This window comes from Mobula hypostoma, chromosome 2 (assembly GCF_963921235.1).
Source record: "Mobula hypostoma chromosome 2, sMobHyp1.1, whole genome shotgun sequence".
In the NCBI taxonomy this organism is placed as follows: Eukaryota; Metazoa; Chordata; class Chondrichthyes; order Myliobatiformes; family Myliobatidae; genus Mobula; species Mobula hypostoma.
Window position 1 is genome coordinate 178,859,214 of NC_086098.1, and position 144,179 is coordinate 179,003,392.

Genomic DNA, 144,179 nt, shown 5'->3' on the forward strand with positions numbered 1-144,179 from the left:
AAGTGTGTATATGTCACCACATACTACCCTGAGATTCATTTTCTTGTGAGCATTCACATCAGATACAAAGAAATACAATAGAGTCAATGAGAACTATACACAATTCGGACAAACAACCAATGTGTAAAGGATCTCAGAGATATATGTGAGTGTATAAGCAAGTTTACCTCACAACGATGTTTATTTTCACTGCAAACTGAAGTGTTTGAATACATATCTGTATTAAGCAACCACAGGTTTATGAATAACACATGTAGATACAATAGAAGCTCAATCAGTCTGTCATAGTTATGTTTGCTCTTTGATCAAGCAAGCCATTATTTCAACTGCCCTGCTCTTGCCAAAACCTTCATATGTTTCTTTGAGATACAAAGTAATTTTTGCATCATAGAAGCAATACAAAAATGAGTCTCTTGTGCATCACAGTGAACATTCCCATCTATCTCCAGGCTTCTAATACCCAGTTGTGGCATCATCTACCAGTGGTATTGATGTTCTGTCATTTCAGCCTTTCACCAAGGATTCAATAACGTATAAAATCACTCACACATGGAGCAGGGTCAAACTATGAGGAAAAATCAAAGTTGCTGATGGAGGTAGCAAAGTGAGTGTGTAAGATAATGGTTGCATGGAGTCCAAGATTGTGATTCTGGAGAGTATAAGGAAACATCGTGGTTACTTCACCATTTATTATCCGGGAACAGACTAATTAAACATAAATTCCTACTCCCTTAAAATTGTTGCCAAAGGTTCTTCTTGCTCCTGAAAAAACATGTGACACATTAATACCATTCACATTGAATGACAGAGTTTTATATTACCTCTTGCCCTGTTTCATTCCCATATTCTTGTGTCATTTTAAACTCTTAAATTTTCTCTCCTTCCCTTATTAAAGCATTGAAGGTTTAGCTTCAGCCAAAATTTCTGCAAGGGTATTCTGTGCTTCAACAATGATTTTATTAGAAAATATCTTCTAACCTTTCCCTTTATTCTTTTGGTGATCTTAAACGTTTGCCCTCTTATTGACCAGACCTTAATAAATTTGAACACATTAACAGATCTCCAATTAACCTTTGCTATCAAGGGCCTCTCTTTATTTAATTTCTCCTTACAACTAAATCCTCTCATTTCACATTCCTGTTTGGAAAAAAAAACTGACCCCTAACATTTTAGAGACATAGCTTTGATTAAAACAAAGCTTGGTATTTCTGCTCTGTTTTTCTCCTCAAGCAATCATTTATTTTACATTATTTGTAGAACATATCAATGATATCCAATGTCTTAAAAAACTTACTTCAATCAATTAATCAGTTCTTCCATAAACAACAAACTGTGAGTAATCAAACAGCATTCATTCATTGGAATTTCAAAGTTCCAAATTCAAAGTAAATTTATTATCAAAGACAGATATGTCACCATACACAACTCTGAGATTCATATTTTGTGGGCACACTCAATAAACCCAGAATCAAATAATAGCATAATGGAATCAATGAGAGACCATACCAGCTTGGACATTCAACTAGTGTGTAGAGGTCAACAGACTGTGCAAATACAAAAAGAAAGAAATAATAAGATGTATCAAGAATATGAGATGAAGAGTCCTTGAAAGTGAATTCATGGGGTGTGGGAATATCTCAACTATGGGGTACGTGAAGTCGAGTGAAGTTATCCCTTTTGGTTCAAGAGGCTGATGGTTGACGGATAATAGCTCTTCCTAAAACTGTTGGTGTGAGTCCTGAGACACCTGTACCTTCTTCCTGATAGCAGCGGCGAGAAGAGAACATACAATGTAAAGAAAGGTTCTTTAGTCCAACTGATCGGTCTGGTGTCTGAACTTCTCTTATCTCATTTCACATAACTCAATCTGCTAACTGATGTAAAATTACGAAATGCTAGAGACACTCTACAGATCAGGCAACATATGCGGACAGAAAAAGAACCAACATTTCAGCAAAGACCCAAAGTGAGCTTCTTCCAATGGGACCTCAACCTGAAATAGTTAACTCTATTTCTCTTTCTGCAGCTGCTGCCTAATCTGCTTAATGCTTCAAACATTTTCTCTTGATATTTCACATTTTTAGCATCTGCATTTTTTTTGTTCTTTTGTATGTCATATTAAGTGACTTAGTGATCAAATCTAGCAATTTAGGAGCATTGGAGAATTGGTCCTTGGTCAAAAAGTATTGTTCTTGTGGAGAATGTGGAGAACTTGTATTGTTTTTGTAATGTATGCCTTTTTATTCTACTCAACGTGGTGTACTTTGGCAGCAGAGTACTTAAGTTACAGGACCAGTGTTCAGAGCCAATGGATTATTGATCTGGTTACATGACTTTGAATCACATTACAACGTTTGGAAACTGCTATTCAAGAAACTAATTAAATCTAGAATTAAAAAAGCTACCATAGTGAAACTGTTGAATTGTTGCAAAAAAAAAGGCCATTAGTGTTTTTTTAATGTTGTTCAGGGAATAAAATTTACTACTGTATTATGATCTGGATTACATGATTCCAGACCCTCAACAATGTGGCTCAATTTTAACCGTCCTCAATAAGCCACTCTAATTGGTAATTAGGGCCAGTTAATAAATAATGGCAGAACATGCATTGAATAAATTAAGAAAATAATGGTGTCAAATTTGTTAAATTTGGTCCAGTTACACTTTCTGAAACATGACACCTATATAATTCTATTTTCTTCATTTTGCCCATCATTATATTTTTCATTTCTCTCATTTTCTTACCAAGGATTTCAGGAAATATACTGTATGGACTTTTGTACGAAAAATAAGACAAGCAACTATGGTAGTATATCCTACTTTCTAGATTACATCTGGTCAATAGTTCAATTAGCATAAATTAAGCAAAAGTAAAAATGATTGAACATTGGAGAATTTGTGTTTATTTTTTTTTTTATTTAGAGATACAGTGCTCAACGGGCCCTTCTGACCCAAGGAGCGCACCACACAGCAACCCACCTACTTAACCCAAGCCTAGTACCTGGACAAATTTTTACAATGACCAATTAGCCTATTAGTCTTTGGACTGTGGGAGGAAACCAAAGCAATCAAAGGAAATCCATGCATTCATGGTGAGGACATAAAAACTCCTTAGAGAGGATTTTGGAATTGAACACCTTGCTGTAAAAGCATTGTCAATAAGGTACTATGTTTGGTGGCAGTCAATGAAGAATGATATTTCATTGATAGTTTAGTACCTTAAGCAAGACTGACTGAAAGAGTGTAGTAATAAAACAGTTTGCTATGTCACTGTTCCCTCCTTTTCCGGCCTCTTTATGATCTGAACATCGATGTAGACATGTGAACAACAAATATCCCTGTGGCAATTTCCATTAACCTAGAGTTAGTGTTATTACTTTCTAACTATTGGATTTAGAAACTTTAATAAGCAAGCTAGACAGGAGTCATTGACTTGATTCCTCCTCATCCATGTGTGGGAGTTGGATTGTAAACTGGGCCTTTTGCTCGCATGTGGGCATAATGATAGCAACCAACAAGGGTTTATTCCGTATCAATGATGCTTGAATTGAAGAAGAAATACTTGTGGCAATCAATAATGTATGATTATATACTTTTCATTCCACTTTTATGCTCAGCACAAGAGGGTGGCTCGGTAGTTTAATGGTGAGCACAACCGCTTTGCAGCGGTAGTGATCACTGATTGGGGTTCGATTCCTGCTGCTGTCTGTAAAGCATTTATACATTCTCCATGTGACCCTGATATTTTCTTACAGGTGCCCTGCTTTCATCCCACCTTTCAAAGATGTACGGTTATAGTTACTGAGTATGGGAGCTAGCAACACTTGCCCCCAACACAATGCAAAAAAATACGTGCTGACACAAATGATGCATTTCACTGTATGTATCAAAGTTTCAATGTGTATGTGACAAATAAAGCTGAGCTTTATCTTTATCAGCAAACTATCTTCAAATCATTAAAAACAATTATTATTCTATCACACAGGGCATTTAACTTAAGCCTCTTCTATTTAAATAGGATAAATTTAATATATGCTAATAATTACTATGAATTTATTATTATAAGCTAATAAATAAGGATAAGACAAAGTATAAAAATACTTCCAGTAATATAACAACCATTAGGACCATTGATGTTCTTTGACAAGTTACCCCTGCCAGAACCCAAAAGCAGATAATGTCATGTACACAGACAGCAACTTTCTGGAAGTTGTTTCAAAATAGAATAACTAAGGCATACATTGTATCTAACTGAGCATCTTCAAAGTTCAAAGTAAATGTTATTATCAAAGTACATATATGTAACTATATACAACCCTGAGATTCATTTTCTCATGGGCATACTCAATAAATCTATTGAATAATAACCATAACAGAATTAATGAAAGACCACCCAACTAGGGCATTCAGCCAGAGTGCAGAAGACTACAAACTGTGTAAATACAAAAAAAGAAACAATTATAATTAATAAATAAGCAATAAATATTGAGAACATTAGATGAAGAGACCTTGAAACTGAGATCATTGGTTGTGGGAACATTTCAACGATGGGGCAAGTGAAATTGAGAGAAGTTATCCCCTTTGGTTCAAGAGCCTGATGGATGAGAGGTAGTAACTGTTCCTGAACCTGGTAGTGTGAGTCCTGAGGCTCTTGTACTTTCTACCTGATGGCAGAAGTGAGAACAGAGTATGGACTGGATGGTGGTTTCATGTACACTAACTGATTTTTTCCACTCCAGATTCCCACCAATTTTCACTAGGATCAATTTACAGTGGACAAATAACCTACTGGCTCTATACCTGAAAAATTCCACAGTATGAATTTGCAAACTCCACACAGACAGCACCCAGGGAAGGGAATGAGGCTCTCCTACACCATAGAGAATGTGGTTACATTGACTGAAAGCAGCAAACTCAATAGAAACTTCCAAAGTAGAATAAATTATTGAAAAGGAAATATTTGCAGAGCTATAGGGGAAGTCCAAAAGAATGGGTCAAATTGGATAGTTCTTCTGCCCTAACACTGATGGGCCAAATGGCTTCCTTCAGTACTACACCACTCTATCAATAATATTAAAGCTAACACCCAGAAACATTTGCTTCCACTGGAGACAGTTCCCACATGGAACAACTGGGCAAAATATTATCACTACAATGTGACTTTCAGTCACTTAACTAAAATTAGTATTGATTGCCCAAGAAAAATATTTGTTCAGGACTGAAAGCTATGAATTAGAGTCACATTAACATAATATTATCACTGTTACCTGTGGCTGCAATCAGTGTTTAATATGAAAGTTGCTTATAGATTAAGATTAATGTTTATTTTTGCAGGAGTATTGACCCTCTACTTTAATGCATTAATACAGAGCAAAGTGTAACAGTTCTTCCCAGTAGGAATTAATGTTTTCTTATTCAAATCTATAATAATCACATTACACTGCATCACAAAGCTAGCTTGTAACAGCTTCTTTGCACTGGTAAGCAAAACATAACGACTGTACAGGAACCTATTGTAAGTGGCCCTCCCTGTAAGTTTTGTCTGTAATTATGGCGCCTATTTTACCTATTGTCTACTACATTTGTCTTTCTAATCGTAACTACTTAGCTAACCCATTCAACACTTTAGAGCGCTATCTCGAAATTGCATTCCTCCCTATAACATTGTAATATAATATGGTATTCCCTGCTGATGGCTCCCTCTCTAATGGAGATACACTATACAATTTATTTTCTATTAATATGAGATGTGGAGAGGACCCACTCAGAATTATTGTCAATGTGTATTACAAAATTACTGATACATTTATTGCAATAGACTGCAATTCAAACTTAACAACAATCTACTTGATGTAGCTTTTAAATATTTAAGATTGTTTTGCAGCCTAATGCTGTCATTTTAATTCCAATAGAGAAAGATAGATAAACAGAGATAACTGTGTTTGCATTGTAACAGCTCCCGAAGATGATAATATTACTTTGTAGGCAGAGAAGGTGAACATTGTGTCTTCACCTGACAGTCTACAATCACTTAGACATCAGTGATGGTCATAAAAGTTAAATCTACTCTTGCAAGGATAAATGTTATTTAATTTGTAAAGTATTTATCAGAGCCAAACTGATCTTGTTTTCTCTCAGTCCTGTCAGTAACAAGCCAAAATTACTCCTGTGACATCTTTACATTAAAATTTGTCATCATTGTACCCTAAGTGTCAGTTGTTAATAATAAACAAGTATTGTGACCCCTTTGATAATATATCACCTCCACAACTAGGGTCTCTATATGAGTTTTGTTGCGGGAAGAAATTATCAAAAGTTGAAGTGGATGCTTACAACATTTGTGGTCTTCCTTCAGACTATAAGACTTTACAGTCTCAAAGATGTTTTTCCACTGAGGTTGGGTGGGCCTATAACCAGAGGTCATGGGTTAAGGATGAAAGGTGAGAGGTTTAAGGGAAACATGAAGGGAAACTTCTTCACTCAGAGGGTTGTGAGAGCGTGGAGAGTTGCCAATGCAAGTGGTGCATGTGAGCTCGAGTTAAATGTTTAAGAGAAGTTTGGATAGGTACATGGATTGTAGAGGTATGGAGGGCTATGAGGGCTATGATCCTGGTGCAGGTCAATGAGAGTAGGCGGTTTAAATGGTTTTGGCATGGACTATATGAGCCAAAGGGCCTCTTATCTGTGCTGTACTTCTCTATGACTCTAGGATGTTCTCAAAGCTTCCCTGAAAAATAATGTAACATTTTTAATAACATCTGAGAATCTCTCGCCCACAATAGCAGGAAGTGGAGAATGAGCACTTGGCACTGAGAATCCCAGTCCATGTACGGGGAGATCACAAAAGTAAATGACAGAATCACGCTCAATCCGCCTGTCTGACCCATCAAACACCTCCTGCCCATCTACACTTCCCAGCTTGGCCTCATCAGTTCAGCTCAGAACCCAGAGAACTGGGGTGAAAACAAATTATCCTCGATCCTGAGTTATTAAAGTACCTTCACTGAGAAAGATTAATTTCAAGTCCTTGGTTTATAGACATCTTGGTTTGGATGAACCATTTCTTTTATTATTTGACCAACAATAGTCCTTAACCCAAATCACAAAAGTATTTCCTTATTTCCCCTTACAATCTCCTCAATGTATAAATGGAAGTTCAAAGATTCTGACTATCCAAACATATTACAGCTGGCAGAGTGAGTCTTTCAAATCATCAATTTGAGCTTATTTTAAGTCCAATTGCCAGATGTGAAAAATAAATTGCTGACTGAACATGCTATCAATTGAATAAGTACTTCTCAGAGGATCAGCATATCGATGCAGTTACAAAGAAGGCACGACAGCGGCTATAATTCATTAGGAGTTAGAGGAGATTTGGTATGTCACCAAAAACACACTTAAATTTCTACAATTGCACCACAGAGAGCATTCTAACTGGCTGCATCCCCGTCTGGTATAGCGGGGTGGTGGGGGGGGGGGTGTGGTTGGGTGCCCCTGCACAGGATTAAAATAAACTGCAGAGAGTTGTAAACTTAGTCAGCTCCATCATGGGCACTAGTATCCGTAGTATCCAGGACATCTTCAAGGAGCGATGCCTCAGAAAGGCAAAATCCTTCATTAAGGGCCCCCATTACTCATGCCTTATTCTCATTGCTACCATCAGGAAGGAGGTACAGAAGCCTGAAGACACACTTAACGATTCAGGAACAGCTTCTTCTCCTTGCCATCCAATTTCTGAATGGACACTGAACCCATGACACTTAACTCACTACTTTTTATATTTCGTCTGGGTAACAACACCTTATATTCCGTCTGGGTAGCCTCCAACCTGCTGGCATGAATATCGACTTCTCAAACTTCTGCTAATGCCCCACCTCCCCCTCGCACCCCATCTGTTATTTATTTATATACACAGTTTCTTTTTCTCTCTCTCCTTTTTCTCCCTCTGTCCCTCTCACTATACCCCTTGCCCATCCTCTGGGCTTTTTCCCCCCTTCCCCTTTTCTTTCTCCCTAGGCCTCCCATCCCATGATCCTCTCATATCCCTTTTGCCAATCACCTGTTCAGCTCTTGGCTCCATCCCTCCCCCCCCCCCATCTTCTCCTATCATTTTTGATATCCCCCTCCCCCTCCCACTTTCAAATCTCTTACTAGCTCTTCTTTCAGTTAGTCCTGACGAAGGGTCTCGGCCTGAAACGTCGACTGTACCTCTTCCTAGAGATGCTGCCTGACCTGCTGTGTTCACCAGTAACTTTTATGTGTGTCACTACTTTTTATTTCCATTTTGCACTACTTATTTAATTAGTTAATATACATACTTAATGTAATTTATAGTACTTTTCGTATTATTCTGTATTGCATTGTACTGCTGCCACAAATTCAACAAATTTCACGACATATGCCATTGATAGTAAACCTCATTCTGATCTTCCAGCCCTCTTTGACATCTTCATACTTAACAAAAAAATGTTGCACAAATGGTTTATAAGCCTGGCTAAACTACAGGTAGTTGCTTATACATTAGAACTGGTTGGGCTGGAAAGGAATTAGCTTGAGCAATATTGTTTCTTGGACACTTAAATCAATCACAGCTGTGAGTGTAGTTTCATGCATGATCCTCAGTAATTCTGCCATTCAGTCAAATTGATATTATCTTAATGTTGCTCCTTAATGGTAGTTCCTGTTCAGAAACTCAATACCTTCAGTGCACCTTGCAGGTGTGATTGAATTATTAGAGTTGCAAACATGGTGTATACGTGTGGATGCATTAGTCAGACCGCTTACAGTCCTTCTGAAGGTCATACACTCAGTGCCCACTTTATTAGGTACAAAAATCCAATCAGCCAATCACGTGGCAGCAACTCAATCCATAAAAGCATGCAGACATGGCCAAGAGGTTCAGCTGTTGTTCAGACCAAAGATCATAATGGGGAATAAATGTGATCTAAGTGACCCTAACGATGGAATGATTGTTGGTGCCAGAAGGGGTGGTTTGTGTATCTCAGAAACTGCCGATCTCCTGGGATTTTCAAGAGTTTACAGAGAATGGTGTGAGAAACAATAAAAGACATCCAGTGAGTGACAATTCTGTGGGCCAGAATGCCTTATTAATAAGAGCACTCAGAGGAGAATGTCTATATTGGTTCAAGCTGACGGGAAGGTGACAGTAACTCAAATAAGCATGCATTACAATAGTGGTGTGCAGAAGACTACCTCCAAATGCACAAGACGTTGAAAGTTGAAGTGGATGAGCTACAACATTTGTGGTCTTCCTTTAGACTATAAGACCATAGGAGCAGAATTAGGCTATTCAGCCCGTCGATTCTGCTCCACCATTCCATCATGGCTGATCCTAGATCCACTCAACCCCATACACCTGCCTTCTCGCTATATTCTTTAATGCTCTGACAGATCAGGAAACTATCAACTTCTGCCTTAAATATACCCACGGACGTGACCTCCATTACACTCTGCGGCACAGCATTCCACAGATTCACTACTCAATGGCTGAAAAAAAAATCCTTCATACCTCTGTTCTAAAAGGTTGTCCCTCTGTACTAAAAGGTAATTCGTGGGATTAAAAATTCACTTGTTGGAATTAATTATTACAAAGTCATGTAACACTGAAGGAAGCCACCATGTTCATGTTAGCTCTTTGAACAAACCATTCAATCCCTCCCTCTTCCCTTAATTTTCCACAAACCCTACAAAGTGTGAGTTTTCAAGTGTATATATGATTCATTTTCAAACCAGACTATTAAAATTTTCCTATCGTTCTCTCAAGCAACAGAATTTGATCAGAACAATTTGCCATGTTAAAAACAAAGTGGTCATTAATTCTTGACAATGAATGTTTTTATATTAGAATGTTCCTTCTCGTAGCATCAAATTGTATAATCGGAGACAGGGCATATTTCTTGGTGCTGAAAAGAGTGCGGAAATCTGCAAACAAGGGTGTGCATATGATTTTTTAACATGCTGGCTTTTACATAATCTCACACACCACTTATTGAATGATTCTATGTGAATGTTATGGACACAGATCACAGAATATTACAGCGCAGTACAGACCCTTTGTCCAATGATGTTGTGCTGACCTTTAACCTACTCTAAAATCAATCAAATTGTATAATACTCTAACACTTCCCCCTCACACAGCCCTCCATTTTTCTATCACCCACGTATCTGTCTTACAGTTTCTTAAATATCCCTAATGTATCCGCCTTTCGGAGATATCACACCCATAATGTGCACATAAAATCATTCAATAATCCCCCACCAGGTTATTGAGGGATTTCCCTGCCTCCGAAAACACAACAGATGCTGGAAATCCAGAGTAACAGATGCAAAATGCTGGAGGAATTCAGCAGGACAGGCAGCATCCATTGAAAGGAATAAACAGTCAACATTTTGGGTCAAGACCCTTCATCAGGACTCCAGCATTTTGTATGTGTTTCCCTGCCTCTGCCCCCTTCTATTGTAAATGCGATTTACTTGTTTACACCCAAAGGCTGCTTTGAGTCATAGGTAAGTTCAGCTCAGAAAGAGGTCATTCAGCCCATCTAGTCCGTGTCGAACCATTTAAGATGACTTATTCCATTGACCTGCAAATGGACCATAACCCTCCATGTACCTATCCAAACTTCTCTTAAACATTGAAATCGAGCTTGCATGCACCACCTGCTCTGGAAGCTTATACTACACTCTGAAGACCCTCTGAGTAAAGAACTTTTTCCTCATGTTCCCCTTAAGCTTTTCACCTTTCACCCTTAACCCATGACCTCTAGTTGTAATCCCATCCAACCTCAATGGGAAAAATCTGCTTGCATTTACTTTGTCTATACCCCTCATAATTTTGCATACCTCTATCAAATCTCCCCTCAGTCTTCTAAGTTCCAAGGAATACAGTCCTAACCTATTCAGTCTTACCTTATAACTCAGGGCCTCCAGGCCCGGCAACATCTTTGTAAATTTTCTCTGTACTCTTTCAACCTTATTTACATCTCCTCTGTAGGTAGGTGGCCAAAACTGCACACAATACTCCAAATTAGGCCTCACCAACATCTTATCTATCTTCAACATAAGTTAGTTTTGAAACAGATTAAAAGTACCCTCCTCTTCTCCTGCTGGTAAGAACTGCTTCCATGGAATTTTTAGCCAATTCACTAGAAACAATTGCTGCTTATGGGATCTCTCTATATACAAAGTGGCAGATGTGTTCCTCATGTTATAATAGGAGCTACATTTTTTAAAGTATTTAGAAGACTATCAAAGCCATTGGGACATTCCAGTTCAACACTGGAAACTATAATCTGCATCATCAGAACAAATCCATGGAACATAGAACAGGAACAGGCCCTTCGGCCTACAATGTTGTGCCGAACCAAATAAATTAAAAAAGAAGTGGCCAACTAATCCCTTATGCCTAAACAACGTCCATTTCATTCTATTTTCCTCACATTCATTCAAAGATTCAAAGATTCTAGGTACACTTATTATCAAAGAATGTATAAATTATACAACCTTGAGGTTTATTTGCTCACAGGTAGCCACGAAGCAAGAAGCCCAAAAGAACACAATTAAAAAAATATTAAGTTAAAGACCAACACCCGAAGTGCAAGAGTAAGGAAATAAAACACAAATCATGCGAACAACATTCCAAACCAAATTGAGTCCTCAGATCCGAACCCCAGAACAGCCTGGATTAGGCCCAAAGCCTTGCTTGTCAGATTATTCATGCACCTGTTGAAACACCCCTTAAATGTCCCTAGTGTCTCTGTCTTCATCTGCTTCAGCCCAGGCAGTGCATTCCAGGGCACACACCACTCTGTGTAAAAAACTCGCCCCTCACATCTCCTTTGACATTACCTGCTCTCACCTTAAATGTACGCCCTCTGGTTTTCGACATTTCAACCCTGAGAGCATGCTCTCTATCTTTGCCTCTCTTAACTTTATAAGCTATGATCAAGTCTGTTCCATCTCTACCAATCCAGAGAAAACAACAAACAACCCTAGTTAGTCCAATCTTTCCTTATAGCATGTGTCCTCTAATCCAGGCAGCATCGCATCCTGGTAAACCTCTTCAATATCCTCTCCAAAGTCTTGATATCCTTTCTATAATGGGATGACCAGAACAGTATGCAATACCTCAGATGTAGCCTAACTAGAGTGTTATAAAGCAGCAACATATCTTCCTGACTTTTGAACTCAGTGCATCAATGAATAAAAGCAACCATGCCATTTGCCTTCTAAATCACTCCATCAACCTGAGAAGCCACTTTCAGCAAGCTATGAACTTGTTCCTCCAGATCCCTCTGCTCATCAACATTGTTCAGTGCCTTGCCCCTACCAGTGTACTGTCTCTTTACATTTGATCTACCAAGGTGCAACACTTCACACTTGGCCAAGTTAACTCCATTTGCCATTTGTCCACCCATAACTGTGACTGATATATTCTTAGCCAGTCTTCTATGCTATCCTCAAAGCCACCAATCTTCATATCATCTGCAAATTTACTATCCAACACATCTACATTTTTGTCCAGGGTATTTACATGCATCACAAACAGCAGAGGTCCCAGCACAGATCCCTGTGGAACACCACTAATCACAGAACTCCAGCTAGAATAAGTCCTTTCGACCACTGTCCTCTGCCTTCTATAGACGAGCAAGTTGTGAATCCAAACAGCCAATTCACCATTGAAAGCATTTTAAACTTCTGGATGAGCCTCAAGAGGAACTCTGTCAAATGCCTTACTAAAATCCAACAATGAAACTTCACCAAATAGGCCTGAATGCTATTACCTCCTCTGCCCCCTGCTTGCTTGCCCTTCCAAGTCAGATCGTGCAAGAGCTGCAATCAATAATAAATTGTTTAAAATGTAAAATTAACATTGTGTATACAGCATGGTGGTGGATGAAGAGAGTATGTAGGGACTTCCCACACCCATAATCATCAAATGCAATGTGGTTAGAGTCACAAGCACAAAGCTTCCACCTGCATAAAGTGAGGGATGTATGTGTGCTCTTTCTTCTCACTGCTGGCATTGGGAAGGAAGTACAGGAGCCTCAGGTTCCACACCTCCAGGTTCAGGAATACATACTTATTACCCTACAACCATTAGACTCCCTGAACCAGCATGGGCAACTTCACTCACCATAACACTGAACTGATCACTGAACACAACCTATGGACTCATTTTCAAGGATTCTACAACTTACCTTCTCAGTATTATTTGTTTATTTAATTATAGATTTTTTTTAATATTTGCCTTTGTGTGCAGTTTTTCATTGATTCTATTGTATTTCTTTATTCTATTGTGAATGTCTGCAAGAAAATGAATCTCAGGGTAGCATTTGGTGACATATATGTAGTTTGATAATAAATTTACCTTCAACTTTGAAAAGTGGTCAAACTTGAATTTGTGTGCAGGTCCCTGTTTTTTGGAAGATGGAGGGGCATTTTCCCTTTTGCAAAAATGTTTCTAGAGTAAATGTGCATCCAAAATTATTTATATTTTTGTTTAATTTATGTATTTGAGTGAGGACCAATGGTTTCAAATTCAAATCAGTGTTGAAAACTGAATTATGTTCTCTTCATTCTATTAAATGAGTCACAGTTTGGACAGATCTGGCTTTGAAACAACAGCAGATTGAAATGCATTTCAATAGGAATTTGTCTTGAGCAATCAAAGCTTATAAAGTGTGTATGGGCCATTAATCAAGAGTGATTATCAAGGTATTAGAGAAATAGAGAGTGGGTGAGGATCAGTTGGAAAATGACATAGACTGATTGCATTATTAGGATGGGGGCACAAACTACTCTCACGCGTTGGATACATGTCTATTTGAGATACACTGAAGGCATGTGAATGATGGAGGGCTGGCTTATGAACACACCATGAAGTTGGTGCCTGGCTTCGAGAGGTTTATCCCTGTCAATTAACCTTTTGTGACACTGAGTTAGGTTGTAGCATTGCTGCTGTTAACTCGTGTGTTTTCAATCATGTCATTAACTGTGACAACTTTCAGCAGCCTGACATTATCAGAAAATAGCATTTAGGGGCAATTACATCAAGTATCCATCTGCATCTGACTTCTCAAATTCTACTTTATCTCAACGGAGTGATAATGCAGACTGGATTCTGTTAAAGTATTTCAAATGCCCGCTCTATCTTTATTTGACAGTTAGATTGTAACTAATGTCCCAGCAATTTTTGCCTTCTGTTGATTAAATAATACATAACAATTTTACTTTCAAGTATTCCAATCCCATGAACAAAACAGTTATAAATATTCAGCGATTCGCCTGGGAGTTCTCATCAAATTCTGGCCAGCAGCTCTGTCATATACAATCCTCAGGTTATAATTTATGTCCATTTATTTTCCATGCATGATTCAGCTGGTAGTATTTTTAATGTTTGGGGAATGGAAAATAATCCCCATATTCTTTACAATATTTTAATTTAGTGTTTCCTAGTCAGTCTGAATAACATTTAGCTCAAAGGAAGTAAATTGGAAAATTGGTAAATTATGTGCTCTGATGTACAACGAAAAACTTGTCTTGCATACTGTTTATACAGATCAACTCATTACAACGGTGCAGAGGTAGTACAGGCCAGAACAATGACAGAATGCAGAATAATGTGTTAGTTACAGAGGAAATGCAGTGCAGGTAGAGCTTAAGGTGCAAGGTCATAAACTAGGTAGAGAGTGAAGTCAAAAGTCCATCTTTTCGTACTAGGGAAGTGTTCAATAGTCTTATAACAATGCAATTGAAGCTGGTGGTATGTGCTTTCATGCTTGTTAGGGCATATTCTGGAGTGAGGACATATAGCAAATATTAAGTTCAACAACAGCCATACCTCAGTTGTGAATGTGGTTTGCAGACTGAATTTAAGACGCAGCTCAGAACAATGGGTTTCCTGAATCTGCAGGCTGGGGTCAATTGCAAACAAAGAAACACTCCACTTAGACCTCAGAAGCCTGCATATGCAGAAATTCAGCCTAGAGACAGTGGGGATTACCATTCATTTTGGGTGTCTGGAGTGTGAGTGTGAAGCAGGATGTGTGATAGTTATATGTAATTCAAAGGAAGCATTGTAAATGCATTGTAAATACATTGTAACTATAGAATTGTCCTGCTATTACCTTTGATCTTTATAAAAATATCATGTGATATTGGATCGAGCAGGTCTCCTCTTCTAATAGTGTCTCCAATGCTGAATGATGCCTGTTGCTCATTTTTGCTGTATAAAACACTTCTATCTCTACTTGCTTCAGTGTCTCGCCGGTGACTTTGTTCACAGTTACAACAATGCTTTAGTGCCTTCGCCTCATGGGAGGGGGAGAAGAACGAAGGCCTGTGATCGGTGGGTCTTTGATTATGCTGGCTGCTTCACTGGAGGGGATGCTGGTTTCTGTAATATGTTGAGCAGAGCTGTGTCCACAACTTTCTACATTTTCTTGTAGTCACAGGCTGAGCAGTTACCACATCAAGCTGTGATGCTTCTTGACAGGAGGCTTTCTATGGGGCATCAAAAAAAAAAGTGAAGGTCAAAGGGGCCACCCAAATTTCTTTAGCCTCCTGATTTCTTTAGCCTCCAGATGTGCCAGTGAGATTTCTTGGCCATGGCGTTACCATGGTCGGACCAGGACAGGCGATTGGTGATATTCACTCCCAGAAACTTGAAGCTCTCAATCCTCTCAACCTCTGCACATTTTAGTCACTTATACTAAAGTAATCATCAAGTATCAACTGATACTGTGTTACTCACCTCCCCATTGTTCAACGTCAGTCTGTGGAACCAGTAATCAGTCTTCCAGTTTCTGGCCCAGTTCCCAGGCTTGCAGACAAAAGGCCACCAACCTCCAGCCCTTTACCTTCCGACTTCAACTATTTGGGCCATAAGTAGTTGGTGTGCCTCTTAAAGTCTGCTTCTATTCTCAGCGACTCGTGATTATGACTCTACGACAAGTGGCTACATCAGACATGACACTGCTGTTTCTTAGCCCACCTTCTTGCTATCCTCTTACTAATTCCCTCCTTCTGGAATAATATGTGCCTTCACACTATCTGGTAGGAGGGTGCAGCTGTACCTTACTTTACAACAACCAAAAAGCATCTTCTGACCAATGGGTTCATAGTCAGTGCCCTGCAGAAGATTACTCGCCTCTGCGCGCTGCGTAATGGAGCTCGAAGATGGCTTGAATGAAGGGACTGTGTGAAAATTACACACGCACTGTTCAACTCAAGACAGCCAGTGACAGAAGACATTGTGAAAGAAACTTGCAGAAGCAAGCACATTGTAAATATGGACCATTGTGTATGGGATTATTAGTATGTACATTCAAGACTTTAAAGATCAGTTTTGGCAATCTGCAAATATTATATTTGTGCGGAATGCTTTTTCCACTACTTTCAATACACTGCAAAACTGAATGAAAGAAGAGGCTGTAATATAAACCTACCAGACACCTGGGAATCTACGGTAGACGTTTTGACTCCAGGCACAGACTGGGAGATTTTAATCTATTCCTCAGGCCAAGTTATACTTTCCTTCAGTCGAACAACATCACAACAATCTCCGTCAGCTGCTGGAATAACACGTAATTTTTAGTGATTCAGAATTGTTTCTCACCTGTGCACTTTGAACAGCTTGAAGTTGTTTAACTCTTTATGGTTTCTCCTTTGTCTGCAAAGGTTGGAGATGTGACTCTTCCTTGGAAAGAATCCCAATGTTGCAAAAATTAAAAAAAAACAGGGAGAAATGTAATCATTCCTGATTTTTTTTGGTTCCCCTTTCACACTTAATTCAACATTAGCTAATATTCCAAATTATGGAAGTTCTTCATTAGAATCAAGTTAGTAGTGAATACCGTGCTGTTCAAAAGTCTTTGGCACATATATGTATACATCTAGGGAGCCTAAGACTTTTGCACGGTACTGTAGTAATTTGATATATTGCTTTGCACGGCTGCCTCAAAAAAAATCATAACGTATGTGACTGGTTCTGATAAGGGTCTCTCTTGAGAACTGAGAGTGCGTATGGGCAGGGAGAGGGGAATCATGGTTGGGAAAAGGTGAAGAGGGAGGGAAGGGATTGGGAAGCACCAGTGAGACATTCTGTCATGATCAATAACCCAAGTGACCCTGGCTGGTGTGTCAGGGCTGGGTGTGTCTGCACCCGCACCACTACCCTCCCCCCACTGCCCCGGCACTCCCACACCCATCCCACACCCTCTCCACAGTGTTCCACCCTCACCACTCCCAACAGTTTTGCTCCTACCAGATTTACAAACTTGCTCTCTGCTCCACATTGACAAATGCAGGACTGTGTAAAAATCTCAGGCATCCTTGCTATATATATGTGCCTAAGACTTTTACACAGTATTGTACCTTGTTTACTGGTGGTGTTTCATCATAAAGTATGTTTACACTAATCCTTCATCACACTCAATAAATCCTTCTATTATGATGATAATTTCATAGATAATATCTGGACAACAATACAGCCCATTCCTAGGTTAAGAATGCCTAGCTTATGGACATTCCTATGAGCCCCCATAATATTGCTGAGTTCAAAAGTTTGAAGTGTGTACAGTATATGCTTATTCCTCTGGTGGCAGAACTGGTTTCCTCTCTTTCTCCACTTTTGGTAATAGTTTTTAATCAGCCTTATCAGTGCTTCTGAAGCCATTCATTACCATTCTGTGAAGGTATGGTAACCATATGGTGCAAAACACGAAGAGGCACTTAGTTTAACATCTTATCAGCTCCCCATGTGTGAAGTGCTGCTTCAGTTCACAGACTAATATTAATGGTAAAATCACTTGAATGGACTCCAAATTCACATTGTGTTTCTGGCTAAAAAGTAACAATACTAACCACTGGGACATTGCTGGGACACCAACATGGAAAAATTGGCAAATTGGTCCAGTAACCAGTCGTGAACCTTCTATCGGTTTATACTCAAATTATAGGAAGATGGTAAAAGTTACCAATTTTCTGATCTTTTTGAGTTAATGATAAAAAAAAAGTGATTGGGGCTAAGATTGTGTGCTGTATGGTTGATTGATGTTAATTTGCACTGGTTACCATGAACTCGTCTATATTTTTGAAATCACAGCATTTTGCTAAACCAATATAAGCTTGCAGGTGGAAAAGATTTATTGTATGCTATTCATTCACTTCTTAACCTGGATTTCATGCTTCAGAAACGTGCATTTGCGTTCTTTAGACCCCATGCAGCCAGGTTTGGCACCAAGTCTGGTAAAACATTGCTTTAATTACAGAGATCTCATGTCACGAATCTGCAAAGCTACTAATGGCTGGGATAAGAGCATAGGAAAAGAGATGTGTGCCTGACATGAAAACTGGAGGCTGAATCACGCAGCTTTGCGTGTGTTGGAAGCCTTAAAGTGGATCGCCTTGTTGGTTGGTGTTGTTCCAAGGATCTCTGCCACTAAAACAGAAACACTGGGGATATCAAGTTGCCTTCAGGCACGCTTTGGCAATGAAAGGGTTGATAACTTGCTCCAAAATATACCTTTAGCACTGATACTGAGGCAGGCAGCTTGCAGTTTACACAGATGGAATAACTCACTTGAGAAAGAGAGAGGCTGAACCACAAAAATTCTGTCTGCTATCCAACTTAGCACTTCTGAGACAAGAAAGAAAAGCAACACAGATAGAAATAAGATATGGTAGACTAAAGCAATCAACTCAGGCTGACAAGATAAAGAAATTTTCTGCACCTAAAACTCTCAAACTCAACTTCCTGTCACTTCTCTTGTATGGAAATTTTAGGACAAGCATTCCAGACTGGATAAAGCGTCTTACAGAAATTTGGTTCCAGTCTGTGACACAAGCTAGGGGAATAGGCCATCAGCTATTCTTGTCTAAAGAAAGTTTGTTCGGCACAGCTGCGAAAGAGCCATTTCAAAGGAAGAGCCCAGTTAACCTCTGAACACCATTTCAATTATACTTCACTGAACGGCTTTGTTAAGATGGGTATTGCCAGCAAGTGGCTTTGGACTTAAAGAGTGGTTAAAAAAAAGCCTTTGTGGTCTACGTGGACCGACGAGAGGAGACTTTTAACGTGGAATTTGTACTCATGTCGCCTTGGGTATAAATGTGAGATTCTAGGTCAAAGAGCAAAAAGCCCCGTTATGTAAGCAGTTTGAAGGATTGAATGTTTTGGTGATTATAGTCAGACCCTGATCTATCTGTGCTGTGAATCCAAACTGATACACCTCTGAGACACATGGCATCACAATGATAAGATCAGTCTTAAACTCACAGCAAGAAGTATCTTCTGTTGTGTGAATTCCCTTACAAATTATCTGTTAGTGTGGAAGTGACACAAAACTCTGTAAGCCCCATGAGTTTTCATATCGCGTTAATACCACCAGTTTACATCAGCATGAGCAAAATAGATAAGTTCATACTACTGTTAGAGATAGGAGTGAAGGATTGGCAGCTTCTACAGTACCACACCACCAGTTCAGAAACAGTTATTACCCTTCAGTCATCAGACTCCAGAACCAGTGTGGATAATTCAAACACCTCAACTCTGACCTGATTCCACAACCTATGGACTTCCTTTCAAGCACTGTACAGCTTCTGCTGTCAGTATTATTTATTTACTTATTTAGACCATAAAGTCATAGGATACCAGAGCAGAATGAGGCAATTTGATCATGGTTGATCCATTTCCCTCTCCGCTCCAGTCTCCTACCTTCACCCCGTATCCCTACATGCCCTGACCAATCAAGAATCTATCAACCTCTGCCTTAACTATACCTAAAGACTTGGCCTTCACAGCCGCCTGTGGCAATGAATTCCACAGATTCAACACCGTCTAGCTAAAGAAATTACTTCTCATCTCCATTATAAATAGACATCCCTCTATTCTGAGGCTGTGTCCTCAGGTCTTAGACTCTCCCACCATAGGAAACATCTTCTCCACATTCACTCAATCTTACAACATTCCACAGGTTTCAATGAGATCCGCTTGCCCCAATTCTTGTGAATTTCAGTGGGTACAGGCCCAGAGCCATCAAAGCCTTTCAATCTTGGAATAATTTTTGTGAACCTCCTTTGAACCCTCTCCAATATCAGCATATCCTTTCTTAGATAAGGGGCCCAAAACTGCTCACAATAGTCCTAGTGAGACCTCACCAATACCTTATGAAGCATCAACATTACGTCTTTGCTTTTATATTTATACATATTAACTTTTTTATTTGCTGAGTGACTTCTATTGTGCATTGATTGTTTGTCAGTCTTTGTAGTTTTTCATTTGACTCCATTGTATTTCATTGTCTTACTGTGAATGCCTGCAAGAAAATGAATCTCAGGGTAGTATATGGTGACATTATGCTAACTTTGACAATAAATTTACTTTGAACCTGTACTTTAATACTAGCAGACAAGGCAAAAGGGTTGCCAGTAAATAAAGTATTTTGGAAGCTCATTCAGAGGTGCAATAAACAGTTGAAATATCAGAGCTGCAGTGAAATCTCTAACACCAAGTTCTGATTGCAGCAGTGTACTTAGGGCAGTGTTGTGATGTATTTAAAATAGCTGCAGCCTCACGGTGCCAGGGAGCCAGATTTGCTCATGAGCTCGGGTCCTCTCCATGTAGAATATACACATTCTCTCTGTGACGGCGTGCGTTTCCTCCAGGTGCTCTGGTTTCATTCCAGTGGACTGAAAAGCTTGAGCACGTGGACATTAAGAAAGAGGTTGTGCTGGAGCTTTTGGAAAGCATCAAGTTGGATGGGTCACCAGGACCGGACAGGATATACCCCAGGCTACTGTGGGAAGCGAGAGAGCAGATTGCTGATCCTCTGGCAATGATTTTGCATCATCAGTGAGGACGGGAGAGATTCCGAAGAACTGAAAGGTTGCAGATGTTGTTCCTTTATTCAATAAAGGAAGTAGAATTAGCCCAGGTAATTATAGACCAGTGAGTCTTACTTCAGTTGATGGAAAAGATCCTGAGAGGCAGGATTTATGAACATTTGGAGAGGCATAATATGATTAGGAATAGTCAACCTGACTTTGTGAAAGGCAGGTCATGCTGCACGAGCCTGATTGAAATTTTTGAGGATGTGACTAAACACATTGATGAAGGTAGAGCAGTGGATGTAGTGTATATGGATTTCAGCAAGGCATTTGATAAGGTACCACATGCAAGGCTTATTGAGAAAGTAAGGAGGCATGGGATCCAAGAGGACCTTGCTTTGTGGATCCAGAATTGGCTTGCCCATGGAAGGCAAAGAGTGGTTGTAGATGGGTCATACTCTGCATGGAGGTTGATGACTAGTGGTGTGCTTCAGGGACTTGTTCTGTGACCCCTTCTCTTTGTGATTTTTATAAATGACATGGATGAGGAAGTGGAAGGATGGGTTAGTAAATTTACTGATGACACAAAGGTTGGGGGTGTTGTAGATAGTGTGGAGGGCTGTCAAAGTTTACAGCGGGGCATTGGTAGGATACAAAACTAGGCTGAGAAGTGGCAGGTGGAGTTCAACCCAGGTAAGTGTGAGGTGGTTCATTTTGGTAGGTCAAATGTGATGGCAGAATACAGTATTAACGGTAAGACTCTCGGCAGTGTGGCGGATCAGAGGGATCTTGGGGTCCGAGTCCATAGGACACTCAAAGCTGCTGCGCAGGTTGCCTCTGTGGTTAAGAAGGCATGCGGTTCATTGGCCTTCATTAACTGTGGGATTGAGTCTAAGAGCCAAGAGGTAATGTTGCAGCTATATAGGGCCCTGGTCATACCCCACTTGGAGCATTGCGCTCAATTTTGGTCACCTCACTACAGGAAACATGTGGAAACTATAGAAAGGGTGCAGAGGAGATTAACAAGGATGTTGCCTGGATTGGAGAGCATGTCCTATGAGAATAGGTTGAGTGTATTTGGCCTTTTCTCCTTGGAGTGACGGAGGATGAGAGGTGACCTGATAGAGGTGTATAAGGTGATAAGAGGCATTGATTGTGTGGATAGTCAGAGTAGTCAGAGGCTTTTTCCCAGGGCTGAAATGGTTGCCACAAGAGGGCACAGTTTTAAGGTGCTTGGAAGTAGGTACAGAGGAGATGTCAGGGGTAAGTTTTTCTGCAGAGGGTGGTGAGTGCGTGGAATGGGCTGCTGGCGACGGTGGTGGAGGCGGATACAATAGGGTTTTTTAATAGACTCATGGATAGGTACATGGAGCTTAGAAAAATAGAGGGCAATGGGTAACCCTAGGTAATTTCTAAAGTAAGTACATGTCTGGCACTGCTTTGTGAGCCGAAGGGCCTGTATTGTGCTGTAGGTTTTCTATGTTTCTAGTTCCCATCCCAGGGATATGCAGGTTGGTAGGTTTATAGGCTACTGTAAATTGCCACTTCTGTGTGGGTGAAATAGAGAAGCTGGTGGTTTAATATCATCTAAAAGGCAGCAGGGCTGCCCATCCATGCTTGCCTGCACCTAAAGCACACACACATCTATGGTACTCCATTTCAAAACTTGGTTCTCTTGAGCTCAATGGACCTAAATTTCTGTCCATTAGCACTTGCCTGCACTTAAAGTTGTGGGCTCTATCAAAAGTGGTGATTTAAGGAGGGTGATTGAAAATCTGGCTGAGTGGTGTAATAATACTAACCTCTCACGCAATGCCCTATAGCAAAGATTAAAGGCCTAGATAGAGTGGATGTAGAGAGGATGTTTTCAATAGAGGGGGAGTCTTGGACCCTCAAGAAAATTCCATTAGAACAGAGATGAGGAGAAATTTCTTTTGTGGCAGAGCGGTGAATCTGTGGTATTCATTGCCATAGGCAGGTGTGGAGGCCAAGTCATTGGGTATATTTAGAGAAGAGGTTGATAGGTTCTTGATTAGTAAGGGCATCAAAGTTTACAGGGAGAAGGCAAGAGAATGGGGTTGAGAGAGAAAATAAATCACCCATAATGGAATAGTGCAGCAGACGTCATGGCCCAAGTGATCTATAGGAAAGATCCTCTCCATGTCCACTCTATCTAGGCCTTTCGATATTTGATTGGGTTCATTGGTATACCCCACACCCACCCTTATTCTTCTAAACTCCAGCGAGTACAGGCCCAGAGCTATCAAGCGCTCCTCATACTCACTTCAGATAGAATAGTGGCCCTCTGTAGCACAGTTGAGAGGTAGATTTCTTCAGGTAATTTCAGCAGTGCAAGTTAAATGTAAATGAGAAGAATGCATTAGTAAAAGCTAATTTGGCATTTCTTGCTACACAAATTTATCACCAATCAGCAAACTTGATGAATATGGTGTTGGACCCAGGTGCACTCTTGTTCAAACCAGGGGAAATTTTAGTTCAGATTTGCCTCTTTTCAGCTGATGACCAGACAAATATGAGGTGGATTGCATATACACTGTAAGACTTGTGCAAACTTGTATGAGACTGATGTAAGGTTAGAGGGTGCAAGGGTGAAGTACTGAAGGATGACTCGTACATGCTGAGCTGCCGACCATGCTGGCCTGCTGAGCTCCTCCAGCATTTTGTGTGTGTTTGCTTGGATTTCCAGCATCTGCGGATTCTCTCATGTTTCCACAAGTATTTAGCTCTTATAGTAGGTGTGGAACTACTCAAGTGACACATTTATCAGAGTGTCAATCTCAACCACTACAACTGGTGATGAAAACTGTTATTGGAACCACAACAGAGTATTGCCAATACATCTCTGTAGACAAGGTTACACTGAGACCCTTTGCCCCATGGTTCTTGCTTGCCGTGAGCAGCTGTTGGGATTACATTAGGGTTCTTTACATGCAATACAGACCTTCCTGAACAGTTGGCATCACGTCTCAAGTTAATTTTAGCCTGAGGTTTTCCTCGTTTAATAACCATGCCCCTGATAGTACACAAGGAGCTTCTCAGATTTCACCTTATTTATGCCCCTCATAACTTCAAGCACTCCAGTCATTTCTTGTGACGTTATGAATAAAGTCGGGAGCTTATCGTTCTTTATTTGCTACGGTCATCCATCTTAAAGTAAATTTTATTAAAAATTGATGAAGAGGGACCTTGTAAGAACATTCTTTTTCTTCTTATAAATGGTTGGTCAGGAAAAGGCACTTAGAGTGCCCATACACTACACATGTTAATTCAAACAAGGTTTTCGCATGGAATTAATCCAACTTAAATCATTCTATCTAAAGTGAGCCTTCTGGACTATTCATCAGGCCCCAGAAATACTGTAATATTGGATCACTCCCAGCAAGTTCATGATACAACTGACACACACTCGTTTCTAATCAGGAACTTTCTCAATCAATCCCTTTGTTATCTCTATCAGAGAAAAAAGAACTAAACAGTATTTTATCACTCGGGTCAAATGTAATATTAACAGCTGAGGAAAGCTTTTACATTTAGGGCTTAATGACTCTCCATTGCTCTCCACTTGAGTCATTTGATATGGATATGATTTTAGTGCTTAGTAATTTAGACCCTGGAGACACCAGAGCAATTTTCTTTTGCTTCTCATTTCAAACAACTATAACAATGTTAGATATACACACTAAATTTAATGTACTCCAATATTTTAATCTAATATTGCTAGATAAATAAACAGAATGGATTAACAATCACTCTACTTCAGAACTAACTTTGCATTAAGAGCTTTGAGAAGATAAGTTTAAGGTGTTTTACAGACAGCAACTGTAGTAATAGTGGTGTGATCACATGAGTCGAGTATGATGTTCTACCAAAGGATTGTCTATTCGTGAGTCCTCAGGAGGCTGTAGAGGCCAATCTAGGATCCATATATTTTGCTGCAGTGTGGGCTTCCAGACCTCACAAGCCTGCCCCCATCGCCACTTGTTGATTGCCAAGAGATTTAATCTGGGATGTTAGGCTGGATTCCCTTAATGGAGAACGCCTGTGCGTGACTTTCCTTAACCTGGAAAGGCTGATGCAAGGGCAGCCACCACCTGCTTCTTCACAGATCAGGATCAGGGTCCAGGGGCATGGAGTGCAAGACAACTGGGGGACCCCTCATTGCTGCAGCCTTCCTCCGCTTTCACTGCCGTAGTGATGTGTCACCATCTTCCACCAGCTCCACCACTGAGATCTTGGTTGGATCTCTCTTTGTCTGGAACCTCCCCCTTGACCTTATTGCCATGGGTCATCCTACCAGGAGCTAAGGGTCAGTAGGCTAATATCCAGACGGCATTGCTCTTGGGATCTTGGGAACTCACAAACCTTTCCACCAAGACAAGGTGATGATCCTCAGGGAAGTTAATGTAATTGTACTCATACTAGACAACATCTTGCCAGTGGGTCTTGATCTTATATGCAAGACATCTGTGACAGGTTCTCTGACTATTGACTTGTACCATCAGGAGTGGCTTATCTTACCAGCCAAGCATTGTACAAATGTTACTAGTTACAGGAAACATATTCAGTATTTCTCTTCCACTCAGCAATGGAAGTAAAATTCATCAATAATTTCCATTTATATAACAACTTAACAAATAATCTGATTTCTGAATGACAATGAACCCATAAACACTACCTCACTACTTTTTTATTTCCTATTTTTGGACTACTTATTTAACTATTAAATATGCCATAGTTTTTTTTTCTCTCTCTATTGTCATGTTTTGCATTGTACTGCTGCTGCAAAGTTAACAAATTTCACCATATATGCCAGTGATATTAAACCTGATTCTAATTCTGATTCTGAAATAAGGCACTTCACAAGAGCAGTATGAACCAACGTAGTTTAGAGCAAGAATCAGAATCAAAATCAGTTTTCATATCACTGGCATATGACATACGTTGTCTTTGCAGCAGCAGTATATTGTAATACATCATAATAAAAAACTATAAAGTACAGTAAGTTATATATGGTTTTTAAGTTAAGTTATATAGTGTTTGATTGTGTAGCCAAGTTTCCATCAAACTCAATATATAAGCTTGTTGATGACACAACTGTAGGCCATATCTCAGGTAATGATGAGTTTGGGTACAGAGAAGAAATTAAGAACCTGGTGGCATGGTTTGTTACCGTGCCCATGGTTTGTTCTTCATCAAATTATGGTATTGCTTTGCACTGCTGTAACTATATGTTATAATTATGTGGTTCTGTCAGTGTTAGTCTTTGGTTCGTCCTGTTTTCTGTGACATCACTCCGGAGAAACATTATATCATTTCTTAATGCACGTACGCATTTCTAAATGACAATAAAAGAGGACTGAGTGTTCTCATAATATAAAAAGGTGGAAAAAAGTAGTGAAGTATTGTTCATGGGTTTAACGTCCAATCAGAAATTGGATGGCAGAGGGGAAGAAGCTGTTCCTGACTTGTTGAGCAGGTCCTTTCAGGCTCAGGTACCTCCTCATTGGTGATAGCAATGAGAAGAGAGCATGTCCTGAGTGATAGGGGGTCCTTAATGATGGGTGCTGCCTTTTTGAGGCATCACTCCTTGAAGAGGTCCTGGGGAGGCTAGTGCCCATGATGGAACTGATTAAATTCACAGCTTTCTCCAGTTTATTTCAATCCAGTGCAGTGCCCCTATTATCAGACAGTGATGCAGCCAATTAGAATGCTCCGTCAAAGGTTGAAAGCTGCCAGCTTATTCAATGACTTCAAGACTCAGGACCTTACATGTTTCAATAAGATCACCTCTTGTTGTCTCAACTCCTACCAAACAGAGACCAAGCAACCCGAAGGCAGAGCTGAAAGAGAAGCTGCCAGCAGTAGATCAATTAAATTAAGTGAATGAACATGAAGCCAGAATAAGAGGACGCAGTTAAGGAACTGCAAAATCAGAAACTTACTGCTTGCATTGTGTTTGCCTGGTGAGAGAGTACTGGGGATATTTCACTAACACAATTTTGGCCTGTTTTTGATGATTATGGGGCAGGAATGTTATATTTTGTCAATGCAATACTATGGCATCATAATGCAATCTGAACCTGGCATGTGACAATTTTGTATTTTACCACATAGCTTAAAGAAACTAAAGATTACAGTTTATATACCTGATTATTCTAGTTTCCTCCATTCTGTGATTTATCATTTTTCTCTCTGTCTGCAAAAGACATCCTGAAATATTTAACTCTTCTTTGACGCCCAGTCATTTGCCAAAATTCCGGCCAGTTTCCTTCCTAATCCTATCAGACATGGCTCAGCCCATCACGGAAATCAGCCTCCCCTCTAGGGACCCTGTCTATACTTCTCACTGCCTCAGTAAATCAGCCAGCATAATCAAAGATCCTACCCACACTTGCTATTCTCTCTTCTCCCCTCTCGCCATTGGGCAGAGGATACAAAAGCCTGAAAGCAGCATAAGGATATCATCTACCATATGGGTGGCGGGGTGGAGATAGGTCTCTACCAAAGGAGGTGTAAGATGCTCCTTCCTTCTGCTAGACTGCAAGTCATCCTTGGGCAAGGTACAGCACCTGCTTAGTGCCCCCCACCCCAGATCAGGGTCACGTGAAGCCATGGGACCAGGTGGTGGATGGTCGTATGAGCAGCTGGTGCATATCACAAGTCCTGGTTAGGCGACCACTGATGCCAGACAGACAAGCTCTGAAGAGTATTGGTAACGGCTGGAGTCACCCATCTTGTGAAAACAGTGCCCAGAACAAGCCACTTTTGTAGAAAAATTCGCCAAGACCAATCATGGTCTAAGACAATGATTGTCTACGTTATATGACATGGCACATAACAAACAAAGTATGATAAGGTGAACTCTTGACCTCACAATCTACCTCGTTATGGTCTTGCATCTTATTGTTTATCTGCATTCCATTTTCTTTGTAGCTCTGCATTCTGTTATTCTTTTGCCTTGTACTACCTCAATGGCCTATATAATGGTTTGACTTGTATGAGTAATGAAAGGCAAGCATCCCACTGTATTTCCATATATGTGACAATAATAAACCATCTCCAGTTCCAATTCCAATTCCAGATATTTGCCCTGAAAAGGAAGCATGTCTCCTCCCTCCACAGATACCGCCTGACCCACAACACATTTCCAACATTCTCTGTTTTATTTCAGATTTCCAACTTCTTCAATGTGTTGCGTTTCAGAATCAGAATCAGAATTACTTTATTGCCATTATGTGAAACATATGAGAATTGATTGTGGTTTGTTGCCAAGCATAAAACCCAGGACAATACCATAACCGATGTCACAATAACCACCAACAATTTGCAAGACAATAGTGCAAACAGCCATGAGAAATCAACAATTTGCAGACAATTAGTCCCAGTGTTGATGAACTTGTAACATCTCCCCAATGGCAGTTTGGTGAATGGGTGACTGTTAGGATGGGTAGAGATATCAGTAATTTTTTTTTCAGCTCTTTTCTTCGCTTAATAATTTGAAACAAGTTTAATGTCTTATTAGTGTCTTAATTTGTAAGAACATTACACAGGACTTCCATTGTGTGAATGGGAAAGGAATCCATATCTCTATAAGGACATACCGGCTAAAACTGAATAAATAAATCAGTATGTAATCAGAGTATCATGTTTCCAGGTAGACAGCCAAACTATTACCCACACTGCGCCTACAAAGCAACATACTGACTTCAGACAATGTGGAAAACAGTGACTCCCATTAAGAGGGGATAAACTGTGAATTTCCTTACCACATTAGAAAATATATTCAAGAAGTCAGATATGATGGTTGGAGAGATGAAGGGATGTGGAGAGTCGGCTGGATCAAGGTATTGAATGTGAATGGTCAGCTATGATCATATCACACGGGAAGGCAGACTTGAGGGGCTGAATGGCCTAAACCTGCTTCTGTTTTAGGGCAGCACAGTAGTGTAACGGTTAGTGAAACACTGATGCAGTGCCAACAACCCAGGCTTAATTCCCACTGTTGTTTGTAAGGAGCTTATACATTCTCCCCATTTAATGTGCGAGTTTCCTCCAGGTGCTCCAGTTTCTACCCGCATTCCAAAAGATGTATAGGTTAGTAGGTTAAACAATCGTGCGGGTGTAATTGGGCAGTGTTGGTCATTGGTCCAGAAAGGCCCGTTACTCTAAAAATAATAAGAAAAGAATGTTTTCTATGTCTCTATTAAGCACGGTTTTTGGCTGGTTTTCCATCTGGTGATGTCCAACTCTCTTGAAATGGACATTCTGAGTAATACTTGACAAGTGCAGAGGTACTACAGCTATCCTGCTGCAGTGTCTTCAGGCTGCAGCTTGAACCTTACACCTCAAACATTAACCTGAAACCTTAAGGGTTAGGCTTCCTTAGGGAATTGATTGAAGCAGATACAACAATGGCATTCAAGAGACTTTCAGACAGGCAGCACACATATGCAGGGATCGGAAAGGTATGGATCATGTGCAAGATTCAAAGTTGAAAGTAAATTTATTTTCAAAATACCTACATGTTACCATTCTCTAGGCTCATAAATTGAAAGACAAAATGACTCATCTGATGCAATACACACAATGTGCTGGAAGAGCTCAGTAGGTCAGTGGTGCTACCTGACCTGCTGAGCTCCTCCAGCACATTGTGTACATTGCTCAAGATTTCAAGTATCTGCAATACCTCATGTCTATGACTCATCTGATTGTGGGTTCCACAGATTCCCTGTCTAGAGCCTTCAGCATCTTCTTCCCTGGGAGACATGTTCATTGTAACCACTTCCTTACTCAGACTTCCGTGCACTGAAAAAAAAACACCTTTTAATTATCTTTAAGTTCGAATTATATATAGATACCCATTAACATCATTTCTTCTGTCTGAGCTTTTGTGTGACCCTTGCCTCTGTGGTTTAAAGATCCACTCTTGATATTGATTGATCCTTCTTTCTTTTCTTCCTGTCTTCCATTCACATTGAGTTAAAACATCGTAGAGAGATACAGCACAGAAAGAGGCCCTTCAGCCCATTAGATCTAGGCTGACCATCAACCATCCATTCACACTAATTACATTTTATTTTCTTTTCACATTCATATTAAATCCCCAAGATTTTACTATTCACCTACGTGCCAGAGGCTAATTTACAATGGCCAATTAATACACTAAACAGCATATCTTTGGGAAGTGGGAGGAAACCAAAGTACCCAGAGTGCAAATCTGAATCAGAATCAGGTTTAATATCACCAGTGTATGTCGTGAAATTTGTTGTTTTGCGGCAGTGGTACTTTGCAATACATAATAATGAAAACTATAAATTACAATAAGAAGTATATACACTAAAAAAAGAAAATTACATTAGAAATAGTACAAACAGAAAGGAAAGATACTAAGATACTGAGGTAATGTTTATGGGTCCATTGTCCATTCACAAGTCAGATGGCAGAGAAGAAGAAGCTGTTCTTGAAATGTTGAGTGTATGTCTTTGGACTCCTGTACCTTCTTCTTCATGGTAGCAATGAGAAGAGGACATATCCCGGGCGGTGGGGGTCCTTAATGATGGATGCCACCTTTTTGAGGCATAGCCTTTTGAAGCTGCCCTCAACGGTGGGGAGGCTAGTGCTGATGAAGCTGGCTAAGTTTACAATTTTCTGCAGCTTTTTCCAATCCTGTGCAGTGGTCCCTCCGTACTAGATTGTGATGCAACCAGTTAAATTGAGCTCCACAGTACATCTGTAGAAATTTGAGAGTGTCTTTGGTGACATCCCAATTCTTCTCAAGCTCCTAATGAAATGTAGCTGCTGTCATGCCTTTTCTGTAATTGCATCAATATGTTAGGCCCAGGAGAAATCTTTAGAGATGTTGACACCCAGCAACTTGATACTGGTCACACTTTCCACTACTAATCCTTGATGAGGATTGGTGTGTATTCCCTCAACTTTCCCTTCCTGAAGTCCACAATCAATTCCTTGGTCAAGGTTGTTGCTGTGATACCACTCAACCGGCTGATCTACTTTGCGCTGTACACCTTCTCATCACCATCTGAAATTCTGCCAACTGTAATCATGTCATCAGCAAATTTTAGAATGGCGTTTCAGCCGTGCCTAGCCACATGATCTTGGGTGCAGAGAAAGCAGAGCAGGAGGCTAAGCATACATACTTGAGGTGAACCTGTGTTGATTGTCAGCAAGAAGGAAATGTTATTTCTGATCTGCACTGACTGTGGTCTCCCGTAAACTCCACAAAAACAGCACTTGAGATCAGGAGTGAACCAGACTCTGTGATGCTGTGAGGCAGAGTTCTGCTATCTGTGCTACTTATCATTCTTACATTTGGTTTTCCATCTTTCTTGTGATTTACAGTAACCAACAATCTGCAAGAGCAGCTTCTGTAGCAGGGAGATGATTCAAGTTCAATTTTATTGACCATACACATGTATACAACTAAATGAAACAAAGTTCCCTTGAGGCCAAGGTGCAAAACACTGTATATATAGTCACACACAGCACATATAGTTACAATCCAGCACATAAGGTTACAGAAATTAGTTTCTGGTCACTCCTTTTTTTTTGCTATTTTGGGTGATTTTGAAATGATGTGGCCTGCTGATAATGAATACAGCTGAACTGACTATGCCTGCACTCTTTCATTTTCATGTTTTATATTCTGTGTTTTCCACTCATTCTTTTTGTTTGTTGTTTGCCCAATTTTCTTTGTGGTTGGGGGTGGGGGTTAATATTTTTCTTTGAACGGTTCCATATTTTTCTTTGTTTTGTGGCTGTCTGTGGGGAAGACAAATCTCAGGGTTGAATACTGCATACATACTAGAATAATAAATGTACTTGAACCTTTAAATCTTTAAGTCCCTGATTGGCATGGCCTGAAGATTGACTGGTTGACATAAAGTGCGAGGTGTCAACGCTTTTGGTCGAAACCCTGCATCAGATGATTATGCTGAAACATTCCTCCCAGATGCTGCTCATCTCATTGAGTTCCTCCTTCAGAATTTTTTGCTGTTCAGATTCCAGCATTTGCAGTCTCTTGCATCTCCTTTGTCTCTATATTGATGATAGGATGTTCGTATAAAAGGAACCAGTTTCAGACATATGGAGTGGCAGCGGGATGTGCACAGGTTAATTCCTACAGCCCCTGACCCTCAACTCAATTTCGCTGCTGAAGCCAGATATTTCCATCAATGTAAGAGAGAGCAAAAAAAATGCAAGGCAAAACAAAAAAATCTTGGATCATTAAGTTGGTTCTTTCTGAAGAGCTAAGCATTTAAAGACTTAGGTGCAAAATATGTCCGCTTGGCTCACTGTGAAGGCTGGAGTGATCCAAGTTCATGTCCAACTGGCCTGCTACCTTCATTTAGTACTGATAGACAAAGAATCTTGCATTTGGTCGCTAATAGTAAACAGATGAGAGAGTATCCGCTTTCAACTCCATTAACTGGTTAAGTCAGTGTCAGGGGGTGAGCACTCTCAGTGGCTAATAATCTCGCACTTGTTTAGCATTAGTGATTAACACCAGATTTATCCTTTGATAGTTTCCTCTTTTGTAAATATTTACCCTATTTCTGAGGGAAAATGATGTAAAATTGACTGCCTCCACGAGTCTTTCTACTCCAGAACCTCACTGCATAATAGAAAAAAATACTTTCTCTTTCTCGTGAACTTTTTAAATTGACTATCTGTTGTTAAACATCAAAGATACTACCTATTATTTTATTCGTATTTAAAGATACTGCATGGTAATAACCCTTTCAGTCCTCAATGTCTAATTGCACCCGTGTCACCAACTAACCTACTAAACTCTACGTCTTTAGAATGAGGGAGGAGACCACTGGAGGAAACCCATGTGATTACAAGGCGAGTATACAATCTCCTTACGGGCAGCAATGGCAATTGAACCTGGGTTGCCAATTTGGTATTGTGCTAACTGCTACACTACCATGCCACCTAATACTCATAGAGCTATTGTTAAATTTGAACTTTTCAAAACAGTTTCCAGGTCAGTGCACTTCAAATATTTAATTACAAAAGAATAATTTACCATACTACAATAGGATTGTCAAATGCAACGCTGAATAACTCTATATTTTCCTGACACATGGGATTAATATAGTTGTGTGTTTCTTCGAAAGAGAAACCACTAATGAATGCCTTAATTATCTCCACATAATAAAATAGGAGGTAGGTTTTGGTTTGTGATGGAGAATATTGGGAACAACCAAAGTTTGTTTGGCACCTTTTCTCATGGTGCAATGTTGCACTTCAAGTTTATTGAGTCTGTGCCCCTCCAAGGGAACCTCAAGCTTGTTGTGCTTTGGAGGCTTGTTTGCCTCAGTGACCTGAAGGGCTATGTTGGCTGGAGTTAGGGCTTTATGTTTTGGCTATTGGTAGGGTCACCCGTGTCATACAGGTCAAAGGGTAGAAGCCAGACTAAGAGTAGTCCATTGGTCCTCCAGATCAGGTGGTCAGCTCAGGACTAACAACCCTGAATGGTAAATTAAAATTGTCATGGAAACAGCAAGGAAGAGTCTTTCTACAGCTGAGTGTGATGGTATTCCTGAGACTCCACCCGGTCCTTGCCTGACCTACAGTAGTGAAAACTGAGATGATGTAGCTGACACGATGAACACTGCCAGAGATGGAGGACCTTCATTGCTGCCCTAAACCCTAGCGGCAGTAAGTAAGTAAGGAGGTCAGTGCCAGCTTATGCTTCCTAAGATGTCCAAAACAAAAGGGTGTGGTTGTAATTACATAAGTATTCCATCTATCAGGCCAACAATTCTGTGACCAGAGAAGCCAGTTCAGGTTTGGGATACACTCAGAGCAGAGAATGTATGATATGAATAGCATAATTAAACTCAGAAGTAGAGCAAGACATTATGTAGGTGTGCAAGTGTGCTTGCATGTACGTGCTTTGAGAGATCGAGGATCTGCACAAAATGTTTGTTTCAGATGTTGTAACATGAACAAAGTCACCAGAGAGACACAGAAGCTAATGGTAACAGAAGTGATTAATTCAACCAAATGAGACACTAGGAGAAAGAGGAGTTTTTGACCCAATGTTACATGACATTTTCGGATCAAAGGTAACAGCAGGACAGTTCTATAGCTACAGTGTATCTACAATTCCTTTGAATTACATATCATTTCCACACCTCCTTGCACCCATACTTCAGACACCCAAAATGAATGTTAATCAGCATTGTTTGGTTTTCAATCAACATGTGTCCACTGCTACAGGAGATTATGGTTCAGGGCTGCATTTTAAATTTAATCTACAAATCTGAAGATGGGTTGCTGAAGTTAATATTTACTATATACCCTAATTCCAGAATATGTCCTAACTCAGAGATTATGTTAATGGCCACTTGACAACTTTATCCTAATTGCATTTCTTTTATCCGAGTCTTTTATCCGGCACAGTCTGTCCATTTTGAAATGATTTCAAATTCAGCAATGTGAATGAGCTAGCTCTATTCAGTTCTGCACAGGAGGCAGCCAGGAATTCTTTCCTGCCACTGGTTTGCCATTGCAAGTATACACGCAGGCTTTTCAAACAAACATAATATCATAATTGCTTTTATTCAGCTGACAGCTCTTCCCAAATGAGTTCCACTGAGAAGGCATTTAGTCATCTGTCAGATCTCATAATGTGCAGTATAGATAGCTGTTTAAATGTCTGTGTTGTTCATTTACCCATACTGTTGTTTGAGTCATGTTTTACTTGTACAAGAACTAAAAGCTATCAGATTTAACCCAAGGGAGATGCCACAATGAAAACACATCAGCGATTCAAGAAAACTAAAAGCAGGCAGGACAAAAGGAAATTACTTTTTATTGGTTTGGGTTTGAATTTGGGAGGGGGGAGCGAGATGGTATGGTGTTTGGTGGTTGGGGAACGGTAAAGTGGAATGAGTGGGAGTGAATGATATTCATGTGTGTTTGTAAGAAAATACTTTCCTCATCTAATTTGTGCTTAACACTATCGACAGTGCTGCATTGCATACCTGGAGGGAGTTACTCTCAAAAGGCTTTTAAACTTTACAGGTTTTCGCAAGGTTTTCCGTTTTTAGCTCTTCCATCATGCAAAATGCAGATTCCCAAAGTATGAGGGTTTTGCAGATCAGACCACATTATTGTGAGCCATTTGAGTCATGTACATGTGGAATCTGACTCACTTATACCATTGAAAGACGCTATTTAATCAGCTGACCTCTCATGCTGGATAATGCACCTGCCTAGTCTGAGTTTCATCAGGGTTGTATTGCACAAGTGTGAAATGTTGAAGAAACTTCTCTGAAAATATAAGAATGAGGATCAGGAGGAGGGTATTGGACCTCTACCATCCAATGAGAGCATTTTTATTTTTTCCCACTAGTTTCCTAAACTAGCCACAGCCTTGTTCACATAATTCTGAGAAGATATTATAAGTGAATATTCATCTACCAAAATCTTTCCAACTCTCTTGCTTGGATTCCCAAGAGACCACAAATGCTGGAATATGGAGTAACAAACAAACTCAGTGGGTCAAAATTCAATTTCTGATTCTGATTTGTTTATCACTTGTACATCAAAACATATAATGAAATGTGTCATTTGCATTAACAACCAACGCAACTTAAGGATGTGCTGTGGGCAGCCTGCTAGTGCCTCTCCACAACTTCAGTGCCAACATATAGCATGCCCACACTGCTCAGCGGAATGACACAGAGCCATAACAAAACAGAACACAACAAACAACCAAAGCACAAACAGCAAAGCAAGCCCCTTTCCTCCCTCCCACACACACAGACAGACAGTCCCTATATTACACATAAATAAATCCTAATAGTCAATGCAATGGCACAGGAGCCATGTTATCTAAACTAGAGACCCACAAGGTATGCCAGTCTGTAGAGCTGTTCATTAGATGATTGAGGGGAAGATACTGCTGAAGCTCTTTCACATTGATGGTATTAGTTGAGATGGGACATGAACCCAGGCCACTGATACTGTTACTACGTTATGCTAACTGCATAAGTTCGGGAAAGTGAACCAAACATTAGAGGGCATGAGTTTATGGTGAGAGAGGGAAAATTTAAAACGTAACTGGGGACAACTTTTTCATGAGGAGGGTTGTGTGTATATGGAACGAGCTGCCAGAGGAAGTGGTACAGTATCAACACTTATATGATGTTTGGGTAATTGCAGAGGTTGGAAAAGCTTAAGGAACGTGTGCTAAGCACAGGCAAATTGTGCCAGCTCATGAAAGCAACTTAGCCAGCAGAATGAGTTGGGCTGAAGGGTCTCTTTCTATGCTGTATTACTCTATAACTCTATTAGTATGTAGTCTGAACAAAATTACTGAGACAAATTTCATGAAGGATGCTCCAATGACATTTTGGTTGCTTACAAGATGTTAACATTGACAAAATAGAAGCACCATTCAGCAGTTGTTTTTCTTGAAAGATGTACAAACTCCTTATAGACAGCAGCGGGTGCTGGCGCTTTAGTAGCATTAAATAAAGGCACCCGTTAGTCTTGCGAGAAAGTCTTCACTCTCCAGGGCACAGGTCTGGGCAAGGTTGTATGGAAGACCAGCAGTTGCCCATGCTCCCTCTCCAGAACACCGATGTTGTCCAAGGGAAGGGCATTAGGACCCATACAGCTTGGCACCAGTGTCGTGGCAGAGCACTGTGTGATTAAGTGCCTTGCTCAAGGACACAACACGCTGCCTCAGCCAAGGCTCGAACTAGCAACCTTCAGATCACTAGATGAACACCTTAACCACTTGGCCACGTGCCAACACATCTCATACCCCTCATAATTTAGTATACCTCTATCAATTACAGACCAAACAATTAGTAAAGTAAAGGCATCCATTAGTCTTGCGAGACAATGGATCTGCGCCTGGAAAGTCTTCACTCTCCAGGGCACAGGCCTGGGCAAGGTTGTATGGAAGACCGGCAGTTGCCCATGCTGCAAGTCTCCCCCTCCATGACACTGATGTTGTCCAAGGGAAGGGCATTAGGACCCATACAGCTTGGCACCAGTGTCGTCGCAGAGCACTATGTGATTAAGTGCCTTGCTCAAGGACACAACACGCTGCCTCGGCTGGGGCTTGAACTCATGACCTTACGCCTTAAACACTTGGCCACATGCCCATACAGTAGCATTACACTAACAGCTACACTACCTCACCACCACATATTCATAGAGCTATTGTTAAACTTGTTTTTTTTTGAAGAACTGAGCTAGTCAAGACTGCAGGATTCAGGCTGGAGTGTCATCTTCCAGGGGCTATAGATTCCATCCTGTGCTTTGGAATGGGCTCCTGGTTTAGAAAGTGACCTTGGGCAGGGATTGTGCTTGGGTTGGCCATGGTTTCCTCCCATGTTACAGAAACGTGGTAGATTGTTTGGCCAATATAAATGTGTCTCTGGAGTGTAGGTGATTGTAGAATCTGTGGGGAGTTGATGGGAATAAAGGAAAGAATAAAATGAGATTAACATGGAATTAATGGAAATGGATATCTGATGGTTGGCGCTGTATTTGTGAGTTTGTTTCCGTTCTTTATGACTAAGTGATTTATAAAATTAAATTATGCTCTGCATTGGTCAGTGAGTCAGTAACAGTTATCACACAGCATAAATTGGTCCCGGTGTTTCTTGTTCAAGGGGAACCTAATCCATAAGATGTTTGAGCAGAATTAGTCATTCAGTCCATAGAGCTTGCTCCACCATTCTATTTTGGTAGGTTTTTTAAATCCCATTCTCCCACTTCCCTCTATAAAATTTAACCCTTTACCAATCAAGAACATGCCAATCTCAGCCTCAGGCAGGAGTTCCCAACTTGGGGTACCTGGACATCTCTGTTAATGGTAGGGGTCTGTGCCATAAAAAAGGTTTGGAACCCCTGATCTGGGGCTTTCAGGATCTGGTAGGTTTCAATGGGATTACTCCATATCCTGTACTCTATGGAGTTCAGACATCAAACACTCCTTACGTGTCAATCCTTGCATTCCTGCGATCACTTTTCTGAACCTCCTCTAGACCCTCTCCAGGGCCAGCACATCCTTTCTTAGCTGCACTCATTCAGAAGTTTTATCTTTGCAAATAGATTCTGATCATCTTGAAATTGCATAATGAGCAAGAAGAAAGGAGCAAAAAAAAATTTCTTAATCAACTCTGCTCTATGTAACAAAATCTCTTGAGGTTCTGTACAACTTCTGTTTGAGAAATAGTTAGCTTACCTACTTTTCAGAGTCATAATTAAAGATCTCAAGTAATTACTTGATATTATTTCCCTGTTTTTTGTTTTCTGACTTGAATATTGATCAGATATTCATTGGTAATTTGCATTCTAAAATATTTGCTTGCAGCTAAAATAATGCTAAGTAGACCTTCTGCTCAGACATAAACAGCTACAGAAATATCCTGTTCAATGCAATTACATCAGACAATTTACGTATACTGTTGTAACTGAATTCAGAAGCACTGAACTGACAGGCATGCAAGTTTTAAATATACAGTTTCAATGAAGAAGTGTACTTGAGACAGGAAAATAAAAGATAAAAACAAGCAAACCCACAGAGATTACATAAATAATGACAGAAAGAACAAAAGATTTAAAATAGTATATGAAGAGGAACAAGAATAGGCCATAGTAACACAAAAAATGTCAGAGGAACTCAGCAGGTCGGGTAGTACTTATGAAGGGGAATAACCAGTTGATGTTTCAGGATGACAACCTTCATCAGGACTGGAAAGGAAGGGAAAAGAATTGGTCATATAGCCTCTCAAGACTCCTGTAGTATAAAATAATGATTCTTTATCTCATACAACAGGAATTCTGCAGATGCTGGAAATTCAAGCAACACACATCAAAGTTGCTGGTGAACGCAGCAGGCCAGGCAGCATCTCGAGGAAAGGTACAGTCGACGTTTCAGGCCAAAGGGTCTTGGCCTGAAACGTCGACTATACCTCTTCCTAGAGATGCTGCCTGGCCTGCTGCGTTCACCAGCAACTTTGATGTGTGTTGCCATTCTTTATCTCATGCCCACATTTCTGTACAATCTGTTTATCCTTTGATTCACATTGTCCTGAACTCTATCATTCTCGGTATCGAATACATTCAGACACTGATGACCAACAGTCCTCCAGGAATGAGAATTCAAACAATTCACAACCCCCGAGTAAGGGTCATAATTTCAGCTTTGCACTGAGATTGTGACCCTTGGTTTGAAGTTCTCCAATCAGAGGCAAAGGCTGTCAGTGATAACTTGTCAAACCCTCTCATAATCTTGTGCACTTTGATAAGATCGCCTTCAGAGAGGGTAGGCTCATCCTAGTCAGTCTCGCCTCTCAACAATGCCCTCATCCCAATAATCTAGTAAATCTATGTTTTACTGGCTCCAAGATACAGGGACAGAATTAGACAGAAGTTTTAAGCCGTTTCATCTTGATGTTATCGTGCCCAGACATCCATTTTAATGCCAGCCTGACTGAGGAAGCCAGATAAAGTAAAGAACAGAAAGATTCTCAGGTTAAAATAACTTTCTTTAAAGTTTTCGCTGTGTGGGCAGGAAGTTCCTCATTTGCCGCCCCCTCCCTTTCTCTTCCCAAAACCTAACACCTCACCTTCGCCAGTAAAAGTGTGGGCTAGGGGTACTAACTCTCCAAGGGTACATATTGAAACCAGCTTCTCGGAGCAGGCAACTCTCAGGAGCAACAGCGTAGAGACAATTAAAACAAATTATAAACTTTCACCCTTCCTTTTGAATAGTTGTTTTTGGCAATCATAAAAAGACTGAAGATAGCAAAGAACACTGACTGATATTTAAGGATTATTCTATTGGATGATCAGTTTATTTTGATGAAATGTTGGGAACAGGTGCTGGATGGATGCTTTGCCATGAAGGCATGCTCATTTGAATTGAATTTGAACACAGAATGTTGGGCCTGATTTCTGATTACTGTATCTGGAACTTTTCCTGGAACTTAACCAACTGATGTTGGTTAGATACAAATTTTGTGGAGCAGCCTTCTTGGCAATCACACACCCACTATCACTGAAGGAAAGAAATGAAGGCTGATGTGTGTTTGGAATAGCTCAGTGCTTCCTCCCCTTTATGCAACCCTTCAGAGTCAAGCATGAAGGGTAGAAAGTAGTTTCTGTCCTTTAACATGGATACCTGGATAACTCTGACCTGTTTTCTGATGCAGAGGATGGGGTTCTGATTTGGTTGCTTATCCACTTGACAGTTAAAATCATAGAGTGAGAGAGAAAATGAGAGATATACTGTATGTATAGAGAGAGAGTGTAATAGAAAAAGCAAGAGAAACAAAGTTCAAAATTCAAAGTAAATTGATTACCAACGCATGTATATATCCCCAAAAAACTAGACTGAGATTCATTTTCTTGCAGGCAATGACAGTGGAACAAAGGAATGCATTAGAATCAATGGGAGACAGAGAAAGAGAGAGAACATAATATAAGGAAAGGGAGAGGGAGTGAGAGAGGACATACGGACTCTGAGTTATAAGTCACTTTTTGTCAGACATTTACATTCGAAAATCAATAAGATTCGGGGTCTGAGTTCATAGGACACTCAAAGCTGCTTTTTTGTCATGACTTCAGGATTGAAGGGCGCCCTTTCAGAACAGAAATGCGAAAAAAATTTTTTAGTCAGAGGGTGGTGAATCTATGGAATTTGTTGCCACGGGCAGCAGTGGAGGCCAAGCCATTGGGTGTACTTAAGGCAGAGATTGATAGGTATCTGAGTAGCCAGGGCATCAATGGTTATGGTGAGAAGGCAGGGGAGTGGGACTAAATAGGATAAAATGGATCAGCTCATGATAAAATGGTGGGGCAGACTCGATGGGCCGAATGGCCTACTTCTGCTCCTTTGTCTTATGGTCTTATGGTCTTATTTGAAAATTGAAATCTGTTGGAATTATAGAAACCAATTTCAGTCCAGCAAGCCCCCATAATCAGTAAGGTGTGCCGAAGAGATTGTACGGTGCTGTACCATTCTATGTACTGTACAGAGATAGAAATATAGAAATATAGATACTATCAAAAGAGTGCAGAGGAGACTTACAAGGATGTTGCCTGGATTGGAGAGCATGCCTTATGAGAATAGGTTGAGTGAACTTGGCCATTTCTCCTTGCAGTGGTGGAGGAGGATGAGAGGTGACCTGATAGATGTGTATAAGATGATGAGAAGCATTGATCGTGGGGATAGCCAGAGGCTTTCTCCCAGGGCTGAAATGGCTAGCACGAGCGAACATAGATTTAAGGTGCTTAGAAGTAGGTACAGAGCTGATGTCAGGGGTAAGTTTTTCACACAGGGAGAGGTGGGTGCCTGGAATGCACAGTCGGCAATGGTGGTGGAGATGGATACAATAGGGTCTTTTAAGAGACCCTCAGTTAGGTACATGGAGCTTAGAAAAATAGAGGGCTATGCAGTAGGGAAATTCTAGGCAGTTTCTAGAGTAGGTGACATGGTCAGCACAACATTGGGGACCAAAGGGCCTGTAGTGTGCAATAGATTTCTATTTTCTATGTTCTCACTACTTTCCATTCTCTTCTTGCACTACTCAATTAACTTAACTTCTTTAATGCATGTTTACTTCTTACTGTAATTTATTATATATTGCAATGTACTGCTGTCTCATAACAACAAATTTCATGACAAATGCCAGTGATATTAAACGTGACTCTGATGTGATGGCCCAAAGCGTCTGTCCCTACGCTGACTCTATAACCTCAGTACATTCTATAGTTGTTCAGATCTGTGCAGTACCTTTTAAAGTGTAGCAAACACAAAGCCAATTTGTAAGTAGCAATCTCCCACAATAATTTACCCTGTTCTAAAAATGTTAGTTGAATATTACTCATTGACCAAGAGAATAATCCTCCCAGTGACCTTCAATGCCATCAGATGCTTTTTAACCCCATGAGAGTGCAGATGGCTCTTCAGTTTAACATTTTCCATTTTTCCCAGAAATTCATTTGGAGTTAAGAGTTTCATATGCTATATAATATCAGTGATGCTTCGTAATCTGCCTTCAAAATCACTTCTTTGTAGCAAATTTGCTATTACTAACTGAAAGTCAGTTTCGAGGTCAATACTCTCTAGCAGTGCAGCATTCCTTTAGTATTACATTCGAAAATCAATAAGATTCGGGGTCTGAGTTCATAGGACACTCAAAGCTGCTATGCAGGTTGACTCTGTGGCTAAGAAGGCATACGGTGTATTGGCCTTCATCATCCATGGGATTGAGTTTAGGAGCTGAGAGGTAATGTTGCAGCTATATAGGATCCTGGTCAGACCCTACTTGGAGTACTGTGCTCAATTCTGGTCGCCTCACTACAGGAAGGACGTGGAAACCGTAGAAAGGGTGCAGAGGAGATTTACAAGGATGTTGCCTGGATTGGGGAGCATGCCTTATGAGAATAGGTTGAGTGAACTCAGCCCTTTCTCTTTGGAGCGACAGAGGATGAGAGGTGACCTGATAGAGGTGTATAAGATGATGAGAGGCATTGATTGTGTGGATAGTCAGAGGCTTTTTCCCAGGGCTGAAATGGCTAGCACGAGAGGGCATTTTTTAAAGTGCTTGGAAGTAGGTATAGAGGAGATGTCAGGGGTAAGCTTTTTACTTAGAGAGTGGGGAGTGCATGGAATGGGCTGCTGGCGGCGGTGGTGGAGGCGAAAATGATTAGGGTCTTTTAAGAGGCTCCTGGATAGGTACATGGAGCTTAGTAAAATACAGGGCTATGGGAAAGCCTAGGTAGTTCGAAGGTAAGGACATGTTCGGCACAGCTCTGTAGGCTGAAGGGGCTGTATTGTGCTGTAGGTTTTCTATGTTTCTATATTTCTGTCTCTGTACAGTACATAGAATGGTACAGCACCGTACAGTCTCTTCGGCAAACAATGCTGTGCCGACCTTTTAACCTACTCCAAGGTCAATCTAACCCTTCCCTTACACATAGCCCTCCATTTTTCTTTCATCCATGTGCCAATCTATAAGTCTCTTAAATGTCCCTAATATACCTGCCTCTACCACCAGCTCAGCAACATGTTCCACATATTCATTATCTTCTGTGTAAAAAGCTTATCCCTTATACAAACGTTTGTACTTTCCTCCAAACACTTTAAAATTATGTCCCCTCATATTAGCTATTTCTTCCCTGGGGAAAAACCTGGGAGACCACTCAATCTACGCCTCTTATCATCGTATGCACCTCTATCAAGTCACCTCTCATCCTCCCTTGCTCCAAAAGGAAAAGCCCTAGCTCGCTCAACCTATCCTCCAATCTAGGTAGCATCCTGGTAAATCTCCTCTGCCCCCTCATCTACATCTTCCACATTCTTTCTATAGTGAGGTGATCCAGACTGAACAAAATATTCCAAGTATAGTCTAACCAGGGCTTCACAAGAGCTGCAACATCATGATTGTATTTATTTATTTATTTACTTAGATATAGAGTGGAGTAGGCTCTTCTGGGCCTTTGAGCCGTGCCACCCAGCAACCTCACGATTTAATCCTGGCCTAATCATGGGACAATTTTCAATGACCAATTAAACTACCAACCGGTGTGTGGATGGAAACCGGAGCACCCAGAGGGAACCCACGCGGTCACAGGAAGAACGTACAAACTCCTTATAGGCAGGGCGGGAATTGAACCCACGTCACTGGTACTGTAAAGTGTTGTGCTAACCACTAGGCATCTGTCCCACCCTGCAGGTCATAAACGCAAAACATTTTGGCTCAAAGTCAAGAAAGTTGCCAACTGAGCCAAAACTAACAAGGTCAATTTGATGTGATAATTGAATGCAAAATCATTAGTTATAGTTGAAAATAAACATAAACATGAGATTCAGCAGATGCTGGACGTCCAGAGCAGCACACACAAAATGCTGGAGGAACTCAGCAGGCCTGGCAGCATCTATGGAAAAAAATAATCAGTCGAAGTTTCGGGTTGAAACACTTCCTCAGGACTTTGGTGCAAAAAAAAAGCCCTGGTAAATTGTACAGCTCTTGCTGTGATAAACCTATGAACTGCTGGGCAGGGTTTTGGCTTTAGCAACAGAATCCCTCACAAAATATAAAACCAATAAAATTTCTCTTCAGCTGATTATTCCAGAAAGAATTTTTAAAAAACTAGAAGAAAGCCAAGGGTTAAATATATATTTGATTCAGCTATCTCTAAAACATTGATTTGTAACCACATTTAAAGGTCAGAGTTCACTGACACCATGAATGAGGTCCTCTGCATTTAAACAGGAAACAGGAAAGAAATGATGTTAAAGCAATAATGTCGAATTCCTGCCGACAAAATTAAATGGTTTTAATGCAGTAACATTGCAAGCATCTGCCACGATTAATCTCCCGCTCTGTGCAGAAGTCTATCTGTTGGCTGCATACTGAAAAGGCAGCAACTTATTCTCCTAAATTGCTCCAAGTGAGCTAGCCTGGCTCTTTTCAAATGGAATTTGTAGTTAGATAAGCAGAATAATGCTGTTCGGAATTGGTCCTCATTTAAATTATCCACTATCTCCCACAAAACTACTCCATGCAATAAAAATTCAACTTTTTTTGCACAATGTACTTGCAAATGAAAGTTTTAGCCTTCCTTCAACATGATTTAACTATTTTTTTCTTGCATGCATCTTGGAAATGAACGTAAAATGTACACTCAGTGGCCACTTTATTAAGTACCTCTTGTTCAAATGGTTTAATTTAATATCAGAGAATATATACAGTACACGACTTGAAATTCTTACTCTTCACAGATGTCCACAAAACAAGAAACCCCCTAGAACGAATGATAGAAGCATCAGAACCCCATGGAGGCACTGACCCTCCCCCCCCCCATCCTGACTTATCATGCATGCAAGCTATAGCAAAAGCTTCTAAAGAGACCTTGATCTAGAGTCCATCAAAAACTACATACCAGAACCTAGCATTTCGGTATCTCATCAGGCCCTCTCTCTCTCCAGCAAGGGAGAGAAAGTTTGCTCTTGCAGCAACAAGAGTAGAGACCAGCAACTTGCTGTTCCGATGTTACAATCTTCCTGTATGTATTAAAGTGCCCACAGAGTGTATATTCATATTTTTCTGCTGCTATAGTCCATCTACTTCAAGATTCAGTGTGTTGTGGATTAAGAGATGTCCTTCTGCATGTGTAATGTAAATTTGAGATACTGTTGCTTTCCTGTCAGCTTGAATCAGTCTGGCCATTCTCCTCAGGCTTCCCTCATTAATAAAGTGTTTCACCCACAGAACTGCTATTCACTGATGCTTTTTTTTTGTTTTTCTCACCATTATCTTTACACTTTAGAGACTGTTGTGTGTGAAAATTGTAGGATTTCAGCAGTCTCTGATATACTCAAACCACCCTGTCTGGCACCAACAATCATTCCATCGTCAGTTTGCCTAACACCACATTTCTTTCCCATTCTGATGGTCGGTTTGAACAACAACTGAACCTCTTGACTACGTCTGCATATGTTTATGTATTGAGCTGCTGTCACATTATTGGCTGATTATATATTTGCATTAACAAACAGGTGTACTGGTGTACCTAATAAAGTAGCCTCTCAATGTAGAAGTGTGCAGCACAGTACGGGTTCGTCAGTCCATGATGATACGTTGTCCCACAACTTACTAACCCTTACTAAACTGTACATCTTTACAATGTGGGGAGAAACTGGAACACCTATAGTGAAACAGATATGGTCACGAAGATAATGTACAAAAGTATTACAGACAGCAGCAAGAATTGAATTCCAATCTCTGGTGCTCTAAAGCGCTAGGCGACCATGTGGACTGTTTCCTTGTGGAAGTTTGGAAAACAAGATGGTAGTACGCAGAGTTGCTTAGTGGAATGGGGTTCGTGCTCAGAGTGAGTTGGAAATGAGTTGAAGTATATGTCTGACAGCATTCAGACTATTGCAGAACTAAAATGTCGATTTTCTGTGGTAATTTTATGTCCCATTGAGCACATCTACAATGATTGCTGTCACAAGAAAGCAGCAGCCATCATTAATAATCCCCACCATCCAGTCCATGCTCTCTTCTCCTTGCTGCCATTGGGTAGGAGGTACAGGAGTCTTACGTCCCACTCCACCAGGTTCAAGAACAGTTATTACTCTTTAACCATTAGGCTCATGAACCAGTGTCGATAACTTCTCTAATCTCAACACTGAACTGATTCGACAACCTATAGACTCAGTTTCAAAGACTCTACAGCTCATGTTCTTAATATTATTTATTTCTTATTTATTATTTTTTTGTATTTGCACAGTTCATCTTCTTATGCACTTTGGTTGTTGGTCAGTTTTTGTTTGTGTGTTGTTTTTCATTGATTCTATTCTTTTCTCTGCAAGGAAATGATTTTCAGAGTGGTATATAGTGATATATACATAATTTGATAATACATTTACTTTGAATTAGAGGAATTGCAGCAACATCCCCCAATAAATGTAGGGTAATTTCCCCAGAAAGAAGTTAATTGATTGGGGAAAATTTAGATATAAATACAGGGCATCATTTTCAATCATTTATAGTGCTGAAAATATATGTATTCATAACCCAGAGTCACTGGGGATCTCAAATAAAAACAGGAAATGCTGAAAACACTTAAGCAGCAACTGATGAATGTCCCCAACCTGAAGCATTAACTATTTCTCTTCTGACAGATGCCTGACCTTAGCTGACCTCTGAGGGTTTTCAGAATTTTCTGTTTTTATTTAGTGGTGTTGGCGAGCAAGTTTCAACGTCAGAGGAAGTTCTGCCATCACCGGTTCTCTGGTAGTGTGCGGAGCTTCTTTGGAAACTATCTGATGCAGGTTGCCGTCGTTGTCTGCAGGTTATGGACAGAGATATTTTTCTGGTCAGGCCTATCAATTGACGCAAAGGTGGAGGCACAGCACTTCGGCTTACAGAAACTTCTAATCTTCTCATAGACCTTACACAGCTTCAGTTTGATCTTATTCCTCAATCTCCTGTAACCACTGATCTACGATCTGACAGTTATCACCTAGGCTCTCCTTATTTATTGATTTCATTATCAATTTATTTTATTTATTCATTTATTTAGCATCTAGAATTTCCTCCCTAAACCTTTCCATCTCTCTTCCTTGGAGATGCAAGAGAACTCAGATACTGGAATCTGGGACAACACACAAAACTTAATGGGGCAAACTCAGATTCAGATTCATTTATCATATGTACATCAAAACATACAGTGCAATGTGTTGTTTGTGTTAACAACCAGCACAACATAAGGAGGTGTTGAAGACAGCACAGAACTGTCGCCACACATTCTGGCGCCAACATCACATGGCCAAAATGTTTAGCAGCAGAACAACACAGAATACAACAAACAACAGAACACCAACAGGAAAACAAGACCTTTTTCCTCTCTGCCACCCACACACACACCCACACAGATAGTCCTCCAGCCCCAGGACAGGCCTCTGAGCCTCCAGTGACTCATGGCCAACATGCCTACAGTGCATCTCAGGCCCGGTTAAAGAGTCTTGACCAAAACGTTAAATGTGCATTTCCCTTCATGGATGCTGCCTGACCTGCTGAGTTCCTCCTCTGCTTTGTGTGTTGCACCTCTCTTGCCTTTTCTTCCACTTGAGACTGATTCAGCAAGATCATGATCACCTGTTCCATTGTCTTCTTTTGTGGCTTGACATCAAATCTTGTGAATAGCACCTCCTGTGCAGTGCCTAGAGATGTAATTGCATTTAAAGCTGTCAAACGCTTATATTAGGATATTGTTTGCTAATATTTAATTATGGCAATAGTTGGAGTAAGTAGTGCAGAGATTTAGAGTTTGTACCCTACCCTCAATTCCAGCCAACACCATGTAGTTGCGGAGAAATAGGAAATGCTGAAAATACTCACAGGTCAGGCAGCTTCTGTGGAGAGAAAGAAACTAAGTCAACGTTTCAGATTGATGACTATTCATTAGAATTGTGATTAATGCCAACTCAAAAAGGTGGCATCCAGCATTAAGGACCCTCACCACCCTGGACATGCCCTCTTCTCGTTACTGCCATCTGAGCAGAGGTACTGGAGCAAAAGGCACACACTCAACATTTTAGGAACAATTTCTTCTCTTCCACTATCAGGTACTTGAAAAGGCAATGAACTCATGACTCTACCTCACTATTTTCGTTCTCTTTTTTGCACTGCTTAGTTCTTTTAATATATATTTCTCCTTGTAATTTAAAATGCATTTTATATATTGCACTGTACTGCTGCCACATAACAACAAAATTTCACAACATGTCAGTGATAATAAGCCTGATTAAGATTTGGATTTGAGAGAAAAAGTACTGAGATACAGAGGAAGAAGGGGAAGTACATGGTTTGTCACAGGGTGGAGCCCAGGACAGATTGAACGACATCAATGGTGGTGCTGCTTGCGGAGTCCCTGTAGACGACAGCCCCTCCCTCTGTCCAGCTCTCCCTTTTGAAATTGGAAAATCACCTCCTTTGACTCCCTTCTCAGATCATTTCTAGAGTCTTCAGTTCTGCAGTGTTGCACTCTGCTGTGTTAGGCTGACATTAGAAATGTCCAAAACACTATGATATCCTTCATCAGATTGGCAAGGAATTTGACCTTCCTTCATGTTATATTGCAATTCTCTCCTCATGTAGTATAGTGGTTAGCACAAAACTTTACGATACCAGCGACCCAGGTTCAATTCCTATAAGGAGATTCTGCTTAGCCGTGACCACGTGGGTTTCCTCCAGGTGCTCCGGTTTCCTCCCACAGTCCAAAGACGTACTGGTCGGTAGGTTAACTGGTCATTGCAAATTGTCACATAATTTGGTTAGGGTTAACTTGGGGATTGCTGAGCAGTGTGGCTTGAAGGCCGGCAGGGCCTACTCCACACGGCATCTAAATAAATAAATAAATTTAGTGAGTAAGTGAGCAATCAAATAAACAAACAGCTAAGCCAACAAACAAACAAACAAATAAATAAATCAATGTTTCCAACTCAAGTTACATGATTCAGGCAATTCTGTAAACAACAAACTAACTTGTAGGTACAGATCTCCTGCTATCTTATCCTCTACACCCACATTGTTTGTGCCAGACTTAATGAATATCACATCATCACAACACCTCACGTTGACCATTTCACTTCTCATTAGTGGCCCAGTTGTTACCCTGGAACTCCTGTCAATTGGCTGTCATGTCGTTCAGATAGATTATGGATGATTTCCAAAAATTGTTTGTTATTGAGTTTTTCACATAGTTCATGGAAATATTAAATCACCAACCCAAATGATGTCTTTGTTTCTAGCTCCTCATAATGGACACTTCACTGTCCTTTCGCTCCGAGTGTGCTTCCCTCTGGGACACCACACCCTGCTTTAACTTTCTGGCCAGTTGTCAAATGCTTTTCAAATCCGTTTCTCAACCTTTGCATTCAGGGCATTCTGCAAGTGGACCTATTTACAAGATTAGGGAGCAGATATTTAAAACTAAGTTGCCCAGGGATATCTCCCGGAAGCTCCGGGAATCTCCTGCATATTAATAGTGGCTCCCTGATGCCCGCAAATTATATACAATTTCACAGAAATCAATTTTTTTGAGAGCAAGCGAGCGAGAGAGAGAAAGCAAGAGAGAGTTCGAGAACGACCACGAGAGAGAGAGCGCGCGAGAGAGAACGAGAGCAAGCAAACGAGAGCGCGCGATTGAGATCATGAGAGCAACCACGAGAGAAAGAGAGAGAGAGTGCGAGCGAGAGAGAGAGAGCGAGAGTGCGCCATGGCAGAGTGTTCCAAAGGAAGAAGATATAAAACGTACGTCACCCCAGACTACACTAAAGTGTACCCCTGCCTAATAGGGGTCAAAATAATGACAGTGTTGCTCGCTGCACTGTTTGCAAAAGTGACTTTTCTATTGCCCATGGTGGGTTAAGACTGTAAAAGACATGTTGAGGTGAGTTTAACAGGTGTCATTCATTCATTAGCATAGCTAACGTTATTTAAACTAGCTGGCTAGCTGCTAAGGAGCTACTCTATTGCAGACATCCCACCTCTCCCGGAAGTTCCGGGAGTCTCCCGCAAATTGATGGAGCTACCTCCTTGAAATGAGTTTTTGCAGAATGTGATGTCTGCTATTGACTCCACCATTGCATGATTCTGAGACTTAAAGTACATTTATTATCAAAGGACATATAAATTATACAACCCAGAGATCTGTTTGCTCGCAGGTAGCCACAAAGCAAGAAATCCTAAAGAACCCAATTTTTAAAAAAGAATAATAATATGAATAAAAGACCAATACCTGATATGCAAGAGAAAGAAAAAAAAACACAAACCATGCAAACAATTGAAGCGAACAACAACAATCCGAACCAATATTAAGTCCTGAGGTCTGAACCACGGAGCAGCCCAGAGTAGGCCCAAAGCCTCGCTTATCAGGTCATCATATGATGGTTGTTTATTATCCCTCTCAACACCATTTTCCTCCCTCCTCCATGTAACCTAACTAATCAAGAACCTGCCAACATCTGCTTTAATAGGAATAATAAGCATAATGATATGCACAATAATACTGTACGTATATAATTTTAGACACTATTGAGGTAGGGCAAAGACGGACCACTGGTGCCTCAAAACCAGTTGTTTTGGGCAGCTTGGACTCATCAGACCTGGATGGTAGCCTGCCTAGGAGAAGGAAAACTCTGATTTTAAACCTCCGCTGCCTTGCAGCCATACCCACCCAAGGGAAAGGCTTCGGAAGTAAACCCTGAGGAAGAAATCTGGAGCCGGGGTCTCTAAAACAATTTGATGTTGTTTACATCTTCACTCTGGCAACCTCTGCGACCACACTGGTGCCAAGATGTATTGGTGCTTGCCCTTCCCTTGCACTACATCAGTGACGTGGAGAGGGGGAACTCGCTGCATAGGCCACAGCCGATTCTTCAAATCTTCCCGCCCAGGCTTGTGCCCTGGAGATGACATAGTCTACCAGAGGTGCAAACCAATGATGCACGGGGAATCATAGTGATTGGGGCCTCTGGCTCTGAGTCTGGTGCTGTGGCTCAGAAGAGCAGAAAGATGAAGAAGACTGCAGTGTTGATAGGAGATTCCTGAGTCAAAGCAACAGAGATGAGATTCTGTAGGCATGGGGGTCAGGGGGTATGGAGGGAAGGCTGGGGCGGGGTTCTGAGTTGGATGATCAGCCATGATCATAATAAATGGCGGTGCAGGCTCGAAGGGCCGAATGGCCTACTCCTGCACCTATTTTCTATGTTTCTATGTTTCTATGATAGAGACACCCGAAAAGTATTTTGCCTCCGTGCTGCCAGGATTGGGGATGTCTCGAATCGCATCCATGGCATTCTCAAGGGCAAGGGTGTGCAGCCAGAAGCCTTGGTACATATTGGCACCAATAACAAAGGTAGACAAGATGAGGAGGTTGTGAGGAGAGATTTTAGGGAGCTGTGTAGAAAGCTAAGAAACAGGACCTCCAGAGTAGGAGTCTCTGGATTGCTGCCTGTGAGGGTAAGAATAGGTTGATTAGGCAGGTGAATGCGTGGCTGAGGAACTGGTGCAGGGGGCAGGGGTTCAGATTTATGGATCATTAGGATCACTTCTGGGGAAGGTATGTTCTGTACAAAAGGAATGGGTTACACTTGAACCTGAGAGGGTCCAATATCCTTATGGACAGTTTGGCTAAAGTTGTTCGAGTGAGTTTAAACTAATCTGGCAGAGGGGATGGGAACCGGAGTGATAGTATTGAGGATGAGGTAGTTGGTTTACAAACAGAGGCAGTGTATAGTGAGACTGAGCAAACAGAGGCTGATGATAGGGAAAAATTGCAGTCAGCAGGATAAGTCGAAATGTAAAAGACAGACAAAATCAGAAAAGGCGAATACAGGACTAAAGGTGTTATATTTGAATGTGCGCAGTTTATGGAATAAGATCGAAGAACTTGTAGCACAGTTACAGGTTGGCAAGAATGAAGTTGTAGGCATCACTGAATCATGGCTGAGAGAAGATTGTAACTGGGAGCTTAATAACCAAGGATACACATTTTATTGAAAGGACAGGCAGGAAGGCAGAGGGGGTGGCGTGGCTCTGTTGGTAAAAAATGACATTATCATTAGAAAGAGGTGACAAATGGTCAGAAGGTGTTGAATCATTGTGGATAGAGCTAAGGAACTGCAAGGGTAAAAATACCCTGATGGGAGTTGTATACAGACCCCCAAGTAGTCGTAAGGATGTGGCCTACAAATTACAATGGGAGATAGAAAATACATGCCAAAAAGGCAAAGTTACAATAGTCATGGGGGATTTCAATATGCAGGTAGATTGGGAGAATCAGGTTGGTGCAGGATTCCAAGAGAGGGAGTTTCTAGAAAGCTTATGAGATGGCAGTTCAGAGCAGCTCATGGCTGAGCCCACTAGAGGATCAGCCATTCTGAATCGGATGTTGTGCAATGAACTGGAATTGATAAGAGAGTTTAAGGTAAAAGAATCCTTGGGATCAGTGATTATAATATGATCAAATTCACCCTGAAATTTGAGAAGGAGAAGCTAAAGTTAGATGTATCAGTATTACCGTGGATTAAAGGGAATTACAGAGGCATGAGAGAGGAGTTGGCCAGAAAATAGCAGAAAAAAACAATGTCAGGGATGATGGTAGAGCAGCAATGCCTGGAATTTCTGGAATTCGGAAGGCACAGGATATATACATCCCAAAGAGGAAAAAGTATTCTAAAGGCAAGATGACACAACCATTGTAAACAAGGAAGTCAAAGCCAACGTAAGAGCTAAAGACAGGGTATATAATAGAGCAAAAGTTAGTAGGAAGGTAAAGGGTTGGGATGCTTTAAAGTACCAACTGAAGGCAACTAAATATGTCATTAATAAGGTAAAGATGGAATACGGAAGTAAGCTAGCCAATAATATTAAAGAAGGTACCAAAAATTTCTTTAGATACATAAAGTATAAAAGAAGTGAGAGTGGATATCAGACCATTGGAAAACAATGCTGGAGAGGTAGTAACGGGGACAAGGAAAGGACAGACAAACTGAATAAGTGCTTTGCGACAGTGTGGAAGGCATTAGCAGTATGGTGGAAATTCAGGTGTCAGGGAGCATATAACGTGTGAAGTTACCATTACTGGAGAGAAGGTTCTTGAGAAACTGAATGGTCTGAAGGTAGAATAAGTCTCCGGGACTAGATGGTATACTCCCCAGGGTTCCAAAAGAGGCGGCTGAAAGGATTGTGGAGGCATTAGTAATGATATTTCAAGAATCAATAAATTCTGGATTGGTTCCAGAAGACTGGAAAATTGCAAATGTCACTCAAATCTTCAAGAAGGGAGAGAGGCAAAAGAAAGGAAATTATAGGCCAGTTAGTCTGACCTCAGTGATTAGGAAGATGTCAGAGTCGATTATTAAGAATGTGGTTTCGAGATGCTTGGAGGTACATGATAAAATAGGCCAGAGGCAACATGGTTTCCTCAAGGGAAAATCTTGCCTGACAAATCTGCTGGAATTCTTTGAAGAAATAACAAGCAGACTAGAGAAAGGAGAATCGGTTGGTGTTGTGTACCTGGATTTTCACAGGGCCTTTGACAAGGTGCCATACATGAGGCCGCCTAACAAGCTAGCAGCCCGTGGTATTACAGGAAAGATTCTAGCATGGATAAAGCAGTGGCTGATCAGTTGGAACAAAGAATGGGAATAATGGCCTTTTCTGGTCGGCTGCCGGTGACTACTGGCGCTCCACAGGGGTTTATGCTGGGACTGTTTTTTTTTACATTCTATGTCAACAATTTGGATGATGGCTTGTTGCAAAGTTTCCAGATGATATGAAGTTAGGTGGTGGGACAGGTAGTTTTGAGAAAATATAGAGGCTACAGAAGGACTTGTTTTAGGAGATTGGGCAAAGAAATGGCAGGTGGAATATAGTATCAGGAAGCATAAGGTCATGCACTTTGGTAGGTGAAATGAAAGGGTTAACTACTTTCTAAATGGAGAGAGAATACAAAAATCTGAGGTGCAGTGGGATTTGGGAGTTTTGTGCAGGATTTTCTAAAAGTTAATTTGTAGGTTGTGTCTGTGGTGAGGAAGGCAAATGTAATGTTAGTATTGAATTGAATCGAATTAAATTGATTTTATTACTTACATCCTTCATATACACGAGGAGTAAAAATCTTTACCTTATGTCTCCATCTAAATATGCAATGTACAACTTATAGTAAATTATATTAAATAGTATGTACAACAGGACAGTCAATATAACAGAAATACAACTGTATCAGCACGAATTAATCAGTCTGATGGCCTGATGGAAGAAGCTGTCCCGGAGCCTGTTGGTCCTAGCTTTTATGCTGCGGTACTGTTTCCCAGATGGTAGCAGCTGGAACAGTTTGTGGTTGGGGTGACTTGAGTCCCTAATGATCCTTTGGGCCCTTTTTACACACCTGTCTTTGTAAATGTCCTGAATAGTGGGAAGTTCACATCTACAGATGTGCTGGGCTGTCCGCACCACTCTCTGCAGAGTCTTGTGAGTGAGGGAAGTACAGTTCCCATACGAGTCAGTGAGGCAGCCAGTCAGGATGCTCTCAATTGTGCCCCTGTAGAAAGTTCTTGAGATCTGGGGGCCATACCAAATTTCTTCAACCATCTGAGGTGAAAGTAGTACGGTTGTGCCTTTTTCACCGCATAGCCGGTATGTACAGACCATGTGAGATCCTCGGTGTATGCCAAGGAACTTAAAACTGTTCACCCTCTCAACCCCAGATCCATTGATGTCAAAAGGGGTTAGAGGGGCTAGCCTGTCTCTATTCCTCCTGAAGTCCAAAATCAGCTCCTTTGTTTCTGTGACATTCAGGGAGAAGTTTTGTCAGGGTGATGAATTCTTCTCTGTAGGTTGCCTCATTATTATTTGAGATTAGGCCAATCAGTGTAGTGTCATCAGCAAATTTAATTGGCAGATTAGAGCGGTGGGTGGCGACACAGTCATGGATATACAGACAGTATAGGAGGGGAGTTAGTACACAGCCCTGAGAGGCACCTATATTGAGTGTCAGAGGGTTGGAGGTGAGGGATCCCACTCTTATCACCTGTCGGCAATCTGACAGGAAGTCCAGGACCCAGCTACTCAAGGCAGGGTGAAGGCTGAGGTCTCTGAGCTTCTTGTCGAGCCTGGAGGGAATTATTGTTGAATGCTGAACTGTAGTCCAAGAACAACATTCTCACATAAGCATCCTTCTTCTCCAGATCGTCGTCTGAACCTTTAGTGCCTAGGTGACACATGGGGCCTCCACAAGTGTTTTCCATTTCTGCCAGTCTTTCGCTCTGCTGCTCGCCATTACCCAGCTCATGCTTACTTCTTTCAGTTCTGCTTCCACAGATCTTCGCCATGTCTTAGCAACATACATCAAAGTTGCTGGTAAACGCAGCAGGCCAAGCAGCATCTATAGGAAGAGGCGCAGTCAACGTTTCAGGCCGAGACCCTTCGTCAGGACTAACTGAAGGAAGAGTGAGTAAGGGATTTGAAAGCTGGAGGGGGAGGGGGAGATGCAAAATGATAGGAGAAGACAGGAGGGGGAGGGATAGAGCCGAGAGCTGGACAGGTGATAGGCAAAAGGGGATACGAGAGGATCATGGGACAGGAGGTCCGGGAAGAAAGACGGGGGGGGGCTGACCCAGAGGATGGGCAAGAGGTATATTCAGAGGGACAGAGGGAGAAAAAGGAGAGTGAGAGAAAGAATGTGTGCATAAAAATGAGTAACAGCTGGGGTACGAGGGGGAGGTGGGGCCTAGCGGAAGTTAGAGAAGTCAATGTTCATGCCATCAGGTTGGAGGCTACCCAGACGGAATATAAGGTGTTGTTCCTCCAACCTGAGTGTGGCTTCATCTTTACAGTAGAGGAGGCCGTGGATAGACATGTCAGAATGGGAATGGGATGTGGAATTAAAATGTGTGGCCACTGGGAGATCCTGCTTTCTCTGGCGGACAGAGCGTAGATGTTCAGCAAAGCAGTCTCCCAGTCTGCGTCGGGTCTCACCAATATATAAAAGGCCACATCGGGAGCACCGGACGCAGTATATCACCCCAGTCGACTCACAGGTGAAGTGATGCCTCACCTGGAAGGACTGTTTGGGGCCCTGAATGGTGGTAAGGGAGGAAGTGTAAGGGCATGTGTAGCACTTGTTCCGCTTACACGGATAAGTGCCAGGAGGGAGATCAGTGGGGAGGGATGGGGGGGACGAATGGACAAGGGAGTTGTGTAGGGAGCGATCCCTGCGGAATGCAGAGAGAGGGGGGGAGGGAAAGATAGGCTTAGTGGTGGGATCCCGTTGGAGGTGGCGGAAGTTACGGAGAATAATATGTTGGACCCGGAGGCTGGTGGGGTGGTAGGTGAGGACCAGGGGAACCCTATGCCTAGTGGGGTGGTGGGAGGATGGAGTGAGAGCAGATGTACGTGAAATGGGGGAGATGCGTTTAAGAGCAGAGTTGATAGTGGAGGAAGGGAAGCCCCTTTCTTTAAAAAATGAAGACATCTCCCTCGTCCTAGAATGAAAAGCCTCATCCTGAGAGCAGATGCGGCGGAGACGGAGGAATTGCGAGAAGGGGATGGCGTTTTTGCAAGAGACAGGGTGAGAAGAGGAATAGTCCAGATAGCTGTGAGAGTCAGTAGGCTTATAGTAGACATCTGTGGATAAGCTGTCTCCAGAGACAGAGACAGAAAGATCTAGAAAGGGGAGGGAGGTGTCGGAAATGGACCAGGTAAACTTGAGGGCAGGGTGAAAGTTGGAGGCAAAGTTAATAAAGTCAACGAGTTCTGCATGCGTGCAGGAAGCAGCGCCAATGCAGTCGTCGATGTAGCGAAGGAAAAGTGGGGGACAGATACCAGAATAGGCACGGAACATAGATTGTTCCACAAACCCAACAAAAAGGCAGGCATAGCTAGGACCCATACGGGTGCCCATAGCTACACCTTTAGTTTGGAGGAAATGGGAGGAGCAAAAGGAGAAATTATTAAGAGTAAGGACTAATTCTGCTAGACGGAGCAGAGTGGTGGTATAGGTGTCTACTATAAGCCTACTGACTCTCACAGCTATCTGGACTATTCCTCTTCTCACCCTGTCTCTTGCAAAAACGCCATCCCCTTCTCGCAATTCCTCCGTCTCCGCCGCATCTGCTCTCAGGATGAGGCTTTTCATTCTAGGACGAGGGAGATGTCTTCATTTTTTAAAGAAAGGGGCTTCCCTTCCTCCACTATCAACTCTGCTCTTAAACGCATCTCCCCCATTTCACGTACATCTGCTCTCACTCCATCCTCCCGCCACCCCACTAGGAATAGGGTTCCCCTGGTCCTCACCTACCACCCCACCAGCCTCCGGGTCCAACATATTATTCTCCGTAACTTCCGCCACCTCCAACGGGATCCCACCACTAAGCACATCTTTCCCTCCCCCCCTCTCTCTGCATTCCGCAGGGATCGCTCCCTACACAACTCCCTTGTCCATTCGTCCCCCCCATCCCTCCCCACTGATCTCCCTCCTGGCACTTATCCGTGTAAGCGGAACAAGTGCTACACATGCCCTTACACTTCCTCCCTTACCACCATTCAGGGCCCCAAACAGTCCTTCCAGGTGAGGCATCACTTCACCTGTGAGTCGACTGGGGTGATATACTGCGTCCGGTGCTCCCGATGTGGCCTTTTATATATTGGTGAGGCCCGACGCAGACTGGGAGACCGCTTTGCTGAACATCTACGCTCTGTCCGCCAGAGAAAGCAGGATCTCCCAGTGGCCACACATTTTAATTCCACATCCCATTCCCATTCTGACATGTCTATCCACGGCCTCCTCTACTGTAAAGATGAAGCCACACTCAGGTTGGAGGAACAACACCTTATATTCCGTCTGGGTAGCCTCCAACCTGATGGCATGAACATTGACTTCTCTAACTTCCGCTAGGCCCCACCTCCCCCTCGTACCCCAGCTGTTACTCATTTTTATGCACACATTCTTTCTCTCACTCTCCTTTTTCTCCCTCTGTCCCTCTGAATATACCTCTTGCCCATCCTCTGGGTCACCCTCCCCCGTCTTTCTTCCCGGACCTCCTGTCCCATGATCCTCTCGTATCCCCTTTTGCCTATCACCTGTCCAGCTCTCGGCTCTATCCCTCCCACTCCTGTCTTCTCCTATCATTTTGCATCTCCCCCTCCCCCTCCAGCTTTCAAATCCCTTACTCACTCTTCCTTCAGTTAGTCCTGACGAAGGGTCTCGGCCTGAAACGTCGACTGCGCCTCTTCCTATAGATGCTGCTTGGCCTGCTGCGTTTACCAGCAACTTTGATGTATGTTGCTTGAATTTCCAGCATCTGCAGAATTCCTGTTGTTTTCGCCATGTCTTCTCCAGTTGTGTAAGGACAATGTGTAGAGCTGTGGCTATTGTGTTATCCGTCGATCGGTTGAGTCCGTAGGCGAATTGTAGGGGGTCCTGTGTGGGTGGTAACATGCTGCAGATGTAGTCCTTGACCAGCCTCTCAAAGCATTTGCTTATTATTGAAGTGAGTGCGACTGGACACCAGTCATTCAGACATGTTATCTTGGTCTTTTTAGATACAGGAGCAATGGTGGATGCTTTGAAGCAGTAGGGCACTTTACACCAGGAGAGGTAAAGTCCTTTCATGAGAACTAGAATATAAAAGCAAGGATGTAATGTTGAGACTTATAAAAGAACTGATGAGGCCTTACTTGGAGTATTGTGAGCTGTTTGGGCGCCTTAGCTTAGAAAGGGTGTGCTGAAACTGGAGATCGTTCGAAGGAGGTTCACAAAAATGATTCCAGGATTAAACAGCTTGTTAAAAGAAGACTGTTTGATGGCTCTGGGCTTGTATTTACTGGAATTCAGAAGAGGGTGACCTAATTGAAACCTATTGAATGGTGAACGGCCTTGATAGGTTGGACGTGGACAGGATGTTTCTGATGGTGGGAGTGTCTAAGACCAAAGGGCACAGTTTCAAACTAGAGAGGCGTCCTTTTAGAACAGGGATGATGAGGAATTTCTTTAACCAGAGAATGGTGAACCTGTGGAATTCTTTGCCTCAGGCAGCTGTGGAGGCCAAGTCTTTATGTTTATTTAAGACAGAGTTTGATAGATTCCTGATAGGTCAGAGCATGACAGGACACAAGGGGAAGGCAGGAGATCGGGGCTGAGAGCAAAAACGGGTCAGCCATGATGAAATGCAGAGCAGGCTCTCTGGGTCAAATGGCCTAATTCTGCTCCTATATCTTATGGTCTTTAAATATACCTGATGTCCTGACATCCACAGCCATCTGCGGTAATGAATTCCACCCTCTGGCTGAAGAAATTCTCCTCATCTGTGTTCTAAAGAGCTGTCCTTGTACTCAGAGATTGTGCCCCCTAGTCCTTGATTTCTTCAGTTTTGGAAACATCCTGTCCACATCCTGACCGCTTTAGCATGATCCTCAGGTATCCAGAGACCAAGCAGCTGATCTTTGAGTGCCAGCAGCAGCTTCGAGATCCCAGTCCTTGCTGCACTTTACCATAATCAAGTACTGTCACCATGTATAAAGTTCCAGAACATAACTGAGGAATATTCTTTGTACAGAATCCCTTGAAACAACTGGAAGCAGCAGTGAGCAATCCTCTCAATATTTGTGCACTCAGAGGCCTCCTTTTCAGGTACAGATATGTACCTGGTTGTTAATGAAAATCTCTAATCATCCAATCATGTGGCAGAAACTCCATTCCCTGAAAGCATGCAGATATGCTCAAAAGGCTTTGTATTCTTCAGACCAAACTTCAGAATGGGGAAGAAATCTAATCTAAGTGACTTTGACCATGGAATGATAGTTGGTGCTCGGCAGGGTGATTTGATTATCTCAGAAACCACTGATCTCCTAGGAATTTCATGCACACTAGCCTCGAGTTCACAGAAAATGCAGAGAAAATCAAAGAAACATCCCGTGCATGGCAATCCTGTGGGCGAAATTGCCCTGCTAATGAGAGAGGTCAGAGGAGAATGGCTCAAGCTGACAGGAAGGTGACAGTAACTCAAATAATCATACACAACAGTAGTGTGCAGAAGAACATTTCTGAATGCACAATAAGTCAAAACGTGAAGTGGCTGTGCTACCGCAGCAGAAGACTGCAAACGTGCACTCAGTAGCCACTTTATTAGGTACGGGAGGCACCTAATCCTCCATGGGGACCACATCTTTGCTCTAGGGCTTGGAGGTTTGCATGTCTCTATGTTGACAGGAGTCAGGGTTTTAGGCTTTGGGTCTAGCTAGGATGACCCATGCCAAACACGTCAAAGGGTAGAAGCCAGACTAAGAGTGGTCCACCGGTCCTCCGGGTTCAGGGGTTCAACTCAGGGCTAACAATCCTGAATGGTCGAACAAAACTGTTATGGGTACAACAATGAAGAAACCTTCTACATCTGAGTGCGATGGTATTCTTGAGCCTCCACCTGGAACTTGCAGGACTGACAACTGACAGTAGTGAAAACCAGGCTACTGATACGATGAAGGAAGCCCTGAACAGCTCCAGAGATGGAGAATCTTCATTGCTGCTCGAAATGCTAGAGGTGTAACAGGCAGTAGGTAGGGTAGGAGGTGCCTAATAAAATTACTATCCCAGTGTATCTTTAATAGTAAACTGTGAAATATCACCGAGATGCCAACATGTTTTAGAAATCGTAGTACTTAATTTTCTGTTGCTTACTGTTTCCTGCCAATTTTTTTGTTGAGTTAATTGAGTTGCTGAAGAATTGACTTAATGTGCTGTTCTATGGAGATTTATAAACTGGCTGTTTCTATCTCAGCTTATGGGAACCCAGATATAACACAGCATCTTTTTTGGCAAAGCAGTTCTTAGGATCAGCCCCCTCACTATCCATGCCACTGCATAAGCAGTGTAGAAAGCTGCACCTCTGCCAGCAAGTAACAATGAGGTATCATCTCCACTAAGGGATTTTAAAACCAAACTTATCATGAGGGTATCAACTGTGTTTTTTTAAAATTCTTATGTATCTCTCACTCTGTGGTGATTCCTTTTTTGAATCAGTCTTCTAAAATTTGGGATTTCTCCTCTTCTGGTTTGCTTTTGTTTAGGAGCAACAAGAAAGAAAAAAAAAACATTGGCAGCTTTAAGACCCAGTTTGGGAGTGTTTTCGTAGATGAATTGCAGTCGACATGGTTCCAGACATTCACTGAGTGAATCATGCAGCTGAAACTCACTGTGATAGTTCTAAAATAAATGACCAACATCAGTATGCAAACATGGTAAGCCCCTTCTAAATATAATCTTACCAACTCTGACACGGCCAGCTCAGCGTCATTTGGGTAATTCAGAGGCTGTGGGGTTGGACAAGGGGCTTGCTTAGGAGAATTGGCAAAGACGTGTCAGCAAGTTACACTTGTGAGGTTGTCTTCACTTTATTGCGGCCATCTTCAAACTGGAGTTCACTCTCCAAAATCACCATCTTGCCCTTAACCCTTTCAATGCAGAGAAGTATTTCAGTGTCTTCTGTTGTATGATCTGTTGATTAATTCTTTCAAACAAAATTGTCAGTAATGTATTCAAAGTGTGCACTCTGCAGTCCCTATTCACCATCCCTTTGAGGTGAGATAGGAATTATACAGTAGAATAGGATGGTGTCAAAACTAGAAAAAGCTGGAAAACAGATGAGATATATCAAGCAATGAGGGGCTGAAGAAGGATTTAAAAGCCAGAAAATACCAGGGAAAAGGGAACTCGAAGGAGTTCCAGTTTTCAAATCCAAAGTCGAGGGTGAGTACAATTTTCATCTTCCAACCTCCTGCAGCGAAGAGAGGATGCTCGAATGATGTGGACCTTGCCCTTTCAAGTTATTACCCTTCAACCATTAAGCTCCTGAGCCAGTGTTGATAGATTGACTCAACTCAATACTGAACTGATTCCACAAACTGTGAATTCACTTACAAGGTCTCTACAACTCATGTTAACAGTATTATTTGTTTACTTAATTATTTATTACCTTTTTCTTGTATTTGCTCAGTTTGTCTTATTTTGCACATGAGTTGTTAGCCAGTCATTGTGTGGTGTTTTTCATTACTTACTTACTGCTTGTTACGCCGTTGTCATTTAGGGCAGCAATGAATGTCCTCTTCATTGCTGTTTCAGTAACAATTATTTTTTGACCAGTCAGGGTTAGTATCCCTGAGCTAAACTCCCCAACCTGGAGGATAGGGCTACTCTTAGTCTGGCCTTTACCCTTTGACCTTATTGGCATAGGTGACTCTACCAAGAGCCAAAGCTCAAGGTCTTGACTCCAGCCAGCATAGCTCTCTGAGTCATTGAAGCACACAAGCCTCCAAATCCTACAACAAGGCTATTGTTCTCTTGGAGGAGTTTTCATTGATTCTATTATATTTCTTTGTTCTACTGTGAATTCCGGTAAGAAAATTAATCTCAAGGTAGTATCTACTCATATTAATATGTACCTTAATAATAGAGTTATAATAAAATGATAAAGAACTTTTAACTTTCTTTTTCTCACCTCTGTTATCTCCTCTAGTCCTACAACCTTCCAGGATGACAGTAGTCACTTGGGCAACTGCACTGTTTTTGCCAAACGTGATTGTACCTGCAGGTATATTGGATTTCATGGGCTGAACCACACCAAACCTGCACCTTTGAAAAACTCCTTAAAAATCTACCTCTCTGGCCAAACTTGTCCTTGTGTTTCCTTCTGTAGGTGGGGTTTATTTCATGCTGACTTTTCTCTTCTATACCACCCTAGCACACTTCACAATGACAAAGGTGCAACACAAATGGAAGGTCATAATGCTGGGGATTGCCTGATGTGATTCTGAATGAGACCCGCGAGGTAAATGGGTTGCCATGACATTCAATAATATATGGTTGAATGCAGAATCAAAGTCAAGTTTAATATCAATGACATAGGTAGTAAAATCTGTTGTTCTGTGGCAGTAGTGCAATGCAACACATTAAAAAATACTATAAATTACAATCATAAAAATATATTAAAAATTAAAACAAATAAGTAGTGCAAAATGAGAGTAAAATGAGTGAGGTAGTGATCATCGGTTGGTTCACTGTCCATTCTGAAATCTGATGGCAGAGTGGAAGAAGTTGTTCCTCAAACATTGAATGTGTGTCTTCTGGCTCCTGCACCTTCTTTCTGATCGTAGTAATAATGTTCTGGGTGATGGGGGATGGGGGACCTTAATGATGGATGTTGCCTTTTTGAAGCATCGCCTTTTGAAGATGACCTTGATGTTGGGGAGGCTAGTGCCCATGAAGGAGATAGCTGAGTTTAAAACTTCCTTTAGTCCTGCTGAAGGGTCTCAGCCCGAAACATCAACTGTACTCTTTTCCATAGATGCTGCCTGCCCTGCTGAGTTCCTGCAGCATTTTGTGTGTGTTGCTTGGATTTCCAGAATCTGCAGATTTTCTCATGTTTGTGAATGGATTACAGCTTCCTGCATCTTTTTCCAATCCTTTGCTCTGGCCCCTCCATTCCATATTGTGATGCAACGAGTTAGAGTGTTCTCCACGGTACTTCTGTAGAAAGTTGCTAGTCTTCGGTGACATACCAGATCTCCTCACACTCATAAAGAAATATAGCCGCTGACCTGCCTTCTTTGTATTTGCATCAATGTGTTGGACCCAGGTTAAGTCTTCAGATATGTTAGCACTCACAAATGTAAAACTACTCAGCCTTTCCACTGCTGACTCCTCGATAAGGACTAGTGTGTGTTCCCTCAGCTTTCCCTGACACAGTCTACAATCAATTCCCTGGAGTACTATTCTTAAAACTGCAGCAGTTAGCACAGGGTCTTATGAAGAGATGGTGGAAAATGGATGAAAGATTTTGAGAGAACTTTCTTGACCAAGGGAAGTTTCCCAATTCCACATAAATTCCATAGCTCATTCCTGCCAATGGGAGATGGTCTCCTTTCTACACACTAACACTTTCACTTACATTTTAGGTTAACTGGTGGGTTAAAGTGGGCTCCTCGAAGGGAACATCAAATTTAAAACTTTGTAGCTTGGCAAACTCCCCACCAGTTCTCATACATCACCAAGTGATCTGTGACTGGAAAATGATACCCAACCTCAAAGTTCAAAAGTTCAACATTGAAGTGTATATATTATCTAAGTACATTTATGTCACTATGTACAATACTGAGATTCGTTTTCTTGTGGCACACACAGTAAATCCAAGATCCATAATAGAATCGATGAAAGACCATACTCAACAGGGCGAACAAACAACCAATGGGCAAAAGATAATGAACTGTGCAAATACAAAATAAATGAATAAATGAGCAATATCTATCAAAAATATGATATGAGTCCTTGAAAGTAAGTCCAAAGGTTTTAGGAACAGTTCGGTGATGGGGCAAGTGAAGTTGAGTGAAATTATCTCTTCTGGTTCAAAATCCTGATGGCTGATGAGTAATAACCATTCCTGAATCTGGTGGTGTGAGTCCTGAGGGAGAAGAGAGCATGACCTGGGAGGTGGGGGTCCCTAATGATGGATGCTGCTTTCCTGTGATAATGCTCTGTGTAGCTGTACTTAATGGTGGGGTGTGCTTTACCCATGATGGACCGACTGGGGTGTGCAGTTTAAGAAACCTCTTGCTGAATCAAACATACCCTCTCACTCCTAACTGTTTTCTCACTTTAGGCTAAGACTGGAAGCTGCCCCAATGTCACTATTCTTAATTTTAACAGAGTGGAGGTTGCAGGAAAAGGATAGGGTGAAATTTTGTATTGAGAGAATAGTGTCTGTTTTTTAGAATGGTAATACAAGATGTTAGAAAGGCATGGATGGAAATAACTTATTTATCCACTGTCCAGGTTTTTCCCTGTTTAGTACATGCTCTGCTGAAGGTGTCCCATTACAGAAAATAATCCCTCCACTCCCGGTGCACCCCTCAGCGTACCTCTTTGGTCATCATGTCAGTCCTTTAATCTGTTTCTCTATAACCATGTGCAACGTTTTCACTCTCTCTATTTCCCTCAGTTTGTTTCTCTGTTCATTGTATGTCAAAATCTCTTTCTCTGTCAGTGTCACTCTCTCTCTCATTGCCTCCTTGTATCATGGTCTCTCTGCCTTTTTTTCACTCTCTTACTGCATCTATCGGCACGTTTCTCTCTCTCTCTCTCTCTTATGCACACACACAAAAGTGCTCCTTCAGTATTTCTTTCAATGTGTGTCTCTTTCCAAGTATATTTTTGTCAGTACCTTAACACAAAACATCAGCTATCCTTTCCCTGTGCTGATGCGGATACTGCCTGACCTGCTGAGTCCCTTCAGTGGCTTTGTTTACTCTAGATTCTGGCATCTACTCTCTGTCTGTCTGTCTGTCCGTCTCTCTCTCTCTCTCACACTCACACACACACACACACAAACACACAAACATACACTCTCTCTTTCACTCTCTCACACTCTCTCTTTCACTCTCTCTCACACTTTCTCTCTCACACACACACTCTCTCTCTCTTTCTTTCGCTCTCTCTCACACAGACACAAACACACACACATACACTCTCTCTCGTTCACTCTGTCACACACACTCTCTCTCTCACACACACACTCTCTCTTTCTCTCATTCTCTCTCTCTCCCTCTCATTCTCTCCTTCCCACTCACTCTCTCCTTTCCCCGCTCTCTCACACACACTCTCTCTCTTTCTCTCACTCTCTCTCCCATTCTTTCTCTCTCTCTCTCACACACACACACACACACACACACACACACACACACGCAGCCTCTCTCAGTTGATCTCTGCACATACTACATGTTTTCATTGTTCATTGTGACATTCTAAAAGAGAGAAACAGTTTAACAAGCTCCTGGGATGGTTGCCTTGATCTTGATTATCATTTGGGTTCTCTGCTGGTAAGTTTCTGGGTCATATTTCAATCTTTTCATTGCAAATATAGCAAGAGGAGGGGTTGTTCCAGGAAAGCCTCACACGTTGGCGATCTCGACTGGAGTAACTTTATTGTAAATACCAAATGATCCCTAGAGCTTTTCTCAGATTCTCTCAACTGCCTCCACTATCTTTCTGAAGCTGAGAAGGAAAAAGTCATTGGTGAAGTTGTCCATCTGGACTTTCCACCAATGTTTCTGCAGTCTGATCAAAACATCCTTATGATGGATAATCCCTTCTACTTTCCTTCTCCCAAACACAAACTTTGATATTGCTATCTGTTTTCCAAGTCTTGAAACTGAAGTAGCTTCAAGCATCAGTATCTGACTGTGAATTTTAAAAGCTGAATATTTGCGATACATACATAGAAATCAAAAGTGAAAATCCTTATTGTATTATCAGTAAAATACTGTGGTTAATGGAAATCTAAAATGCTTGAAGTATTCAGTGGACCAGATAACACCTGTGAAACAATGTCTCAGGCTGATGAACTTCTATTGGTTAGGAAATATCCTTTAGCAGTTAAACTAAGAATAGCATTTACATCAATAGCATAAACCGAGAAAAGGACTTCACTCCATAGAAATAACAAAGGAAAAACTAAGTAAGTGTTGGCAATACAAGCACCAAGGGCCTCTCCATTGTTCAAAAACCTTATAGCAAATGCAGCTTTTCTGACTAGTCTCAAGTTCCTTGGCCAAACACTGCAGATGCTGGTAATTAAACTAAAGCGAGTACTGGAATGCCCAGCAACCTCTGCAGAGAGAGAAGCTGAGTTACTGTTTCAAATTGATGATCTTTCCACAGAAGTTATTGAACTGAAATGTAAACATAGTTTCTACTTCCACAGACACTGCCCGGCCTGCTGAATATTTCCAACGTTGTATGTATTTACTCCCAACACCCTTGAGTAGCTTCCCCTTCCACCATCAGATATCTGATTGTCCATGAACCTATAAATGCTGCTACTGAATGTTATTCGTCTTTTTCACTATTTATCTTCGTAAATTTATAATAATTTTTATGTCTTGCACTGTACCGTTGCTGCCAAGCAACACACTTCACAATATGTGTTACGTCATGAACCTGATTCTGATTCTGACCCCTCTTCATGTCCAAGTCTTTTAGGATGGAAAGTTACAAACCTCACAATTGTGGGTGCGAAGACATTCCTCTTACTCTTGCTCTTGTTCTGCCAATTATTTATCTTCAGGCTATCGCTCATATAGACTTTGTCCCATCCCTCTTTATCCCAATCTATTTGCATAATCTCGGAGATGGTAAAGAGGAGGGTAGTCCAGCAAAAGATTCCCAGCCTGAAATCATAACTTGTTGTTTCTGTTGTCAGTTGCTGGCAGCTTTAATTGTAGACATTAATAACAACCAGTTGTACAGCATTCTTGGCTAAATAGCGTGCAGCATCCGAAAGCATTGCATGCCAGTGAAAAACTAAATGGACAGCTGGAGGACCAGAGAGGGTTAGATGGCAGTGGCACCAAGGTATACATGTCAATGGACACATTGAAAACAAGAACATGAATTTTACACTTAAGAAGGACTGCTGAGAGGATTGTTGGTGTCCCTCTTCCACCTACCCAAGGTATTTATCAGGAGCGCTCCATTCGCAGGGACCTTAGTAATGCTAAGGATCCCATAATCAATCCCGCAACCTCTTTAACCCTACCATCGGGCAGGAGGTACCATAGCATTGGGACAAGGATGGGAAATAGTTTATTCCCTCATGAGACTACTGAACTCCCTGCCACCACCCAGGTCTCGTCACATATGAAACGCCAGTAGCTTTATACTGTTTTTGAACTGCGTTTTAAATGCGCTTTATGCTAAATGCCAGTCTTTTGGAATATATGTTATTATTTTTCAAGTTATTTATGGTAATATTACATTTATGTGTTGTGTCTGAGTTATATGTACTGTATTGCACACCTGGGTCTGGAGGACCAGAGGGACGTTGTGTCATTTGGCAGTGTACATGTATACGGCAGAATGACAATAAACTTGAATTTGAAAATCTTGTTGTTGCCGGTGAACGCAATTGGTACGGTTTAGGATAATGACAAATTTCAGCCGAGGTTCTTTAAATCCAACACATGAAAAATATTGGAGGAACTCAATAGGGCAAGCAGGACCTGTGGGGGAAAAGAAGAATTGACATTTTAGGTCAATATCTCTCAGGCCTGATGAAGGATCTTGCCTCAAAATTTTGATGGTGCATTTCTCTCCACAGATATTGCCTGACCCATTGAGGTCTCCCAGCATTTTGCGTGTGTTTATCTGCATTCTTTCTTGTATGTTCTTTAAATTCACCTTTCAGTTTTTGGTTCCAAAAGTCAGGAATACGAATACTGCCACTCATTGTTGCGTGCTCAGAAACAGAATTTATTTACTTATTGAGATACAGTGTGGAATAGGACCCTCACACCACGTTGCCAAGCAACCCTGGATTTAACCCTAGCCTAATCACGGCTGGTGGCGTAGTGGTATCAGCGATGGGTTTTGGGGCGAGAGGTCCCGAGTTCGATTCCAGCCGGCACCCTTGCACGCTCTCCATTCGTGTTGGGTTAAGAGCTGGTGATCTCTCAAAAAAAAACTCACCCGGCAGAAGGCAATGGCAAATCACTGCTGTAACTTGCCTCCTACACAATTTCCCAATATGTTGGAGCGGCATGGAAGGAAATCGCCCGCTAACCGGGAAATTCCGGATGCGGCGTACCTTTCTTTTCTTCGAATCACAGGACGATTTACAACAACCAATTAGCCTCCCAACTGGTACGTCTTTGGACTGTGGGAGGAAACCGGTGCACTTGGAAGAAACCCACATGGTCATGGGGAGAAAGTATAAACTCCTGACAGATAGCGGTGGGAATTGAACCCAGGTCACTGGTACCAAAAAGTGCTGTACTAACTGTTATGCTACTGTGCCACCTGAATTCACACTCTGACTCCATAGTGTAACCCAGTGACCACCCCTCCCCACAAATTAGCCTCAGGGAAGATTCTCTGACCATGGTCACTGAGGATATAGCATTCTTGGAGACAGGAGGTTGATAAGTTGTTTGTAATGAGAAAGACTTTATTATATTGTTTTGTTTGGATAGCTGCACTCTCAAGTCCTGACCTGAGCCTGTTAATGGATTGCATATCTGCTGCAGTAAAGTCCAAGGAGATTTGGGTCAATTTAATTATGTCCAGATCTGACCTTAATCCATAATCTAAATCACTCTGTGTACACTATTTGTAACCATTTCCATTTAGTTTCAAGGGAGTTCTGTTCAAAGCATGGTCCTCAGTTATGTTCTGGAGTTTAATCCTTTGTAAATGATGAACACTTGGCATGTGGAGAGTGAATAGAGTAATGTCAAATCATTCACCATCATTCTAAATTGTCACTAAGTGTGTGTACGCTGCTGATTGGATCTTTGTTAATCCAATCAGTGTTCATTTACACTTTGGAACATACACATGTTGTTGCCAATGTAAATTTGATGGGATTAGCCAGCTCTGTTAATCCAGCAGGCTTCCTGACGAACATGGTTTGTTTATTAACTCCCAGGCGTACGCATTGCACTGGAAGTTTTCTTTGTAAAACATTAAACAACATTGATTTAAATGTCCAACCATGGTTTTCATAGCTGAACCACACTAGACTGAAACTATACCAGATCCAACATATTGATTAACCTCCTCAGGGTAAACTCACATGTCCCACCACTGTCTCGCCATAGCCGCAGTGTGTAATGTTTATAAAATACACATGCGCTCCTCAAAAAGGCTTCTTCAGCATCACTTCCTAAGTCTCTGACTTCAAAAAGTTCAAAGTGAATTTTATTATCAAAGTACATATATGTCATCATATACAACCTTGATATTCATTTTCCTGTGGGCACACTCAGAAAATCTATAGAATAGTAACTGTATAAGGATTAACAAAAGATCAGAGTGCAGAAGACAGCAACTGTGCAAATGCAGATGTAAATAAATAGCAATAAATAACAAGATACAGAATCCTTAAATTGAGATCATTGGTTGTGGGAATATCTCAATGGATGGGCAAAAGTGTGTAGATATCCCCTTTGTTCAAGAGTCTGATGGCTGTGGGATTTACTGTTCTTGAACCTAGTGGTGCGAGATCCAAGTTCCTCATCATCAGAATTCTCCGTCCGTATCATTGAAGGAGGGATGCAGAGAGGATGCAGAGAGGATGCAGAGGAGATTTACCAGCTTGCCAACCTACCAACCAGTACACTTTTGGGATGTGAGAGAAAGCTGGCACTCCTGGAGGAAACCCCGGGGTCACAGGGAGAACATACAAATTCCTTACAGACAGTGGCAGGAAATGAACCCCTTTTGCCTGTACTGTAAAGCATTGTTCTAAACACTACACTTCCGTGCGTGATTTCAGCTTTCTCATTTCACCTCCTAGGGGGAGGACAGATGAAATTCACAGGAATGATTTGCAATATTATGAATGATCCAGTCTCTGATTCAGCTTCCCTGCATTCTTGGACTTTCAACAGATGAGCAGCAAAGTCTATTGAATTCCCACTGTTTTAACAACCAGTACACAGTTGTGTTCAAAAAAGGTAGGGCAAAGCACAATGGGGAAAATAATGGATAGTTGACAATATTAAATTCAATTTACAAGCAACTTGGTAACTAGCTCAGGATGAAGTGGTATTCACTGTTTTTGTTCAAAGCCGTGCTTACTGTCATATGCACAGTACATGTGTGAACAGGTATGAATTGGAATCATAATCAGGATCAGGTTTAAAATCACTGACATACAGTCATACATTTATTCATTATGTGCTGTGGAGTATGACATAGTTGATCATGGTCTTGACCATAACTGTTCTTAGCAAATTTTTCTATTGAAGTGGATTGCAATTGCCGCCTTCTGGGCAGTGTCTTTACAAGACAGGTGACCCCAGCCATGATCAATACTCTTCAGACGTTGTCTGCCTGGCGTCAGTGGTCACGTAACCAGGACTTGTGATATGCACCAGCTGCTCATACGACCATCCACCACCTGCTCCCATGGCTTCACATGACCCTGATTAGTGAGGGGGGTGGAGGAGGGGCTGCGCAGGTGCTAACCTTGCCCAAGGGTGATCTGCAGGCTAGTGGAGGGAAGGAGAGTCTTACACCTCCGTTGGTAGAGATATATCTTCACCCTGCCACTCTTGACATATAGTATGTTGTGAAATTTGTTGGTTTGTGGCAGCAGATAAAACTAAAGATAACTAAGCAGTGCAAAAAGGGAGGAAAAATAGTGAGGTAACATTCATGGTTACTTCATAGTCCATTCAGAAACATGACAGTGGAAGAGAAATCATGGAAAAATTACTTTCAGCCACATCACAGGCACATAGCCTCAAAGAAGTAGCGTTTAGTAAAACAAGCACAAATTAAACATAAATTGCACACAATTTCTACAATAAAGAGCACAATTAGAACAAAAATAAACACATTTTAGTGCAAAGTGATCATAGTGTTGCTAAAATCTGGTGATTAGTTTACAAGAGGTTACCAATCACCAACATGTTTACTATTCAACAGAATGGCACTCTTACAAACTGATTAAAGGATTTGCAGTGTTGGTCTAATTGTGATTAAGCCGTTAAGAACATTGATAAAAAGAAAACGACCAGAGTGGCTAATCACGTCGAAAACCATTAAAAATTGGACTTGAACAGAAAATGTTATGTAATTATATCAGACAGCAAATATTTAAATTCTGGACACAGTGTTTGCTGTGGCTACGGGTTGGCTTCCAGAGTAAATACAAGCCTCAGGAGCAGGATGTCATTAAAGGTGTTCTACTCGAACAAAGGAAGGTGGAATGGAATCAGAATCTGATTTAATATCACCGACATATGTCGTGAAATTTGTTAACTTTACAGCAGCAGTACAATAAAATACATGATCAATATAGAGAAAGAAATTCTGTATTAAATTACATACATTTATGCCTGTTAAATAATTAAGCTAAAAATAAGTAGTGCAAAAAAGCCAGAAATAAGAAAGTAGTAAGGTAGTTCAGTGTCCATTTAGAAATCGGACGGCAGAGGGGAAGAGGCTGTTCCTGGATCACTGAGTGTGTGCCTTTAGGCTTCTGTACCTCCCTCCTGATGGTAACAATGAGAAGAGGACATGTCCTGGGTAGTGGGGGTCCTTAATGTTGAATGCTGCCTTCCTAAGGCATTGCTCCTTGAATATGTCTTGGATACTGCAGAGGATAGTACTCATGATAGAGCTAACTAATTTTATGTTTTTGCAACTTACTTTGATCTTGTGAAGTAACCCCACCCCCATGCTATACCAGACAGTGACGGAGCCAGTCAGAATGCTCTCTGCAATCCATTTGCAGAAGTCTTTGCTGTCTCTTTGCTATTGTAACAAGCAGCAGAGCCCAGGCCAAATATGCATCCAAACAATGCTTTAAATATGCTGAAAACACTGATTCTTTTTGTAGTGATGGAGTCCTCTTCAGAGTGTATCCACTGTTGTTCAGTACAGAAACATTGGAACAAACTGACAGAAAGCAAGATCCCACTAATCTCAGTAACGAGATGCTTACCCGTCTCTCTGTTGACCAAAGGATAAATGTACGTCAAGATGCCAGAACATTCTTTATACAGTGTTGTGCTGTGGGATTGTAGTTGGAAAGAAAACAAAATTACTGCTGGCTGGGGCAGTCGATGCATCAGTGATTTATTTAATACACGAGAGTTTTGCTGATTTCTGAAATGAGTAGTAGCTGAGTTTAGCATCTTGTCCAGAAGACAATTCTGCAATTTATATCCAAATATTCAGCTTAAAATTTCTGACAGAACACAGAGCCCTAACCTGAAATTGCAAATTGTACAACAGCTGATGTTTTAGGATCAGTATTTCACTGTATCAAATCATTTGGAAAGATTCAGCAGGGGCACGTGCAGCTGCTTGATAGCATAATGAATCAATTGGGCCTCCTACATGCGGAGGTATCTCTCTTTTGGGCTTTTGAGTATGGACACTATTGACTTGGTGAGCCTGGTCCGTTACTCCTGCACTGTAAGTCACCAAGCGTGTTGCATACTAACATGACTCAGTAAAAATGTTAAATTATACTACTCCAAAGCAGTTCTTGCTCCGCGCATTCGTAAAACGAATCAGCTTTATTTTCACTGACATCGGTTGTGAAATTTGTTTTGTGGCAGCAGTACAATGCTGGCATAACAAATTAGTATAAGTTGCAATAAAAATACATGAATAAATATTGCAAAAGAGGAATATGTTTATCATATATTTATTTTCAGCAGTGTTCATGCTTTAAATAAAGTTGGATTTGATTCGATGACAAGCTAATGACATAGGCTGTGATAAGGAATTCTATCCTCCTTCACCACTCTAGCAGTCCTGACCTTTCAGAGTACTCTGTGTGCTTTGCATTTTTCCAAACCAAACTCCAGATGCATCATATTTATGTAGACAAAAATAATTTTCTGTTAATACCCGGCAGAGAGATAAAGTAGACTTGGATAAAAGAGAAGAGGCACAGGATGCTTAATCATTAATATGATCAGAAACAATAAATATATATCATTCTGTTGTATATTTAACTTTGGTGAGGAGTCTGATGTCTGCAATTTACTGCCTCACCTTTAATAAGGGCTGCCAGTGAGGGCTATAGGAGGCGTAGTGCTTTTATTCTGGAAGCTGCTTAAAGTGATTGTTCAACCTGAACTATGGTGTGTTAATGGATCAGATAACTAAATCAAGTGGATGGTTAAATGATGGAGTATTAGGCAAAGGGGTTTCAATCCTAAAATAAATGGAGTGTGTGCTGGACTTCCCACCAGCCCATGAATTCCAAGATAAATTATCTACCCATCGACCAATGATGATAATGAGTGTTACAGCAAGTTCCACACAGTATTGTTGCTTTAATTGTCTCTTAGTGACCTAACCAAGTATATAATCCTTGAGGGGCTACCTTTATCACTACATTATAGAAGCTGTCTGCATAGCTTCAGGTTGGAACAATTGTTTTTTGCCAATAGTTCATAGCCACATTCTAACTGTACATGAACAAAAACACTTTTAGAAAATCTTCTTGGCTTTGTTTCGATATTAGCACTCCAGGATATTTCCTTATAACGTGCAAACTTTGAGCTCACTTGATAAAGGTCAAATTTCTGAATTAGCACATTTAAAATTAATTGTTATTGCTGTAACAGCATTTTGATGTTTCAGGTTTTGTAAATCAAATCACATGAACTTTGGATCTAGTGTTTGAATCCGCTTTTGATTCCTTCTGCTTTTCATCCCCCTTCCTCCAAACAAATGCTTGGTTGTCCCAAAATGTAATCTTTTGCAGGGAGTTTTAATTCCTAAGGCAGGTGGGTGGATGACAGAAGAGGAAACACAATAAAAATAATGCAAATCTGTCATAATGGGCCCACTCCCAGTTTTCTGAAGGGTTGCGGGAGGGCGTATGAGGAACCAAGTTCAAAGTTCAAAGTAAACTTACTATCGAAGTATGTATACGTCACCATATACTATCCTGAGATTCATTTTCTTGTAGGCATTCACAGTAGAACAAAAACACAATAAAATCAATGAAAAGCTGCACACAAACAAAGATTGACAAACAGGCAGTGTGCAAAAGAAGACAATCTATGCAAATGCAATAAAATAAATAAGTAACTAAATAATACTAAGAACATGAGTTGTAGGATCATTGAAAGTGAGTCCATAAGTTATGGAATCAGTTAAGGGTTAAGGTAATTGAAATTATCCATACTGAATCAGGAGCCTAGTGGTTGTAGTGTAGTAACTGTTCTTGATCTTGGTGGTGTGGTTCCTAAGGCTCCTGTCCCTGCTTCCTGATGGCGGGAGCAGTAAGAGAACATGGCCTGGATGGTCAGGGTCCTTGCTGTTGGATGCTGCTTTCCTGTGACTGCACTCCTTGTAGGTGTGCTCAGTGGTGGGGAGGGCTTTGTCCGTGATAGATTGGGCAGTATCCATCACTTTTTGTAGGCCTTTTCATCCTTGGGCATTGGTGTTTCCATACCAGGCTGCAATACAGCCAGTCAGGATACTTTCCACAACACATCTATAGAAGTTTGTCAAAGTTTTAGATGACATTCTGAATCTGTACAAACTCCTAGGAAAGTAGAGGCACTGTCATGCTTTCTTTGTAATGGCACTTCCGTACTGGTCCCAGGGTAGATCAATAGACTTTCTCAGAGGCAACTGTTTGGAGCCAGGTCTGCACAGAGACTTTCCTGCACCAGTTTTGTGATGAGATCACTGGTCTTCAACAGCCAAAACCACCTTCCTTTATTTCACGCACAACTTCTGATAATTGTGAGGATTTCCCAATGAATCCTACCAACTTCACTTTAACTCCGGCTCTTTGATGTCACTCTCAATCCAACATGGCCATGAGTCCAGAATAGCCACTTTCAGCTTACCTCTGGAATTCATCTCTTTCCACCCCCATATCCAGCATGAAGTCTGGAACTAAACAGACCTGGTAGAACCCAGATTGTGCTTTCCTCGCTGTAGTGGGTTTGCATTGGGAGGGAGATAATATTACTAGCTCTGGCAGTCCATTATTCAGTGATTTACCTCATGGAAATGTGCATTCCACAAACACCAATGTAGCTGATGTCTCCAGTGGAGGTTTGTGTCCAAAAATAAGCACGCAGTGTATAAGTACAGGGTAGTTTTGATCTATGTATGAAGCTATTCATAATATAATGCCTCACGTAGGCTTGAGTGATGAATGTAATGATGGTTTACCCGTGCAACACAGCTTCCCTGGTTCAGATCTTTGAGAAGGAGGAGATCCAGGGTTTGCCTGTTCTGAGATGGGATCACCAGTGGTTGGCTGATGTATCAGCACAATTTCCCTTGGAAAAGTCTTTATCCCCCAAAATAATAAGGTCCCAGGGTGTTGCCAAAGAGAAAGCCTCTGTGTCATATCAGAGTTAATGAAAGAGAACAGCTGAATGTTTCATTGTGAGAATTACAATGAAATAGCTGTCCCCCATGGAGAAAAAAATCAAGAATAGTAAACAAGCCATATATAACTTTTGCTCTTCACTTCCTGTTTAGAGATAAGAGATTAACTTTATTTGTGATATGTATATCGAAACATCTAAATATAAAATGGAAATGCGTCATTTGCATCAAAATAAATTAGTAAGGATTATGCTGCGGGCAAATGTCATCACACTTCGGGCATGAACATAGTAACCCCCTAACCTTAACCATATGTCTTTGAGATGTGGGATAGAGAGAAGGTGAAAGACAAATCTCACTTATGTATTTGGGATGTGAGAGGAAACCAGTACACCCAGAGGACACTGACATGGTCACGGGGAGAACATACAAGCTCTTTATCAGCAGCAGCAGGAATTGTACACCGATCAGTGATCACTGTTCAGTGGTTCAGCAATGCTGAAAGACTGATTTATGCAGGTTCATTACAACATTAATTAAGGACCAATTATGGAAAGTTAACCGCACAGCATCCTCGAACCTTTACTGCCCCATTTAATTATGTCTAATTTTGTTAGAGAGATCCTGTGGAAAACTGGACAGGTAAATAAAATTACTATATTTATTTCTAACTCACTTACTCATGGACAGAGGGAAGATGAAAGTCAAATCTGGCTACTCATGGATAGACAGAAGGTGAAAGTTATAGAAAGAGAAAAGGTAAAGTCAAATCTCGGTACTCGTAGACAGAGAGAAGGTGAAAGTCAAATCTCACTCATGGATAGAGGGAAGGCAAAAGTTAAATCAGTTCCCATTGAGTTGCCGAAATCGATCAGAACAGGCTAAGGGGGAAAGGAGGATCATATTTTGGGGAATGTAAATGAGCCCGCGGAGTCGGTGTCAATGAGAGAGCACCAGTGGTGCATCTAAGGTATGGCAGGTATGGCACGTGTCCCGGGCGCCACTTGAAGTGGTGGGGGGGGGGGGCGCCACTGAGCAGTTTCTATTAAAGTCAGACAAGCCATCCTCGGATTGTGAAAAAAGAATTTTCTTCAGATGTGTGATCTGCCTTTGATTATCATGGGTGAGAAGCAGTGGGATGGCCTTATTTCAGAGCATTGTGTGAGAAGACCATGAAACGCTTCTTCACGAAGAAGGAAAGTGGAGCTGAAGGACGGAAGAGACGAAAGTTGGACTCAGAGGAAGCCAAGAAGTCAAGCAAGTTCTTCATGCCCTTCTTTGAAAAGCCCGGAACAAGTAGTTGGACATGCTCCATGGAGTCACCTGCAACTGCTACAAGTTTGTTGGAACCTGAAGGTGCTTCAAGTACAAATGCGTCACAAGCGGAGGAGGAAGTCAAGTCAGATAAATCCGAGTATGATGAGATTAAGGGTGAGGCTGCCACAGAGAATTTGGACATGACAGGAGGGGAAGACGATGGTGGTGGTGGTGATATTGAGTTTATTGACAAGATTTTACCTGACAAGATTTTACCTGACGACACAGAACCTAGTGAACTGGATGGTGTCAAAGAGCCTCGAACTGTCGTACCAGAGGTGATTGAACAGCGTGACATTGGACTTCTGAAGTTCGACAAGGACACTGGAAAAGCAATTTTGCCTGACTCGTTGAGAACAAAAATAATAAAGCTGGGTTTTAAGTATTTCCTGAACAGTGAGGGGCCTTTCCTACCAACAAATAAATGCTCAATGAACAGAATTTTGTTCAAGAGGAAATTGGGAAATGGTCGCGGTGAGGAAGTGACTCGCTCATGGCTGGTCTATTCCCCTTCTAAAAAGTCTGCATTTTGTATCTGTTGTCTTCTCTATTCCCGGTCAGACCATCAATCCTCATTGGAGCACGAAAGTGGATTCAACCAGTGGAAAACACCAGAAAGGATTAGTGTTCATGAAAATGCCAAGAATCATCGGGAATGCTTCACACAGTGGAAAGAAATGGAAAGAAATTTAGCTGGAAACAGAGGAATTATTGACGCGGTATTTCAGTCACAGATTGAGAAGGAAAAGAAGAAGTGGCGTGATATCTTGACAAGAATCCTTCATTGCATAAAATTCCTTGCAACTCAGAACCTGGCTTTGCGAGGACACAGGGAGTCACTTCAGCTAGACGATGACTCCAATGTGGGAATTTTCCTTGGCTTACTGAAACTACTGGCTATCTTTGACCCTGTCATAAAAGAACACCTCACTCATTTGGAAAGTCATCCTGGATCCACATCTTATCTTTCACTGGCTGTCCAGAATGAATTCATCCACATGATGGCATCCACTGTTTGCCAGAGTTTACTGAGAAGCATTCGTAAAGCCAAGTACTATGGTCTCATGTTCGACTCGACTCCTGATCAGGCACCGTGAGCAGATGTCAGAAGTACTGAAGTATGTGGAAGTTGATTTTGAGAGGAAAACAGTCTGTGCTAGAGAGTCCTTCCTTGGTTTTATCCAGATAAGCCAGAAAGATGCTGAGAGCTTGGTTGAAGACATCTTGAAACGGCTAGAGAAGGACGAAATAGAGCTACAAGATTGTCAGTCACAGTGCTATGACAATGCTGCTGTGATGGCTGGACACAGAAGTGGTGTTCATCAAAGAATAAGTGTGAAAAACAACCTGGCAGTGTTTGTGAATTGCGACAATCACTCACTCAACTTGGTGGGTGTACATGCAGCCAAGCAGCATACTATGATGGTCACTTTTTTTGAACCATCGAAGCTCTCTACGTGTTTTTCTCTCGTTCAACACAGCGCTGGGAAAAACTCAAAAACACCATGCCTGTGGTTGTTAAGTTGGAGTCCGAAACCAGTGAAGTGCAAGGACAGAAGCAGTGAAGCCTGTCAGCAAGTACCTTGAGGAGATACTTCAAGTTCTCCAGGACATGATAGACAATGAAAACGAGATCACTGAAACAGGAAGTGACACAAAACAGCTGTACAACCGTATGTTGAGTTACAATTTTCTGATTTTGCTAGGATTTTGAAACAAAGTACTCATTTGCATTGACCGTATTCAAAAGAGGCTGCAGGATCCTAGCATGAACTTCCACGATGCTGCCCTGGATTTGAAAGCCCTTCGAGATCATTTTTATGATGAAAAAGAAGTGTTGGTCAGTGAGTCACTCGAAGAAGGAGTCGGTCTCTGTCAAGAATGGAATATTGAAGTTGAAAGATGTCAGAGACGAAAGAAACAAATGGCTGATGAGAACTCGAGAGACGCTGGGTTAACAGCTAAGGAGGAAATGGAAAGAATCATGAAGGGAACACACGACCGTCTTCACAGAGAAATGGATGAAAGGTTCACTCATTTGCACGACACTGACACCAAGTTTGGGCTCCTTCTAGATGTTGAGGGACTGTGTACGGCGCCAACAGTAACGACCTAAAGAAGAAGTGCGAAAATTTGGGCGAATTGTACAGCTCTGATGTTGATGGACTGCAGCTATATGAAGAAATTTTGGATTGCAGAATGTTGTTATCAAGGCAGGTCAACATGAAAATATCAAGACCTGAAGAGCTTCTTGAATTTATTGTTCAGTATGGAGATGAGAGCGTCTTCCCCAATCTTCGCATTGCTATTCAGATAATGCAGTTTCCATCGCCAACTGTGAGAGATCATTCAGCAAGTTATACTTTTGTATTTGAGAACCTCCATGGGTCAAGGCAGACTCTGTGATCTTGCTCTGCTGAGTGTAGAAAGAGAAGAAACTGAAAAAACTGACTTTGATTACATCATAAACCAATTTGCATCAGTGAAATCAAGGAAGGTGCAGTTATAATTTTCACGTAGTGCCATTAAAAGAATAATGAGCTTGACTTGTATTTTTGAGCAGATATGATGGTAAAGTTATCTAAAAGATGAGTGTCAGATGTTTGGACAGGGGTGCAATTTCAATGCTTGCCATAGGCGCTATTTTCCGTAGATACGCCCCTGGAGAGCACTGGAGAGTTAGTGACCATAACTGTGTCACTTTTAGGGTTGTTCTGGAGATGAACAAGCAGTGACTCCACATTAATGTCCTGAATTAAGGGGAAGCTGGTTTGAAAGTGATAACATGAGATCTGGTAAGAATTGATCAAGTGCTGTTGTTTGCAAGTAAGCTGGCATGTGACTGGCCTCATCTCAACTCACCTCACTCACCTCAACGATGAACCGATTCCACAACCTATGGACTCACTTTCAAGCGCTCTACCACTCATGTTCTCAATGTTATTTATTTACTTTTATATTTATCATTATTATTATTATTATTATTTGTTATTTGTTATTTTTGTGTGTGAACAGTTTGCCTTCTTTTGCTCATTGGTTGTCTGTCAGTCTTTGTGTAGTTTTTGATTGATTCTATTGCATTTCTTTGTTCTTCTGTGAATGCCTGCAAGAAAATAAATCTCAGGATAGCATATAATGATATATATATAATTTGATAATAAATTTTCATTGAGCTTTGACTAGTGGGAGTCATTAACAATGAAATGAAGAGAGTTCAGAGCTGATTTCCAAGGAACACTGGAAGGTGTCTCTTTCTCTCCCTCATAGATATTGACTAACCTGATGAGAATTTCCATTTTTTTTTCTGTTTTATGACCGTAATATATAGGAGCAGAATAAGGTCATTTGGCCCAGCTAGTCTGCTCTGCCATTTCATCATGGCTGATCCAATTTTCCTCTCAGCCCCAACCTCCAGCCTTCTCCACATATCCCTTCATGCCCTGACCAATCAAGAATCTATCAAACCCTAAAAACAAAATACTCTGCATATGCTGGGGTCAAAGCAACACTCACAACATGCTGGAGGAACTCAGCACAGGCAGCATCCGTGGAAACGATCAGTCAACGTTTCAGGCTGGAAACCTTCGTCAGGACTGAAGAGGAAAGGGGCAGAGGCCCTATAAAGGAGGTTGGGGGGAGGGTGGGAAGGAGAAGGCTGGTGGGTTCCAGATGAAAAACCAGTAAGGAGAAAGATAAAGAGGTGGAGGAGTGGAAGCAGGGAGGGGATAGGCAAGAAAGGTGAAGAAGGAATAGGGGAAAGCACAATGGGTAGTAGAAAGAGGTGGAACCATGAGGGAGGTAGTAGGCAGCTGGGGGAGGGGCAGAGTGAAATTGGGATAGGGGAAGGGAGGGGGAGGGAATTACCGGAATCCTTCTTTGGCAAGGATTCCCCTCAACCTATTGATGACACCTTCTCCCGTCTTCAACCCTCCTTCTCCTCCTGGACACCCCGCCCTGGTCTTCTACCTGCACTCGATCTTTTCATCTCCAACTGTCACCGAGACATCAACCGTCTCAACTTCACCATTCCTCTCTCCTGTTCCAACCTCACTCCCTCTGAACGCACTGCCCTCCAATCTCTCCTCATAATCCCAACCTTTCTTTAAGGATCGTGGTTTTCCTTCTGCCGTCATCAATGATGCCCTCACCCGCATCTCCTCCATTTCACCCACTTTGGCCCTCACCCCATCATCCAGCCACCACAACAGGGACAGAGTTCCCCTTGTCCTCACCTACCACTCCACCAGCCTCTGGATCAAGCACATTATCCTCTGCAACTTCTGCCACCTTCAACAGGACCCCATCACTAAGCACATCTTTCCCTCTCCACCCCTCTCCGCTTTCTGCAGGGATCGGTCCCTCTGCGACTCCCTGGTCCACACGTCCCTCCCCATGGATCTCCCACCCAGCACTTATCCCTGTAAGTGCAAGTGCTACACCTGTCCCCACACCTCCCCTCTTCCCACCGTTCAGGGCTCCAAACAGTCCTTCCAGGTGAGGCAACACTTCACTTGTGAGTGTGTTGGGGTCATCTATTGCATCCGGTGCTCCCAGTGCGGCCCCCTCTACATCGGTGAAACCCGACGCAGATTGGGGGACCGCTTCGTCGAGCACCTCCGCTCCGTCCGCCACAACAGACAGGATCTCCCGGAGGCCACCCACTTCAACTCTGCTTCCCACTCCCATTCGGATATGTCCATACATGGCCTCCTCTACTGCCATGATGAGGCTAAACTCAGGTTGGAGGAGCAACATCTCATATACCGTCTAGGTAGTCTCCAGCCCCTTGTTATGAACATAGAATTCTCCAACTTCCGGTAATTCCCTCCCCCTCCCTTCCCCTATCCCAGTTTCACTCTGCCCCCTCCTCTAGCTTCCTAGTATCTCCCTCATGGTTCCGCCTCCTTCTACTACCCATTGTGCTTTTCTCTATTCCTTCCTCACCTTTCCTACCTATCCCCTCCCCGCTTCCACTCCCCCACCCCCTTATCTTTCTCCTTACTGGTTTTTCACCTCGAACCTACCAGCCTTCTCCTTCCCACCCTCCCCCCACCTTCTTTATAGGGCCTCTACCCCTTCCCTCTTCAGTCCTGACGAAGGGTTCCAGCCCGAAATGTTGACTGATCGTTTCCACGGATGCTGCCCGACCTGCTGAGTTCCTCCAGCATGTTGTGAGTGTTGATCTATCAAACTCTGTCTTAAATATACATAAAGACTTGGCCTCCACAACTGCCTGTGGCAAAGAATTCCACAGATTTCCCACTTTCTGGCTAAAGAAATTCCTCCTCATCTCCATTCTAAAAGGATGCCTCCCTATTCTGAGGCTGTGTCCTCTGGTCTTAGCCTCCCTGGCCATGGGAAACATCCTCTCCACATTCACTCTATCAAGGCCTTTCACCATTAAATAGATTTCAATGAGGTCACCCCTCATTCTTCTGAATTCAAGTGAATACAGGCTCAGAGGCATCTGACGCTCTTCATATGACAAACCATTCAATCCTGGAATCATTTTCATGAACCTCCTTTAAGCCCTTCCAGTTTCAGCACATCCTTTCTAAGGTAGCAGCCCAAACTGCTTACAATACTTCAAGCGAAGCCTCACCAGTGCTTTCTAAAGTCTCAACCTTACATCCTTACTTTTATATTCTAGTCCTTTTGAAATGAATGCTGACATTGCATTTGCCTTCCTCACCACAGACTCAACCTGCAAGTTAACCTTTAGGGAATCCTGCACAAGCATCCACCATTTCTTTGTCCATTCTCCTGATCTGCTTCAGTCCTTCTGTAGCCTCACTACTTCCTCAAAACTCCCTGCCCCTCCACCTATCATCATATTATCTGCAACTTTTGCAACAAACTATCATCCAAATTATTGACATATAATGTAAAAAGAATTGGTTCCAACACAAACCCTTGTGTAACACCATAGTCACTTGCAGCCGGTCAGAAAAGGCTCCCTTTTCCCTCTCTCTTTGCCTCCTGCTAGTCATCCACTACTTTATCCATGCCAGAATCTTTCCTGTAATATCATGGGCTCATAGCTTGTTAAGCAGCCTCATGTGTAGCATCTTGTCACAACTTCCACCGATTCTCCTTTGTCTATCCTGCTTGTTACGCCTTCAAAGAATTCCAACAGTTTTGTCAAGCAAGATTTTCCCTTGAAGAAACCATGATGACTACCTATTTGATCATGTGCCTTATAGAAACATAGAAAACCTACAGCACAGAACAGGCCTTTCGGCCTACAAAGCTGTACCGAACATGTCCTTACCTTAGAAATTACCTAGCACATGCCCATAGTCCTCTATTTTTCTAAGCTCCAGGTACCTGTTCAGGAGACTCTTAAAGGACCCTACCAAATCCGCCTCCACCACTGTCATCAGCAGGCCATTCCACGCACTCACCACTCTCTGCGTAAAAAAACTTACCCCTGAAATCTGTACCTGCTTCCCAGCACCTTAAAACTGTACCCTTTCGTGCTAGCCATTTCAGTGCTGGGAAAAAGCCTCTGACTATCGACACAATTAATGTCTCTTATGATCTTATACACCTCTATCAGGTCACCTCCTTGTAAATCTCCTCTGCACCCTTTCTATGGTTTCCAAATCCTTCCTGTAGTGAGGCGACCAGAAATAAGTACAGTACTCCAAGTGGGGTCTGACCAGGGTCCTATACAGCTGCAACATTATGTCTCGGCTCCTAAACTCAGTCCCATGATTGATGAAAGCCAATGCACCGTATGCCTTCTTAAGCACAGAGTCAAACTGTGCAGCAGCTTTGAATGTCCTATGGACTTGGACCCAAAGATCCCTCTGATCCTCCACACTGCCAAGAGTCTTACCATCAATACTATACCCTACCATCATATTTGACCTACCAAAATGAACCATTTCACACTTACTTGGTTTGAACTCCATCTGCCACTTCTCAGCCCAGTTTTGCATCCTATCAATGTCCCGCTGTAACCTCTGACAGCCCTCCACACTATTCATGACACCCGCAACCTTTGTGTCATCAGCAAATTTACTAACCCATCCCTCCACTTCCTCATCCATGTCACTTATAAAAATCACAAAGAGAAGGGGTCCCAGAACAGATCCCTGATGCACACCTCTGGTCATAGACTTGGATCTCATGCCTCCTTATTTTTTCAATAGCCTTGCATGGGGTACCTTATCAAATGCCTTGCTGAAATCCATATACACTACATCTACTGCTGTGCCTTCATCAATGTGTTTAGTTACATCCTCGAAGTACCCTGAGACCTCATCCTTAATGATCAACTCCAACATCTTCATAACCACTGAGGTCAGACTTACTGGCCAATAGTTTCTTTTCTTCTGCGTCTCTCCTTCTTGAAGAGTGGAGTAACATTTGCAATTTTCCAGTCTTCCGGAACCATTCTAGAATCTAGTGATTCTTGAAAGATAATTACTAATGCCTCCACAATCTCTTCAGCCACCTCTTTCAGAACTCTGGGGTGTGTACCATCTGGTCCAGGAGTCTTATCTACCTTCAACATTTCATTATTTCAACACTTGCCTTATTTGGGGCTTTTGTTCCACACTGGGATTTGTATGAATTTATGAGACCCAATTAATTATCAACCATAGTTTAAGTGTGGCACTTTTGCTGATGATTTGCCTGATTATGGCATCACATTTCACTTTAGGACTGGAGCATATATACCTGGACTGAAACTCCAGTCTAATATTAAGGGTCTGTTGCACTGTCAAAGGAGCCCTCACAAGTGTGAAGTATTTAAACCATGATATTATATTACATGGTTCCTCAAATGGATTCAAAACTTCTTTGGTTCTCATTTGAAGCAAACCACTGATATTATCTCCAATGTTCTAGCCAGTATCTGTTCCTGAGTTGTCAGAATCTTCCTATGTACGGATTGGCTGTACTTTCTTCTACACTGCCACCAGGACCCTTGGCTCTCAAACATACTGAAGTCAGGAGAGAAACTATATAGCTGCAAGTCGTTATTTTTCCAAGATGATAATCTTAAGCAAAGTAATTTCACATTTCATAACTTGGATAATACAATGAACTTGCATCTTCAAGTGCTGGAAACTGCTATCTCACGCACATATGCACTAAAACACAAAAACACGCACATACACTCAGTGGCCACTTTATTAGGTACAGGTGTATACCTGCTTGTTAATGCACATATCTAATCAGCCAATTATTTGGCAGCTACTCATTGCATAAAAGCATGTAGACGTGGTCAAGAGGTTCAGTTGTTGTTCAGACCAAATACCAAAATCCGGAAGAAGTGTGATCTGTGACCTTGACCGCAGACTGATTGACGTTGCCAGGCAGGATGGTTTTGAGTATCTCAGAAACTGCTGATCGAAAGGTTCAAAGTTTTAAAGGTTCATTTTAATATCAGAGAAAATATACAGAACATAACCTGAAATTTTTACTCTTCACAGACATCCTTAAAACAAGAGCCGCATAGAATGAATGATAGAAACATCGAAGACCTCAAACCCCCCTCCCTTCGCACAAGCAGCAGCTAAAGCATCGACCTCCCCTCCCCACCCACTCATGCCAGCAGAGGCACTGACCCCCCAACCTCACCATGTAAGCCCCCCAATGAAACCCCAGTCCAGAGTCTATCAAAACTACAGTCCATAAGCAAGCGCTTCGGTATTTCAGACAGGCTCTACTCTCCATCAAGGGAGAGCGAGGTCACTCCTGCAACAACAAGAGTGGAGACCAGCAACTCGCTGTTCTGATTTTACAGTCTTCCCCGAAGCTTCTCTAAGCCCCCAGTCTCAAGGACTGACAGGCTCACACTCTCCATCAAAAGAAGGAGAGAGAAAGGGTCAGGATCACTCAAGTATAGGGACCTTCTTCCAACAGCAGCCAGCGATTAGCAAACACACTGCCTGCTGTCTTGATGCTTCAGTCTCCCTCAACACTTCAGTGGGTGAAATCGGTGAGGAGCCGGTCCCCAAGGGGTCACATCTTCCAGGCCGTTCCTGCAGATAGTGAAGCACTCGGCTGCACAGCCAGCTCTAAAACCAAATGCTTGTGAAGAACCACACTTTGAACTGTAGATCATGCACTCTGACAGAACACCAACCTCCTTGAAAAGAAAAGAAAGACATAGAGAAGAAGAATAAGCTGTTTCATGGATGAACTGGAAGGAGTCGCTTGGGTCTTCAAAAGCTGCTGGGACCATCTTCCTTGGGATTTTCACGCACATCAGTCTCTCGAGTTTATAAAGAATACATGAAAGAACAAAAACAGTCCAGTTCTGTGGGTGAAAACGCCTTGTTAACGAGAGAGGTCAGAGGAGAGTCGCCAGAGCCATTTAAATTGACAGAAAAGTGACAGTAACTCAAATAACCATGCATTACAAGAGTGGTGTATCAAATCGTATCTCTCAATGTACAAGCTTTGAACCTTGGAGTAGAAGAGGTACCTTATAGAATGGCCACTGAGTGCAGAGGACAGAGATAGAGAAGAAAATGTGCAGTGATTGTTGCTTTCATTTGAACATTAAACCTTTACCCTCTGCAGGCCTTTCTACAGGGGCAAGCACACAAAGTTTAATAGCAGATCCCTTCTTGGTTTTGCTGGACAAGTTCACATATGGCCGGGGCACTGTAGAGACTCTGTAAAAGTGCACTGACAAATGAGGGAAATGGTCCAGAACTCTAAGCTACAAGCTATAAGTGTCCAGACTTGCATTGACTGAGCTTGTGAGTCACGTCAAGCGCTGTGGAGTCTCAATCACTCTTTTACCGTTAGAATCAAAAGTCACTTTATTGAGGATCAAAGCTTAGTCATTAAAATCAGCACACATTAAATACTTCTCCTTCTATTTATTCACAGCAGCAGCACATTTCCAAGTCCAACACTGAATAAAAGAAGAAAAAAAATCATTGACAAATAGATTAATTTTTTTGTTATTCTCCCCATGGCAACAAGCAGGGAGCCTCAAACAGACAGTGTTTTGTTCTGTGTTAACTGCAACACAGTAGCATTGGTCCATAATAGTTTATTGTACCTGATCTGCAAGTGGTAGCTTTTATTTTGTATATATACATATTGGCTAAAATTAATTCCAGAAGGAATTTCAAGTCAAACTTCTGAAGAGCAGAGTGACCAGTGCAAGAATTATTCCTGGAGCTCTCACTCTTAGAGACAAGAAAACTTGGGACAGCCTCCCAAAGCAGCTTGAGATTATACATCCTAGCAACACTGAAGCATTGCCTAGAGAGATGTTATTTTATGTTTAGCAGTAAGTTAACAAGTATTTAAAATTTTGATTCAGTCACTGTCATGGTAGTGTTGCAGTTAGCACTATTACAGTTCGGGGCATCAGAGTTCGGAGTTCAAGTCTGATGTCATCTGCAAGGAGTTTTTACATCCTCCTCATAGAATGCATGGGTTTTATCCGCATGCTCCAGTTTCCTCCGATAATCCAAAGACATGGCGGTTAGCTGATTAATTGGTTAATTGAGTATAATGACTGGCTGCATCACTGTCTGGTATTGGGGGTCTACTGCACAAGATTGAAATAAGTTGCAGAAACTTGTAAAGTTAGTCTGCTCTATCATTGGTACCAGCCTTCATAGTATCCAAAACATCTTCAAGGAGTGGTGCCTTAGGAAAGTGGCGTCCATCATTAAGTATCCCCACTACCCAGGGCATGCCCTCTTCACAGTTACCATCGAGACGGAGGTACAGAAGCCTGAAGGCACACATTCAGTGATTCAGGAACAGCTTCTTCCTCTCTCATATCCAATTTCTAAATGGACATTGAACCCATGAACACTACCTCACTGCTTTTTAAATTTTCTGTTATTTTGTACTACTTATTTTAACTTAACTATGTAATAGACATATTTATATTTAATGTAACTCAAGTTTATTTCCTCTATATTTATCTATCATGTATTTTATTGTACTTCTGCCATAAAGTTAAGATTTCACGATATACGCTGGTGATATTAAATATGGTTCTGATTCTGATTTTTTAAACTGTCCCATGATTAGGCTAGGATTATATCAGGGGGAGGAGGGTGTTCTGCTCTAAATAATATAAATAAAATAAAATAAACATAATTTACAGAAGACATTGTTAAACCGTGTAATCTGGGACCATAAACACAGAAGCATTTTTCAGATCACTTTAGAAGATTGGTTATGAAGCTGATGATGGGATGAGCCTCCACGTGTCAGTTCCATTTGACACACTTTGCTAATTTTGTTGTTGCTTTGCATTCATCCTTTCATTTCCAGGGAATGCAGAAAAAATAACATTTAACTTGGAGCAGAAACAAACTGGTGGTGGAACTCAACGGGTCAGACGGTATCTGAGGAAGGAAATGGACAGTCAACACTTCGGGTCTTGACTCTGCAAGGGGCTGTTTGTATTATAGAAACAGAAAATGCTAAAAGTACTCAGTAGGTCAAGTTGCTGCTGTGAACAGAGAATGGTGACATTTCTCCATCTCTGACAAAGACCTTCAATGTTAATTCTGCTTCTCTGCCCGCAGATGCTGCCTGAACTGTCCAGTGTTTCATGCATTTTCCAGTTTTGTTTCATATTTTCAGCATCTATGATTAGCCTGTCTAGTAGGCTCATTACTTAGGTCAGTGTTGACAAAATGTCACTTTTGAAAACCAGAGAGGAAAATGCTAATACATTATAATTCAAGAAATGTCATTTCTTTTTCTTACCCTGGAAAGCTCATCAACTCCAATATATGAAGGAGATCTCAACAAGAGTTAAACTTCCCATCAACTCTTCAGCTAGAAGGTTGCTAGACCTTCAAAGGTCTGCTTGCAGACATATCCTTATTGTGACCGTCATTTGGAATCTCACCAGAAAATGTCCTAAAGGCGCAGCAAACAGTGATTATTTTTATTGAAAGGCCAAAACATATCAGCTGCAAAACAGTTCTTCCCCCTCCCTCCTCCTCACCAAACACCACCTACCATTTTCAACCAAACTCTAAGGCATTTCAATTGTATTTACTAATTTCAGATTAGAGATTGTCATTCTTCAGTACATGAATGTAAAGGAGAACAAAATGGTTGCCACTCTGGATCCAATGCAGCATAAAAAAGCACAATAAGTTATGGAACACAATAAAAACACTATAAATATAAATGCAATCCTATAAAACACAATGTCCAAGTACCTGTTATATATATGACTGATTGCATGTAGATAAAGTGACGATAAGTGATATGTACGTAGTGGTTGTGGGGGTGGTGGTGTGGGTTAATGGGTAGATGTGTTGATCAGCCTGACAGTTTGTAGAAAGTAACTAATTCCGAGTTTGGCGATCCTGGCGTAGATGCTCTGATAGGAATGGGAAAAACAGTCCATAAGGAGGGTGGGTGGGATCCTTCAAAATATTGCTGGCCGCTCTAACACCTTTCTGTCTATAAGTCCTTGATGGAGGGTAGGCTGCTGCTGATAATGCATTGGGCAGTTTTAAGCACTCGCTGTAGAAGCCTCCTGACCACTGTAGTGCTGTTTTGGTGCTACACAGTGATGGAACACGTTTGGATCCTCTCAACTGCGTAAGTGTAGAAGCTTGTATTTATGTGCATAGAGCAGCTCCCTTCAGCCTCCTCAAAAAATGTGGCTCATTTGTGCTATGATCAATTCATGGTCAATTGGCTGTAGGTTTAGTTCACACTAAAACATGAGAAATAATCTAGCCTGATTTATAAAGATCCTTTTGCATGAGTGTTGGATGGTAGAGTGGACATACATCTCTACCAAAGGAAGTGTAAGGTGATCCTTCCCTCTGCTAGCCTGCAGACCACCCTTGGGCAAGGTGTAGCACCTGCTTAGCCCCCGATCAGGGTCACATGAAGCGATGGAAGCAGGTAGAGGATGGTCATATGAGCAGCTGGTGCAAATCACGTGTCCCAATTATCCGACCATTGATGCCTGGCAGACAATCTCTGAAAGGTATTGATAGTGGCTGGGGTCACCAATCTTGTAAAGACACAGCCCAGAAGAAGGCAATGGCAAACCACTTCTGCAGAAAAAATTGGTCAATAATAATCACATGACGATGATTGCCCACATCATACAACACGGCACATAATGGTGATGATGATTTGTATGAGTTGTGCTTTACTCAGATGTTCTACCTTTTTTATGGTACTTTAAACTGAGATGAATATTAAAGATCTCATTGTTCTTTACAATGTCCTTAGATGGGTAAGGAACCTAGTCAATTTTTAGCCCTAAAGGAAAATTACCCAAGCAAAGTAACCAGAAGGAGACAGAAGAGACTTAAGGTGCTAGAATCAACACCACTGTGCTCAGGTAGCATAGTAGCATAGTGGTTACAGTACCAGTTACCACCAATCAGGGATTCAATTACTGCCACTGTCTGTGGGTTGCCTTCATGTTTCTTCCCACATTCCAAAGAAGTAGGTTTAGGATTAGTGAATTGTTCACAATGCTATATTAGTGCTGGAAGCGTGGCGACATTTGCGGATTGCCCTCAGCACAATCCTCAAACTGTGTTGGTATTGCCGCAAAACTATTCATTTCACTGTATGTTTCGCTGTAATTGTAACAAATAAAGCTCATCTTTAAGAATCTAGCGTGGAAAGCAAACTGCTGAAATAACTCAGTGGGTTGAGCAGCAAAGGGTCAACATCTCTAGTCATCAGCACCCTGGTCCAAGATAACCATAAACTCATCTGCTTTGCACAAATGTAGAACATGGCTGCTATTTATATATTTTGCCTTAGGATTAACCGTCCATTTCTGTATAAGTAGCGGGAATCATTAAATGTAATTTCATTACAATACTGGAACTTTGTGGTTATAGAGGAATTAGACTCACTCGGCCACAATGAATGAATAGCTCTTTGTTAGGAATGTGGATGAGGTGATTGGCGGTACTGCAGAGAAATGAGGCCGATTGTGCTCAATTTGGACTGTGTCTTTGTTTTGCTTGTACTTGTCTTCTGAGTCCATGCAACTCCAATCCACCTCCGACACTTCATTGGAATAGCTGTCCTACAAAGGTGGAGCCGTTTGTGAGTAGATTTCAACCTCAGGTACCAGAATATGAAGCCGCCCTGGACCAATCTGATACTTCTTGATACCTCGTGGAATCAGAAGGTCTTTTCACCTGTCACCTGTCTCAGGCCATCAAAGACATCGAAAGCCAATTGAAATAAACTTAAGCAATTTAAAAACATTAAGAATTATTTAAAACATAATCAATTTAATCAATACTAATTTACTTCATGTAAATTAATTTAAAACATTAATAGTAATTATAATTAATAAAATAATTCAATTACTTTTCCATCCAAGTTAACAACCTAATTCAAAGCTCATGACACCAACCCATGCTAATATAAAGTTTCTAAGGTTGACTACAAAGTGTATCCAGTCTATCTAGTCAGGGCAACTAGGACCTGTCTCCATGATCACTTATAAGTGCAAGGGCTGAGCAAGATGTCAAGAAAGAAAAAAAAAACATTTTCTTCCCTGCTGCTATCAAGATTTCTGAGCAAATCACCTCTTTCACATCCACTTTCCAGTGGTCCAGCTCATTCTCTGATCCTTCAACTTCAAGTTTAAGTTTAGATGTATGGGTGTACATACTCAGAGTACATACGCAGGATAGAAAATATATCTGCATAAATCGTGGGGCACACTGATGCCTGATGGGCCACAGCAAGTCTTTGTATAGATAAACAAAGGCATGATACATAATGATTCAATGGCCATCTCTTTTGAATAAATATATAATATCCATATTATACAAATGCAGAAGTGTTTGCAATTTGTTCCTATCTCATGAACTTAAATTTGACATAACTATATGTAATATTTAGGTGGAGAGGTGGAGATAATTCTCTACCAAAGGAGTGTAAGGCATTCCTTCTTTCCACTAGCCTGCAGGTCACTCTTGGGCAAGGCGTACCACCTGCTTAGTCCCCCAAACAGTATCACATAAAGCCATGGGATCGTATGGTCATAACGAACAGCTGGTGCACATCACAAGTCTTGGTTTTGCGACCACTGACGCCAGGCAGACAATCTTTGAAGAGTATTGATATTGGCTGGGGTCACTTTTCTTGTAAAGGCTCTGCCCAGAAGAAGGCAATGACAAACCTCTTCTGTAGAAAAATTTGCCAAGAACAATCATGGTCGAAAGATCATCCATGTCATAAGATACAACACATAATGAATGCATAAATACACAATACTTATCAGTTCATGGGCTATCATGGATATTATAAAAATGGAGGGCTATGTAGGAGGGAAGGGTTAGATTGATCTTCTTTAGCCCATCACCCCGACTGGGGCATAGGACAATGATAGCACTTCATCAAAACCCTCTATCATGGCCACCCTTTCAAGCTGTTCACAGGTGTGACCCGTTTTCGAAGATCCTTCCTCTCCCAGGGATGAGGTCTTTGGAAATTTTGTTAGTGTTTCTGTACCTCCAAGTTTTTATTGGATTGGGTTGCTAGCCCCATCCCCAAACCTCCTCCTTTTGCAGCTGGGCTTGGGACCATCCATGGCAGAGTTAAACTGATCTTAGAGTAGTTTAAAAGAGGGGCCAACATCATAACCACAAATATGATGAAGAAGTAATCAACCAGCCAATAGTAGACAGACAAAATAAAAGGAGTGTGGTGCAGTCAATAGTGGTGACACAGTTAGTGCGATTAAATCGTGGCTCTAGTGTAAAGTAGTTTTGATTTTGATCCCTGATACTGTCTGTGTGGAGTTTGCACATTCTCCACATGACTACGGGTTTTCCCCAGCTTCTTTGGTTTTCTCTCACAACTCAAATATTTCTTTTGATCTGCAATCTTGCGAGATCAATCCAAATCAAACTCATTGGTGGGTTTGGAGCCAGGCAGAGTCAGAATGCCAAGGTTCTTTGGTACCTGTATAAGCAGTAAAAGAATGAATTGGGAGGTGGTGGATGAATGAGAGGGAATAATTTACAGGAAAGAGGAAGTGGGTAGTCTTATTCATTTTTGTAGTTGGTGTATGGAGTCATAAGTTCTGTGAATTAAGGATATCATTTTCCACAATCATTGCAAAACCACTTTTATCTTCTTACTTATCAGTATCTATTTATTTTTTCAGGGTCTAGGTATCAATGGCAAAGTCCTCCACTGGTTGCCCCTGAATGTAGTGATTAGCACAACGCTTAAATGTAGCAGCAACCCAAGTTCAATTCCTGCCGCTCTCTGTAAGGAGTTTGTATGTTCTCCCCGTAAACGTGTGGGTTTCCTCCCGGTGCTCAGGTTTCCTCCCATTTTCCAAAGACATACCAATTGGTAGGTTAATTGGTCATTGTAAGTTGTCCCATGATGAGGCTGCAGTTAAATTGGGGTTTGCTGGATGGTGCAGCTCAAAGTGCCAGAAGGGCCTACACCACATTGAAACTCAATAAATAAAAAAAAACCTTCTACCTTACAAAATTATTCAAGGTCAACTACTTTGGTGGGCTAGAGTTACATATTGGTCAGGCAGAGTCAGAATGATAAGCTTCCTTGGCAAATAGATTAAAATTTTACAAAAACTGGCAGCTTTGAGTTCATCAGTATATTTTCCTAAAGATTTGGTAACTGTAGGTAGAGGAGCATTTGAAGCCTGATTGAGATATGGTCAATGAGTGAATGGAGGAAGTTAGACTCTAATTCGTCCCATTGTTGTCACCTTTTTGCATGGTCACCTCAATTTTAGCCTGTCAGAGACAGAACCTGGCCCCAAACCTCCATGTTGTCAATGAGCTTCTTTGGTCTTCATCCCAGTTTCTGATGAAGTGTCTATGATCTAAATATTAATTTTGTTTCTCTTCCTACACTTGAGTGTTTAATGGCTCTAAGCCTGTCTTCACCAGAATTCAAAAGAAGGAAGGGTGAACTAATTGAAACCTATTGAATGTTGAAAGGCCATGATAGAGTGCATGTGGTCAGGATGCTTCCAATGGTTGACCAGAGGACATACCCTCAGAGTAGAGGGGTGTCCTTTTAGAACGGAGATGAGGAAGAAATTCCTCAGCCAGAGAGTGGTGAATCTGTGGAAGTCATTGCCACAGGCAGCTGTGGAGGCAAGGTTTTTATGTATATTTAAGGCAGAGGCTGACAGATTCTTGATTGGTCAGGGCATGAAAGGGATATGGGGAGAAGGCAGGAGAGTGAGTTTGAGAGGAAAACATCAGCCATGATTAGATTTTGGAGCAGACCTGATAGGCCAAATGGCCTAATTATGCTCCTATTTCTTATGGTCTTATGGACGTGCTGAGTATGATCAGCATTTTATGTTTTTTAAGTGTTAGATTATTCGTGGAGTAATTTAACCATTCTGCTCCTGTAGCTGCTGCATTATCTTACCTCTGACCCACTTTGGTTTCCAGTACAAAATGCGTTGCTTTAAAAGTTTTATCCTTGTGTTCAAGTCGTTGCATGGATTTGGAGGATAAGGATAATCGACTTTAAAGAGGATAACCAACTACCTGTTACCAGATCTCATCACTGCCACTTCGGATTGTTAAACAGATCATGGGACGTGGATGAGAATGCTTTAATTCTAAGTGAAGCTGAAACACTTGCTACTTACTACACTTTGACGCAACCAGCTGCCTTCAATAGATGATTGATAAAAATAAATTTAAACGACCCTGTCCCATTTTTCATAACCATTTTAGAAACTTTACTCACCTCCTTCCGGTGAGATCCTAAGTTCCATTCAGAACCTTGGGATAAGTAATAAATTTGCATTCATTTCAATGTGTTTTGCATTACCAAGCCTGCATAATATTTAGTTATATAGAGATTCAGCACAGAACAGGCCCTTCTGGCCCAACAAACTGTGCCACCTAGCAACACACCTATTTAACCCAAGCCTAATCACAGGAAAATGTACAATAATCAATTACCCTACTAACTGGTACATCTTTGAACTGAGGGAGGAAACTGGAGCACCCAGAGGAAACATGCACAGTTCATGGGCAGGGTGTGCAAACTCCTTACAGATGACGCTGAAATTGAGATGAAACTCCCGACGGCTTGAGGCCAATTTCATGTTTCAGATCAATAACCCTTCATCAGAACCAGACATGTAAGAAATCAAGCACATTTTAATTTGAAGGAAGAAAAGGGGATAGCAAGAAGAAAGAGACTGTGATATTTGTCAATGTAACTTATATCGGCTGTTAAGGAGGGGGAGGACAGAAACAAATTGAAACTGAAACACGAGATTTCTGGTAACCAGGATTTCCCTTCTCCACAGATGTTGTTGGATATTTTACTTTCTATTTGCTCCTTTTTTCTCCTCCCAGTTCACTTTATAAAATATTTCAAATTATAATTAATTATGCATACTAAATATTAGATAAAGTGGATATGGAGAAGATGTTTCCAATAGCAGGAGAGTCTAAGACCAGAGGGTACAGCCTTAGAATAGAAAGATGTCTCTTTAGAGCAGAGATGAAGAAGAATTTCTTTAGTGAGAGGGAGAAGATCATTGCCACGGACTGCTGAGGAGGCCAAATATATTTAAAGCGGAGGTTAATATATTCTTGATAAAGAGCATCAAAGTTTATGGGGAGAAAGCAGAAGAATGGGGTTGATAGGGATGCCACGATGGAATGGCAGACTCAATGGACCAGATGGTGTAATTCCATTCTTATGACTTATGGTCTTATGAACCTAAATGTTGTCTTGCCAACTTCGGAGTCAATTGTTAAGACTCCATTATGGAGTACTCGGTGACACAGAGCAAGATAGGATGAAGTCAGCATGGTTTCCTTAAGCGAAAATCTTGCCTGACAAACCTACTGGAACTCTTTGAGGAGATTATAAGTAGGGTGGATAAAGGAGATGCAGTAAGTGTTGGAAAATGCCTGGTCATGCACTTTGGTAGTAGAAACAAATGTGCTGACTATTTTCTAAATGGGGAGAAAATCCAAAAATCTGAGATGCAAAGGGATTTGGGAGTCCTTGTGCAGAACACCCTAAAGGTTAACTTGCGGATGGAGTCAGTAGTAAAGAAGGCAAATGTAAAGTTAGCATTCATATCAAGAGGTCTAGAATACAAGAGCAGGGATGTGATGCTGAGGCTTTATAAGGCACTGGTGAGGCCTCACCTTGAGAATTGTGAAAGTTTTGGGCTCCTCATCTAAGAAGAGATGTGCTGACATTGGAGAGGATTCACAAGGATGATACGGGGACTGAAAGGGTTATCATACGAGGAACGTTTGCTGGCTTTGGATCAGTACTCGCTGGAATTTAGAAGGATATCGGGGGATCTCATTGAAACCTTTCGAATGTTGAAAGGCCAAGATAGTGTGGATGTGGAAGAGATGTTTCCCATGGTGTGGGAGTCTAGGGCAAGAGGGCACAGAGGGGCATCCATTTAAAACAGAGGTGCAGAGAAATCCCTTTAGCCAGAGGGTGGTAAATTTGTGGAATTTGTGACCAGAAACAGTGTGGAGGCCAGGTTGTTGGGTATATTTAAGTCAGAGACTGATAGGTTCTTGATTGGACATGGCATTAAAGGTTATGGGGAGAAGACCAGGGAGTGGGGCAGAGGAGGGGAAAATAGGATTCGGCCATGACTGAATAGTAGAGCATTTAGATGGGCCCAATGGCCTAATTTTGTTCCTATGTCTTATGGTCTTAGAGTCTAATTGGTGTCTTGACAACTTCGATCTGCACTCAGCCACATGCAAACTGCAAACATGCCACAGAGCCATGTTCTCCATTCTTCCCCTTTCTTCAACATAAACCCTGTTTGTTTTTTCACTGTTCCCGTTTTGATGATGGGTCACTGATCTGAAGTGTTAACTCTATTTCTCTCTCCACAGATGCAGAGTGCCTCTGGTATTACTTTTCTTTGCACTTCTTTTTCGCTGACGCATTCAGAAAGTCACAATGACACTTCCACATGCACAAAAGAGAAGAAGGCTTGTGCTTGTGCATCATTTTTATTATGATTCTAGGACATCATAAATTGCGAGAAGTGTTGCCACTGTAAATATTTGCCTAAAATAAAAATACCCATTATATAGCCCAGAGTATGAGGCACTGTACCAAACTGGATGACATACATTTAGTTTACTGAACAAAAATATTCCACACTGCTCATCACTTGCAGTTGAAAGATTAAAAAAAATATTTTGTTACTTTACAATATTTAAAGAATGGAAACAAGTATTTTTACGTTTATTTTATTATTTGGAGATACAGCGTGAAACAGGCACTCCCGACCCAACGAGATGTACTGCCCAGCAATCCACCTATTTAATCCTAGCCTAATCACAAGGCAATATCCAATGACAAATTAACCTACTAACCAATACGTCTACGGACTGTGGGAGGAAACGGGAACACCCGGAAAAAAGCCACGTGATCACTGGGAGAACGTACAAATCCTTACAGACAGCAACAGGAATTGAACTGATGACTCTGATGCCCCGAGCTCTAATAACATCATGCTAACAGCTACACTACCATTGTAATCTCACAACATTTAAGAAGTATTTAAATAATCCTAATTTATTCAATGTTTCCTGATACCTACAATGGTCTAGTCCTTGCAAGAAATTCAGCATCCTCTCTAGTACTGTATAATCACATTGTTTCTGTAACACCATGATCAGACCTGTACACTCAAGTTGCAGCCAAACCAATGTCATATATCGTTCAAGTATAATCTTCCTGCTCTTACATTCTATCTCTGCTAGTAAAGGAAAACATACCTGAGGATTGGAGGGTGGCTAATGTAACTCCACTTTTTAAAAAAGGAGGGAGAGAGAAACCGGGGAATTATAGACCGGTTAGCCTAATGTCGGTGGTGGGGAAACTGCTGGAGTCAGTTATCAAGGATGTGATAACAGCACATTTGGAAAGCGGTGAAATGATCGGACAAAGTCAGCATGGATTTGTGAAAGGAAAATCATGTCTGACGAATCTCATAGAATTTTTTGAGGATGTAACTAGTAGAGTGGATAGGGGAGAACCAGTGGATGTGGTATATTTGGATTTTCAAAAGGCTTTTGACAAGGTCCCACACAGGAGATTAGTGAGCAAACTTAAAGCACACGGTATTGGGGGTAAGGTATTGGTGTGGGTGGAGAATTGGTTAGCAGACAGGAAGCAAAGAGTGGGAATAAACGGGACCTTTTCAGAATGGCAGGCGGTGACTAGTGGGGTACCGCAAGGCTCAGTGCTGGGACCCCAGTTGTTTACAATATATATTAATGACTTGGATGAGGGAATTAAATGCAGCATCTCCAAGTTTGCGGATGACACGAAGCTGGGTGGCAGTGTTAGCTGTGAGGAGGATGCTAAGAGGATGCAAGGTGACTTGGATAGGTTGGGTGAGTGGGCAAATTCATGGCAGATGCAATTTAATGTGGATAAATGTGAAGTTATCCACTTTGGTGGCAAAAATAGGAAAACAGATTATTATCTGAATGGTGGCCGATTAGGAAAAGGGGAGGTGCAATGAGACCTGGGTGTTATTATACACCAGTCATTGAAAGTGGGCATGCAGGTACAGCAGGCAGTGAAAAAGGCGAACGGTATGCTGGCATTTATAGCACGAGGATTCGAGTACAGGAGCAGGGAGGTACTACTGCAGTTGTACAAGGCCTTGGTGAGACCACACCTGGAGTATTGTGTGCAGTTTTGGTCCCCTAATCTGAGGAAAGACATCCTTGCCATAGAGGGAGTACAAAGAAGGTTCACCAGATTGATTCCTAGGATGGCAGGACTTTCATATGAAGAAAGACTGGATGAACTGGGCTTGTACTCGTTTGAATTTAGAAGATTGAGGGGGGATCTGATTGAAACGTATAAGATCCTAAAGGGATTGGACAGGCTAGATGCAGGAAGATTGTTCCCGATGTTGGGGAAGTCCAGAACGAGGGGCCACAGTTTGAGGATAGAGGGGAAGCCTTTTAGGACCGAGATTAGGAAAAACTTCTTCACACAGAGAGTGGTGAATCTGTGGAATTCTCTGCCACAGGAAACAGTTGAGGCCAGTTCATTGGCTATATTTAAGAGGGAGTTAGATATGGCCCTTGTGGCTACGGGGGTCAGGGGGTATGGAGGGAAGGCTTGGGCGGGGTACTGAGTTGGAGGATCAGCCATGATCATAATAAATGGCGGTGCAGGCTCAAAGGGCCGAATGGCCTACTCCTGCACCTATTTTCTATGTTTCTATGTTTCTATACTGCTGATTGACCTGCAGGTCCAATCTAAGTTACAAACGCTCAATTTACATACAGCTCGTTCATATGAAAGAGCTTTCGGGAGGCAGGCAGAGAGGATTGCTGCAGGGCTGCAGACATCTTCTGTCCTTTGGGAACTTGGTTTGTGGTAATATCGAATGGTTCCGTAAAACACCCTGGTTTAACCACAATGGTCTTGTTTGGCCTGTGATTTCAATACAAGTATATTGCTTGGTGACCGTATTTCCAACCTCCAAACTGTTCGGGTTACAAACATTTACCAGAAATCAGGTGAGGACTTGTATCTTGATGCCTTTAATGATCTGTGTACAAACACTTTAAGGTGCTTCTGTGCCTTCATACTTAATCGGTTCACATATATTATTTCATTTTTTTCTGTCCAACTCCTTGCAGTCTAAAGATTTCTTCCTGACTCTCAAACACAGATAATTTTAAGACAAGTTTGTTTTATTTTTGGTAGACACAAGAGATTCTGCCAATGCTGGAAATCCAGAGTAACACCCACACACACACAAAATGCAGAAGAAGCTCAGCAGGTCAGGCAGCACCTAACGGAACAGAATAAACAGTCAATGGTTTGGGCCGACACCCTTCATCAGGAGACTTGATATATCTAGGCTTGAGATAATGGTTGGAGTGAGACTGACATTAGGTCTTAACTCACTTTGGATAAATATGAAGGCTGGGTTGGCATCAAAAGAATGCAGATACAGTGCAAGAGTAAGAGGAAGAAAATAAATTGCATTCACAAATGAATGGATTTCTCATTATCAAACATTTGACTTAAGCAATCATCATAGATGGACATTTTCAAGTGGATGATGTATAATGTATAATAACAATAATATTATGTCCATGTTAATTGAAATTGCACACTTAGTAAAAATCAAAAAAGAAATGAATGCAAGAAAATGTGTCAGGAAACTTTAAAGGTGCAGCTGAGTACACAGCAAATAGTTTTCTAACAGGCTTTTTTTAAAATAATGACATGCTGATGGACAATTGTAAAGTATTTCAATTGAATATTAACTGATATTCCTTTCTCCTTTTCAATGAATGTTAAAAAATGTAGTTGTATTTTTGGTATATCATTCAACAAATTGCATTAACCTGTAAACATTGAAGTAATCATTCAAAGACATGGTTTAATAATCTATAAATCTTGGAACCAACATATATAGTAATATTGAATTAGATTTCAGCAACATTTTTGCTAAAAGATTTGTCTTACAAACTGATTTCTGATATGTTCCTTTTTTTCTCTCTCTCAACAGCAAGCAAGAGTTTGAATGATGATCATCTTTTGTTCCAAAGCACAAGACATGAAATAAATTCTAAGACTCTTCTACTTAGATGATAATTTTATATAGATTCTACCTGGTCTTCCACTGAATACACATTTGCATAAGATAGTATTTTGGCTCAAGGATCCTTGTGCAGCACAACCTGCTGTTGTCTTTAGTTAGCATCACAAGTGAGACTTGCATGACTCTGTTGAGAAAATACTGAACACATTTTCCTCAATGGCGGTCAATCTTCTGTCAAGACAGCCTAGTATCTGCTTGCCAATCATTCCCTTGCATGCCTTCCCCTTTCTCAGCTCTGCCCCCATCCAGCTTACACATGCAAACGAGTACAGATGAGAACTACTTCGAAACAAAATCTTTCTGAATTAAAACCTTTACTATGTGAAGCAACTCCATTTCTACTGCTCTCAATGAGGGCTGGCCATTGGAAGTTGACCCAGCTACAGGGGACAGCCCTCACTACCAAACACAAAGGATAAATTCCACATCAGTGTTAAGCAAAGACAGAGGTCAACAACATTTGTGGTATATAGACACATTACCCTTTGGAGGTTCCAAGACAAGACAACTTGTTTTCAAATGAAAATAGGCCAGTGGTGGCTGTAATCTGCAGCCCAGTGGCATTATGAATGTATAAGACAATGTACACCTAAAACTCCCCACCCTACTTCAGCATTGACACCTGAATGGCGTGCAGAACTTGTTACTGATTTTATTGCACCATTGAACTATAAGGGACAGTGCAAAATGGATTTGAAAACAGTATCCTCACTCTCTGAAGAAGAAGCTGCCCCCAGTGACCCTGCGCTGCCATCGAGATAGCAAGCAACAAAGTGTTCCGATGCTAAGATCAACACCAGCTTTTCAAACCTCTTTCTTTTTACCAAGAACGAACTGGTACCTCAAGGGCATATGTTATCAGCTGGTGATTCACTAACCTCTGCTCTAATATCAAGTCACTCTGATAATGTCTTATCTTGCTGCCACACCAGGACAGATGAGACATCATGGCCCCACTGCTTTTAATTCACAGTCCACTCAGAATGAGTGTCCGCTTTTTTTAAAATCTCAGAGGCATCCACCAACGTAAACCATCTGTATAAGTAATAAGAACTTCTGCAATCAAACAAAGGTTTAGAGCTGACTTTTGTAACAAGCTATTTGAATAATGGTATAATAGCCTGTATTTATTATGCATGCAGCTGCTGGTAATATTTTTTAGGAGAAAATTAGGTTAAAGCCTAAGGCTACAATTGAACTCTGGAAGGCTGGGGAGAAAGAAGGAACATCAAGCAAGTATCCTGATAAACTTCAGATTGTCATACAGATTTGCTATCATTTAAGCTGAACTCGACTCTGGTCTGTCACAGGATCTTCCACACTTTGCATAAGCGGTCCTCTTTGCCTTTTCTTAAAAAAAATGCTCCCCTGGGTTCCACACTTTAGCTGCTTAGATTCGATGCAGCTGGCCTCTCACTTTGTGTGATGTACACTGCCTCCAGTTAGTGGTAGGGCACAGCCTGCAATGATATTGATGTTTCACTCCCAATACTGTCACCGTGCCAGTTCACGTCGAGCTAACCATGCTTTACTTTGAGCTCTAAAACAGGGAACTTTTGTGAGAGGAAAGAAATCAATCTGAAGGGGAAAAAAGGGGGGAAATATTTGCGTTTTTAAGAAATCTAAAACTATCTGAGAAGTGGTGAGGTTGATTGATGCATTCTACTCAAGAAGCAATAAACCTGTGTTCATATTGTGCAACTTCCTTTCAAACTTCTTCCCTGAAAAGAATGCAAAAGAAGGCCTCATGTTTTGCGGAAGGTTTTACCAAATCTTCAGAGTCACGGGGGAATGCCATGTTCTCAAGTTCCCCCAATGTTTTTTTAAGTGCACAAAAGCAACTTTAAAATGAAGGACACAGTTAAATTAGAACAGTTTGTTTATGATTGTTTTTCAGCATGGAGTAGTCCAAGGGAGATAATATGAAAGAGTTCCAGTGGAATTTTGATCTGAGCCATTCTTGGATAAGCTCAGGATCTTAATCAAACTGAAACCTTTCACTGATGTAGAGTCAATTTCATTACATACTAATCTGAGATTCAAGGACGTTTAACTTGTGTGTGACTCATGCTTAGCGATTGCATCTAGTGCCAGAATTTTATTTTTGTTTCAAAGTTCAAAGTTCAAAGTAAATTTATTATCAAAGTACATATATGACACTGTATACAACCCTGAGATTCATTTTCTTGTGGGCATACTCAGTAAATCCATAATAGAATCATAACCATTACAGAATTAATGGAAGACTACACCAACTTGGACATTCAACCAGCGTGCAAAAGACACAATCTGTGCAAATAGGAAAAGAAAGAAATAATAGTAATAAATAAATAAGCAATACATACCAAGAACATGAAATGAAGAGTCCTTGAAAGTGAGTTCATAAGTTGTGGGAGCATTTCAATGATAAAGTGGTTGAGTGAAGTTATTCCCTTTGGTTCAATAGCCTGACGGTTAAGGGGTAATAGCTATTCCTGAACCTGATGGTGTGAGTTCTGAAGCTCCTGCACCTTCCTCCTGATGACAGCTGTGAGGAGAGAGCATGTCCTGGGTGGAGAGGGGGGTTCCTGCTGAAGGATGCTGCTTCTGCAACAACGCTCCATATAGATGTGCTCAGTGCTGGGGAGGGCTTCACCTATGATGGACTGGGCCAGATCCACTCCATTCAAGGGCTTTGGTGCTTCCATACCAGGCTGTGATGCAGCCAGTTAATATACTCTCCCCTACACATCTAAAGAAGTTTCTGATAATAAGAAAAAAATAAATTGTAAAAATAACTCACAACACATGAATAAATTATGGAACAATGGATATGTCACATATAAGGACAGATTCCTTGGTTCTGGGATAGCTTACTGGTTATTGGAAGGTATTGGGCCTCCATTGTCTGAAGTGCCCTCAACCACCACCACACATCCCTGTTCACAATGAATCTTCCTGGTAGGAAAGCCAATAAAAAATCCATGATATTGAACCATTCAAATCATTCCATGTCCATTAAGCTGATATCCCAAATGTAATGAAATACTCCCCAATGCCAGTATACTTCTTGGATAGACCATAAGACAGAGGAGCAGTGTAATGTATGTATCTATTTCTTTTAGCATAATGAACCCCCTCCCTTAGCACTATGTATTGATCTGATTGATCTTTTGAGAGCCCCTGTGCTGTTGTCTACGCATGCGCATTGTTCTCTCCCTCATTCGCTGCAGTGCGAATACACAAGTTAAAGCCATCATCTGCATGAATGCTTTTATTAAATATATATGTAGTTGTCCTCAGATATAACAAGCAGAATTAGCCCATTTGACCCACTGGATCTGCTCTGCAGATAGTGACATTCTCTCCAGTACAGGGACACCTTCTCCAGTGCATATCAATCTTTCAATGTAGTGGTAGTCTTTAAATATAGCGAGACTGTTTGGTGTAATGTTACACTTTTAACAGAATCTCAAATGGTGATTTTATCTACTTTCATGATAATTCCTCAATAAAGCATATCAATATACAAGCTTACATTCTAAAACAGTGACTGAGATCCATAGAGGGAATCATTCCATAATATTGTGATGCAGCTTAAGTATGATAATGCTCTTCCTCAATACGTTGATAGCACATCCAAAATACCGTTGTATTTCTCAGAGAAGTGACACACCCTTCCATCTCAGAGTTGTAGTTGAAACAAGACAAATGAATGAATGAATGAAGATTTTCCTCAAGTGAAAATCTTGCTTGACGAATCTGTCATAATTATTTGAGGAAATAACAAGCAGGATAGACAAGAGTTATGCACATAGATTTTCAGAAGGCCTTTGAAAAGGTGCCATACATGAGGCTGCTTAGCAAGATGAAATCCCAGGGTTTTACAGGAAAGGTACTAGCATGGATAGAACTTTGGCTGATTGGTAGGAGGTAAGGAGTAGGAGCCTTTTCTGATTGGCTGCTGGTGACTAATGGGGTTTCTCAGGGTCATTGTTGAGACCACTTCTTTTTACATTATATGTCAGTGGCTTGGATGAAGGAATTATGTATTCGTCGCCAAATTTGTGGACGCTACAAAGATAGTAGGAGGGGCAAGTAGTGTTGAGGAAGCATGGGGGCTGCAGAAAGACAGATTGGGAGAATGGGCAAAGTGGCACATGGAATACAGTGTTGGGAAGTATGTGGTCATGCACCTTGTAGGAGGAATAAAAGCATAGACTATTTGCTAAACAGGGACAAGATTCAAAAATCAAATGTGTAAAGGGAATTGGAAATCCTCGTACAGGATTCCCTAAAGGTTAATTTGCATTTTGAGTTAGTGGTGAGGAAGGCAAATGCAATGTTAGCACTCAACTCGAGAGGACTAGAACATAAAAGCAAGGGTGTAATGCTGAGGCTTTATAAGACACTTGTGAAGCCTCACTTTGAATATTGTGAGCAGTTTTGGGCCCTTATTTAAAAAAAGGTGCTGACTTTGGGGAAGGTTCGGAGGAAGTTCAAGGGAATGATTCCAGGTAAGAAAGACTTACCATATGAGAAGAAAGAATATGAGGGAGGATCTATCCTATCAAATGTTGAAAGTCCTCAATAGAGTGGATGTGGAGAGGATGTTTTCTATAGTAGAGGAGTCTAGGGGGACTATAGGGCACAGCCTCAGAACAGAAGGATGTCTATTTAGAATGGAGATGAGGAGGAATTTCTTTAGCCAGGGGGTGGTGAACCTGTAGAATTTGTTACCACTGGCAGCTGTGGTTGCCAAGTCATTGGGTGTTTTTAAAGCAGAGATTGATTAGTAAGATCAACGAAGGTTATGGGGAGAAGGCAGGAGAATGGGGTTGAGAGGGTAATCAGCCATGATGAAATAGTGGAGCAGACTCAATGGACCGAATAGCCTAATTTTACTCCTATGTCTTATGGTTTTATGATTACTTCACAAACTTGAAAATGCAGTTTCAACATGGTGGAGAAGAAAATTCTGGATCCATATTGGATATGCTCACCTATCTTGTGCCTCCTGTTTTCCAGGTACATCCTTCCTTTACCTAACACATGAAGCTATAAAGTAAGTAGTTTATACACCCAGAAGTAGGGTGAAAGGCACATTGATGAATGCATCTTCATCCATGGAAGTGTGTTGCACTGAGTGTGGGATGGAAGCAGTGCAGGATAGTAATGAATAATGGCCTTTGTATCTACCAGGGTAGGAGATTGAGTCAGGTCAGACTTTATTTCTTGTTGCAACATGCAAGACTCTGAGAGACATTGGCAGGGTGAACGTTGACAGATTAGTTATTTTAACTGTAAAGTTGAAAAACAGAAGGCCGAGTTAGAGGTTTCAGAAGGGATGAGGAAAGATGTCTTTATCAATTGGGATATAAGAATACTTTACCTTACAGGGCTGGCATACTGAGCTATTGTGTTTGCCCAAGGCTGAGACTAATGGCTTTTTAGACTCTGAGGATGTAGGATTGGGCAGGAAAGAGAAGTATCTTCCAAGAGCTTATGAATGGCAGAGTAATCTTGATAGGACCCATTCATGCTTCACACCCTTATGATTCAGTGTATCATGGTTAGAACTTGAACTTGGTTTTTCAGAAGTGGAAAGGTTGAACAACCAGGCAACACATTTTATTTTTCTGCCAAAGACAACAGGAGAATGAAGTCTGACCAGATTAGTAGGGAAATATGCAATTTTTTTAAAGCCAGCTGTTTCAATTTGTATCATCAAGTCATAGAGTTGTACACCACGGAAACAAGTCCTTCTGCTCAGTTTGTCCATATTGACCAAGATGCCCACTTCTGCTGTCCCCATTTGCCCGTATTTGACTAATATCCCTCTAAGCCTTTTCCATCCATGTACCAGTCTAAAAATCAATCAGTGGCACAGCATGAAGGTGAGATTGTTAGCAATAACATTACGAGGTGACAGGCAAAAACCAAGCAATCCATCGAATCATTTAAAAGAAGAGCACATTGAATCAAGTGCTTAATGTTAATGAGTATTTCTGGGAGTCTCCATTACATACTGCTCAGTATTTGTTCTGAAGTGCTCTCCCTTCGTTGCCACGGTTCCATATATAAATGATACAGCCCTGAGCTGTAAAATCACTCAAGAGTGTACATTAATGTGTTAGTGTTGGTGATTTTCCTCAGAGGAACTGAGTATCTTTGCTTTAGTGCATGGGAGAGGGGTCAGATGAACAGGACTTGTCTACTATATGCATCATTTAAATTCCTATTGCTAAAGGGAATAAGTAGGAAGTTTCAGTGCTGAGCTGTGATCTTGATCTTCCATAGTGAACCTTTCTTCTTCTTGGGAGACCCTTGTACACCCCCTCCAGTCCTGTGCATTCTGGGGTGACAAATGAGGCACACGTTGCCACCATGGATTTTTCCACAGATGGAGAAGGGAGGTGGTGGTGTGGGAGGGTGGTTAGCTTGTGGGATGGTGCATTCCCTTCACTGTTTACATGGGGCTTAGGATTATCAAAATGCACTAAATATCACAGTGTTCACCTCGGCCGTGAGTTCAAGAGAATTGTGTTGTTGTCTGTACCTCTGTGTCGTATAAAGAGATTTAAAAGATCAGCTTTATTTCTTACATGTACATTGAAGCATGCGGATAAATGTGTGGAGAATGTGGTGGGGCAGCCTGTAAGTGTCATCATGCTTGTGGCACTGACATAGCATGCCCACAGCTTACTATGACTTACCTGGACATCTGCTTTGCAATTTAGAGAGGAACTGGAGCAACCAGAGAAAGCGCATGTGGTCACGGGGATGGGAGGGGGGGGCGCGGAATGTGCAAACTCCATGCAGTCAGTGGCAGGATTTGAACCCTGATCTTACAGCCGGCACTCAAATAGCATTACACTAACCGCTACACTACTGTGCCAACCCCACAGCACATGTAACTCTCATAGCTGATGGCACTTCCATGGGGACGTCATTCAAGCAAACTAGCACACCTCGTTCTCTGGTTTTCTCAGAAATGTATCTCACTGATAGCCTCATGCATGGAATGAAATATGGGTTTGTTTGACACTAGCACATGTGGGGCCATTTCCTCCCTGGATAGATCCAGCTCCTGTCTCCCAACACATGACTGCCCCTTACTCTTCCATTCTACCAGGCTTTGATAGCCTGTTGTCCAAAGCAGTAGCCGAATGGCAAATAGTCAATTCTTTCATTAAATCTGGCTCGCAGTGCCACTGCTGGCATTTTGTTAAAAGGGGAATTATTCTATTTACAAGACATCAGTAAATATCTGATATAAACAAGAATGCAGAAACAGTATACTCAAAGTGAAGAGATGACATTAAAGATCATGTGGGAAGCAATCTTACCTTATACCTAAAAAAAAACTCTATGCATGAATCTCTTTTTCTAGAATTTTGCTCTGTAGTAAAATATTAAGGAATTTTAACTGAATAATAAAGATACTGTGAAGTAGCCTTTCCTCATTTCCACAGTAGATTGTACATATTGTAGATGCAGGCCAGGACACAAAGCATTATGTACATAAATGTATATAGTGACCACACAATGCATGCTTAATTTATGCAATGGCTAGAGTGCAACTTCTCACTTCTGTGAGGGAGGTAGGGGGAAGATGAAGAGTGCATTTAGATATTCGCATACAAAGCCATGAAAGAGACAAAAGTGGTGAAGAAATGGTTATTTATTGCATAATGCTCTGTGAGGGGAACAGTGTAAAAGAGAACAAAATTTCATACGTGGGTTTCTTCTGTTTGGGAGCGGTTTTGCAGATGGTTTGTACAAAATATAACGTGATCACACCAGATGTGTTTGGTACAAGAATGGGCTCCGAAACTGGAACTCTGTTTGTGTCTGTAGCAATGATTCTCTGTGATCATAGAAAGATGGTGATTGAATAAATAAAACAAATAACCATGCAACACCCTGCGTCAACTCTTCTTAATACAAGCTGAGTTTTTTGTGTAAATTTCCAATGGGAATAATGCACCTACACTGAATATAAATTAATTTTAGTATTGTCAACCACAGTGGTACGTAATAATAACACTCCATGTATGACCTATGGCTGGCTGGTGGTGTAGTGGCATCAGCACTGGACTTTAAGGCAACTGGTCCCGGGTCCAAATCCGGCTGGCTCCTTGCATGCTTTCCATTGGTGCTGGGTTGAGCACTGAGCTAGCAAACTTAGTTTCTTAAAAGCAGACTAAGGAAATGGCAAGGTTGCTACCCAATGCACCACTAGGTGTGAAGAGGAATAACATGTACAACCTATAACAGTAAGCTATCTGATCTATTATCATTTCATCTATTACAAGCTGACCTACACACTACAAATGGCTACCTTTCTAACATAGGCACTAAGGATTCTGCAGATGCTGGACATATAGAGCAACAAACACAAAATACTGGAGGAAATCAGCAGGTCAGGCAATGGAGAAGATTAAACAGTTGATGTTTTAGGTTGACAGTTAACAGTCGAGAACCTTCATCAAGACTGGGAAGGAAGGGGACAGGAGCCAGAAGCCAGATGAATTTATAACATACCTTTTCTGGACAAGCTAAGGAGCCCAGGGAGCAGGATTTTTCCAACCTGTGATCCATGGAGCCATGAGACCATGAGATATCAATGCAGAGTTGGCCATTTGGTCCATCAAGTCTGCTCTGCCATTTCATCTTGGCTGATCCATTTTCCTTCTCAGCCCCAGTCTCCTGCCTTCTCCCTGTTCATGCCCTAAGCAATCAAGAATATAAGGAAGGAATCTAAAGAAGCATTTTGCGTCACAAGAGCATTTGCTTTTCCAATTGACAGAGCTATATAGAGTTAAAATGAATGGTTTTCCAAAACTGTTTCCATAAGACCATAGACAGGAGCAGAATTAGCCCTTTCAGCCCATTGAGTGTACCCTGCTATTAGTGTAGTGGTAGTGTAGTGGTGAGCACAACACTTTACAGTTCCGGTGACCCAGGCTCAATTCTTGTCACTCTCTGTATGCTCTTCCTGTCACTGCATGGGTTTCCTCTGGATGCTCCAGTTTCCTCCCACAGTCCAAAGACATGCCATTTGGTAGGTTAACTGATCATTGTAAATTTGCCCTGTGATTAAGCTAGGATTAAATCAGGGGATTACTGGGTGATGTGGCTCGAAGGGCCAGAAATGCCTTCTCTGCGCTCTATGTCAATAAATAAATAAATAGAATTTATTATCCCCTTCAACCTCATTCCCATGCCATCTCCTCGAAACATTTGACGATCTTGCTAATCAAGAATCTATCAACCTCCACTTAGCCGCCTTTGGCAATGTATTCCACACATTCACCATCCACTGGCTGAAGAAATTCCTTTTCATCTTTGTCCTAAAGGGACGTCCGTATATCTTGAGGAATAGGATTCACATGGGTGCGGCAGAAATGAAAACAAAACCTTTCAGTACCGAGTAGCACTCTTCACTTGATCAACACAAGGTGGAGTGAGAGGTGAATAGGTGAATGCTGATTGAGAAGTATACAGTATAATGGGAATTATTTTTTTGGGAAGATGTGTTGGTGGTTGAATCAATGGACCAAGTTCTTCATGACCACTTCATTTCACATACTAGCAAGGGCAAAAAGGTTTCTTCTGCCCTCCTTTGATTAACATGGAACCACTACACCACTCCTGTCTGACCTGCTGATTTCCTTCAGTATTTTGTACATGTTACTCCTGTCTATATGTTTTGTTCTGAGTTGGAAGCTTACCTGGCAGGGAAGTGGCTAGGATATTCAGACACAGTATATGTCCAGACAAGACTGGATGAAAGAATTGGGAATATGAAGGATGAGGTCCAGTATGAATGTTCTCAAAGTTGCTGATTCTATAATGAGGGTTGGGTGAGGAGGTGGGAGGAGGAGTTCTTTTTTCATTTCTTACAACATTATGAGCAGACATAAAAATTGAATTTATTTTTCAGTTTCCCTGCAGTTCTATGATGGTCTTTTTTCAAAGTTCAGTGTAAATCCATTATTGAAGTACGCATGTGTCACAAAATATTATCCCGAGATTCACAGTAAAACAAAGAAATACCTTTGATTCAATGAAAACCAAATACAAACAAAGGCTGACAAGCAACAAATGTGTAAATACAAAGAAAGAAATAATAATGATAAATACTGAGAACATGAGTTGTAGAGTCCTTGAGAATGAGTTCAATGCCTCTGAAATCAGTTCAGAGTTGAGGTAAGTGAAGTTATCCACATTGCTTCAGAAGCCTGATGGTAATAAGTTAATAACTGCACCTGAATCTAAGACCTAAGACAGCTGTATTTTCTTCCCAATGACAGGCATCCTTGTGCAGACTGCATGCACAGAACTTCAGTCACCTAGAGCATAAAAGGAGGTAATTTTCTCCATAGATTCTAAACTTGGGCTGAGAAAGACTAATCCCATTCATAGCTCTCAGCTATGCTACATCAAGCACTGATCCAGGTGTATTATAAATGTAATGAGATTTCCTACCTCCATCACCCATTCAGACAGTGCATTCCCTATCACTCTTCATTTGAAGCCACTTTTCCTCAACTCTCCTCTAATCAACTTAACTCAGTGCTCTCTTGTTAATATCCTCTCCGCTATGGGAAATTGGTCCTTCCCATTTATTCTGTCTATGTCTGTCATAATTTCATAACTCAGTTGAATTTCCCTTCAGCCACCTCTGCTGCAAAGGAAACAACTCCAGCCTGACCAATCCTTCTTATAACCATAATTCTCCAGCCCTAGGAACATTCTCATAAATCTCCATCCTACCCTCTCAGGTGCCATCATATCTCCCCTGCAGAATGCTGACCAGAAATGTACGGTGGTTTGGCTAGCCCTTTATACAGTTCTACCATGACCTCTCTATTCTTCTATTCAAAATCTCTGCTCAGCCATCTGAACTGCTTGCTCAGCAACTTATCGTCATTAACCATACTTTTAAAAAATCTGCCAATCAAAGTTAGACTGACTATTGCAAAATTTCCTGATCAAAGCCATTTATTTCTTTTTAAGTAATAATATTTTGCAGTTTTTAGTCCAATTCTGCCATGCCTGTAGACAGGGAGTATTGGAAAATGGTGGTCGGTGCCTCTGCTAATTCCTCCCTTAATTCCCATAACAGCCTGGAATACATATTGTCCACTTCTAAAAATGGGTGCCTAATAATTTTCCTTTGGCACATTTCGAGCTTAAAGCTAATAATCAAAGATAAAGGTTAGCTCTGATTGTTACATGTACATCAAACCATATTGTTAAATGCATCATTTGTGATAATAACCAACACAGCCTGAGAATCTTTTGGGGCAGCCCACAAAGTCACCATGCTTTCTATGCCTACATAGAATGCCTAAAATTTACAAACCATAACTAGTACATCATTGGATATGGGAGGAAACCAGAGCACTCTTTGGAAACCCATGGAGTCACTCAGAGAAGGTACAAACTCCTTATAGACAGCAGTGCGATTGAACTGAAATCACTGGTGTTGTAAGGCATCGCACCAACCACAATGCTACCATTCCGCCCCACCTCCACTACCATGCCACCCTCTTTGGAGATATTGTAGGCATTCACATCCAGAAATATATATATATTACCAACCTGTCATCCTCCAGTGTAATCAGGTGACCAAAATATTAGGGAGGGAAGCAGAGGATGAGGTTGGTGGGAGGGGGGAATTGTGGAATGATAGTTTGTGGGGACTGCTGCCTTACGGCTCTATGGACCTGACTTTGATTCTGTCCTGGGATGTTGTCCATGTGGAGCTTGCATTCCTCTCTTTTATAACCATGTATAACCATATAACAGTTACAGCACAGAAACAGGCCATCTCTGCCCTTCTAGTCTGTGCTGAATGCTTACTCTCGCTTAGTCCCACTGACCTGCACTCAACCCATAACCCTCCATTTCTTTCCTGTCCATATAGCTATCCAATTTAACTTTAAATGACAACATCGAACCTGCCTCAGCCACTTTCTGCTGGAAGCTTGTTCCACATAGCTACCACTCTCTGAGTAAAGAAGTTCCCCCTCATGTTACCCCTAAACTTTTACCCTTCAACTCTCAAATCATGTTCTCTTGTTTGAATCACCCCTACTCTCAATGGAAAAAGCCTATCCACGTCAACTCTATCTATCCTCCTCATTATTTTAAATACCTCTATCAAGTTCCCCCTCAACCTTCTACGCTCCAAAGAATAAAGACCCAACTTGTTCAACCTTTCTGTGTAACATAGGCGCTGAAACCCAGGTAACATTCTAGTAAATCTTCTCTGTACTCTCTCTATTTTGTTGACATCTTTTGCTGCATGCATTTCTGTTCGATGTTCTGATTTCATTTTGCATTCATAAGAGGTGAAGGTAGCCCCTAAACGCATGTAGGTGGCAGAAGAGTCATAGAGAAAGCATAGGTTTTAGGGCTACAGAGGAATAAGGGAATGGAATGGGACAGACAGGATAAAGTGTTGTCAGCTGGCATAGACTTGATGGGCCAGATAGCCTCTCTCCATGTTATGTTATCAGTGAGTAACATACTGCATAAAAAGCCCTCTACGACTTACTATGCAGGAAAAGTGATACAAATGCATTTATCTCATGTTCTCAATATTTATCACTTATTTATTTATATTGTTGTTTCTTCTTTTTGCATTTATAGTTTGTTGTCTTCTGCTCTCTGGCTGAACACCCCAGTTGGGCAATTTTTCATTGATTCAGTTATAGATATTATTCCATAGATTTGTTGAATATGCCCACAAGAAAATGAATCTCAGGGCTGTATATGGTGACGTATAGTATGTACTTTGATAATAAAATTTACTTTGAACTTTGAACTTTGACTGAAATTGCCTTTTGAACATGATGCTTGTGCTAATGTAATTCCAGACCTTTTTAATCTCATCTCATCAGCCCAGCCTGTATTTCTTTGTCCTCCTTGAACATATTAATCTTCCCTTTAAATGAATCTACGTTGCTTGCTTCAACTGTTCCTTGTGGTAATGAGTGCCACATTCCAGCCATTCTCTGGACAAGGGAATGTCTTCTCAATCCCCTACTGGATTTATTTGGTGACTATTTTATATTTATGGCCTCCATGCAACGTTCCAGCAAAGTCGTAAACATGTCCTGTTAGAACGCTTTTATAATTCCACCAGTAACAGTGAACATAGAAAACCTTCCCAATAGTTCACTAACATATAATGACCAGAGGAAATCTGGCCCCAAAGTAAATCAGATATATTACATTTCATGACCTGAAGCTTCTCTTTCCTCATGAATCAACAAAATGGAGAAAAACAAACCACGAAATAAACCTTTGACATTCAGGGGCTGCTGCCTCATTGATGGATTAAATTTAAACTTCTAACTGAAAATTTTTAAGATGCAGCACTAATACTACATGGAAGAATGTGACATCTTGTAGTGGATAGCAAATTACGGTACTGTCATTATTTCTGGCACTCCAACAACAACCATCAGGAAGGGTCTTGGTCTGAAACGTTGACTGTACCTCTTCCTAGAGATGCTGCCTGGCCTGCTGCATTCACCAGCAACTTTGAAGTGATATAAAATGTGTCTTCCAAACCAGCAAATAATTTATTCTAGTGGTAAGATTGCTTGGTGCAAAGATTTTTAAAATGTGCCAGTTGTAAAGAATTTAATTCTTATTTTTTTAGCTTTTGGATTAGACATTTAACCAAAACAGTATTTATGCTCTTGGGTGAATAGAAAATATCCCATACTGCTATTCTGAGGGAAAACAAGCAAATTCTGAACAATATCTGTTTGCAAACCAAAAATAATTGCCAAAACTAGATTCAGAAGAAAAGCCATCACCTGGCACATTAACATTCCTCCTCTTTCCACAGGTGCTATTTGACCCACCGAGCATTTTCAGTGGTTTCTATTTTTATTCTGGAAAGCTGTAATAATAACAGGGTTGTTGTGGTCTGAGATTTTAAGTTCCCAAATATTGATTGGCATCTCCCTAGAGCAAGAGGTTTAGATGGGGTGGAGTTTGTTAGGTGTGTTCAGGAAGGTTTTTTGATGCAATATTTAGATAAGTCTACAAGAAGGGCTGTACTTGAACCTAGTCAGGTGTCAGGTATCTTAGTGGGAGAGCATTTTGGCAATAGTGATCACAATTCTATCTCCTTTACCATAGCATTGGAGAGGGATAGGAATAGACAAGTTAGGAAAGTGTTTAATTGGAGTAAGGGGAAATATGAAGCTATCAGGCAGGCACTTGGAAGCATAAATTGGGAACAGATGTTCTCAGTGAAATGTATGGCAGAAATGTGGCAAATGTTTAGGGGATATTTGCTTGGTGTTCTGCATAGGTACATTCCAATGAGACAGGGAAAGGATAGTGAGGTACAGGAACCGTGGTGTACAAAGTCTGTTGAAAATCTAGTCAAAAGAAAAAGAAAAGCTTACGAAAGGTTCAAAACACCAGGTAGTGATAGAGATCTGGAAGATTATAAGGCTAGCAGGAAGGAGCTTAAGAATGAAATTAGGGGAGTCAGAAGGGGCCATGAGAAGGCATTGGTGAGCAGGATTAAAGAAAACCCCAAGGCATTCTACAAGGATGTGAAGAGCAAGAGGATAAGACATGAGAGAATAGGACCAATCAAATGTGACAGTGGAAAAGTGTGTATGGAACCGGAGGAGATAGCAAATGTACTTAATGAATACTTTGCTTCAGTATTCACGACGGAAAAGGACCTTGGTGATTGTAGGGATGGCTTACAGTGGATTGAAAAGATTGAGCATATAGACAGAAAGAAAGAGGATATGCTGGAGGTTTTGGAAAGCATCAAGTTAGATAAGTCTCCGGAACCAGACGAGATGTACCCCAGGCTACTGTGGGAGGCGAGAGAAGAGATTGCTGAGCCTCTGGCAATGATCTTTGCATCATCAGTGGGGACGGGAGAGGTTCCGGAGGATTGGAGGGTTGCAGATGTTTTCCCTTATTCAAGAAAGGGAGTAGAGATAGCCCAGGAAATTATAGACCAGTGAGTCTTACTTCCGTGGCTGGTAAGTTGATGGAAAAGACCCTGAGAGGCAGGATTTATGAACATTTGGAGAGGAATATGATTAGGAGTAGTCAGCATGGCTTTGTCAAAGGCAGGTCATGCCTTACGAGCCTGAGTGAATTTTTTGAGGATGTGACCAAACACATTGATAAAAGTAGAGCAGTAGATGTAGTGTATATGGATTTCAGCAAGGCATTTGATAAGGTACCCCATGCAAGGCTTATTGAGAAAGAAAGGAGGCATGGGATCTCCTTGTTTTGTGGATCCAGAATTGGCTTGCCCACAGAAGGGAAAGAGTGGTTCTGGACGGGTCATATTCTGCATGGAGCTCAGTGACCTGGGGTGATCTACGCTCAGTGGTCACATGATAAGATACCTCCTGTACCTAATAAAGTGGCCATTGAGTGTATGTTCATGGTCTTCTGCTGCTGTAGCCCATCCACTTCATGGTTCACCATGTTGTGCATTCAAAGATGCTCTTCTGTACACCACTGTTGCAGTGTATAATTAATTGAGTCACTGTTGCCTTTCTGTCAGCTTGAACCAGTCTGGCCATTCTCCTCTGTCCTCTGTCTTTAATAAGGTGCTTTTGTTCACAGAACTGCCACTCACCGGATGTTGTTTTTTGTTTAACACCAGTTTCTGTAGAGAGTCTTGTGTGTGAAAATCCCAGGAGCTCAGCTGTTTCTGGAATACTCAAAGCACCCCACCCCGCCTGACACCAACAATTTTTATACAGTCAAGGTCACTTAGATCACATTTCTTCCCCGTTCTGATGTTTGGTCTGAATAACAACTGAAACTCTTGACCATGTCTGCATGCTTTTATGCATTGAGTTGCTGCCACATGATTAGCTGATTAGATGTTTGCATTAATGAGTAGGTGTACTTGATGTTCTAACATTCTGCAGATACTTTGGGAAGAATGAGTGTGAAGCAGTTTTAGATCAAAGCAACACACAAAAGATCCTGGAAGAACTCAGCAGGTCAGACGGTTCGGTGGAAAGGAACAAACTGTCAACATTTCAAGCCCAGACTCTTCATCAGGACTGCATCAAAGTGAACACCCTTCATCAACATGATTTTTTATTATTGAGATACATGAAGAATAGGCCTTTCTGGCCCTTCGAGCCATGCCGACCAGCAACCTCCTAATTTTTAACCCTAGCCTAATCATGGGTCAATTTACAATGATCAATTAACCTACTGACTGGAACGTCTTTGGACTGTGGGAGGAAACTGGAGCACACAGAGGAAACCCATGTGGTCATGAGGAAATTGTACAAGCTCTTTAAAGGCAGCAGTGGGAATCGAACCCGGGTTACTGGTACTGTAAAGTGTTGTGCTAACTACTATGCTACTTCCTGTCATTTCCATTGGTTATGGCAGTAGAATTTTGTCTTAAAATTAAGACCACTCAGTCATAGAGTTATTACAGAGAGGACAGATGTACTAAAATCTTTCACGGAGTTACTACCATGAGAACAGATCTAACACAATCTGTCACAGAGTTGCTATGGTCAGACAGAGCTGACACTAGGATACCTTTCTCTTTCTCTCTTCCCTTTCTTCCTATGAAATAATCTCAGCATATACACAATCCTGTTCCAGGGATCAGTTTAGCAATGGTCGAACAAGATATAACCTCAACCATTTGCAAAGTTACTGTAATCAGGTCATGGCTAACACAAACAGTACAGACCTTCTATGGTCTGGTCAATTCTATTATAGTCTGTATCAGAGTTACTGTGGTCAGGAGAGGGACTACAGCCAGAACTTGGACACGATTACTAGAGTCAGACACAGAGTCGTTGCAGTTGGAAAGAGAGAACCGTGTTTTTGCCTACTGGTCTTTTCACAAGTGGGCCACTGAGGTAGTGATTGCAGTCAAGGACGTGAACTGATCACTCACTGAGAGTTATGTCTTGATGGATGCATGTTGAATTGATGCCTGGAACAGTTTTATGTTTCTGCAAGTTTTAGATCAAGGTAAAGAGAGGTAGAGTCAGAGAAAATGGTATTGTAGTGTCAGATATTAAAGTAAGATTACTGCAATCTGAATCTCAGGTATACATTTCACTGTAGAATAAAGAATTCTCTTTGTTGTCATTTCCAAAAAAAACAACTTCACTGTCCCATTGCAAGTGGAAAGAGTGGGTAGAAATTCAAGTTCTTCAGTACATCAAAACAATATCCATTTAATCTTTGGATTCTGATAAGCAATAATGTATTGTGTATTGAGGAAATTACACTGTTGGTGGCAGACATTACTAAACTAAGCTAGCAATTATATTATTTTATCATTTTATACACTGTTTATTGTAACAGATCTAATGTTCTTTGTACTTTTGTACTACAATCTTGAGAATTCCAAAGTAATTATCGTTCAAAGTCTTAAGCAAGGATTTTCAAAGATAACTCATGGTACAAAGTCACTCTTTGCAGTAACTGTGCTGACTATCTTTACATAATTCATTTGTACTTTCAAGTAATGCCTGGCACGTCAGATAAACAAGTGGAAGATATTTATGAGGAAGAAGATAGCTCATCCCATGTGAAAGAGTGGAAAATTTCCACCATCATTGTCAGTGATGTGGTGTCGTAGGTGAATTATCTTTCCTCAAAAAACATGCATCAGTAGTTGTTAATACATACTCCTCGACAGTTCTGGGTTACAAGAGGTTACAGTAAGCTGTGGAGGCACGGGAAATGCACCCAGTTGCCAATTTATTAAGTACCTCCTGTATCTAATGAAGTGACCACTGAGTGTATGTTCGTGCTCTTCTATTGCTGAGTGTAACTTCTTCTACTGAGTGTATGTTTGTGGGCTGAAGGGTCTGTATTGTGCTGTAGGTTTTCTATGTTTCTATCCACGTCAAGGTTTGGTGTGTTGTATCTTCTGCACACCACTGTTGTAATGTGTGATTATTTGAGTTACTAGAAACATAGTGAAACATAGAAAACCTACTGCACTTTGTTGAACATGTCCTTACCTTACAAATTACCTAGCGTTACCTACAGATCTCTATTTTACTAAGCTCCATGTACCTGTCCAAGAGTCTCTTAAAAGACACTATCGTATCTACCTCCACCACTGTTGCTGGCAGCCCATTCCATGCACTCACCATTCTCTTTATAAAAAATTTACCCCTGACATCTCCTCTGTACATAGAACATATAGAACATAGAATAGTACAGCACAGTACAGGCCCTCAATGTTGTGCCTACCCTCAAAACCCGACTCCCATATAAGCCCCCACCTTAAATTCCTCCATATACCTGTCTAGTAGTCTCTTAAACTTCACTAGTGTATCTGCCTCCACCACTGACTCAGGCAGTGCATTCCACACACCAACCAGTCTCTGAGTAAAAAACCTTCCTCTAATATCCCCCTTGAACTTCCCACCCCTTACCTTAAAGCCATGTCCTCTTGTATTGAGCAGTGATGCCCTGGGGAAGAGGCGCTGGCTATCCACTCTATCTATTCCCCTTATTATCTTGTACACCTCTATCATGTCTCCTCTCATCCTCCTTCTCTCCAAAGAGTAAAGCCCTAGCTCCCTTAATCTCTGATCATAATGCATACTCTCTAAACCAGGCAGCATCCTGGTAAATCTCCTCTGTACCCTTTCCAATGCTTCCACATCCTTCCTATAGTGAGGCGATCAGAACTGGACGCAGTACTCCAAGTGTGGCCTAACCAGAGTTCTATAGAGCTGCATCATTACATTGCGACTCTTAAACTCTATCCCTCGACTTATGAAAGCTAACACCCCATAAGCTTTCTTAACTACCCTATCCACCTGTGAGGCAACTTTCAGGGATCTGTGGACATGTACCCCCAGATCCCTCTGCTCCTCCACACTACCAAGTATCCTGCCATTTACTTTGTACTCTGCCTTGGATTTTGTCCTTCCAAAATGTACCACCTCACATTTCTCTGGGTTGAACTCCATCTGCCACTTCTCAGCCCACTTCTGCATCCTATCAATGTCTCTCTGCAATTTTTGACAATCCTCTACACTATCTACAACACCACCAACCTTTGTGTCGTCTGCAAACTTGCCAACGCACCTACTTCCAAGCACTTTAAAACTGTTCCCTCTCATGCTAGCTATTTCAGCCCTGGGAAAAAAACCTCTAACTTTCCACATGATCAATGCCTTTCATCATTTTATACACCTCTATCAGGTCACCTTTCATCCTCCGCCGCTCCAAGGAGAAAAGACCGAGTTCACTTAATCCACTCTCATAATAAGGCATGTTCCCCAATCCAGGCAACATCCTTGTAGATCTCCTCTACATCCTTTCTATGGTTTCCACATCCTTCCTGTAGTGAGGTGACCAGAATTGAGCACAGTACTCCAAGTGGGGTCTGACCAGGGTCCTATATAGCTGCAATATTACCTCTCGGCTCCTAAACTCAATCCCACGATTGATGAAGGCCAATGCACCGTATGCCTTCTTAACCACACAGTCAACCTGCGCAGCAGCTTTGAGTGTCCTATGGACTCAGACCCAAGATCCCTCTGATCCTCCACACTGCCAAGAGCCTTACCATTAGTACTATATTCTACCATCATATTTGACCTATCAAAATGAACCACCACAGTTACTGTTGCCTTCTATCAGTTTGAACCAGTCTGACCATTCTTTTCTGACCTCTCTCATAAGAAAGGTGTTTTTGCTCACAGAGCTGCTGCTCACCATTTTCTGTAAACTCTAGAGACTGCTGTGTGTGAAAATCACATAAGATTAATAGTTTCAGAGATACTCAGACCACCCCCTCTGGCACCAACCATCATTCCACGGTCAAAATCTCTTAGCTCACATTTATTCCCCATTCTGATGTTTGGCTTGAACGGCAGCTGAACCTCCTGACCATGTCAGCATGCTTTTATGCATTGAATTGCTGCCACATGATTGGCTGATTAGATATTTGCATTAACAAGCAGATGTACAGGTTTACCTCATAAAGTGGCCTCTGAGTGAATATGAAACTATTTGTAAATGGTTTGCACATCCAAAAGTTGTTCAGTAGATTAAATAAAATGACATTCTCTAATGTTTGAAGGGCTGAAACCAGGAGATCACAGATTTACGATGATTTACAGAAGAACTGTATGTGACATGCAGAAAAACAAGGCATTTTGACACAATGACTGGAAAGGATTTCAAGCACACCATCAGACATTTTCAATGGTTGTCTTTCAAAGAGAACTTGATAAATACTTGAAGAAGAAAATGTACGGGGATATTGGTGAGAGAAGTGTTGAGGTGGTTTAGTCAAGAGCTTAAGTCTTCTAACAACATTTAAAAGGAATAAATCCAGAGGCTGGAAATCTGAAACACAACAGAAAATGATGGAGATATTCCACAGATCAGGCACTATCCAAGGTAAGAAAGCAGGGTTAGTATTTCGGGTGAATAACCTTCCAAAAGATGGTAAACGAGCATGCGTTAAGCTGCAGAGAAAGTGAGCGAGGGAGAAAATGAAGGGAATATCTGTGATAGGATTGAGACTGATTGTCCAGTCAAGGTACATATATTTTCAAAGCATGTATACTATGTACACGCTTGAGGTCAGTCTCCTTACAGGCAGCCATAAAACAAAGATACTCAAAAGAACCCACTGACAAGAAGACCGTCAAGCACCCAATGTGTAGAAAATAAAAACAAATTGTGCAGACAACAAAGGAAGTGAACAATTGAAGTTCACAAAAGTGAGTCCATTGCCATGGAGCCTGTCATCACTGCAGCGGGTTCAGGAGCCTGTTAGTTGCAGGCCACAGCCTCAGTTCAGTGCAGAGACGAGTAAATCTTGCTGAGCAGAGAACTGAACCGGCCTGTACCTTATCTCCCTTTGGTCCGGTGCTGCCAATGCTACTGATGCTGCTAAAGGCAGGATGATGAGCACTTCACAAGGAAGTCTGCAGATGCTGGAAACTCAAGCGACACACACAAAAAATGCTGGTGAATGCAGCAGGCCAGGCAGCATCGAAAGGAAGAGGTACAGTCGATGTTTCAGGCCGAGACCCTTCGTCAGTACTAACTGAAAGAAGTAGCTCTTCTTTCAGCTAGTCCTGACGAAGGGTCTCGGTCCGAAACGTCAACTGTACCTCTTCCTATAGATGCTGCCTGGCCTGCTGCATTCACCAACATTTTTTGTGTGTGATGATGAACACTTGCTATTCACAGCTGATCTATCTAGAAGAACGAAGGAAATATACATGGGCTATGGAGAGAAAGCAGTTGGTGCAAATTAGAAATAAAAGAGATGGCTAGAAATTTGCAGTCAGGTAATGCCTAATAAGAGAGAAAAATAGCTGAGTTAATATATGAGGGGTGATTGATAACTTCGTGGCCTAAGGTAGAAGGAGACAATTTTAGAAAATCTAGCATAAATATCTTTCAACATAGTCTCCTCCTACATGTACACACTTAGTCCAGCGGTCGTGGAGCATACAGATCCCTTCTTTGTAGAAGCGGTCCACAGCAGGGCTGATACTCTCCTTAAGAGAATGTCTTGCCTGCCAACCTGTTGGAATTCTTTGAGGAGATTACAAGTAGGATAGATAAAGGAGATGGAGTAGATGTTGTATATTTGGGGTTTCAGAAGGCCTTTGACAAGGTGTCACACATGAGGCTGCTTACCAAGTTAAGATCCCATGGTATTACAGGAAAGTTACTGGCATGGTTAAAGCATTGGCTGGTTGGCAGGAGGCAGTGATTAGGAATAAAAGGATCCTTTTCTTATTGGCTGACAGTGACTAGTGGTGTTCCACGGGGGACAGCATTGGAACCGCTTCTTTTAATGCTCTATATCAATGATTTTAATGATGGAATAGATGGCTTTGTAGCCAGGTTTGCAGATGGTATAAAGATTGGTGGAGGTGCAAGTAGTTTTGAGGAAATAGGTAGGCTGCAGAAGGACTTAGAAAGATTAGGAGAATGAACAAGAGAGTGGCAAATGAAATACAATGTTGGAAAATGTACATCCTTTCCACATCTACTCTGTCCTGTGTCACCAAGTACTCCATAATCTCATTCTTAACAATCGACTCCAGCAACTTCCCAAATACTGAGGTCAGGCTAACTGGTCTATAATTTCATTTCTGCTGCCTTCCTCCTTTCTTAAAGAATGGAGTGACATTTGCAGTTTTCCTGTTCCCCAGAACCATGTCAGAGTCCAATGATTGCTGGAAGATTATTACTAATGCCTCCACAATCTCTATCGTTACCTCTTTCTGAACCTTAGAGTACAGTTCGTCTGGTCAGGTGACTTGTATACTTTTAGGTCTTTCAGCTTTTTGAACAGCTTCTCCCTTGTGATAGCAACTGCATTAACTGCTCTTCCCGCACATCATTCGATACTTGGTACACTGCTGGTGTCTTCCATAGTGAAGACTGATGCATAATACTCATTTAGTTCACCTGCCATCTCCTTGTCCCCCGTTATTATTTCTCCTGCCTCATTTTCTAGCAGTCCTATATCTACTCTCGTCTCTCTTTTATTCTTCAACAAACTTGAAAAAGCTTTTATTACCTACTTTGAAATTGTTTGCTAGCTTGCTTTCATATTTCATCTTTTCTCTCCTAATGATTCTTTTAGTTGCTCTATGTAGGTTTTTATAACCTTCCCAACTTCTATCTTCCTGCTAATTTTTGGTTTGTCATTTGTCCTATCTTTCACTTTTACATTAGCTTTGACTTCCCTTGTCAGCCACGGTTATACTATTTTGTCATTTGAGTATTTCTTTGGTTTTGAAATATGTCTATCCTGAACCTTCCTTACTTTTTCCAGAAACTCAAGCCATTGCTGCTCTGCTGTTGTCCCTGCCAGCATCACCTTCCAATTTACTTTGGTCAACTCCTCTCTCATGCCACTCTAATTTCCTTTACTCCACTGGATTACCACTACATCAGACCTTACTTTTTCCCTATCAAATTTCAAGTTAAGCTCAATCATATTGTGATCATTCTCCTAAGGGTTCCTTTACCTTAAGCTCCCTAATCACCACTGGTTCATTGCATAACACTGAATCTGATATAGCTGACTCTCTATTAGGCTCAATGAAAAACTGCTCTAAAAACCCATCTTGTAGGCATTCAACAAATTCACTGGCTTGGGATCCATTACGAAGCTGATTTTCCCAATCTACCTGCATGTTAAAATCTCTCATGACTATTATAACATTGCCCTTTTGACATCCCTTTTCTACTTCCCATTGAAACCTGTAAGTCCACATCCCTTTACCCTTGAAGTTTCTAACTCAACCCACAAGGATTTAACATTTTCTAATCCGATGTCACATCTTTCTCCTGCGTTGATGCCATTCTTCACCAGCAGAGCCATTCCACTTCCTCTGCCTACTTTCCTATCCCTCTGATACAACGTGTAACCCTGGAAATTCAGCTCCCAACTGTAACCATCCTTCAGCTATGATTCAGTGATGGCCACAGCATCATACCCAACAATCTGTAAAAGCGCAACAGGTTCATCCACCTTATTTCTTAAACTCTGCGCATTGAGATACAACACCTTGAGTACTGTATTTGCTACGCTTTTTGATTCTGCATCCCTAATGCACTGATACTCGCCTGCCTGACTGCAATTTTGTCGTATCATTGGCCTGCCCTTCTTGTATGCTATCTTTGCTTTTTCACCATCCGCCCTATCCTGAGTCCCTTCACTTTTGTTCCCATACCCCTGCCAAATTAGTTTAAAACCTCCCCGACAGCTCTAACAAACCTGTTCACAAGAATATTTTTCCTCCTCGGGTTCAGGTGCAACCCATCATTTTTCAACAGGTCATGCCTTCCTTAGAAGAGATCCTGATGATCCAAGAACCTGAAGTCTTGTCCTTTGCACCAACTTCTCAGCAACACATTTATCTGCCATTTCAACCTGTTTCTACCCTCACTGGCATGTGACACAGGCAGCAATCCAGAAATAACTATCTTGGATGTCCTGCTTCTCAGGTTTCTGCCTAGCTATCTAAATTCTCTCTTTAGGATCTCTTTGCTTCCTTTCCTATGCCATTGGTATCAATATATGCCAAGACATATTGCCAAGGGGGCTGCTTTTCCCTGCCCTTCCAAAATGCTGTTGATGCGATCCAAGACGTCCCTGACCCTAGTACCTGGGAAGCTACATACAATCTGGGTGTCCTGTTCATGTACACAGTATCTCCTGTCTGTTCTTCTGACTATTGAGTCCCCTAACACTACAACTCCCCTCTTCTCCACCTTTCTGTTCTGCACCAGGGACCCATACTCAGTAACCACGTTTCTGTGGTATTCCCCTGAGAGGTCACCTCCCACATCAGTATTCAAAACAATATACTCATTATTGTGTTGAATGGCCACACGGGTGCTCTGCACTACCTGCTTATTTGCCTTCCCATTCCTTCTCCTGATAGTCATCCAACTACTCATCTTCTGCAACTTAGGGGTAACTATTTCTCTGTAACTCTGATCAATAACTATTTCTCCTCACTCTCCTGTACAAGCCAAAGGTCATCCAGCTACCGATCCAGATCCCTAACATGGTCTTTAAGGAGCTGCAGCTGGATGCACGTCATGTAGATATAGTTCCCTGGGAGACTTTGGGGCTCCCAGGACTCCAATATCTGGCATGATGAATACGTACCGGCTTTTTAAACTACACTAAGTACCCTTGACACAGTAAGAAAAAAAGGAAAACTTAACAGAGCTTATCCAGACAACTTACCCAGAGCCAACGCCTCTTCCGAGCCAAATCCTGCTCTAAGCCAAAGCCTGACACTCCCACTCTCACCACTGATCCTCTCCCAACAATGGCCGCTCCTCTTGTCCCTTCTGTACATTTATTTATTCCTCTCTGCGCTGCTCCCCACACTATTGGGCTGCCAGAATTGTATACGTAAGGTCACCTCTCAGAAATGTCTGTGGTACACAAGGACCTGAGCATCACCTGGGAAGCTTTCCATTGCCTTATGGACTTTTCCATTTATGACATCATGTCAGCTTTTGAAAAAAATTCAGATTTTGTTTGTTTTCGGATTTTAGAGTTTCGGATAAGGGGTGCTCATTTTGTATTAGAAGTACTTATAGTTTTTCCCCACTCAATTCATGTTCCTCTGTCTCCATCTCCTTCTGACTGATTATCTGATAATAACACACGTTCATCACCCTCTCTTAGTTGACATCAACATCACTGGTATCACCTAAGCAATCCTGGTCACCATGCGACTACAGACATCCTCTTTATTTTCTCCTCTTCTCTCCAACCTCAAACAGGCCTCTGTCCTCATTTTACCAGTTCTATCGAAAGGTCATTCAGTATAAAACAGTGACCTTGTTTCTCCTTGTTTCTGAAGCAGATTCAGCCTCTGATCTTTTCAGAGTTTTTGTTCGTTCATTGGCAATTTAAAACAAAAACACTTCGCCTGATCTGGTGCATACTTGATTCCAGGCACACACTCAGAGGGAACGTTTTGTCCTCCATAGATAGTCACACAATTTTATACTTCATTCAGGGTTTTCACAACACTGTACTAGTCCTTCCCAAATCACCACAATAGGGATAAAAATAAACTAATAATACTTTGGTATGTCATCAAAGACTCTAGCTCTAGCAAGTTTCTACCACTACCATGGAGTGTATTTTCACCCGTTGCATCACCATCCGGCACAGAGGTGCCAATGGACAGGATTGAAAAAATTGCAGAAGGTTGTAAACTCAGCCAGCTTTATCGTGGGCCTAGCCTTCTCACCATCGAGGACATCTTCAAAAACGGAATTCCTCAGAGAAGGGCTCTCGCTAAGGGCTCTCACATTTTGTCACATGCCTTCTTTTCATTACTGCCGTCAGCGAGGAGGTGCAGGACCCTCAAGACACACACTCAATATTTTAGGAATAGCTTCTTCCCTTCCCCCATTATTTTCTGAATGGTCCATGAACACTACCTCCCTACTTTAGTTCTATTTTTACACTATAATCCACTTTCTATTTGTTATTGCAAGTTACAATAAATTTTAAATGCTGGAGGAACTGGGCACATCAGGCAGTATATATAGATGGGAATGTACCGGCTGACATTTCGGACTAAGACCCTTCATCAGAATCAGGTTTATTATCACTGATCTAAAAGTAGAGTGATATAAAAATAGCTATAAATTATAAAAATAATCACATAATGCAAAAATGGAAAGGCGAATATCATTCCCAGTCCTGAATATACTCAGCTACTGAACCTCCATTTCTCTCTTGAACAGTTAATCATGAAAATTCATTGTGTGAAGAGCTTTCTTCTTGTTTCTCTTGAATGGCCAAACTCATGAAAATTAGTTAAATCACGTATACTTCTTTAATTTCCATGCAGCATCCCCTAATTGTTATCTACCTCCTTTGTAAAGGCTTTATGGTAACCCCAGACAAATGGCTACTCTGTTAAGGTTCCTACAGACCCTAAGCTAAAGTTTATTAGACAAAGGGGAATCCAAGCCTGTATTCTCTTTTGACAGCACTTTATGTAAGGACAGTCGGTGCTAAGGATAAGAGTTCTATAGATAAACAAGGAACACAATACTCAAAAGAAACTTCCGTATTAAAGATCTTCACAGTTAGTGGCAAGAGAAAAAAAATGTATTTTTCACACCATTATGCTGGTGATCACATTGGAAATATGCAAAAATTAATCCACACAATCTGAGGCACTGAGGAGCTAAAAATGAAGGGAAATCATTAATACTTGATTTCTGTTCTCAAGCAGGCTGTCTGCATGCTAATTTTTATGTGAGAAAGCAGTACTGCTTCCTGATTTCTCCCATTGCAAATTGTCAATCATTGACTCTATCTGTAATGAGCTCTTCAGACCTGTGCAGGGCACCAGACAGCATTGGGCTCTGAAGATTTTAGAACACCTGAACTGGTTAATTGTTGTTTAATGAGAGTCAATCTCATTAAGGGGTTCCTTCTGTTTTTCTCTAGAGACTCGCTCTTTGCAACGAGGTTTTCTGGTGCTTTCTGTTTGAGCTTGTTAAATTTGTTAGATTAGATTAGATTATGAGGACACGCAGTCCTATTTTATTGTCACTTAGTAATGCATGCATTAAGAAATGATACAATGTTCCTCCAGTGTGATATCACAGAAATGCAAGACAGACCCAAGACTGAAAAATTGACAAAAACCACATAATTATAACATATAGTTACAACAGTGCAAGCAATACCGTAATTTGATAGAGAACAGACCATGGGCACGGTAAAAATAAGTTCCAAAGTCTCTCAAAAGCCCCATTATCTCATGCAGATGGTAGAAGGAAGAAAACTCTCCTTTCCATGAGCTTCCAGTGCTGCAAACTTGCCGATGCAGCATCCTGGAAGCACCCGACCACAGTCCAACTCTGAGTCTGTTGGAAAACCTCGAGCCTCCGACCAGCCCTCCGACACCAAGCACCGAGCACCATCTCTACCAAGCGCTTGGACCCCAGCCCCAGCCGCCAGCAACAGATAAAGCCAAGGATTTGGGACCTTCCCCTCTGGAAATTCTCGATCACACAGTAGCAGCAGCAGCGAACCAGGCATTTCAGAAGGTTCTCCAGATGTTCCTCTGTGCTTCTCACGTCTGTCTCCATCAAATCTGAATTGTGCACGGCATCCTACTTACAAATACTTATATCATTCACTGGAGAGGCTGCGTGCGCTGCGTCACACTGCCATCTTCTCCTTCGTCCTAAGAGCGCAATGTTGATAGATTCGGGGATTCTGTCTCACTTGTATTTAAGTGGAGTGCCTGATTAGTGTTAATCACAAGGTCTTAGTTTTGAGAATGTTATTTCTAACAATGTTGCTTAGCCAAGCCAGTAATGTTGTTTTGGAATTATTATGAATAATCTCTTGTTGCTGTCTCTACATCAGAGTCTGTCTTCCCTCTGCTTTTGGGTTACAGTATTGCCAGTGCACACCATGACACTATCTTTGCACTATTCACTTTCAGGTCTCTTGCTAAAGTAATTTGAGGAAGACAGACTTAATAAGTAATCGCAATATGCTTTCATTGGACCTGCTCATGGCAGATCATAGTCAGCAAACTTTTGGAATAAAGCTCCTGATGAGGTTTCATCCCAGTTCAAAATCACTCATATTTTAAGTGCGAACTGATTGGAAGAAGGGAGTTAAGTAGTTCACAGTCAGATGTTGCCTCAGAGGACTCCTCAATCCTATCGCAGTGGGTCGAGACAGGATAAGCCACACCCCCAGTTTAGTCAGCTATTAAAGCTGTCAAAAGCCTTGAGTTCTGAAACATTTCGAGATCATGAGAAATAAATTAACTAAAAATTAAAACTATATTCAGAAAATCAAAGAAAATTAAATAAAACAAAAATATGTGAAATGCCTAAATGAACAGAAATAAAGAAAAATATAAAACAGGATGGAAAGAACAGGACGTTATAAGAAAAAGACTGGATAGGCTCGGTCTGTTTTCCCTGGAGTGAAGGAAGTCGAGGGGTGGCCTAAGAGAAGTTTCTAAAATCATGAGGGTCATAAATAAGTTAGATGATCACAATCTTTCTTCCCATGTAGCTAAGTCTAAATCTAGAGGGCATAGTTTTAAGGTGAGAAGGGAAAGATTTAAAGGGGAACTTAGAGGCAATTTTCATGCAGAGGGTAGCGGGTTTGTTGAACAAGCTATCAGAGGAGGTGGTAGAGGTGGGTACAATTACAATGTTTAAAACATATTTGAAAAGTTTCATAGATAGGAAATATTTTGAGGGAAATAGGCCAAAAGTAGGTAATGCAACTTGCTCAGGAAAGTATCTTGGTCTGCATGGACATATTGGTTTGAAATGCCTAACTCTGTGCTGTTGTTTAAATGGTTCAGATTCAGATTCATACTTATTTACCAGACATACATCAAAACATGTAGTGAAATACATCATTTGTGTTAACAGCCAATGCTAGGGGAAGTCCACAAATGTCACCACACATTCCGGTACCAACATAGCATGCCCACAATGCTCGGCAGGACAAGACAGAGCACATTAAGCAACAAAGCAACAGCAGCCAAACAAGCCCCTTTCCTCTCCCCCACCCACACACATTAGCTTGAACTCTACAGCCATTCCTCAAAGACCTTGCACAGGAGCTACTGTGCCCAGGATAGTATTGGGAATTGCTGCATCCTTGTGGGCTATCAATGAGCTTGGAGAGAAAAATACCCTTAAAAATACTTCAATGTTTACATGGAAATCTCAAACCCACTTGGATTTATGCCTGAAAATGTTGAAACTTCTACGTGGCACCTGCAGAATCTGCACCATTATTCTGGTTCTCAAATTTCAACTCCACAGATAGCTGCTACTCATCATGGATTGAAGCATCATGGTCTCAATCTCCAAGGAGCCAGTCAGAGACTTGGCTTTAGAGGTGCAACACTGGGCTAAAATATTTACCTTGAAATAAAGTATAGGCTTGGGAATAAGCATTTTGGTTCTACTGTTATTGGCCAGTTGCATATTCCATAGAATAGTTTTCTGTTTAACGTATGTGTAAAGTTTAATGCTAGGGTCATTAGAACTGCCCAGAACTTCACATCACTCTAAAACGTGGCAATATCATTGTAAGGGGGTTTTATGTTACTGCGGAGGCTAATTAAAATGGCCTCTTTGTTATGTTAATCTGGGAAATGCAGCTTTGTTGTGTTAAATGCTGAGAAAGTTTGCGCTAGCAACTTGTTTTGGTTTAAAGTGCGATAAGAAATATGTTATTAACCAATTGGGATAGTTGTTACGTTTTTGGTTTATTTGAAGATACTGTATGCGTGGGGTTTTGGGGCAGAAGGCAGGAGAGCGAGACAGAGGATGGACGATGTGCTGTGATGTCCGCTAACAGGGTCGAACCCCGAGGAGGGCATTCGGCGAGGAGACGGAGACGGACTCATGTGGAGCGTCTGGTCGACCACCGTTGTTGGTCCCAGGCAGCTGGTCGAGGTGGTCTGAGGGGGTCGCAGGGTGAAGAAGAAGGTCCTTGAGCTCCAACGGTTTTTGTGCATGAAGAGATTGAACTTTGATAAGTGTGGCACCTTTTATTTTCCTTTTATATTTTATTCTCTCTTAATTATATAGTTCCTGTAATATCTATAAACTGTACATCATTTAATTGCATCTGGTGTATTGTCTGTTATTTGGGCGGGGTGGGGTACCTCACACAGCATCCACACAAACTATTACCCAGTTATGGCGGGGCCGAGGCTGTTTCCCTAGACGACAGCGAGCTGAGCAACCCTGAGGGTGGCCAGGGGGGCTACATCATTAAGTAACAGATTGTTAAAACTGGGTGAACAATAGAGCCATAGAATCACAGAACACCACAGCACAGAAACAGGCCCTTTGGCCCATCTAATCCATGCCAAATATTATTCTGCCTAGTCTCATTGACCTGCACCCAGATAATAGGGCTATGGATACATAGTTTATACAGGACATCCACTTAAGAGTCTTCAAATCAAAATTTAAATCAAAATTAATGTAACCTATCCAAATTTCTCTTAAATCTTGATTTAAGTTTTAATTTGAAGACTTTTCAGTGGATGTCCTGTATATACTATGAATCAATAGGTAGCATTTTCTCTCTTATATCTGAACATGAAGGACACAGGTTTAAATTCCATCTCAGAGATATGAGTTAAAAAATTTAATCACACACCATAATTGAGATCATAGTGCTCTGATGGAGGTGCTGTGATTTAGATATCGTGCAAAGCTGTTCTCTCAGGCGGACATAAAAAAAATCCCAAAGCATCATTTCAAATAAACAGGGCAATTATACCCAGCATTGTGTTTGGAGTTTATCCCTCAGATAACATCATAAAACAGTTTATCTGATCATAATTGCTTAGGTATATATGACGGTGGTTTATGAGCATTGTTTTGTGACTCAGGTGCAGTGTATTAGTTGTTATAAATTGGTGTTAATTTAACCTTAGTTGTGTTCCTATTGCCTTAAGAAGCTCTGGCAAGTAGCTAACTACAATGATGTACAATTCTGAAATAAAAACAAAATATGCTGGAAACACTGGCCAAATCAGGCATCACCTATTAGGGCATATTCTGTAATTAGGATATATAGCAAACATTAACTTCAGCAACCAATCTTTAGACCTGAACGTGGACTATAGATTAAATGTAAAATACAGCCCTGTTTCCTGGAGCTGTGGACAGCAGTTAATCAAAGAATCTGATAACGCTGAATTACATTCATTTTGAGTGTCTGGAGTATGGGTGTGAAAAAGGAAGTGTGAAAATTATATGTAATTCAAAGGAAGCATTGTAGATACATTGTAAATATAGATTTGTTCTTTGATCTTTAGCATATAAAATGGCATGCAATATTGGATCGAACAGGCCTCTTCCTCCGAAAGGGTCTCAATATGACGCTTGCTGCTCATTTTTGATGAACAAAACACCTATATATCCACTAGCTTCAGTCTATCTCCTGTGACTTGGTTCACATTACAACAGCACCTCTGGAAGGAGAAGCTGAGTTAACGATTCAGGTGGAAGACCTACAGGATATGAGACCTGGAGAAATAGTGAACTTTCCTAGTTCTGATGAAGTATATGTACTGTACATGCAACACTTTTTGTAAATTCTATTGTATTTCTTTATTTTCCTGTAAATCTTTGCAAGCAAATGAATCTCCGTGAAGTATGTGTTAATATAGTCAAACATAATTAGATAATCAATTTTACTTTGACTTTTAATTGAAGTGTATTTGACTTGAAATATTAACTGTTCCTCTGTCCGCGTCTAACTTGTTGATATAGTTCTGAAGAAGGGTCTCACCTGAAACATCAACTGTTTCTTCATTTCCATAGATGCTGCCTGACATGCTGAGTTCCTCCAGCATTTTGTGTCTGTTGCATCGGATTTTCAACATTGCAAAATTTCTCATGTTTTTAACCTATTGATGTTTTCAACATTATCTGCTTGCATTTCAGAATTTCAAGATCTGCAGATTTTGTTTAAATTTCCATTACTGAGATCAGTTTTAAAATTTTGACAACTAGAATGATCTCCTAATGCTCCAAATGCAAGTGAGGTTATATTAAATTTCACAGCAGAATTACAAGAAAAACCGAACAGGATACTACGGGAGCTTGCTTTGTGAGAATGGGCAACTCTGTTCCTGTTACAATAGCGACCTCACTATAAATACATTACTTCTTCAGCATTAACTACAATTGAAATATATGTCATTAAATAAACAGAATGCTAAGTAAGGCTTTTGCAAATAATAGTAATTTCAAATAAATATAGAAGTTTATGGCGGATGAAGGTCATTCAACATTCAAGAGGAATGGCTGACAGGCAGGAGACAGTGAGTGGGAATAAGGGGGACCCTTCTGATTGGCTGCCAGTGACTAGTGGTGTTCCTCAGGGATCGGTGTTGGGACCACTACTTTTCACATTGTTTGTCAATGATTTAGATAATGGAGTTGGTGGCTTTGTAGCAAAGTTTGCAAATGTTACAAAGATGGGTGGGGAGGTAGGTAGTGCTGAGGAAGCAATACGATTGCAGCAGGACTTAGACTGGAAGAACGGGCAAAAAAGTGGCAGATGGAATACAGTGTTGGGAAGTGTATGATAATACATTTTGGTAAAAAGAACAATAGTGCAGACTATTATCTAAATGGGGAGAAAATTCAAACATCAGAAGTGCAAAGGGACTTAGGAGTCCACGTGCAAGACTCCCAGAAGGTTAATTTGCAGTTTGAGTATGTGGTAAAAAAAAGACAAATGCAATGTTAGCATTCATTTCAAGGGAAATAGAATATAAAAACAAGAAGATAATTCTGAGGCTTTGTAAGACACTAGTCAGGCCACAATTGGAGTATTGTCAACAGTTTTGGGCCTCATATCTCAGAAAGGATGTGTTGTCATTGGAGAGAGTCCAGAGGAGGTTCAAGAGGATGATTCCAGGAATGGACGGTTTAACATATGTGGAACATTTGGCATCTTTGGGCCTATGCTCACTGGAATTTAGAAGAATGCATGAGATCTCATTGAAACATACCAGATATTGAAAGGACTAGATAAGGTGGATGTGGAGAGGACGTTTCCTGTGTTGGGGGTATCCAGAACTAGAGGGCACAGCCTCAAAATTGAGGGGTGACCCTTTAGAACAAAGGTAAGGAGGAGTTTTTTTTAGCCAGAGAATTGTGAATCTGTAGAATGCTCTGCCACAGACTGCTGTGAAGAAAACACCGTGGGTTGATTTAAAGCTAAAATTGATAACTTCCTGATGTTCAGGGCATCAAAGGTTATGGCGAGAGCGCAAGTGTATGGGGTTGAGTGAGGTCCAGGATCAGGCAGGATAGAATAGCAGAGCAGACTTGATGGGCTGAATGGCCTAATTCTCTTCCTATATCTTATAGCTAACTTAATGTATCCATTCAAGGACTTTAGATTATTTCACCTTCCAAAATCTTGTTCTATGGCCCTCTAGTTAACAGTTCTTCAAGTACCAATCGAGGAACAGTCAAAATCTGAACAGACACTTGGAGAATGCAGTGTTATGTTTTGTAACTCCAAAAATTAATTGATAGAAAACACAGGAGCTGGGACACTTGTCTACTTAGTTTCCTTTTGCTTCTTTTTTGTGAGACGCTCACATATGATATCAGGCATAACGATGTTTGCCATTTACATAGTTCTTATATATCATTTCTAATGAATTACGTAAGCAAACAAAGAATGCTTAATATTAATCAGATATTAAATGCACATCACTCCTCTCTTCTTAGCTATAAACTCCAACTCGATGTAGAATGCATCTCAACTCAAATATGGAACGTATTGTTCTCAAGTCATCCATACGTATATACACTATATATACACACAGCATACTATATAATACAACAGACATCCACAGCACAGTAAATTTTAAATTGTCCCATTCAGGTCTAAAGATTTAATTGCTGTGGAGGATTTCTTACTCTTGTGGGATAATACCTTTCCTAATAAGGGGCGTCACTCTGCTTGGCAGGTGAGACTTGTGACTGTGAGACAATCTCAGTTCCTGGGGCTATCTCACTGAAGATTGTAGGAGTTGACTCTGTTACTGCAGGAAGTGGTTCTGACAGATCTGGACATCTCTCTTCTCTAACAGTTAAATTTGTCCTCCTCAACTGATCAATGTGTTATTTCTGGATGATATCGACACAATTTCAACTGTGTAGTGGAGTGGTCCAGTTCAGTCCTTAATCTTTTTAAGTACCCACTTTTGATTACCTCTGTAATCCTTCACCAGGGCTGCTTATCTAGGAGTGAAACATCAAACCTCCTAGTTTGAGGAGCCCTCAATTTGTCTCAACTGTTTGTCCTGCATACTTCTCATATAGATGGGTTTGAGGAGATCCAAGCAGAAGTGCAAGGGACAAACCAGGAACCTAGCTGGTGAGATTTTAGTTCTAGTGTGTGCTGCATTGTAATATACAACAAGGAAATTAGCAAACTTCTGATTCGGTGTCAGTGTAATGTGTTCAGCTGATACTGCTCACAGTGCTTTCTCCGAACACTGAACAAACCTTTCCACCAAGCTATCTGTAGCTGGGTGATACAGTGCAGATGTAATATATCTTAGTCCATTCATTTTCAGGAACTGTGGTCCATCGTCATCGACTAAGTGTCCTTGAATACAAGTCCTTGAGAAGTGACATCTTGATAGTGTGATGACCATGCAGACCTGAGACAGTGTATTGTCTTTTCTGATATCACTATGGATCATCTTTGTCTTAATAGGGAGATTAAGGTATGTTCTCTTTTATAAATTTTGTAGTTATTTCCTTTTCCAAGTGTAAATGTAACAATCCATCAGCATTGTCCTTTTGTGTTCAATCTTGAAACTGTGTCCTCCAAGAGACAGAGCTGATCTCTACATTTGTGCTGCTGCTGTTAGTGGAACTCCCTTCTGTGGATAGAAAATGGATGCCATCGGATGATGATCAGTAGTGAGGGTAAACTTTCCCCCATACAAGTACCGGTTGAAATGTTTTACACACCATAACAGACTCAAGACCTCTCTGTCAATCTGTGCATAGTTTTTCTCTGCAGCAATAAGAGAACGTGATGCAAAGGCTAAGGGCCATTCCCTTCCATCATTCCGAGTATGTGACGTGACTGCATCTATACCATAAAGTGAGGTATCACAGGCAAGCTTCACCTGGATGATATGGATCACAATGTGTAATTTCCTTTGCCTTTTGGGAAGCCACCTCACACTGCTTTGTCCATTACCATTTCTTCCCAATTTGTAGTAATGAGTTCAAAAGATGAAGCACGTTAGGCAGGTTTGGAGGGAACCTGTTATGGTAGTTGACAAATCCTAAAAAAGAACCACAATATGGAATTTAGAGATGTTCCTTGACCTCATTACCAGTAACAATGAAGTCATTCTGGTAACACTGAATGCCTGGGAGGACTTGCAGCACCTGGGCCACACCATTCTGCCAGAGTGCAGACGCAGCTGCTACTCCAAAAACAAGCCCATTACCATGATAAAATGCTTTGTATGTGTTTATGGTGAGAAACAGTTTGGATTCTTCTTCTATCTCCATCTGTAGGTAGGCTTCAACTAAGTCTTTCCCTCCTAAAAGGTTTGCAAATATATTCTCTATCCTGGGCAGAAGGTATTGATCTACTTTCAATAACGTGTTGATGGTGACCTTAAAATTGCTGCAGATCCTGACAGACCCATCCTTCTTGGTTACTGAGACTACTGGTGTTGCCCATGGGCTCCGCAAAACCTTGAAAAAAATTCTTTCAACCTCATTGCAATTTGGCTCACTGGCTACTTTATCAAGGATGGTATAAGAAACCAGATGAGCTTCACAAAATTTGGGTGTGGCATTTTCATTTAATACTATTTTACCCTTAATATGTTTTAGCTTTCCAATGCTAACCTTGAACACTGCCGTGGCATCATCCAGTACTTTTCTTAATTCGCTATCAGTTGACTCTGTTGCAGGTGATACGGCATGCAGTTGGTGGATGGATTGCCAATCAAATTGTAGTTGTCTCACCCAATCATGGCCTCACTATGCTGACCCTCCTGTTTTTCCACATACAAGTCCAATGTGGCTCTTGGGGTTGTTGTATTTCACTGTTACGAGTGTCATTCCCACAGGAGGAATCTTTACTCAAGAGTAAGTTCTTACTGCATATCTGCAAACTTCTATTCAGTATCTTTGAAATGCCTTTCAAGCTCATCTTGTAGGATGTCTGAAACAGCCAAACCAGTGCCCAATTCCATTTTAATTAGCTTGCAACACACATCAAAGTTGCTGGTGAATGCAGCAGGCCAGGCAGCATCAATTAGCTTGCAGTTCATTTCTGGTGTAAATTTATTGAAAATTTTCACATTGTAAATCTCAAGCGTACACAGTCATTCTCATCACTATCAGATTTTTCATCAACAGCATGCAGATTAATAGAAACTGAAACTTGACTGTTTATCTTTTTCTCTTCTCTATGCAGTGCTTTTATTTCTGTCTGTGCAACATGCTTTTGGTATATGTCCTACTTTTCTGTATTTTCTGCAAGTTTCGCTTTTAAACCTGTATTGTTCTGGTGTATGTGAACTCCTGTCACAATGATAGCACAACTTGTTCAGTAGGCTGGTTTCTGTTTAGATGCCGCAATTTTTTGTTTACACTCACTTTCATTCCTGACTGCAGCTCAATAGCATCTCTGTAAGCTGTTTCCATTGAAGCAGTGATTTCAACTGCTCTTTTAAACGTGAGGTGAGATTCAGTTAGGAGCCATTTTTGAATTCTTTCTTGTAAGATTCCACAAACTGAATGATCTTTCAGTGTATCATTAAGCCCATCAATGAACTAGCAGTGCTTGGGCAATTTTTTCAGTTCAGCCACGTAAGCTGAAATAGATTCTGCTTATGAAACCTAAAACATTCTTCAATCAACAATGGTTTCAGCTCTAAATGATCCTGCATTATGTTCATGATATCAGCCAAGCTCATTTTGGCTGGTTTGGTTGGAGTAGTTAAACTTTTAAGCAAACTGTATGTGTTTCCATCCTTTACACTCAGCAACACTGGCACTTATTTTTTAATCAGCTAGTTCATTAGCTTCAAAATACAGCTCAATTAGTTCAGTAGACATCATCCAATTATCCAATTATCATGCAATTGAATGCGTCTATCTTTCCGATGTAGCCAGCCATTTCTGTTTTTATTATTGTTATTATCACATGGTACTCACTGTTTATGAACCTGTGGCTGTACTCGCTGCTTGTTAAAGAGAAGGAAAAACAGAAAATGCTGGAAGCAGTCAGCAGGTCAGTCCAAATCTACGGAGGAAGAAATGGATAATGCTTCAGGTTGATGACCCTTGATTAAATCAAGGAGATAAAATGGAAAAGAATCAAACCTAAGGCCAAATGTATCAAAAGCTTATGGAGCTTCTCTGAATTGGTACCCTTTCTTGTAAGGCCAACTTGGCTTGTAGATCATTATAACTTCCTGTTCAGGTTGGTAACCAGGTCATGTTCATATTTATTTATTTATCTCATGTACATTGAAACATACAGTGAAATGTGTCGTTTGCATTAACAGCCATCTAAGGAAGTGCTGAGGCAGCCCACAAGTATCACCACATATTCTGGCATCAAAGTAGCATGCCCACAATGTTCAGCAGAACAACACAATAAACAACAGCAATAGCATCAAAACAAAACAGCAACAGCAAACAACCCTTTTCCCAACCTCCCACCCACCCATCCACTTACACAAGCAGTTGAACAATTGAAGAGGTTAGAATTTCTCATTGACCAACATCATAATCTGCTCTTTTTCAGCAGCCACTCACCACATTTGCCCTATTGCTGCCACCATTATAGGGTCCAATATAACTTATACATAATCTTTGTTGATTGCAACTCAACAGGAATTACGGCAATTGAATAATCGATGCCACCAAATCAAATTTCACACAGTAAAGCCTTCTCATCAGAGGAAATGATACTCATCCTATTGGGGAGACAGAATAACAGAGTGGTCAAAGTCCAGAAAGAGGCCATTTGACTCACTGTCCTCGATGCCTCCATGCAACAACAATCCATTTAGTCCCACCACGCCCCCTTCCCCAAGCATCAAGCCATAATTATTTCAAACACATCCAATTTTCCAACTGAACACCCTAACTGAGTTTGCTTTCAGTAATATTGGCCGCATTACTTTGAAGATTCAAATATTTTAGACTTTAACTACATTTTTCATGTTTTTAAGGGCCCCCCACAAACCCGGTTTCATTTTCTTCTCTTCTGAAGTTCAAAATTCAAAGTAAATGTCACCATATACTGCCTTAAAATCCACTGTATTGCAGGCATTCACATTAGAACAAAGAAATACAGTAGAACCAGTGAAAAACTGCACACAAATGATGACAATGTCCCAGTCTATGGAATCCACTAAGTCCTTCATCTCTGGAATTGATCCAATAAATCTTGCTAAGTTTGCCATATTTTCTAAAAAGTGATACCCAAAGTTGGGCACAATACTGCATTTGTGGCCTGTCCAGTATTTGATAAAGTCATACTGTGACTTCATTGCTACAGTCTAAACTTTTGTTTTGGGGAGCCATGGTAGTGTAGCAGTTAGTGTGACACTATTACAGCTTGAGGCATTCTGGAGTTCAAAGTTCAATTCCAGTGCCATCTGTAAGGAGTTATACATACTCACTGTGAACTGCATGGGATTTCTCTGGGTGCTCCAGTTTCTTCCCATAGAACATAGAACATAGAATAGTACAGCACATTACAGGCCCTTCAGCCCACAATGCTGTGCCAACCCTCAAACCCCGCCTCCCACATAACCCCCCACCTCAAATTCCTCCATATGCCTGTCTAGTAGGCTCTTAAACTTCTCTAGTGTATCTGCCTCTGCCACTGACTCAGGCAGTGCATTCCACGCACCAACCACTCTCTGAGTAAAAAACCTTCCTCTAATAACCCCCTTGAACTTCCCACCCCTTACCTTAAAGCCATGTCCTCTTGTATTGAGCAGTGGTGCCCTGGGGAAGAGGCGCTGGCTATCCACTCTATCTATTCCTCTTAATATCTTGTACACCTCTATCATATAGTCCAAAGACATACCGTTTATTAGCTTAATTTGTCATTGTACTCGGGTTACATAGGTGTATTGCTGGGCTGTGTGGCTTGTTGGGCCGAAAGGGCCTGTTGCGTGCCTTATCTCTAAATAAAGAAAATAATCAAAGCCAACTGACTATTATTTCTCATTAGGGAGATGGGGTAAACATAAGGAGTCAAAATGCTTGAAGATATCCAATATGCAACATCAGTACTTTGTTTGGAGGCAGAAGGCACTGAAGAGTTATCTTAAGACTGTCAACATTTTTCAACAGTGGCATTACTGTGACATGTTATGGAAGATTCAAGACATTATATTAATACAAGTTGCTATTGTTCAATGATCTGACTCAGATGTACACTGATTGTTATGAAAAGGAGAGCCTTACTTTAATAGACAACAGTCACCTGGTCTCCTGCCCACACAGGGCTCTTAATTTAGTCCATCAGCAGTGAAGGACAGATACCTCACAGCAAAAATAGTTCCCAAAACTAGAAACATAGAAAATAGGTGCAGGAGTAGGCCATTCGGCCCTTCGAGCCTGCACCGCCATTCAGTAAGATCATGGCTGATCGTTCAACTCAAAACCCTGTACCTGCCTTCTCTCCATATCCCCTGATCCCTTTAACCACAAGGGCCATATCTAACTCCCTCTTAAATATAGCCAATGAACTGGCTTCAACTGTTTCCTGTGGCAAAGAATTCCACAGATTCACCACTCTCTGTGTGAAGAAGTTTTTCCTCATCTCGGTCCTAAAAGGCTTCCCCTTTATCCTTAAACTGTGACCCCTCGTTCTGGTCTTCCCCAACATCGGGAACAACCTTCCTGCATCTAGCCTGTCCAATCCCTTTAGGATTTTATACGTTTCAATAAGATCCCCCCCAATCTTCTAAATTCCAGCGAGTATAAGCCTAGTCGATCCAGTCTTTCATCATATGAAAGTCCTGCCATCCCAGGAATCAATCTGGTGAACCTTCTTTGTACTCCCTCTATGGCAAGAATGTCTTTCCTCAGATTAGGGGACCAAAACTGCACGCAATACTCAATACTTGAAAGTGAGTCAATAACATATTGACTCACTTTCAAGGAATCTTCATCTCATGTTCTTGATATTTATTACTTATTTATTTATTATTACATTTTTTTTCTTTTGTATTTGCACAGTTAGTTTTCTGTTTGCAAATTTATTGAGTATGCACACAAGAAAACAAATCTCAGGGTTGTATATGGTGACGTATATATACTTTAATAAGAAATTTGCTTTGAACTTTGAATAGTCTGGAGGGGATTCTTTCTCTCCTTGTTTTCAAAGGATTTGGCACTTTCCAGTCCTGATGAAGGGCTTTGGCCTGAAACAGCAACTGTTTACTCTTTTCCATAGATACTGCCTGGCCTGCTGAGTTCATCCAGCATTTTTTGTGAGTTGCAAAGGATTTGGCTGTCTGTTTGAGCAGTTATATCCTTGGATTTGTCCATTTGTCCTTTTGAAAACAACATGGGAACATATGTGAAAGGAGATTGTAAGAACGCAATAACGCATTCATGTATACGGTTTCACAATTTGAGTCAATGGCTTTCTGCAATGGCTATTTCATTACCAGCCTCATTCTATACAACACAATTAAGAAATATTGGTTCAGAGGAAGCAAAGAGCTGATATGCTGCCCAATGAGTTTGGCCCTGAGCAATATTACTCCTAGAAAATCTATACTAAGCCAATAAACTGTAGTTGGCCCTGCCACAAGTATTCATTAAGATCTCCAAAAGATGACAAAATAAACTGTATGTGAAATTATAATTCAGAATATTTGGATTATATGTCTTTCCAATTGTTCAATTTAAAAGTAAATAGGCTTCTTAAAGATTTTATTACAGGATCATATCAAGAATTGATTGGTAAACCAGTAGAAAAAAACAGTTGAATATATATCGCTTCATTTGCTGTTAACGAAAATATGGTTCTACCCATTGTTGAGATAGGATCATGCAATGCATTGATGCTTCAATAAAGGTTAATCTGAACTGAAAGCAGTTTATGAATTTCCAATGTTATTCTGAGAATTGTAACAATCTATAAAGTCATGAAAAATTTGATTACTGTGATTCAGATGTCAAAAGCCTGTTTTTTTTTTACTTTGTTGATATCTTCTGGTTAGCTACCTCATTAGATAACTCTGTTTTAACACTCACAGAAGAAATTAATAAAGGAGGATATGATGGAGGAGTGTGATGGAGTGAACTCCTGTACATGGCTTCATTCAGCTGAACATGTCTTTTTTTCCCTCTTTTTTTCAGACCAGTTTCAAGTGAATGGGACAGAAACTGACTGATGTTTTATTCCCAAGATAGAAGCTATTATGGCTTCTTAAGTGAAGCAAATTCTAAACAAATCTGTGGCAAGAAGCACTTCAATGGAATTTGGAAATCTGATTTTGGAAGACGGACTTTTCTTTTGGCACTGTATGAAATTCATTTAGAAAGCCTAAGTTTATTTATATTGAAAGGCCTGGGTAGAGTGGACGTGGAGAGGATTTTTTTCTATAGTGGGGGAGTCTAGGACCAGAGGGCACAGCCTCAGAATACAATGATCTCCCTTTAGAACAGAGATGAAGAGGAATATCCATAGCCTGAGGGTGATAAATCCGTGGAATTCATTGCCACAGATAGCTGTGGATGTTAAGTCATTGGGTATATTTAAAGCAAATGTTGATAGGCTCCTAGTTAGTAAGAGTATAAAAGGTTGTGGGGAGGAGAATGTGGTGGAGGGGGTAATAAATCAGCCATGATGGAATGGCGGATCAGACTCTATGGGCTCAATGCCGTCATTCTGCTCTTGTCTTATGGTCTATTTATCATCTGTAGAGAGTTGTGGACGCAGCCCGACCCATTATGGACTCAGCCCTCCTCATCATTGATTGCATCTATCGGAGGTGCTGTCCCAAGAAGGTGGTATCTATCGTTAATGCTTCCCACCATCAGGGTCATGCCCTCTCCACACTGTAAGTCTACAGAAGCCTGAAGTTCCATCAGGTTCAGAAGCAGATACTATCCTACCACTATCAGGTTGTTTAAGTGACAAGCACAATCCTAACCGTACCTCAGCAATGGCACACTACAGACCACCTTTTACCTGCACATGACAATACAACTTGCCTGGACAAATGAATGAATTTTGTGCCAGCAGTAATATACAGTTGGGTCAAACAGCTAGGGCCACTTCTATGGTCTATTTAGTTGGGATTCGTTAGCTGTTATGGTGTCAGATTGCGGATGTGATGCATACATCTGCCTAACACGCAAAATGCTGGAGGAACTCAACAAGTCAGGCAGCATTTATTGAGTGGGTGAAAGTCAGTGTTTTGGCCCAAAACACTCCATCAGGACTGGAAAAGAAGGTGTCTGAAGCCAGGATAAGAAGGTGGGGGGTGGGTGGTGGAGGAGGGAAGGGAGTACATGTTTTTGCTCCCTTCCTTTCCAATCCAAAACCCACCTTTCCACTTTCTCCTCACCTACCATCAGCCAGCCTTGTACTCATCCCACTTCCTCAATCTCCGCGCTCTGGCGGCTTCCCCCTTCCTTTGCAGCCCTGATGAAGGGTCTCATCCTCTCCATAGGTGCTGCCTGATTTGCTGAATTCCTCCAGCAGTTTGTCCATGTTGTATTGTTAAGCTGCTCTGTATCAGATGAAAAATTAAACCAAAGCCCTGTTTGCTTCTTTGGCTGAATATGAAATATCCCAGTGCATCACCTTGAAGAAGATCAGGGCAATTATCCCTGATGTTATGCCTAACATTTATTCCTTTGTCAATATGTCATTATCATATTACTCTTTGTATGAATTCGCTCATTACATCAATGAATATACTCAAAAGAACAGAATTGATTATAAAGGACTTTATGATGTCTGTGATGGATGTAATTGATGCTACATAAATGCAAGACTTTCACTTGTAGAATTAACTTTATTGCCATATACTTTTACACGTATTAGGAATTAGCTACGGTGTGTTGGTCAAGGTGCAACATGTATCAACGCTTTACAGTGCCAGCGATCCAGATTCAACTCCCACTGGTTTTACATTCTCCCTGTGACCATGTGGGTTTCTTCTGGGTGATCCAGTTTCCTCCCACATTCCAAAGATGTACCGGTTGATACGTTTGTAGATGAATTGGTCATTGTAAATTGTCCCGTGATTAGGTTAGTGTTAAATCAGAGGATTGCTAGACAGAGTAGCTTAAAGGACCTATTCAG

General features: G+C 41.3%; 2 long non-coding RNA genes across 2 annotated transcripts; both read right to left on the reverse strand.

Annotated features, from left to right (window-relative positions):
* Positions 1 to 14,933: 14,933 nt before the first annotated feature.
* On the reverse strand, positions 14,934 to 29,655 carry LOC134360189 (uncharacterized). The gene is made up of 3 exons (XR_010021270.1): positions 29,558 to 29,655; positions 16,640 to 16,720; positions 14,934 to 15,525 (listed from the first exon to the last, which is right to left on the reverse strand). It is a non-coding gene; the product is annotated as an uncharacterized LOC134360189 (long non-coding RNA).
* A 2-nt stretch (positions 29,656 to 29,657) lies between these two features.
* LOC134360196 (uncharacterized) lies at positions 29,658 to 47,792 on the reverse strand. Its single transcript, XR_010021271.1, has 3 exons — positions 47,727 to 47,792; positions 47,544 to 47,608; positions 29,658 to 29,676 (listed from the first exon to the last, which is right to left on the reverse strand). It is a non-coding gene; the product is annotated as an uncharacterized LOC134360196 (long non-coding RNA).
* Between the last annotated feature and the right edge of the window lie 96,387 nt (positions 47,793 to 144,179).